This window comes from Melopsittacus undulatus, chromosome 5 (genome assembly GCF_012275295.1).
Source record: "Melopsittacus undulatus isolate bMelUnd1 chromosome 5, bMelUnd1.mat.Z, whole genome shotgun sequence".
NCBI classification, from domain to species: domain Eukaryota; kingdom Metazoa; phylum Chordata; class Aves; order Psittaciformes; family Psittaculidae; genus Melopsittacus; species Melopsittacus undulatus.
In genome coordinates this window covers 51,725,158-51,869,336 of record NC_047531.1, presented here as the reverse complement: position 1 = coordinate 51,869,336, position 144,179 = coordinate 51,725,158, and the positions used below count along the sequence as shown (strand labels likewise).

The 144,179-nt window shown below is 40.3% G+C and overlaps 2 protein-coding genes across 3 annotated transcripts; one reads left to right on the top strand and one right to left on the bottom strand.

The window, feature by feature from the left end:
* Positions 1-61,680: 61,680 nt before the first annotated feature.
* On the top strand, positions 61,681-128,850 carry TRIM24 (tripartite motif containing 24). Of its 2 annotated transcripts, none has more exons than XM_031051220.2 (19): positions 61,681-62,056; positions 89,004-89,122; positions 98,646-98,793; positions 101,238-101,370; positions 102,605-102,721; positions 103,875-103,989; positions 104,687-104,833; positions 106,598-106,715; positions 110,384-110,649; positions 111,248-111,412; positions 112,944-113,123; positions 115,545-115,683; positions 116,790-116,862; positions 118,231-118,399; positions 118,989-119,302; positions 122,325-122,457; positions 123,902-123,976; positions 125,311-125,460; positions 126,311-128,850. In XM_031051220.2, the coding sequence occupies exons 1-19, from the start codon at positions 61,681-61,683 to the stop codon at positions 126,518-126,520; spliced, it is 3,147 nt and encodes a 1,048-aa protein (XP_030907080.1). In that variant the 3' UTR covers positions 126,521-128,850. The 2 variants fall into 2 exon arrangements, with proteins under 2 accessions (XP_030907080.1, XP_030907081.1); XM_031051221.2 differs by lacking the exon at positions 61,681-62,056 and adding an exon at positions 97,290-97,491 and having other exon boundaries at positions 89,095-89,122.
* Positions 128,851-131,063: 2,213 nt separating this feature from the next.
* On the bottom strand, positions 131,064-143,590 carry SVOPL (SVOP like). Its single transcript, XM_031051312.2, has 11 exons — positions 143,519-143,590; positions 143,291-143,415; positions 141,727-141,790; positions 140,219-140,344; positions 138,522-138,650; positions 136,762-136,835; positions 135,240-135,442; positions 134,041-134,152; positions 133,163-133,244; positions 131,623-131,712; positions 131,064-131,249 (listed from the first exon to the last, which is right to left on the bottom strand). The coding sequence occupies exons 1-11, from the start codon at positions 143,588-143,590 to the stop codon at positions 131,064-131,066; spliced, it is 1,263 nt and encodes a 420-aa protein (XP_030907172.2).
* Between the last annotated feature and the right edge of the window lie 589 nt (positions 143,591-144,179).

Sequence of the window (144,179 nt, the reverse complement as noted above, 5' to 3'; positions counted from 1 at the left end):
ATATGAGCTGCTAAAAGTAAATCCAAAATTTCTAAAATGGACAGATCAAGCTGAAGAAGCATTTAAAAGTTTAATGACAGAACTCATGAGAGCTCCAGGTCTGGGGCTCCTGGACATAGCTAAACACTTTTGGCTATATTCCTATGAGAAAACACGAATAGCTTTGGGGGTTTCAGCTCAAAGATTGGGATCTTATAAAAGAGCAGTGGCCTATTTCTCAAAACAACTGGATGGACAAAGTGAAGGCTGCCCTGGATGCTTGAGAGTAGTGGCAGCAGTTACCTTAAACATCCAAGAGGCACGAAAATTCACACTGGGACAAAAGATCACCGTGTTAGTATCACATGCAGTATCAACAGTCCTAGAACAAAAAAAGTACACATTGGCTATCGCCATCACGTTTCTTGAAGTATCAAGCCATCCTAGTAGAACTGGATGTTGTGGAAATTGTGATTACTATTGTTGTGAATCCAGCATCTGTCCTTCAGAAAACCCCTACCGAACTGTTGACTCACAATTGCTGGCCACTATAGAGATAGTATATTCAAGCTGACCAGATCTGAAGGAGGAGCCTCTGGAGGGTGCAGATTCCTGGTTCACCGATGGCAGCAGCTTTGTTAAAGATGTTAAACGAAGAGCAGGATATGCCATAACTACAACTTTAAAGGTAATAGAAGCTAAACCATTGCCCTCCAACACCTCAGCACAAAAGGCAGAAATAATAGCGCTGACTAGAGCCTCGGAGTTGGCAAACGACAAGCGGATAAGCATATGGACTGATTCCAAATATGCCTTTGGTGTAGTTCATGCACATGGAACAATTTGGAAAGAACAAGGACTTTTTAAATACCCAGGGAAGACAAATTAAACATGCAGCAGAAATTCTACAGTTGTTAGAAGATGTACAATTACCCAATGAAGTGGCTATCATACATTGTAAAGGACATCAAAGAGGTAACTCTGATCAAGAGATTGGAAATAATTTGGCTGATTGTGAGGCTAAATGGGCAGAAGAAACAGAAAGAGTTGAGATGATGTCCTTAATTCCTGACAGTAAACTGGTAATTGAGCAAAATAAACCTAGGTACTCTAAAGAAGATATGAAATTAATTGAAGACTTGGAAGGACAGGAAAATGAAAAGGGTTGGATAAAAATACCTGATGGGTGAGTAGTGATCCCCTATAATCAATTATGGAAGTTGACACAAGAAGAACATAACAAAACTCATTGGGGAAGTAATGCCTTGTATAAACATTTAAACAAACAAATCATAGGAAGAAATTTATATACCATAGTGCAATTAGTGACAAAACAATGTCAACTCTGTCTGAAAAATAACCCTAAGACTGAAAACAGGAGTCAGGTAGGAACAATTGGAAAAGGTAATTATCCAGGACAACAGTGGCAAATAGATTTTTCTGAATTACCTGGAAAAGGAGGTTATCAATATTTGTTGGTATTGACAGATACTTTTTCAGGGTGGCCAGAAGCATTTCGTTGGAGGACAAATAATGCAAAACAAGTGGTTAAGGTGCTATTAAGTGAAATAATACCTTGGTTTGGGGTACCAGCAACTATCTCCTCTGACCGCGGTACACAGAAACTCTATAGTCTTATTTGAAATCAGCAGATACACCACATTTTGGATACATGCAGCACATTTGGTGCTCAGTTTTTGACTGGCATGACTGCCAGAAGTAAACACGTTTGTGTGATAGCGTGGTAGTGCCTGGCCCTTGGGATAGCTGTAATGTAATTTAATAAGTATTCAGATTTTTAAGTCAAACACCCTGGCAGACATGGTGTCTCCTGGAAGAAACTAGAAAATGCTGGATGTGGAGAGTGAATTAGTTGGTTTATGGTTTATTTTAGAGTTTTTTATTCTTTCTTTTTCTGATTACATAATTTACATGGTAATAAACTCTTTGTCACTTTAGGGTTAATCTGTTCCTCATACTTCCTGTTTACATGCCTTGGAAGCTCAGTCATGATCTTTTCTTTGCAGACTTAATTATATCCATTGCAACTAATTGTGATTTATTAATAGTATTAGTAATAATTGAAACAGAATGATGGGGAGAGTATACCATGTACCAGACATGTTGATAAAATTGTTTACAAATAAAGTGTCTTTCAAATCTTTTTGAGGAAGCAACAGGTGATCTTAAGGTAATGACTGTATATGGGAACTTTTCTAAGGTCTTCCTATGCAATAGAGCTTGTTTAGTTATTTCTACAAAATTTATTTTGTGGAATGCCTGATTCAAAACTCATTGAAAATATTAATTTCATAGTCTTGGGATCAAGCCTTTGTTTAAGTAACTTCTGAACCTACTGAAAAGCAGTCATTCAGATTTTACGTCTTTCATAAGAGAAGAATTCAATTAAAAATTAATTAGATTCAAATATGCTGTTGTGATGAGGAACAGGAAGTTGAAGATTAAGGATTGTGTTTGACAGTAGAATGTATTCAACAGTCCTATAAATTCACTGAGGAACAGATTTCTTTTCTACACTGAATGAACAGGCTTTGGTAATTCGAAGAACTTATTCTTACAGCTCAGAAATCCAAAGTCTCATACATTAGCTTTGGAGATAAGGAAGGCAGAGCTAATCAGGATTGGATTTTTACATGTAAATCCCAGGGGTTACAGGAGCCCTACCTGACTTGGTACTTTACATGACTCTCCAGGGAAAAGCCTGCAGAAGTGGGGCAGGAGGCCTAGAAAACACTTCAATATTCACCTTGAAATGTTTTTCTACCTATGACTTGCCTGTGGATTGGAGGTGGGGAATGAGAGTCATCTGGAGCTCATGGAGAGGAAAACACAAGATTCCTGAGAACACAGACATGCCAGAACAGCTACAATAAATCTGCCTCTTAACTTGCAGGTCTTGTTGCAAGACTGCTCTTCTTGTGCAGCCCTCCTTTGAGGTCCTCAACAGTTGTTCTTAGCAGCAATACTGCAAAAACACATGGGACTGCTGGTAATGCACCACTATTTGTATGGTGGAAGAGATTTAAAAAAAAACCCTATCAGGTGGATTTGTGATATTTCTTGTAACAATAAATACCTGCACAGGTAACTCTGAGCAATAAGATCCTACAAAGCTCTCGTCCCAAAGCCAGGCCCAAGAAGTCTCACTGCTTCTTTATGTCATGAGAGGGTCAAAGACTTGACCAATGCACAGTACATGGCTCCTTTTCCAGGCTGCTTCCTTTTCCCTGCTTTTACAGGCAGAAGAGGGAACCTGTCCAGAGATTAGGTTGCCAGACTTGAACCTGGGAAACTGGATTCAGTTTCCTCTTCTGCAGTTGATTATTTATAAGACCTGAGGGAAATAATTTTGTGTCAGATTCTTCAAGGTATGAAGCCTGTTTGTTTTAAATGGAAAATGGTGAAGGTTAGATGCTAAGTATCTTGACATTCTTAGAGGGGCATTTGAGTTCGTACCTGAAAAAGTGAGATGGGATGATTCATGTACTTGATAAATGTACTAACAAGCGTGAAGTTGTCATACCTAATGGGTATAAAAGTCATAAATTTACTACAAACAGGGCTACATAGTTCCTGATGCTAATTTGACCTTTCTGTCATGTTTGAGAGGATGTTTTTGGTGTAAAGATGAACTTCTGGTAATATTGAGATAAGCAGTGAATTTTATTATTGACTTATGTGTTTCCACTTACACTTTAAGGGATTTTATACTTATTTATGTTTCTTTTCCCCATAATAATTTAAATAATAACCACACCATTAAGTCTGTAAGTTAGCCATACTAAAGAAACATTCTGCACCAGTCAAGGCAATGATGAGTTTGTCTAAATGGAAAAATACTGTGTTGTTTGTATGTATGTTTGTTTGTATGTTTTTGTGTGTATGGCATGCCAGCACCCAATGCTTACAGTTTTCTCTAGAGCTTGAGATTTGTATTCAATCATCCTCTCAGGACTTAGATGCAGTCTAGCTCAGGGTAAAGTGACACTCTTAATACACTTCTCAGAAGGGCTTTAGCTGTTTTAGCTCTCTGAGCAACTTCATTCAGGGTCTCTCTGTGACCTGATACTGTGCCATGAAGATGCATCCTGAGACACTGGACAGTGTTGAAAACAAGGACTGCATGTGACCGAAAGTAAATTACCTTCTGCTTATGGTTTTAATGACTGAAAAGCAGAGGGCTTCAGCCTCTAAAACCTCTCAGCATTTAGTGGTGGTTTTATCCTTTCATCTCACCTCTGCTATTTGACAACTCTGTGGTTATCTTCTTCTACCTTCTTTCTAGACATTTATCTTCTGCCTATTCTCCTTTTAGGCACAAACTAGCGTTGCTTCCTCTTCATTTTGCTGTGCAGCCATAGGGAACACCATTAACAGCAGAATTTACGACCCCTCACAAAAGCACTTCTTATTCTTTACTTGTTGTTGGAGAAACCAACAGAAAATTGGTTTGGGGTTTGTTGTGGAATTTTTTTTTCTTTTTCTTTTTTTTCTTTTTTATTCTTTTTTTGAATGACTGAATATAATAAAATTAAATTGGTTGATTCATACCATTTCCATCCAAGATGCATTGACTGATATTAATGAACTTGTCAGAACAGAATTAAATGCTCTGATCATGATGAATCAAGAAATCCTTAACCTCACCTTCTGTGAAATTTAAGAAAGGAATATTTATTGTATTTGCATGTTTCAGTCTAGAAAAGAACTGAAATTGCTGTGTGGGACCACTTGCATTGTGTTGAATCAATCACAGGAAATAAATAGTTGTGTCAAACTGCCTCTTTTTGGACCTCTGGTTCTTCATCTCACCTTACAGATGTGAGCAGTTTTGGGGCAAGTGACAGATGGTTACAGGCAGGTCAGGATCTGGGTAACCAAAAGGCAGTGCAATGCACACCTGGTGGCAGATAAAAGAAGTCAACTCTCAGCATTAATTTTTTGTTCTCTACACCAGGCAAGTAAGATCTGCTATTAACAGATGGACAGTTTTAATGAAAGAATCATGATTTAACCATTTTTCTCATATTCACCATTGTTCTTAGTGTTCAGAGTTGGTCAGACTGACTTATGAGGGCTGCTGCTGGAGAGGGACACTTAGTTACACTTTTATCTACAAAGTCTGTGAGAAGAGACGAAGTTAAGGGGATCATCAGACCAAGTGATAAGAAAACCTCTACAAAAAGGGAAAATGCATGTGTGCAGAGTTTCCCAGACTGCCTTAACATTCTCCATATTCAATACTCGGAATTCTTCTTGTGAATAATTTATGCAAACATATTCCATTGCTGCAACCACTTCACTGGGTATTTGCTATTCTGGGGCTTGGTCACCTATTTCTGTACGATGGTTACCTCTCTCTGCATGTGTGATTCTTACACATGGCTCTTTTGGGTGAATATATTTGAGGATTTGCCAGGTTTTCCCTATGTGCAAATAAATTTTGCTGTCAGCAGTGTGTATACAAAACCAAGCAGAGATAAGGGGTTGCAAATACTGTCAGGAGGAAAGTCAGTACCAATGAAACATATCTCTGCAGCATTTTTGTTTTTGTCTTATGGTGCTCCGGTTGTAATGCCTGCATTTCCAAGAAGATAGAAGGCTACCCTCAGAGTTACTCCTTGAGTCAACTTTGGGGAGTGTCTAGAGGGGTGCCTGAAGCTCTCCTGGCAACTATGACAGCACTGAGCAGCCCAGTAGCACTTGTTCTGTAGCCCTTCCTAGCCCAGGAAGCTGTGCTGTGAAGCCCAAACTCTGGTTCTGTGCACCGCAGCACAGAGCCCACTTGGCCACAGAGGTGAAAATAGTCAGGGATGGTGTTTTATTATGATTTATGAAAACATATAAAATACAATGTTTTTCCTGCTTCCTTCCTTTCCATTTATTGTTCCACCCTTGTTTTCTGCAGATCTATTCATTTGGTGGTGGGAGGAAGGAAAACCCCCCGATTTATATGTGCATGGCTTCTGATTTCTCTGCTCTATCATGTTCACTCACTGTCCCAGGAGCTTGGACACTCCTCTGAAATTCCTTGCCCCTCTTTGCTCCCTGTTACAGCTGCGCTGCATTGCCAGACCCCCCAGGAAGCAGCATGCAGGGCTGTAGAGGAAAGAGGCTTTAATAAGGCCAGTGAATTTTCAGCTTTCTCCAGAGCAAATTTAGCTGTGTTCTCTCCCGCTGTGTGAAATGATGATGAGGCAATCGATCGTAAACAGGTGCCGCGAGGAGCTGCTCAGCATATAGCAAGCCTTCGCACTCCACTGCCACGCTCGGCACCTGAATCCTAATATCACTGCAGAAAGAGTGACAGAATAATAATTCCCAGCTCATGTTAAGGTAGAAGCCTGTTAAATTCAGAACCTTCTGGAATTAATGCTGTTCTTGTAGGTTCACTGCATTTGCCAAGCTTCGTTTCAGCAATTCCTTGAGCAAGGAAATGCATCTTCAGGAAGTATTTGTGTAAATAAATTATTTACTCGTTATCTGAAGTTTTACATCATTTTATAAACGTTTAAGTACTTTGAGGTTTTTTAATATCTGTGTGTATATATATATATTTTTGGTTTTATTATGCCACACTTTAAATTAATTTGTAAAAAGAAAGCCTGGTTTGTGTCTACTTGATACTGTAGTCTCAATCACCTCGTGTGGGAAGGCTGGAGCAAGAAACACACATATATTAACATATGTACATATATGTGTGTGTACGTAACTCCATGTAATTCTAAATTAATCTGTAGACAAAGAGATGACACTTGATGGGTAGCTGCTGAGTTTCAGTAGGACAGACAGCCCTCCCTCTATCAGAAGGGGGGAGCAAGGACCCATTGTAGATGCATGTTGGCTGGACATGAAGTTGTTACTGCCTGAGTGAGGGGATGGCACAATGCAGGGGCACCTCCTCTTGCTCTGCTCTTCCTGTCTTCCCAGTTTTGCAGAGATTTGTTTTGTATGTTTGGTCGCTTTTTGTATTTCTCCATTTTTCCTTTTTTACCACTCAGGAGATGTTTTATATCTATTCTATATAAGTTCTTTGTTCCACTTTTTTATGGCTTCTTTGTTATGCCCTAAAGCAAGCCCTGCCCAGCTCTCAAGGTTGCATTCCTTTACAGACCATCCTGGACTTTTGTGCTTTTACCTCTAGAGTCATTCTGTGCCTGTACTTCCAGGGCCTTTGCTGTCATGCGATGGGTGTATTCTCAGGGGCTCCTGTGACAACCTGCTCAAAAAACACTAAATGAAAAAAGTAGATACAAAGCCTCATATATTCATTTGTGTCTCAATGCAAGAAACTTTTTCTTAGCTTTAATTATGCACTGAAGTGTCTTTTTCAGTATTTGGTTATCTTTTTAAAGTTATCACTGGAATGACATCTTTCCCTCTTCCTCTTTGAAAGGGTCTTATCTGATCTTTTTTGAGTTCTTTGTGCCTAGAAGCTTCCACAGGAACATCTTGTGCTGAGAAACATATGTACACATGACTCAAAACCATCTGCTGCTGTCACCTGAAACACTTTGCACAGAAAGCTAATGCATAATTTACTGTAAAGATTTTTGTCACGTTTGTGAGTTGTAGATTTTTTACCTTAGCTCTACAACAGGGAAGATACTTTTCATAGACAAAAGAGCCTAAAATCTTGTCTTAGTGTTGCAGGTATGAATTCATGTGCTTAACTCCAGCAACATCTGCTCTGTACCTGGTGCTTTGGCCATGTGGTGCCTTGAAGGCCATGTCACTATCTAGCTTCAGCAATGCATGCTTGACTTATTGCCTACCTAAATTAAGCCCAAGCTTGCAGGTCTCACCTGTCTTTATGAAATGCAGTGAGGAGACCTCTCAGAAGTCTGGTCTGCTTGACATAAGTAACATGAATGGGAATATAAATTGCTTTTGTGCCTGTTTGCAAGACTTCTGTAAACATCAGTTTACATGCAGCCCATTGCCATAGTACTTCAAACTGGGCTCCTCGTAGCAAGCATAGTCAAATAAGGAGGCAAGACTCCAGGGTGAAGGTGCATCCTCTGTGCAGCAGACATGGCACTCCCATTGCAATGGCATCATGTGAGCTTTGTGGAGCAAATACCATGGGCAAAGTGTATCTGGGAGACAAAAAACTTTGATTCCAGCTTGACAGATGCAGATGTAATTTAGTCTTGGCAAGCCCACTGTCCTGATTTGAGCAGTAGCAGTCATTTTTCTCCTTCTTGGTAGCTGGTGCAGTGCTGTGTTTTGACTTTTGGGCTGAGAACGGTTGCTGATAGCAAATATGTTTTGAGTTACTGCTCAAATGTTTGGTTTGTCCAAGGCCTTTTTCTGAGCTCATGCTCTGCCGGGGAAGGAGGGGAGGAAGGAGAGACAGGACACCTGACCCAGGCTAGTCCAAGAGGTATTCCATACCATAGCACATCATACCCAGGAGGTAACCAGGAGAGACCTGGAAGGGCTGGAGCTCTGGCAGGATGGAGGGGGTATCAGTCGGTGCTCGGTCGGGCAGGGTGGGATGAGTTATGGGTCGGTGGCTGGTGAGGTGTTGTATTCTCTTCACTTGTAATTTGCTTTATCATTATTGTTTGTAGTAGTAGTAGCAGGAGTTATTTGTGTTATACCTTAGCTATTAAACTGTGCTTATCTCAACCAGTGGGGGCTACATTCTTTGGATTCTCCTTCCTAACTCTCCGGGATTTGGAGGAGGAGGGTGGGGAGTGAACGAGCTGTGTGTGGACTTGGTTTAAACCACAACAGGGAGGATCTCCAAACTCAGCTCTCCTGATGTTTCACTCATGTTAACACTGAGAAGAGATGCTAGTGCTGCTGAAAATATCCTTAATACTTCAATCTATGTTAATTACCATAGAACATGTGTCTTCAAAACAAGTATTCAGATACTATGTTCTCTGAACAAATGAAATTGTCTTCCTCTTTCAGTACCATACTAAGCACCCTACCTGTAGCTCCTCAGTTTCAAAAGATAAAATTTCAATAAATATCAAAATAGCTTTCTACACTGTTGCAAAGCAGCTTGCAAAGACCCAGTGTGGATAAAGCCTGGCTATTGAGTTTCGACTTATGCTTCCATTATACACCTGAAATATATGAAGTGAAACCCTCACCTGTTGCATGTGCCATGTGCTGAATAATAAATTGACATAACATGTTTCTAAATCTGAACTTCTTCTTTTGGGGAACAACTGTTTACAGTGGTGTGCAAATGGGTGTGAGGATACCAGTATGAGCATACTACCTAGCTTCCTCTAAAATTGTCTTTCTTGTAACTTATCTTCTATCCATGTTTCAGCCAATAGCTATAGTGTCTTTGCTTTTCGATATGAGTATTTCTGCTTTAATAGTGCCTTACTGTGTACCACATGGAATATTTTTATAAAATATGACTAAACATAGATTTATAATATGTACCATTACATATTTGGAAGCAATTCTGCCAACATCCTTAATAGAAGAAAGCAGATGTTTCCCTTTTAGGTCCTCTTTCTTCCTGCTTCATCTTTGGAACTTTTTAGTAAACAGTAGCATACTAATTTGAGCTTCACCAGATCATAAAGTGTTGTTCTAAATTACTTTATCCCCTCCCAGGTGGTCTTAAGCCAGTCTTAACATCATTGTCAAGTGCTTGGCTGTCACATGTGCCATCCAATGGGCTAATAACCACTGAAAATATTGCACCTTATTGTGTTACTCTAGTTAGAGTTTTCATGCCAGTACAAAAATAATGTTCACAGGCTATTGCATGAGATTCAAAATGGAATGCTCCCTGTCTTTAATTTATCATTTCTATTACTGTTTCATTGCTTCTCTTGTTTACTGTTGTTGAAGGAAGACTAATACACACTGCATTTTACTGATGTTTTCATGAAACACATAACTGGCAGGTATGACTGGGTGCTTTTCAAAGAGATCTCTTTTATTGGTGTTTACTTTATTAATCAATTATTTTCTACATAAGATAGAGCCATTCTTTGATGGAGTCACAGCAAGGAGCATGAAGGGGACATGAAACATCTTTTTACCTGGCAGCAAATGCTCTCAGTCCTCCAAGCTCCAGACACAGAGACCCTCATTAGGATGTGAACAGGTCATTGCTGCTGGAAGCAAAGTGCTGTAAAGATTCCTCCTGCAGTAATAACTGCTCTGTTACCTCCCATTTATTATTCCTTATCTATGTTCTGTGTATATACATTTTCTGGTGAAGACAATATGGGATTTTTTTTCCCTCTCTGAGAAATGAGCTCTAAAAACCTTAGGTTTGCCAAATGCATATGAAAGGCACTGAAACATGTTTCCACTCATGCTGCATCCTGATGCTGGCAGCAGTTCACTGATCCCAGCAGGGGCCTCAGTGGTGGCAGAAATGGCCACAAGAACTGCACAAATGGGAGCAGAGAGAGCAGCAGGAAGCTGTGCTTGTCTCATGTCTTGCCTACCAGCGAACGTTCAGCATTAAAACTGAGGGCACACAAAAACCGAGAGGACTTCAGATAACTTTACAGCTAAAATGACTTATGTCTTTTGAAATTAAGTGCGTTGCAGCATTCACCGATAAACAACCTGTGAAGGCCAAGACAATGCTTGAGCTAGCAAAAGGCAGCCACAGTTTGTCAGTGAAGTCCATTTGTTAAGAAACTATGCTTACTAGCAATATATCCTCGGCATGTGTGGCCAGAAGCCTAGGGAGAAAAAGCAAAGGACAGAGGGAAAGAAAGCCTCCACCATCTTTGGGTTCTAGGCACATAGGTCATATTCCAGAATTCATCACATGTGTCATTGCACTGTTCCTTTTGTATTTTCTTCAGCAGTCAGCAATATAGAAGAGCACACAGCTGCTTTGGATTAATCTTATGCTTTGGAGCCTTCATTTTGCTATGATAAAATGATGTTACCTTGGCACCATTTCACTCAATGACTCTAACAGATCTGGGCAAATACTGCTTTGGGTTGTTTTTTTTGTTCAGAGGCCAAACCGAAAAAGCAGAAAAAAATATGTCTTGGATCAGAATTTTCTAAAGTTTTCTTGGCAAAATGAACCCAAAAAACTCCTCATGCCAAAACCTTGAATGAACCATGATGTTTTGTTCCACCAAAATATTTCATTCCATGAAAATATTTCATTCCACCAAAATGGAATGTTTTGTGTTCTGATTATTATTGTCTTTTTTGTTGTTGTTGTTTTTTTAAGTGAACGACATGTTGAATGAAGAGGTTGCAAAACTTCATTTGCAAAGAGCTGGAATGGAAGGATTTGCCATTTTCAAATATCTATTCTTGTACTCTCATTTCAGCCAAGAATTTAACTGAATTCAACCTGAATTTACTAATTGTTTCCATTTTAGTTTGGTTTTATTTATTTTTTATTTTTATTTTTCAAATTCATTGCCTGTGGAAAAACAGTGCCCAGAACTTTCCCTCTTGCCATTGAACTGATTCTTGAATGTTCTTTCTGCACCATCAGTGACAAATTCTCCTACTTTTACAGGTTTTCTTTTGTCTTTTTTTTTTCTGATGAATAACACTTCAGTTTTGCTCCTTGATGATCTGAAAGCTCCTGCCATTTGTTCTGCATCACTGTTAAGATCCTTCGTGAGCTCTGCCTTGGACCCCTCCTGCTCATCCTGTAATAGTCACAGGCTAACAGGAAGTGAGGTAAATTCTGTCTGTGCTTTATGGAGTGGATGTTGCTGTCAGTGCACTTTATTTTACTGCTTTGGTTCCCCAGTCTCCCCCCCCAGAATCCCCAAACCTTTCCCTTTTCACTAAGGAACATGAAGTTAAAGCACGAGTTTGAAACTGTTCAAAGAGAGGTGAGTCAAAAATTCATATTTAGACTGGCATGTGCATGCTCTTGAAACACATCTTGCCTTAAGGATGCTTGGTTCTGCCAGGGAAGCCCACATTCCTCCAGGCAAGAGTCCATCTCTGCCCAGAAACATTTCTGTTGCTGTTTGTTTGTTCTTTGGCCCAGGAGCTTGGTATCTGGGCTTTTCCCAAAGTACATGTACTTGTAGGCATAAGCCACTGTAGTGCATCCAGTATGTTTGGAAGATGTCTGTTTTCTGGTTTTATTGTGGAAATAAGAATTCTAACCAAGAATTTCCAATGAATTTCTCTCAAAAGTCAGAATCTGGGGTTATTTCCCAAACTCTGCACCACTGATATCCTTCCATCCATTCTGCATGTGCATTGTAGGTATGATTAAAATGAAATTATTCTGGGAGGATGAATGCTGTTTCCAAGGTTCATAATTTGCCCCTTCCAACCTTGAAAAAGTGACCCTTTTGAATGAGGTTTTCTAAGTCTGCTTTGTCTGCAGAAATGAGTTTTAAACATTCCCATAAAACCTCTTCATTTCCTGTGCCATGTGCATGCAAACATAGTCTTTAGTTTGTTGGGGCAAGGGAAGCTGAGGTTTGAAAATAATCCTGCATTTATATATAGAGCCAAACAGGCTTGAAAATAATCCTTTTAAGAATTTTATTTACATGATCAAAATCAATCAAGATCTGATTGTTTGAAAACTATAGCATGGTATGTCAGTAATACTTTAACAAGCAAACTAATCAACCATTCCTCTTACTGCCTAGAACTGATGAAAGAAAAAGATTCTTATTAATTCTACTTTTAAATGCTTGGGAGGCACGCAAATCCTTGCTGGTGAGAGCCAGATGGGTCCCTTGGTAGCAAGATTCTTTTATGGGCTCATTCCTCATTTCTGTGGCTAATGTTTCCTTCTAATGGGGAAATTGTCCCCACCAATCCTGTTTCTGGTAGCACTGCCATTCTCAGAGGGAGCAGGAACACGAGTCATGACTAGCATGTCATTCTGGTGGCCATCACTTGGGTATTGATGTGACACTGAGGCTTGAACCCACCTCCAAACCCTTGCTGCTGTGCCTGTCTGCTACTTATGGATAAGAGTACTCCAACAGGTGCAACTGGAGCTGCTGCAGTGTGAGCTCTCCTGGCCTTGGCTATTTGGTCTTTGGCAGAAATGCCACTGGCCAAGCAAAGACTGCAGGAATCGGGTCAGCCTGATTAGCCTCAAAAGCCTGTATAGGGATGTAAACAGCCATATGGGATGGGCTGGCTGAGCCCCCAGGCTATGCAGAGCTGCTGCATAGCAGCAGTGCAGAGCCATGAGCTGGACATCAACCAGAAAAAATCCATATCTGAAAAGTGCTATATTCTGAGCTGGAGAGCTCAGGAGTGGCAACATAAGGAAGGACGGATGAGCACAGTTAAAAGGCTGCAAGAGGCAGGGGAACTGCCAGTTGGGTGCAAGGGGGCTTTCACAGGAATGGCAGTGAGTGTTCCTCTGTAACCAGGGGGTGTTGAGATGAGTTGTGCAGCCTTTTTTTGTAGTTAGAAGGATCAGAGCAATGTCCTGACTGAGGTTTGATGTGGGCTACTGAGGATTGTGTGAAATCTGAAAACGCTTTGGGCAGTGGGGAATTTTGGGAGCTGGGACATTTTGACCAGGGCTGTATTCAGATTAGACCTGAAATCAGGTGGAAACACATCATGAGCTTTTGCTGGTCAGTAACTTCTGACCCCTGAGGCACCAGTGGCCCACTGCAGAGCAAGTGGTCCCAGCCGTCTGTGTCAGAGGTTTCATGTTGTCTGGGGGATGTGGAAAGAGCCCTCCTATTGCATGTGTCAGAAAACTTCCTTTGAGGGCTGCAAACCTGGCACCAATAAAAGCTGAATATAGCAGACAGTTGTTAGACAATTTGCTTTGGGATTTTACAGTGATGTGATACTTTGCTCAAAGAATATAAATTGGGACTAATTTTCTCTGGTGAGGAGTGGAGTCAGTCTCAACAGTGGCACAAGACCTCACACTTATTTGGGAAATGCATCCTTTGATTTTTGGCTGCTAGGGCTATGCAAGGTACTTGAAAGAATATTACATTCCAAGCAAAAACACTATCAACTGAGAGCTAGAGATAGCTAGTGTGTGACTTTTGCCTGAAGAGGCAAAGCTGCGTGTTGACTTGCTGTCTTGTGAATACAAAAATAGCCATACCAGCCCAGACAGGAAGTTTAGTAGCAGAAACTCTATGCAAATGCTGGTAAAATAGGAGGGACTTTATATTTGTTTCTGCAGAGCAGGAAATATTATATGAGACATGTGAGTAGATAAGTGTTAGCCAACCTCTGCCATGCTGGTGCTGGGAAACCCACAGATCCCATCCCTAAGTGCCGCTTTGGGCAAGTGGCATTATACATCCTACCTAAACAAAAGTGTTCATGTTTGGTCTGCAGGCTGTATTTGGGTTGTCTGTTCTGCTCATTTTAAACAAAAATCTGCACAACAACAAAGTAGAGCATCTTAAGAGTGTGGGCATGGTAATGTGAATGTGTGTGAATATGCACAGATTTTCCTCTTGTTCAACCAGGAAAAAAGTCATTACTAGCTGTAGACAGAAAGCTGCTTCTGCTTCCTCTCTGGTGTGTCTGTCTGTTCAGGCATGCCTTACCTTGCCAGTGACTATTTGCTTCTGTTGTCTACAAGAAGAGGACCTGGTATGGGATCCTGCCCCTCTACTTTGCTCTTGTGAGACCTCACTTGGAGTATTGTGTACAGTTCTGGTGTCCTCAACATAAAAAGGACATGGAACTGTTGGAACAAGTCCAGAGGAGGGTCACGAGGATGATCAGGGGACTGGAGCACCTCCCATATGAAGACAGGCTGAGAAAGTTGGGGCTGTTCAGCCTGGAGAAGAGAAGGCTGCATGGAGACCTCATAGCAGCCTTCCAGTATCTGAAGGGGGCCTACAGGGATGCTGGGGAGGGACTATCCATTAGGGACTGTAGTGATAGGACAAGGGGTAATGGGTTGAAATGGAAACAACAGAGGTTTAGACTGGATCTAAGGAAGAAATTCTTTACTGTTAGGGTGGTGAGGTACTGGAATGGGTTGCCCAGGGAGGTAGTGAATGCTCCATCCCTGGCAGTGTTCAAGGCCAGGTTGGACAGAGCCTTGGGTGATATGGTTTAGTGTGAGGTGTCCCTGCCCATGGGAACTAGATGATCATAAGGATCATCTAGTTGGAACTAGATGATCTTAAGGTCCTTTCCAATCCTAACTATTCTATGATTCTATGTAATGGACCTTCTGTTTAGTTTTGTCTTGCTGCATTTCTTCAGCTCCATTTGTATGCAACCAAGCAGTGTGTCTGCAGCATGATTGCTGTCCCTGGCACCTTCTGAGTGCGTGCCTCTGTGCAACGGCTCCATCCCTTAGCCAAGGAAGAAGGGATGTCACACAATGCAACCACATTATCCACCACTTTCTTGGCTGGCCTATTTCACCAGGCCTAGCAACTCTTCTTCCACCCCAAGGCAGACCAAAGTGTACAGCAGACAACCAGTGTTCAAGGCATAGATCCATGGCTGTGGCTATTGGCACTCGTGTGCCTGGCCAGATTTCTGTCCCAGCATATCCACATTTCATAGGGATATGGGAAACTTTGAGGGTCAGGATGTTTTTCTCCTCTGACAATACAACTCCTACTGTCTTGGTCCACTGCTCGAACTGTCACAAGGCATGTCATAAACAATCAGGAATATTGACACAGCACTGAAAAAGAAAGAAAAGCAGAAAAGCATCCTAACTCAGCATCCACACACTCTTCAGTAGCTCGTGGGGATCATTTGGTATAAAAATTGTCTGATCCATGACAAAGTACCAGTGAGGCAGATCCTGGTTCTGTTTCCTCCCCTTTCTTTACCACACCAGTACAAACTCACTCAGTTCAGTCCCAAACTCACACTTTTCTTAAGCATTTTAGAGGGAGTTAGTAATACAGACTATATGCCTGAACAGAGACAAATCTACAAATTATCTAAAAATTCTTGGCCTGAACCATGCTTATAAATAAATTACAGCTGAGGGATGGAGTCTCCTTAAAAAGAAACTCCTTCAGTGTTGCAAGGGCAATTATTTTGATCATAAGGGAAGCTGTTACAGACAAATGAAGAAAGACTAGAAAGACTGGTGAAGAGCTTAATTGAGGTGGTTCACCCTGGTCAAACCATATAAAGGACAAAGTGGTATAATTGCATCCAAAGTCTCTACAAGCATCACTGCTATGTTATATGAAGTTTTGACATCTCTAGGAATACATGACAAGTTTGCTAATGTCCCGTAGGGAAACCCTCTAGTGGAACTTAGAGCAGAAGTCATTAAATTCCAGACTTCAAAGGCTGATGTGCAGTAGATTGAGAGAAAACAAAACAGTCTAATCTGATGTTAAATAAGTTTATATTTGAGGTCTATATCTCTCTGGCTTCACAGAAATTTTACATAATCAAAATAGTGAATGTAGCTACCTAGGCTCACCCTTGGCTAGCCGTGGGCAACCCTTCAGGCCTCAGCTGTGGGTTTTGTTTGGGGTTTTTCATAATTATTTTTCAAAATACATTGAAGTAAGTTAATTTAACGTTTCATTCATTGTTCTCTGCTGAAATAGACTGAGCCATGTTGAAATAAACTTTTGAAGACTGTTGTTATGGTCCATTTGTATCTGTCAAATTTACAGGATGTGCTCTGTAAGTTAAACTTTTTGAGCTAATTAAGAAGAAAAAAATAACAAAAAGAGCTTAATCCCCTTTGCACAGACTAGTCTGTCATGTGAATTCACTCATTCGTCACATAAGTAGTGAAATTTCTCACCAAGTTCTCCAATTCATAACTTACAACTCACGACTTAAAACTTAACTTAATTCATGTACCTATGAGCAAAATAATTAGCTAGTTGGTGATGAGAGTGCTCATCCTTCATCCCTCCTCCATCACAGTGTGGGTATCCACTGTATCACACCAGGAAGCACTAAAGCCCCAGGAGCCTGGCTGCTGTTGCAACAGCTTCCAGAGCTTTTTGAGTAAGCTTCCAGCCTGGAAGTTTGATCTGTGCTGTTTCCAGACAATCAACATGCAAAGATGATGGCTGCAGGTAATAATGGCTGCATAACGTTACTTTATTTCTTCCTGTCTCTCCTGTCTTGCCCATGTGGTGCTCTTTTGTTGCTTCCAATATACATCAGTCCGTAGTAGAAACTGTGTTAGCCAAAAGTCTGAGAAGCAATTGAGGACCTAACAAAGGTCACATCTGTTTAATGTTAAACTTTACCAGGAATCATCAGGTTGGTGAGTCCCAAACTCTGAGAAAACCATCAACTGGGTTTCAGCTTGTTTTGGAAGGAAAGAAGGCAATTCTCTCTCTTGCAGTCAGACCAAAATTCTGTCTGGGAAAAGTTACAGCTACCATTTTCCAATACCTGGTCAGATTGAAGTCCTTTTTGAAGTCATTGTTACTATAAACGCATCCAGGATTGGAAAAACCAGCTCTGAGTTTTCACTTCAAGTCTAAATAACATGAGTTGTTTTGGGATTTTGTATGCATTTATTACACATCTGCAGAAATTAATTGATGGCTGTGGCTTTGTAATGCTATAAAGCTGTTTATTACTTTACCACATCACAGCTAAATTGCTGCTAGGTTTGTGTAGACTCACTATTTGATCAGCTATCAGCAAATGTTTACATTTTGTTGATTATTTCCTAAGACTGAACTTTCCCCTATCACACAGGCTCCTGGATGCTTAGTTCTAAAAATATTGCACCCTAGTGATCACAAGGAAGGACACAAACTGCTGTGGAAGGATCATAGAATCATTTAGGTTGGAAAAGATCTTTAAGATCGTAAAGTCCAACCATTAACCCAGCACTGCCAAATCCACCACTAAACCATGTCCCTAAAAGGCACTGATCATGAACTCCATGGGACTGTTTGCATAAGGCTGTGGCTCCAAGCATCTTCACCTGCCAGTGTTGAGAGCTTAAGGAACACTTCACCTTCTTTTGCCATCCTCTATTCTACTGCTCTTTTCTGCCCTCTTTGCCATGGTTATTTGTGTAACAAACCAGTTCCAGGAGTTGACTGGGCTGGAAAATAACTATTTAAAGAGCGATGAACCTAATGTGTAGCTATTGCCTCAGACTGTTAGAGTAATTTTACAGCTGTGCTGTGTAATGGCTTTGACCATGATTATCTTTCTTACTGACATTCCTTTGCACTGCTGAAATGGTGCAGAGAAAACAGTCCTTTATTCTTTACCATTATCTTCTGTTTGCTTATAATGGTGCAGATGTGTTTAACAATTAATTTAGGATTACAAGGATTAGTTTTTAGATTCAGAAAGTAACTTAATTTTCTGTGAATACTGTGAGCAAGCATGATGTTTGTAGATAGCCATGCACTGAAACAGTTTATTTTGCCTGACAATAACCAAAATGCTGCTGTGTCTGAGTGCAGCCTGTTCAGCAGTAACTTCATGGAGCCCAGACTGAAAGCTCTCCTGTAAGGAAAGCAGAGTGTGGTATACAAGAAAATGCAACTACAGTATCTGCTACTTATTCACATGTAAACAGAGCTTCCAGCCCTGATGGCATGAAACACTAACCCAAGCTCATGTTCCCAGTGCTGCATGGAAATTAAATAGGTTGAGTTTCTCTTTGCAGCTACCTCTCTGATGAGGATCCTATATGGAGCCATTCTTCTTTAAAGTACTTCGAAAATTAAAATCCTAATTATGCTGATAGCACAACTTTCTTATCTACAAGAGAGTTGTTATTCTTACAGTGTAACCAGTATTTATTATCACTTTCCAGTGATACAGTTGCCAGCAAAATATTTTAGTCTCAATCATAAATGATTAATGGGTGACTATTACAAGCTCGTAAAACATTTAAAGATGTGTACTCATGCTACAGGAGTTTGCAAAGCCATTAACAGGCAAGGGAGGAGTGACTTGCTTGTAAGGACTGTGTAGGCTTTGGTATTTAAGATCCCCTTCCCAATCTGCAAAGTTTAGTGAGTGCTTCAGTGCACTGGTGACCTAAAACTATTGCAATAGGTAGGCATCTGGGAATGGAGATGGATGTCACCTTTCTGCAGATAGTAGAGGTGACTAACATAGCTTGCCAGTGGTTAGAGAGGACCTACAAAGAGCCACATATATCTCTTTTGGAATCTGCATAGCACTCCCAGTGTTGGATGCTTAGATGCTGGCTTTCAGGAAGTCAAATACACTGTCCCCACAAAAGAGTCAGAGCCCGTGCTCACCTCAAGTCCTCTGCTGTGTGCTGGTTTTACCTCTTCATCTGACCTGGAACTCATATCAAATCTGATTTCCATTAGGAAATCACACCTGGGAGCACGTGATGCTTCCTAGCCAGGACAGCCGATTCACACATTGAGGCCAAGCTGATGCAGAGTCCTGTCACGAGTGTTACGGAAACCCAGAAAATAAACTGTCTAACCAGAATGACAGGTTAGAAAGCCGGCATTACTTTATTATGGTATTGGATGCATGGGTGATCGCTCCACCTAACACACCCATTGAAAAAAGACAGTTTACAGCTTATACACCTTCATTATATACATACTCCTTGTAAGTGCATGAAATGCCCACCCAATTCTCACTAATCATGCATATGGTAATTTGGGTGCTGTGAATTTTGAGGAGTGGTCTCTAGGGTAGAAATGCCTCTCCTCATTTTAACCATTTATGGAAATCTGTTAGCTAAGAAGGTTAGTTTTCCCAATCTTAAATCTTTCCAATTAACTACATGCTCTTGTTTGATCTAATTTATGACCCTGAAAGGCTCCTGGAATTGCTGTATTTTACAGACATTTATCTGTTTCTCAGGCCTTATCAACAAAAGTAAGGCACACATTGTTTGAGAGAAAACATCTGGTTCTCTTGTTGTATGCCTTCCTTATCTTGAGAATTGTAGCCTCTATACATAGTAAAATTCTAGTTTAAGAGTCCTTGTAGACCTGTCTATGTCTAAGTCTCTATATTCACTGAAATACGAATTTAATTTGTCATCAGGAGTGGGCTCACTTGCACTATCTGACATCCAGGATTGTTCTGCGAAGCTCAGCTAATGGAGCAACCCTCAACCAGAAGTGGCTTGAGAAAGAAAGTTCATTTTATTCTGCACAAACCAGGTATCGCTTGTGCACAGTCATTCTCTTGCAGATTTTACTCGTTCATTCTTTCTTACTCGGAAACGTGATGATGCACCTGCACACAGTCTGTGCAGGATTATTTGCTGTGACAGGATGCGGGAAGATAGTTATTTAGTTCTTATTGTGTGATCTTCTGGGGTATTCTTATTATTGGCAACCATGTGGTTGTTTTTTTAATGTGTCTTTTATACCTTTTAGAAGTTGACAGTGATTGTGAATCCTTTGTTTCTCCTGCTGTCCCACCTCTGTGAGTCATTAGGCAAAATTGATGATTAACTCATTATTCTTTTGTCTCTCTTAAGTATGGGCTGTTGTATTTAGGCTGCCCTTTGGTTTTTGTTGGGTTTATTTTTGTCTTTTTTTAATTTATTTTTTTTATTTTTCCTTATCTGGATGTTCAGAGAAACTGCAGATACTTGTGCTGGGGACTTTATGACCTACTAACTTAGGTATCATTAACACATGCTTTTCTTTCATCCATTCCTCCACTTCTTCCTGTTCTCCGACACCCAGACAATTTCCCATTTCTGCTTCGTCCATACCAAGCTGGCATTTCTACTACAACTCTTCAAAGAATTATGTGCAGCACTTCTGCTTCTGCTAGGTTGGGGTCTAATAGACCTAATAGGAAGGAAGAGGGCTGAGGAATGTGGTGCCATTTCCTATGGTAAGTATTTCCTGCTCTCTATGGCAGTAACTCAGGCTTGTTCCAGCTGTATAGGGAGCAATGCAAATACAAACTTCTAAAATTAAAGCTAGCTCATGTGAATGTGTAGGACAATGGTAAAACAAGCTCAATACAACTGCGTCTTTTAGGATAATTTTCCTGGGATTTGTACTGAGGAGTCCACCAGAACAACTTCAAAGGTGTACGCTTCTGTTAGGCCCAGGGCAGCATTATAACTCGCATAAGCCAGTGTCTACAGGCACGGGGGCAGCCATGGCTGTTAAGGAGGGAGCCATGGATGAGGTCAAACTTCACCTGCTGTACAGCTATCCATACTTCTAGAAGCTTGGGATAATCATCCGGGCCACCTGTATCTCCTCAGTCAGGAGCAATATCCAAATGGGTGTATGATCTGGATATTGCTCCTGGCCTAGGGAGATGCACAGTCAGTGGGGTAACTAATTTTGTGAAGAGATTGGTGATGATTGCATGAAAGCTACAGTGAACAGGCTCTGCTCAAGGGACACTTACTGGCTGGCACAGAGCAAGACTCCCTTATCAGCAAGGAGGCAGGGCCCAATGGGATGCCACAGCTATGGGAGGAGCAGGAATACCAGGAATACTGGCTGCATGGAATGACCGTATGCCCCATGCCGGCAAAACCAGTGTGACAGGCTGGAAGTGCTGGACCTCTATATAATGGCTGCACTGCTGGCATTGCATTGGGCAAGGCAGAAAGTTAAGCATTTTCTAGTGGCAGCTCTGGCCAGTGACATTGCTCCCTTTTGTGTGCCACAGCCAAGTGGAGCAGCCACTCAAACCCTGGTTGTACACCCCCGATTCTAACATGTAAGGATCTGTGGGCCTGCTGGTTCATTTTGAAGCAGTTCAAACTTCAAGCAGTGGGTTTGGACAGGAGGTTGCTTACTTTCTGTAGATGGCCCAGGAGGATAGACTTGTTCCAGAACAATAAAGTGCCGTGATTCACTGGCTTGTCAAATGGCTGGTACAGTGTTACTGCAGGAGGAGGGGAAAGGGGCCAGGCTTCACATCAGGATACAGAAGGAAAATGGTGATTGGTTGTTTCTTCAGGAGAGTCACAGGGATGAAAAAAAGAAAAAAAAATATAATCAGTCCTTTGTCATCTCACACTATTCCCAACCATAAAAATAAGAAAAATGACCTTGTAAGGAGGTTGGAGACATTAATTAATGTTTGTGAAGCACTAAGTACTATAGCAATGAATTATATGTGAGATCCTATGAGGATATTACTAATTGTGTATTCAGGGCAGAGTTTGAATAGGATACAGTAAATGAGGCATGAGGCCATGCACTTAACAATGAGGATAAAACAAGCTAATGAATAGTTGCTCATTAAATGTATGCCATCCACGTGCACAGAAAGGCCAAAGGTCCTGTGTAAAAAGGTATGTGTTATCCTGTAATTAAAGATTTTACAGTGCATGTTAGAGTTACAAGTTTAATTTGTCTGGGAAACCTTAAATCAGGCATTTCCTACCCTCTAAATACCCAGCTTTGCAACCCTAACACTCTCAGAGTGTAGGCTTTTGATGTAATTCAATAGAAATCATTTAAACATTGTGTTTCCCCTGCCTGTCTTGCCACAGCTCGAAGTGAGCTCCTCATCCCATGCTGCCTTCACCGTCTGGAACTGACTAAATGGTTTCCTGAGTTGCCTTAATTCCCATCACCAAATTCCATCTTCTGGGCCTATAATTCCTATCTACCTTTCTCATTAAAAAGACCCAGCCCAATTTCTTGACCAAGGTTGGCTCCACTAAACTTATATTCCTGTCAGGTCTCGCCCCTCCTTTTCTTTTGTGTTTTTATGCCACATAGACATGAATCTATAGGATGTCAGTACATCTGCCTACATTTATTAATATAAAATGAGACCATTAGTGATTTAGTGTTCTCAAGTTTTCCATGTCAGATAAATTAGTTTGGAGAAGTGTTTAGTTCAGTTCAAATTAGGTTTTAATGAAATAGCAGTAAGCTGACTTACTATATAAAATCAGAATGACAGTTCTTTCTAAAGGAATCAGAATTCTAGTACCCTGCTGAAAATAGTAAAGGTAAATAAAAAGCAGAGAATAGATCACAATCAATTATTCTCCAGAAATAAAAAGCAAATTAATATGTTTCTGTTTTGTATTGCAAATGTATTATTTATAACACATTTCTATAACTCATACACAATACAGTCAACAGTAAATAAATATCCAACAGTAATATGGTTGCAGTGCAAATGCAGTACTAATACTGGAAAAGCATGTGCCTTTGCAGTTCTTTAATATGTGCCAGCTGAATCTGATCCAACATGCTCTATTTGTGAAACACAAAATGTAAGGATTTGCAATGAAACAGTGTCACTAGAATCTCTCTAATCAGTACTTTCAATATATGGTAGAAATAACATGTAGTGCAGAGGACATTCTGACCAGCTGAAAGTGGAGATGGCACTTGGTGTCATGTGCCTTGTGCTTCTGCTTCTAATATGCTTTTACTCTAATTTTTCTAGTGGTTTATCGCTTTACAACTTCTCTCCACCATTATTCAATGAGATAACATTTGTATGGGTTTTTTTTTCATAAAAATTAAATAACTTGAGCCTATTGTTTCTTCTCATCACTCTGAATTTTTCAAATTGCCACCGATGTGATTTCTTTTTGCTTTGAATAAGGCTGGTACAATGGTGCTGTTATCTCAGACCTCCTGAGTCTCCAATGGCTTTATAGAGATCACAGATCAAATGCTCACATCCTGTGTATTTTCCTGTGACCAGGGAACCATGGAACTCTGGATTCTCTAGCCAATACAAACTCTTCTAATTGTGTCGTAGATGAGATTTTCAACCTGAAAAAGAACAATCATTCATGTACCATGTGAAGTCAAAAATCAGTTTTACAGTATTCAGTATACTCTGCAAAATGTTTCTAAAAGAAAATAACATTAAGATAGCATACAGATGAAATTCAAAAAAAAGAAACCAACCCTTCCCTGCTGACAAGCTAATTTGCATTGCTCTAAGAATTACAGAATGAAGTAAAATTATTTTATTGCCTTCTTTCATTATTATGCCACAGTACTAATTACACTCCTGGTGTTCTAAAGTCTATAATGGTATTTCCTGCCACCGAGTTCCTATTTCTTTATTAACCTAATTCTTTAAACACATGCTTTATGCCTCCAGTAAGGAGCTGGTAACACTCTATCATTTTACAATGACACCAGTGGGTAAGCCTTCATCCAGTGTGAAGATGAAAATGGCAGAACAATGACTCTGTAGAATTGAAACCATAGAAAAATGATTAATATTTTCCAGTATCATCAGCATATGCTGCCACAGAGTGAATATGAAATCATCACATTTTAATATGGAAAAGTGATGAAGTTGAGAGCATAAATAATACAAGTTATGCAAGCGTATCCCTGCATGTATATACGAGACTGGTGGTTTTCAGTGTATGGAAGATGCTATACATCCTGAAGGTTAGTTTCTTTGCTGGAGTCACTGCTTTGCATAGCCCTCAATTAGAATGACCTTTCATTTCAGACCCTATTTCCAGCTGACTTCAGAAAAAGCTAAGGAATTTCAACCAAAACCCAGCACATATCTGACAAAGATGGACCCACTGCCACATCTCTATAAGCTCAGGGTTTAACAAGGAACAAAGGGTCATTGCTGTCTGGTCTGTGAAGTGTTATCAAACTGCTCATAAGCATAAGCAAGCTTAAAAATAACCGGTTACAAAGTACTTCCCAATCACTGCTAGAAAGAAATGCATGACATATGACTCTGCCCTTGTTAAGAGTTGTAATAAAGTTACTGACATACACAAATGAGTCCCTCATGGGACTCAAGCTGACACTAGTAAAAGGGGTGCCTTATGGCAGTTTAGTCTGATGACCAACTGCAATAGGACTGTAGAAACATTTTAATTTAGCCCTCACATTGTACCTTCTGCCTGTGGCTTCCAGAGAGCTTTTGGCAGCTGGGGATTTCTGCACAGAAGCTGTCCCTAATAGACCCCAAAGACCAGAACTATGAAAGGTGATGGCAAAGGGCTTGGCACTGTGCTGGGTGTAAAGATACTGGGGATGTGCTGGAGAGAAGTCCTTGGCCAAAAAGAAGTGCTGAGTTCCTGCAGTCCCTTTCCTCTGTTTGAGCAAAGGAGGTAAGCTTGGGACCAGGGCTGGAGGTTAACAAATGCTGATGCCATAGGAAATTCCAGCATTAAGGCTAAGGCTCTACTATTAAATAATAAACTTATGTCTAAATGACGTTTCCAAACACAGAATGCCTGTCATCATCTTGCCTGGCAAAATCTAGTGGTGTGGGTTCCAGCGTGGGTTCCAATCATACTTCCAGCAGTTGTCACAGGCATATTTGGATATGCTGTCAGACATGACTTCAGAATCTTTCTTTCCATGGCCATATTTTTCTCTCCCTTTACAGGTACAATTCCTGATAAATCCAGTGGAAATCATCCCCAAATGTTTGGCAACAGAAACTTGATCTGTTCATTTGAAGCCAGTATAGAACTTTCTAAGGGCTTTTAATTAACTAAAATCAGGAAGTTGTTATTTATGTTTTTAATGAGTTGCAAGATTTTGTTTGAAGAGCTTTGTCACCATCATTCCTGTCCTAACCACTACCCTATTTAAGTGTTCAACCTCCCTAGCATAAAGACCATGAAGTTAGACAAATTATTGCAGTGACCTTTTTGTCATACAAGCAAATGCTTCAGGCTAATTTAGATAATCAGAATAATTCCTCATTTTTTTCCTACATTTAAAGATATTTTGTATTTTACTTTCTGTCCTGTTGCTAATTATTTTAAAAGAGGCTTTGTAATAGAAATGAAGATCTATCACCAAACTAGTCATTTTTCTGGCATGCTGTGCTACGAGTAATGCAATTGCTTAAGCAAAAATGGTGTAGCTTTAACATCATAATCTAATAATTCATTTCTTTGCCTTTCATTCTAATAATGAAAGACATAATGAACTCTTAGTAGATACAGTAATACTCTGTAAGTGTTTCTATAGGATTTATGTTGTCATTTAATATTATTTCAAGAAAGCAGGACAAAACATTAATTCTTGCCATTTTGCTCAGTTACTCATTTTACGAATTTTATATTCTTCCACTATCACTGAAAAGAAATTATCAAATTAACCATTTTAACATGCTTTTGCTAGCTGCACATACGTATTATTCATTTAAATGACTTGTGGAATCAATCAAATAATGGAGCCTGGTCTCCTTTCCCTGAATAATGACTTCAAGGAAGATCCACCTCCCTCTCTGGGAAAGAATGGATCTGGGAATGCTCAGGGGAATAAAAGGGTTTAAAGCACAGCACATAAAAGGCTGAGTAGAAGAGTCTTTGAAAATAAATGCAAGCTTCAACAAAAGATGAGAAAGAAAAGGGTACAGAGGGAGTGGCCAACTTGGTATAGATATGGGCAGTGCATACAGAAGAGGTTGCTGAGGCAATGCATAATACCCCAATCGAAGGGAGAATGAGCTGTAGGCGCAGGGTTGGAAGTAGAAAAAATTGCATTTTGATGAGGGGCACGGGATGTGCAGAAGCTGGCTGTAGCTAATAGGGGAATGAAGAGATCTGAAAAGAAAACCAGTCTGGAAAATTACACCAATTTTCTCAAAATGAAGTGTTTGTATTTTCACTAGTATATGATGAGCTATTCTTCACAACCACAAAATGATGAAGGTGAGAAAAAGAGAGCTGAGGCCCATATTAATATTCTCAAAATGACAGAAGTAGTAAAAATTCTTTTCCCTTTTCTCAGATGTAGATCTAACTGAAAAGAAAAGGCACTTGATTTCTCATCAGTCTGGAGTGAATCAAAAATCATAATATTGCCTCGCAGTTACACATCTTCTGTCTGGGTTGTTTGCATTTGTAGCATAGTCTCACTGGAAAATTCTTTTAGAGCAAGCCTGGAGTAGGTTTATGGAGATGAGCTAAAAGATCATCACTGCCTGACTAATTTCCAATAACGTATCAACCATCTCCATGAGTGACAAGACTTACTCATGGATATTTGGTATGACTCTCTGTCTGAGATTACCTTTTGGACTAGACTAGTTGAGGGTCTGACTCATTATTGTAATGGCAAAGTTTTAAATGGGTTTTCTAGGGGAGTTTGCAGCACAGTGAGATCTTGTTTGAGCAGTTGGATATCCTTGGTCTGGAAGAGTATAAGAATACTGGTGTCCTTCTATAATATATTGCTGAAGCTCAAATATTGCAGTGGTTTTTGAATATAGGATATGAATTTTAAGTAAATTATATATTGTAAAAGAATTTATAAGTAAATATATATAAACATATAAATAAAATTAATTATATATTATAAAATAAATCTAATGAATGGGAATATATTGACAGTGTCAGATAGATAGGATGACCTGTGGTGGGTGCAAGGCTTTTGTATGATTAGGGGTGATTATGTCAGGGGTGATTAGGTCCTGCAGGAAGGGAACGAAGTCCTTTAGCAAGGTAAGCTTCCTTCTCTCTGTTTCCCTAGTGGGGACAAGAGCTTCTCCCCTGCTCCCATTTGCCCCTTGCAATGGGCCATCAGCATGTATGGGTCCTGCTCCTGCCACGACCCCGTCCAAGGGGGAAAGGTGTAAAGTAGACACTAGGAAAGGCTTTAAGGAAAGGCCCAGGATAGGTATGAGAAGAGGTGCAGCTAGCAGAAACAGGCTGGCACAAGCATTCAAATGACAAAACATGTGACTGTAACAAGCGTACAGGAGGACAAAAAAGAGGATAATGAAAGAAAGGTTCAGCAAGGGGTTCAACAACAGAAGGCAGGAAAAATGATAAGGGAAAGGTTTCAAACTGGATGAATGAAGGAGAATAAAGCAGCAGCAGATAGGCAGACACTGCTGAAACAGTTGAGGACTGGAAGATGACAGCAAATAGGAAGATGTATATAGTACTTGACCCTGCAACCTCCTTCAGGCTTTGGGGCCACTCTTCAGGGTCTGAGAGCCTTCTGGGAATGTATTTACCTCAGCTACATGCTGGAGGTCCTTGTAGTGGAAAACCCACACAAGGATTTAGGATCAATCACTCTACTGAGTGCTGAGAGTGCTGTGGAACAGAGCTCCTGGTTTGGTTTCATCCATCAGGAATCTATTTTGTGCACATTGGCATCACTCTGAGAAACCAGTTATTATGTGACAAGCGGGAACAGTCTGAAAATTTGCTTCAAAGCTACCACATTGCTATGAACCAAATTCTTAAGGTAGACACAATGGTTGTGACTTAAAAGTACATGAATATGTCTGTTCCTGACCATGATCAAGAATTTTTATCAGATAATGTATTATTTTTTCCTTAATATTTTCCTGAAAGGCATATGCTTAAAAAGAAATAATATGATTACTGCCTGGAGTTTCTGGATTTCTGCAAAATGGAGAAAACCAAAAAGAACATTTTCTGATCCAAACAGCTTTGTGATAACACAAGGAACTCCACTCATACTTTGTTTTTCTGCCATGCTGTAAATATTTCAATACCAAACAAGTTCATATAGTAGGTGACAGATATATTGATTTTGCAAGTATAAATCTCTGAACAATGTCACTTGCATGTTTTTTTTTTAAGACTAAATAAATTGAAAAATCTGCAGCCCTGAAGAAGGGAGGAAATAGCAACCATCTGTGACACTTGATTTCTGTATTTGCATCACAATAGTGAATTATTTGCATGTCTATTTCCTAATGTTTAAATTCTGTTGATTTCCTAAACCCTAAAAACTGGGTCTGAGCCTTCAACTTTGCAGATGTCTGAAGCTCTGAAGAACTGAGATTGCTAAACTCTACCATCTTGAAAATAAACCCTTTTGTAGCTTTCATGTAAGCAATTTTCTTTCATGTTCTAGTTTTGCTAAGTTTAGCTTGCGGTTGAGTATCTCAAAGCATGGCCACATGGGCAGTTATAGTTAGAACCAAACTTCTCTTCTCTTGCTCTGCACCTGTGTCCTGTGGACCATCTGTGGTCTGGAAGCTGTGTGGCTGTTTTAGATGAGGGTCTGGGGTTATGAGTACCAGTGGAGAGCCACTCCTGTGCCTCTCTAGCTCCCAGATTGGCCTAAATCCCAGCATCCTTGAGCACACACAGTTGAGTTTGTTTCCATTAGTCCCCTATTCATGTAGCTGTGCCTTTTGTTAATGGAAGTCCATCTTCATGATGGCTTCAGACATTTTCTACAGTAGATCTACTTTTATGTATCAGGCATTTTACTATTAGTCACGAGGTAGAAATAAACAGGGCATTCTTGGTTTAGTGAAACAGTATTCAGGAAACCCCAGAATGTCATCCTCTGATGATGATAATCATACAGTCAGTTTTTAAATTCAGAATTTGGATTTCTTGTTGATGATTGCACCTATTTGTTAGTTCATTCATAGAAACTAGAGATAAGAAAGATGTATTAACATCTTTTGCTTCCTCAGTGTAGAACTGTTCAATCTGAATCTTGCTCTGGCCTAGTTTATAAAATGATAAGCCTTGCTTATAAAAGAATAGCACCAGTCTGGAAGATTCACTCTTAACAACTATCTTTTGTTGCAATATTTCACTACATTTTTATCGGTGGGTATACAGACAGTCACCATTTCTTTTTTAAATCTTTTTTTTTTTTTTCCAATGAAGGCAGGTTATAAAGTCACATCTGGCAAGAGGGATTTTCATGTAGCTTCTTCCTTTCGTGGTATGAAGTTTTTCTGCACCTTTTTCCGAGAACTCAGAGCTGAACAAGACTGACCAGTAAACATAATTGTAGTAGAGATCTGGACTACAGAGCAACACCCTCATAATAAGAAACAGATAGGAATTGTTAGGAAGCTCCCTGTTACAACAATATGAGATGTGGTTTGGGGAACCTTTGAATCTTGGCTATGTTTACCCCACAAGCTGTCACCAATGTGGCCATGCTCTGAAGAAGCACAATCCCTGGTTGATAGAGCTGTGCTAGTAGAAACCTTTAGTGTAATTCCACTGCATCAGCAAAACTTCAGGAAGGATGTATATAGATATTCATGTGTCTCTCTTACTCCACCACTTTCCTGAACTAAAGTCTTGCTCCTTCAGCTTGTCTCAGCAGTGCTTTAAGCAGAAACATGGGTGCCAAGAACAATTCTTGTACCAAAGAAAGGGCTAGAGATGGAAGGCTGTTGAACTGCAGTGAGTGAGATGGTGAGTGGCAGAAAGAAGCTCCTTATTGGTACAGTTTGATGCCACTCTTCCTCCATGATTCAATACCTTTCTCTGGTCATGCTTTAGTGATTCTCTCTCTTACTAGGAGCCAAGCAGTATGGGTAATAAATCCTGAATGCAGACAAGGGATGCTTAAGATAAGGATGCAGGATGAACCCAGAAGGTGATGATGGAGATGATGGCTGAAGTCTGCCGAGATTCAGAGAAGCACAGCAGCGTACCAGGTCATTGCTGTATTTGAGCATATCAGCCTGGTAAGTGTCCAGTAAAAGGGGGCAACTGGGTCTTCAGTGCTGATTTTGTGGTGCACTGTCACTACTAAAGTAGTTTTACTACAGAACTCATCTCAAAACCAGACCACTTTTCCAAGCTAATGCACGGCAAGGCCTTGAAGACAAATCACAATGTATTTATATAATGCTTTTCTTTTTACCAGCAAACATGAAAAAAGCACATTGATTTCAGATTACGATGTCAGAGATACATGAAGAACATCTGTCACTATGACAGAATCATAAATCATCGCACCAAAATCCTGACATGCCTTTCTTTTATTGGCAAAGTAGCTTTTTAAAATGGGATATAATTAAGTTGCTTAGAGCCACATATTATCTATTTTAAACCTGTTATTTTTCTCATGTGAAAAATGTCAGATGAAACATACCAGTTTTGTTCTGTTTTTAAATGAAGCTAGTTTAAAAAATGACCACTATATACCAGGGTGCTGCTAGGAATTGTACTATGTGAAGGAAAATAAACCACTGAGTAAATTAAATAGAGCTGTAGGTGCACCAGCCTGATGTGGGAGACAGATAAGTAGTAGAGACCATTATGGCTGCATCAGGAATTCTCCAGTAACCTGAATATCAAAAAGAAAATCCTGCACAGAGTGAAAGCAAGGGTATACAAGTGAGAGGAGTAATAAAGCAATAGCATAAACATCTAAAGGATAAAACTAGGAAGATTAAATCACAAAATGAGTTACAATTTTCTTGGAGCATAAAATGGAAGAAAAAGGGGTTCTATAAATACCAAGAAATTAAAGGAAGTCAAGGGCAGAGAAACAAATAACAAATACCCAAATAAGAGTGAAATGCTTTACTATTAATTTTGCTACATTCTTCACATGCACATAAACATTCATGATAGGTAGCTAACAACACTATTTTTTTAACAAGGGGAATGACATATACCAGAATAGGGAAAAAGCCAAATAAAAGAATATTTGAATAAATTACATCTGTGCAAGTCTCTAGAGCTTGCTGAAATTCACTTAATGCATACTGGGCTCTCAACATATGCCTGAGAGCTCCTGGAAGTGTTTAAGTCACTGGGGCCTGCAGCAACTAAGTAGCCTAAGATGGAACTACAGTCAGAATCACACTTGAGATTTTTAGTAATAAGCAGAGATCTGACATTACAATATACATTTTCCAAATTATTTTAAACAAAATGCCCAGCTGGTTTAAGGCTTGCTCTTCCTTAGTCCTTGCCATGGTGGCACATGACTTTAAAAAGAAAAAATGAATAAGGTGTCTTAAATATGGCATTCTCAGCAGGCTTAGATTCGGGCACTATTTAGAAATTGTTGGCTACAGATCTGGTTTGCAGGGCTGTGGCAATTTCTGCTTTTAAAAATTGGAAATGAAGAACCTAGGGAATTACAATGTACTCTACATAACTTCAATATCACAAAAGACAGTGAGACAAATTATTGAGAAGTAAATACATACATGCCATGAGAATAATGCGATAAGAAACAGCCAAGGTGAATTTGTCAAACTAATTTCCTTCTTGAACAGGGCAACTGGTCCAATAGATAAGGAAAAGCAGTAGAAATGACTGTATATTAACCCAAGCTGTATTTTAAGGTAAGGCTTTTGACACTGTCCTGTATACTCATAGATGAACTGGGAAAGCTGTCCCATTTGAAATCACTCCTAATTCAATCCACTGTTACATGTAAACTGAACATGACTATTGCTAGTTGCACTAGAAAGATGTTAAAGAGGACTCTTCACAGCTCCTAACAGGCAGGTTTCTGTTCAGCGTTTTAATAAAGGAAGGAGAATGTATTGAGAGCAGCCCTGAGAAGAAGGACTTGGGGTGTTGGTTGATGAAAAGCTCAATATGAGCCAGCAGTGTACGCTTGCAGCCCAGAAATCAACTGTATCCATATACAAAGGATGAGGGCAGCGGGTCAAGTGATGTGACTTTCCCCCTCCACTCTACTTTTGTGAGACCCCAGCTGAAATACTGTGTGCAGTTCTGGGGCCCCCAGCACAAGAGGGATGTGGACCTACTGGAGTTAGTCCAGAGGAGGCCATGAAGATGCTCAAAAGGCTGGAGCACATCTCCTATGGAGACAGGCTGAAGAGTTGGGCTTGTTCAGCCTGGAGAAGACAAGGCTGCATGGAGACCTTAGAGCAACTTCCAGGGCCTAAAGGGAGCCTATAAGAAATCTGGAGAGAGACTTTTTACAAGGGCATGTAGTGACAGGACAAGGGGGAATGGCTTTAAACTGAAAGAGGGGAGATTGAGATTAGGAATTAGGAGGGTGGTGAACCATTAGCACAGGTTGCCCAGAGAAGCTGTGGCTGCCCCATGACAGTGTTCAAGGCCAAGTTGGATGGGGCTCTGAGCAACCAATCAAGTGGAAGGTGTCCCTGCCCATGACAGGGGGGTTGGAACCAGATGATCTTTAAGGTCCCTTCCAATCCAAATCTTTCTATGATTCTATGAATAAAGACTTAGGTGACATAATTAGAAATAACTATATACTTCCAGGTTTGGTAGATGACACCATGTAAAGATTTGCAAAATGCATTCAGGGACAAAATTAGAATTCAAAAGTATCTCAATAGGTTCTGAGATATTCTGAAACCCAACATTAAAAATTTGAACAAAGACCATTGCAGAGGACTGTATTTGGGATGACAGAATCAAAAGCACAACCACAGAATGCCACTTCAGATAAAGATCTAGTGATTAATGAGGGCCATGAATGAGTCAACAGTGTGATGCTGTTGAGGAAAAGAGATAAATGTAATTTTAGATTCTCTGAATTCCCTGCTCAAAACAGTTTATGTAAGACTAGAGATAATGAGGGTGCTCTTCTTGGCACTGGTGAGGCTTCAGCTAAAATACTGTATTTTACTCTGAAGCACCATAATTTAAGAAAGATGTAGCTAAGCTGGGAACAATCCAGAGAAGATCAACAAGGAAAACAATGTCTTTGCTGAGAAAGCAAACGCCCTTGTGACCACGGGTTGTTGTTCCCGGGCTACATTAGCATTGCCAGCAGGTTGAGGGAGGTGATCCTCCCTCTCTTATGAGCCCTGGTGAGGCCTCCCCTGGAGTACCGTATCCAGTTCTGGGATCCCCAGTAAAAGAGAGACATGTAGCTCCTCAAGCAAGCCCAGCAAAGAGCTAGTAGAATGATTCAAGGTCTGGAGCATCTCTCATATGAGAAAAAGCTGAGGGAGCTGGGACTGTTCAGTTTAGGAAAAGAAGACTCAGGGGGGATCTGATCAATGTGTGTAAGTATCTGAAGGGAGGGTGTCAAGAGCATGGGGACAGACTCATCTTGGTGGTACCAAGCGATAGGACAAGAGGCAATGGGGATAAACTAAAACACAGCAAGTTCCACCTGAACACGAGGAAGAACTTCTTTACTGTGAGGGTGTTCGAGCATTGGAATAGGTTGCCAAAGAAGGTTGCAGAGTCTTCTCTGGAGATATTCAAGAGCTGTCTGGACACAATCCTGAGCAACATGCTCTAGGTGATCCTGCTTGAGTAGCGATGTTGGACGTGATGACCCCAAGTGGCCTTTTTCAACTTCAATCTTTTTGTGATTCTGTGACAAGAAGTTTGGAAAATCAGATCCATAAAGGAAGGTTGCAAGTTCTGCTTTGTTTTAATCTTGAAAATATAAGGCTATATCATGTTCAACTGCCTTAAAGTAGATAAAACATTATTATAAAGAGAGTAGTGATATGTTTGGTCATGCTCGCTAAAGATCTGGGCAGAATCTGAAAGAACTCTTTTCAGTTGTACTATAATAGGTATTACAATAACACGTTCTAAGTAGATAAAAGATTATCATTGGAATTCGTTACCCAACAAGGTTATATAATTCCTGTCATTAATGGTTTTAGATACAAATCAGAGGGACTGCAATCTACAATTATCAAGACAATTGCAGTCTTTCTTCAGAGTTAGGAGATGGACCAGATGAATGTTTTGTAGTAGGTGACTGAGACCCCTGGAACTCTGACAGGGTGTACAAGTTATTACAAGGTAATCTATAATAGGTTTCACTAAGAAAGAACTTGAAAATTCCATGTGCGATCCTGAGCATATTCATTAACCATTATGAAAGATTGCACTGGCTGTTCTCTGGACTTTTTTTTTAAGAAATACTTGTTTTCCTTTGATTTTGTGTAGTGGGGTAGTTTTGTTTTGTATTTTTTTACCTTAGGAAGGTTAGGTACAACTTTGATTGAAAGTATAGAGGAATAACAGACTATGAAACCCCTGAGATACCATCCAAGTCTACAGTTGTGTGATGCATGTGCAATCTACAGTATTTTTTTCTGTGTTGTTGAAGAGCTTCGCAAGCACAAGTTAATTATTAAACTAGTTCTTTTCCCAGGGCAGTAATGAGCTAATCATTTATGATAGTCTTCAAATGAGGAATTAAACAAACATATCCAAAATAAACAAATTAAATCATCTTTGCCAATGGAAAAGGAAAAAAAAAGTCTTGTTTTCATGCCAGTGGGTCTGCACAGATTCAGACCTCAGTCAAGCTAACAAGTTAGGACTTCTTAATCTGTGAGAAATCTGATGTTTTAGTAATTGTTTTTATTCAAAATTTTAGGGATTTCTTTTTTCTAATTGGAAAAATATTAAAAATGGGAATGGGAGATGGGAAAGAGAATAAATGTGTTTTGGAAAGGTTGGAAACTTTTTTGAGGGCTTGAATTACAAGTGAACATTTCAACATTCGAAAACCAAAATGATGTACCACATATATATTTTAGGTAGGGGAGCAGAGTGAGAACTGTAGGAGCCATAGTCCTCCAGGGGCCCTAGTATACACAAGAAAATGCCAATCAGAATTACAGTGCAAATAAAGTAGCACCCTGCAGTAAGATATTTTTGTGTATGTGTTAGCTGAAAATAAATCTCTTAAAAAACCTACTCCCAAAGGAAAACTCAGCAAAACTTAAGTTTTTCAGGAAATAGGTTCTTTGTTAGAAATTCAAACCTGTGCAAAACTTCTGCCAAACTTTAGTCACTACTTAATACTAAAAAAAGCATAACCTGTCTCAAAAATGTTGTCTAAAGAAATCTCCTCATCACAATGCACTGTGGTGTTGACCCAAATATGACTGCAAAAACTGGAAGTGTTTGCAGTCACCACTGTTATTTTAGTTTAGTGAAAGATGGTTATAAGCATCCAAGACCAAATATATAAATATATATATAATTTTTAATATATTTATATATAGATATATAAATATTCAGAAATATTTAAGTTTGGTGTTTCTTGGTTAGGCCATACTCCAGTGAATGTCTGTGTGATGGTCCTTTTGTTCTTTTAAAAACTATGCATGGTTTTTAGACACCAGAATAATGATTTCATACCACACAAGAGCCTTCTCTCTTATAAACAAATACCAGAGCTTGTGAATTTTGCTGTGAAAATGGATGAATACTGATGAATCTTCTTTAGGTCTACCATTAGACACCCTACCCTTGTTGAACAACAATAAAAAACTGCTGAAGTTCAAAGATCCTGGGACAACCCTGTTAGGTGTCAAGGCAGCCTTAATCCCAAAGTGCTTAAGGACAATTAGACCAAACTGAACAAATTTCAGCTCAGCTGAGCTTTCTTAGGGCAGTCCTGGTGGTTTCATTGCTGGGACCCATAAACCTGAAGGTGAACTGTTCAGTTTGCAGACTAGGATGTTGTGTACAGCCCCATGGCACACTCCAACAACCTAAAGTGTCTTAAGCTGCTTAAATAGCTTTAAGCAGCTTTGAAGATTTAGACACTTTAAGCTTATAAAGCAGTTTAAGCTTCTTAAACTGCTATATGACTTTAACAAGGGCCTCACAATGCTGCTCCTCACCAGGTGAGCGAAAGGAAGCTGGCTGCTCCCTCACCACTGGCTGGAAGGAAGGAGCTATGGGTTTGCCATGGGTTTAGCCAGGCCATATGGGTTGCCATATGGGTTTGCCATGGGTTTAGCCAGGAGATTGCTCAAAAGCAAACAACTGGTATTGACTTACCTTCGCAATGATGTTGTATAAAATAATGAAAAATATACTCCCCTCAGCTAGCTCACTGTTTCTTCCTCTTTTGCAGCTACTTCCCTTCCCCAGCCACCTCCTTCTCTTTTTTCTATTTTTGCCCATTTTGCACATCCTCTTTCAGTATCTGTTTCCTCTCTAATTAATTCTGCCTAAAGAGATCAGTGGAGTGCTCTTACTGCAGTGATATACTTTTATGAAGAAGACATGTTTCGATTCAGTCTATTCAGTCCACAGAACTGTGCTAGGGGCAACCGTTCATTTGTATTACAATAGTTTAATCTAGAACTCTTTTTTTCTCAAGAGAAGGGCTTGAGTTGACAGAAGCATTGTGTGAAAACAGAACTGCATAATCCCAGAGAGTACCAGTGGCAGCCATTAGATTGTCACTTATGAAAGTAGGTAACCAGATGGGCTAGCATTATTCAGAAGGAACAAAATTTGCTGAATCTGCATCACATTTCCTGACATTTCGCAGGTTTCAGAAAGGATGTAGAAGAAGGAAGTTTGAGGACAGCTCTCCAGAAAATGGGTGAATGTGTCTTCCTGCATTGATAATCTCTTAGGCCTGAAAAGACTTTCTTTTCAGTTTTCACTCGATCTCTTTGAATTTGGGGCATGCTGCACAAACCACAAGTTGTCTTGTTCTTGCCAAAACAAGTAACACCCCTTCCCCATTACATACAAGACAGCATTGCGCAACTGGGTAGTGCTCAATTTAGTGCCAGTTGTCATCATTTAGTGACAGTTCACTTCAAACTGCCATGTTGTTAACTGAGCTCTGGTGATGATGTACTAGAGCACTTGAGCTGGATGTGATGTCCTGGCTGCTGAGGATATGCTCAGGCCTATATCAACCTCTTTTATTCATGTTTGAATTTTCTTTCCCGTTCCTTTAGTAGGAACATTCTGTTCTTCTCTCATACCTTTCACTTACTTCTTGGGATCAGATCCTACTTTCTCAGGTGTTGTTTCTCCACAGGCCTCAACTTAACTTACCCCATATTTTTCACAGTATTATGCAATCCCATCACATGTGACTTATATATATTACACATTCCAATCACAATTTAGTTGTGAAATGGAACTGTAAAACTTATTATACTCAAACATTGTGTTCTAAAGCGTTGAGGGTGGAATCAGGAAGAGGGATCATGGTCAGCCTTACTCACTCCTCTATTTTTTGCCTATTATCTCTGTTATGCATTCCTAAACGATGTTACATATCATTATAACATGTATTGCATGCACAGCATGTCCAGTGTGGCATATTTATACAAGGAGGCTTAACTTACACCAAATGTTATTTTTTTTCCCAGCAGCCTTCATTTTTTATTGAAGAAAATAATTTCTATCGTGATCTATTATTTTCAAGTCATCAATGCATTTGAATCCCTTTTTCCATTTGCCCAGTTGTCAATTATTCCTTCCTTCAAAATGTGTTCTAAAACTCCAGATATGATGCCAGTAGGATTCACTAGCTTGTAAGTGATTGAATTATTTCTCTTAAATATTGATTTGATATGCTCCTATCAGATGACACCACTGGTAGTTAACACATTTATTCATAGTGGACTGTTGGAAACATTGCAGCATGGCACCTACAACAGCTTCCTGCTAGCCTCAGCTTCTTCTCCAGCTCTAGCCATTTTGGCAAGAGAAAGGGCAGGTTGTCTGGGCTGCCCATGCACTTTGCTGTCAGTGGGATGATGTTAGCTGCTCAGTGTCCAAGCAGCGCTCAGGCTGAAGAAGGTGAGTTGCACTGCCATTCCTTCAGCTCTAAAAGTTATTTGGGTGTCACTCTACTCTAGGTAGCTGCTCATCTGTATCAATGATTAATGATGGGAGTTAATAAGATTAATTAAGGTTAATGATGAGCACGAAAAAATCATTTTTTTTTAATTCTGAAAAGCTCTATGTAGTCACCTATTGATAAGTTATGCATTTTCTTTCAAATATTTTGCTTTACTTCTGAGAAGAGAAAGGTCCCATTCATGTTAGAAGACAGTTTGGATAATTTCAGATCTGAATGACTTTTTTAACATCTGTAAACCAGGAAACACAAAATATCAGGCACCAGGTCATGTACAGAGGTTGCAGTTTGGCAGACATTTACGCATCTATCCAATTTTTCAATTGGAATTTTATTTCCTTTGGCTTCCAGGAAACTTCAATTTCTGTTAAAATTAACTCTGCAATTTGAGGTAATAGCGGCACTGCATGTTTGCATGTATTGATAAAGAACTGCATGTGGGCCAGGAAAAATCATTGATTGCATTGAGCCTAGCTAGGCACACATCTGTATTGGTCCACCAATGGAAAAACAAACTTGTTCAGAGCTGCTGTTGGACTGTACCACCAAGTGCTGGCAAACTGCTCGCATCCTGTTGCTGGGCAGATAACCAGGTGCTAGCCCATCATTGAAGGCTACTTCTCTGATTACCAGCTGCTCACATAGCAAAAATGTATGGGACAGCAGACTCCCTTCCTTCCTTCCTGAGACTCAAGACAACTGTCTCTTTGATGAGAGTGTAGGATTACAGTTGACCTTGCTACAGGACAGGGTGCTGGTTTTGGCCGAGACAGAGTTTTATTTTCTTCGTAGTAGCTGATATGGGGCTATGGTTTGGATTTGTGCTGAAAACAGTGTTGGTAATACAGAGATGTTTTAGTTACTGCTGAGCAGTGCTTACCACAGAGTCAAGTTCTTTTCTACCTCTCACACCACCACACCAGTGAGCAGGCTAGGGGTGCATAAGAGGCTAGGAGGGTGCACAGCTGGGACAGCTGATCCCAGCTGACCACAGGAACATCCCATGCCGTATGGTGTCATGCTCATCATGTAAACTAGGAGGAAGAAGGAGGAAGGGGGTAACATTTGGGGTTATGGCATTTGTCTTCCCATGTAACCATTACACATAATGTAGCCCTGGTTTCCTGGGGATGGCTGAACACCTTCCTGCCAGTGGCAAGTGGTGAATGAACTCTGTGTTTTGCTTTCTTTGTGTGCATGGCTTTTGCTTTATCTATAAAACTGTAGCTCAACCCAGGAGTTTTCTCACTTGTATTTTCCCTTCTGATTCTCTCCACCATTCCACCAGGGAGGAGTGAGCGAGTGGCTGTGATACACGGATAGACTCCGCAACTCGCTAGAGCTGTAAAGTAGGTATGCTTTATTCAGAGCTGAGATGCATGGGGGATCACTCCTCCAAAAGCATGCGCACCTCAGCATTGCTCTCTTTCATATTTATCCTCTAAACTATTGCATATTCACAAGGTTACACAACAAGCCTATACATATTCATGATCTATCCCTGCTTCTTGGTGGTCGTGGGTGAGGGTCTCAAGATAAAGTAAAAGAGTCTTCCTTGAACTTTTCATCTCTAGTTGTTGCACATGTTCCCTGGTGATTTAGTCACTGTCCAAACTGCAAAGCTGATTTCAGCTGGTTTAGGGGTCCAGAGAACAGGAGTTACTGTTCCTCTTATCAATAGCCTTGGTCCTCCCACCCTGTTGCAGCAAGCATGATAAGTGTTGAGCAAGCATTTGCTGAGTAAGTGGGAGTAAGCAGTAACATTGTTCAGCAAGTGGCTTAACCCTAACCCCCCTGTACATTGGTTAACCCTTTTCATCAGCTGTGTGATGCTTAGTTGCTGTTTGGGGTTAAATCATGACAGTCCTTTTAGGGCCAAACATGAGGCTTCAAGAATTCAAGAGAACAATAGATTTGACTGTAATTTATAGCTGTTATTGCTGTTTAGCTATTAATGGCAGGCTTCTGTGCCTTGCCATAGGGTTTGCTTGCATTACTGTAGAGTCTTGTGTTTGTTAGTGGATACCTTTTGCTTTTGCTGCTTGCTCTAGTGATGTGCTGCTTATCACCTTGGTCTGCTGTGCCTGGGAACTTTTAGACAGCAGCAATGGTGATGCCGCTGGGCTGGAAGATGGCCAGGGCACTACAGCTGGTTCTGTGCTGCTGTATTGGACAAGCTGGAACTCCTGTGTGACCTCAAGTCAAAGGGACTGTGACCTGTGGATGAGGGGGCCAAATTGTCTCTTTGCCCACCACTCCATCTTAATCAGCATCTTCTCTCAAACCTTGACATTCCCACTATTGTGTAATTTTAATAATCTTGTTTATCTGAAATAAACTGACCGTTTATTTCAACTTTTAAAAAATAACTTTTCCTTACATTTGTTCCTAGTTTGTTTTAAGGTTTTGTTCAGGGGTTGAGGGTTTTTCTGGGTTCTTTCATTTTGTTTGGGGATTTTTTGTTCGTTTTGGGTTTTGGTTTTCAGTTGAGGGTTTTTTTTGGTGGATTTCATTGTTAGTTTTTTGGTTGGTTGGTTTGTTTCCCTCCTTCTTCCCCCTCCACTTTCTTCAGCTTTGCTGGCTAGCTTCTTTGGCTAATGGATGATACAGTGAATTGCCTGAATCTATCACTTGTCTGTGAATACCATTTCCCTAGACTGCAATACCAGCTCAATTCTTTGGATCTGCTGGAAGGCATCCTAAGAGGTGGGTAGAGTTTCAGATTTTAGGAAGAAAGCCAGCATTTCCACTCTACCTGTAGTAATTTCATGTGTTCCCTCTTGCATTCTTGATTCTGTAATTAGGCTGCTCTTCCATCTCCACTCATATCCTGCCTTGACACACATCCGTGTGAGGATGACAGGAGGAATGACAGGTGAGCCAGGCAGCGTGCAGGCTGAGTCAATGCAGGAAGGTAGAGCGTCATCTGGCAATTAGCATGGAGAAGAAGGAAGTGTGCCAGCAAAACAGGTGACCTGAGCCATGCACTGCACCCCATGTGCCAAAATGGATATTGCACAATACTGTGCTACGATGGAGAAATGCGGAGAAAAGCAGAAACATGGTTTACATACTGACCTTCAAAGTAGGAATTAAAGAAACACCAAAATGCAGGTATTTATTTTTTGTGGATCACTTTAATTCCAAAGGTGAATATAACAATCAAGAAATGGATAAAGCCTCTGGATAACTCTCTCAATGGATAACCCTCTCAACATTTTTGGTCAGTTTTATTTGGGTGTCTTTTCCTGTGCATGGAGGCTCAAAAGCAGGATCACAAACACAATTTATGAGTATGCAACAATTATGCTATTTATTGGATTGTACACACAGTGAGTGGCTGGGACTAACACACTATTAGCCTAAGCACTACTCTCCTCACCACCTCTGATGCAGGTATCCACCGGGTTTCTCCTGGTCAGGCAGATGGTAATCACATGAGGAAGTGCCAGTCTCCATTGCTCCCTGCAATAGGCTGATCCTCAGTTTTGCTGAGTTGCTATCTTCTATTTGGATATTTTTTTCAGTTAATATTTTTTCCCTTCAGTCCTTGAGTAACTGCTACTGACTCAACAATTTCACTTTTGTCCTTGTTTCTGCTTTTCTTGTATATTTTGCTTGGCTTCGGTTTATGTGCTGTCACTCAAATAGCTTTAGCAACCTTTTCTTTTAGTAAAACAGAGCTGAGGTCATACAACTGACCTAGGCCTTGCGTTAAAATGGTAAGAGTGTGTGAAAGACCTACCAAAATGTACAGAGAGAGACCGATCTATGCTTCTTGTCTGACATACTCCTAAGTATCTTGCTGGCTTAAAAACATGGATCTTGCCAGACGGCTAAAAGACTCCAAGAAACAGATGCTGACAAGACCATGTGGGAGTCAGATGTGCTTTATAACTGGTGGTATCAGTGACGGCCTTCATAATACCAAGCAGAAAATTCTCAGAAGGATGGACCTCAAAGAGAAAATTACTTAGAAATCTGTGATATGAAATGAAAATGAAGCAGTGCTGTGGGATATTCTGACTTTGACTATACACAGATTTATAGAAAAAAAAATAATATGCTGTGAGGACAATTTATCACCGGCACAGGTTGCTCAGAGGGGTTTGGCTGTTTCCATCCGTGGAGTTTTTCCACGCATGACTGGATAAACCCCCAAACAACCTAGTGTGAGCTCAGCATTGAACTTGCATTGAATGAAGTGAATGGATTGAGGACCTCCTGAGTCCCCTTCCAGCTTGGATCATTTGGTCATCCTGTGGCTTAAGTTACTGCTGGAGCCAAGGGTAGGTAAGGTGGAGAAACAGTGGTACAAAGGGCAAATGCTCAGCATGACATTTCCTAGTATGACCCAGTCTCTGTAAAACTGCCGCAGCCTGTGTAAGGTGATCCCGTCTCTCTCTAGGTCCTGTCCTGGTGTTTGTAGTCTCCCTCTTGAGCTAGCACTGGCCCTTGTCCAACATCCCTGTGAGCTGTTTCAGCTCACCGGCCTGGCAGAAGCTGATTAGTTTTTCTAAACTGGTTGGCTTTCTGCTGATTTAGTTAGCTGAACTATTTCACTGAGAGACAGATGAGCACCACAGCATGAAGAGGAGGTGGGAACATGTGGTTGAGATTGGAAGGAGTTAAGGTTGGGCAGGGCCTTCCCAGTGGGAGTGAGCCGTTAAATTTGCTTTGCTGCCTCATAAAAAAATGTGATGTATCTGCAACTGCTTCAATATGGGCATAAAAACAAATTGGGCAAGCCCAAAAAGGATGTGTCATAAAGAAAATAAAACCTCAGAAATTAAAATGATTTAATGTTAGGACAGATGAAAAATGTGGAACTACAAGATGGAATATGAAAGCAGAGAAATCAGTGAAAAATAATGTTCAAGGAAAGCTGAACAGAAATACATTAAAGACCTAACACTTGAAACTGAAGCTCCTACTGTGGTAGGAAGCCACAGATCTCGTTTACCAAGTTACAAAAGTCCTCTGTGGCTAGTTTAAACAGGAAATGGGCTGATCAGAAGCAAAGATAGGGAAATGCGTACAACAGAGATAAAATTGATGGGCAAAGCATTTTAAAGAAGTCAGCAGCACAACCTTAGCCCTACCTTGACATCTGTGACAGGAGATGATGTGACTTCAAACAACAGGAGATTGCCACTGGCTCAGTGGTGGTATCAGAAAAGCAAGTTGTAGTCCAGTAGGCAGCAGCAACAATGCAATGAAAGATAATTTGATTGTATCAGAAATACTAAAAGCCCACAATTTCACTGCAGAAGTAAAACTTAAAAAGTTGTTGAATAAAACTGGGGGGGAAAAAAAACAACTTTTGATGAAGGGGAATATAGAGTTGATAAAATACTTTAAAATTAGTCTGAGAAAGTGTGTCTCTCACCTCCATTACAGGGGAGGTCATCCGCAGTGGAATGCCACACAAAATGACACAGATGACGGATGCAGCATTGGAGAAGAACAGCCTCTGGACTGAGACCCAGGAAACTGGATATTCGCACAAAAGAGCATCCCGAAAGAACGTATGCAGCGACAGGTTTTGCTCATCATCAGTTTCATTGACTGTGTTTTTAAGGTTACTTGACGGCGGCCTCGGGAATGCCTTGTGAACTACAGCACTTCAGTTCATCCTCCGTCATCACAGCATTGCAGAGAGGCATGGACGGCTGCATCTGGGAGTGCATCTAAGCAACAGACTGCTTCGCTTTCAACACTAATGTAAAACACGGGTATACTTGCTTTCTGTTGCTGTTTCACATTATCATACACAGCTACTACGTAGGCAGCACAAGTAGCAGCATACCATGGGGTGGATTACACATATCTTGGAAGTGTAAATTGTGCTAGTAGTATCATGTTACTGAAACATAGACCTGAAAAAAACTGTGAAGATACATAAGCCTAGCAAAAAAAAAGTAAATCAAACAGGATTCAAAATCAGCTATCAAAGCAAACAGCCCTGAAAGCTTAACACCAAGCATCAAAGTCATGTTAGAAAACATAAATTCTGGGAAAGTAGAACAGCTTGCCTATCCTGTCCATACTCCACTTCTGAGTAATTAGGAAGGAACTGACAGCAGGAACAGGAGAGTCTCCCACCATTCATACTCATTTCAGCATATGGAAATCCAAGATATTCAGTCCCAGAATGAAAACAAGGTTTTTAAAAATTATTATTTGCATGTAATTACAATGCTAAAATAGACCCTGCAAAGTAGAGACATCAAAGGTTCTACAAAACCAGATGCCTTTGAAAAAAAAGTGCCTATGAAAAAGTCTGAACATTCTCAGCAGAGAGTTGAACAACCACCAGTTCATCTTTCACCAGAGTCAGCAAGGAGCACAGGATGTATTTGGTATGTGCTTTCTGTAGGGCAGCTCCCAAAACAAGCCAGTCAACACTGTGTGTATAAAGAAGCAGCTCCTTAGAGATCTTAAGAAGACCAGTCTCAAATGGCAGTGATCAATCTCAACTGTGTCCACTAGAAACACCAATGCATGACAGAAGGGAACGGAAGACACTTGCTTCCACTGCATGTCCCAACCTAGCTACAGGAAAAAGACAGTAGGAATAACATATGGGCTACTAGAGAATCAAATATATTCCCCATAATTGCTTTGTTTTCTGTGTAAAGCAAAACTTGTGTTAGCTACCTTGTTTTATTAGCTGCCAGTGGAGATAATAGTTGTGAACCTTACTGAAAGGGTGGAAAATAAAGCTCTTGCTCCAGAGATGCAGAGAGCACCTGATGTCCAGGCTGAAGCACTCTGCCAAATGCTTCAAGGAGCCAGTGGCCCATTGCCAAGGCACTGACATGTGATTGCTGTGGTCATGATAGACTGGGGAGGAAGTCCATGCCAAGAGAAGTTGGCAGGTGTGGGACTCAGGTAGTCATGCCACAGTGGAAATTACATGATCCATGATTAAAGGGGTTTTGCCTTTCATGTATCCTCAAAAGTATCTGAAGCCTACTGGTGTCATAATTAACAATGGATTATTTTTTATTACCTAGAGTAAGTGACAGATCTTTAATCAAACTGAGCTGCATTAGAGGCAGTTCTGCTGTTTAACCATAAATATTTGGGTGTGCAATCTGGTGTTGATCTGCAAAGTTGCTAATATCTATAAGTAGACTTTTTTATCTGAGTGATCTCAAGTTGTTGTTTCAGCTTTACCTTGTTAAGTTGGAGCTTAGATCTGAACGTGCTTTTTGAGGTAATGCCGTTGATGGAAGAGGGCACACGGAGTCCTGTTACACTGTATCCTGAATACATTCAGGATATATATCGTTTCTGCTACAATTCCCAGTCATTTTCTTTGCCAAGTCTGAACACAAAACCACTATTTCTATATTTTTTTAAAAAAACCCCAAATCTCTGAAGTATTTTCTTAGCTTTATTTTACTTTTCTCACAAAATCAGACCCACACATAGCCCAGACTCCTCACTGGTATCTGGTGAAATTTTTCCACCTTCTTGTGCTATATATATTCCTATGTCTTGAGCAGCAGCATGTGTCTGTGTTTTGAGTACAGACTGCTGTTATTTTAGATATCTGCCTCCATAAAGGCGCATCAGTGCTTCTCACATGTATTCATGATGAGAATTTATTCACTATATTCACAGAGGCTTCACCTCATTTTCAAAATAACATTGTTCTTATTCTCCAAGCAAAACAACTAAATATGTTGTGTTTTGGTTTTGTTTTAAATGTGGGAGTCTGCCTACCAGAGCCCGTACGTAGTTATAAGTATACAGCAGTTGAAGTAAAGACCCTTATTCAGGAGAGGTTCTTAAATCTGTGCCTTCTTTTTAAGCCTCTACTGAAAGTAACTTTGATGTGCATTTACATGCTTTTCTGAAAGCGAGCGCATTGAAGAACAGGCTTGTTTACTGGAATAAAAACCTTGACTGAAGTGTCACTGCCTGGATCACTTACTGCTTGCAAGGCTGCCAGCAACAAGGGTGTATAAACCATAGCTCATGCTTGCCTCACCAATAATACAAGAATGCATTGTACACATTGCATGTAATTGTACAACAGTTCTTCTGAGATCATGCTGTAAAATATCACGCCTTTATGCAGTAGAAGCATCAAGATGAAGGCCATGGGTCCCAGAACACAGCCATGACAAAGCAATATCTACATTATGACATTCAATTTTGTTATATAATTAGAGCATTCAATTATAGACTGGAAGACACACTTACACTGTATCAGAATATTCACTGCTGTAAATGAGGTTGGGTTAATTCCCTAACAGGCCAGGCAGTGATAAGAGGTGGAGATAAGCTCTCTGCACTGACTGGGAACAAAATTAAACAAGTGGTGTGCTTGCCTGCCCTACCATGTCAGCTCCCCTGCCTTGGTCCTATGGCCACAGCAGCCAGCTCAGCACTGAGAGCCCCCATGGCAGAGGACAGTGGGGTGATGCACACTTTTTGTTATTATCTGCTAATAAATTACTTCTTTGGATTCCAGCTGCAGCTTTGCTCTTGTGCACGCTTATGTTTGGGTGAAGCAGCTGCAAGCCTTAGTAATAGCTAAGACTTTTCAACGGTTTCAGTAATTTTCTTGGATTAATATCGACTTAATTTCATCTCTGTGAAAACAATGACTTTTGATACGAGACCTTGCCTCTTGAGGGTGATCTGGCAGGTTCAGCCATAGCTCACATAAACTGGAACATTAAGGCTTGTTTCAAAGAGAAAGGAAATGTGAGCCAAGACACAAACATTGCCCCTATTTTACTTTGACAAATATGATAAGGTTTCCATTTTCTTCTTAGGCAGTGCTATGCTACTCCCTTGAGTGAGCAAAGGATAGTTTATATTTTGCAGATATTTGGGTAAATTACCTTGGCATTCTTATCCCACAGGTCACTTTCCAAATATTCTAGATATCACACAGAGGTGGAAAGACAGTCTGTGGCCATAACACACAGCCTAGAAACAACTGAGATTAAATGCAAGGGCAGCAGGCACAATGTACAAAACAGATAAATCAGGAGGACTGCATAGTTGCATTCTTGTTTTTCCACTGTAATAACTCACAGGGAGAACAAAATAAGCTTGTGTCGCAAAGACATGAAAAAAGACATACTGAAAGGAATATTTATGTTCTATTAGCATATTCTCTGCTCTAAATGAGCTTGAGCTAATTATTTATCAGGCCACACAGGGATAAGAGGGGGAGATAAGCTCCTAATATCACATTAGAAAAAATTAATTAAACAGAATAAACATAATTTATTTGATTCTGCTATTTCCTCTTTCAATTGCTTGACTTGGCAATCTTGGTAATGTTCTTCAACAAATTCTTTATTTATTTTCTGAAATAGAAAAAAGAGAAAAATTAAAACAAACTGAAAAAAAGATGGATTTCATCAAAATACCTAATTTTCCTCAGCAGGCTGAGAACTGCAGAATTAGCACAGATTTCTGCTACTTGAGCTAATGGAGTGCCACTACCAGTCACGGGTTGTCATCCTCTGAGTAAAGCACTCCCAGAAGAGGATCACTGATGGGCACTGGTGAGAAACATGAACTGAGGATTTGATTCTCAGCTGGGGTGACAAGTAATCTGACAGATGTATACTCCGGATGTAAGATAACCTGCTGCACCTCTTCCAGCCTCTCACCATCCTTGCCCTTTGCCTTCCCTGCTTCATCCCAGACCCAGTATCCTCCTACAGCAAGTCACAGTGGACCCCAACTCCTGATCTCCTGATCCGATCAGCTGTTTGCTCACTCCCAGTATGATGTTCTTTGTGCCCAGTCTACTTGGCTGGGCTGCCCTAACTCCTCAGTCCCTCCTCCCAACCCCGTTCCTCATCTAACACAGCTCTGGGATTCACTGTATCTGTCTGAGATTTTCTCCATGGTGCATTTGAACAACTCTGTACACTTGGTTCAAGCAATGGGGCAGCTGGGACCAGAGGAAGGCAGACTTTTGCTTTCCCTTTGCTCATGGTAGCAGATGCCTACCTATACCAAACAGGATCTTTTGCAAAATTTGCTGTTAAAATTAAAGTCATATTTATTAAATGTGCACTGTAACTTTTCATACATTTATTTCAAGAATATATAAACAACACATGACTGACACAAATGCAATCCTCTATCAGGTTTTGCCACAAAACACACTGGAATTTTTAAGTGCAGAACAGCTTCTCCTGCAGCCTGTCAGACACATCAGATATGTCTGAGTTGTTTTACACTAGTTCCCCTTGAGAATGTGTGTCAAGAAGAAGTCTTGAATTGTACAATTCCAAATTGTTTAGATAGGACAACAGGACTGATACATTTAATCTTGTAGAAAGCATTCTAATATCTTTAATGACCAACATACAGACTTTCATTTTTTAGAGAAGATAAGGAATGTCCTTGCAAGTAAGAAAAACTAGATCCTGCTGTGCCAAGGCCTACCACTCTAAATCGTTCAAGGTGACCAATGTACAGCTCAGCCTGTTACATAAAATAATTTGAAAAGGTCAGTAAAAATTAAAGACAAAATTACAAGGCTTTTTGAGAAAAAAAGAACCACTGATAAGCCCGAAGGACTTAAATCATGTCCAGTAAAAGAAAAAAGTGTGGGACTGGATTAAGTGGGACAAAGTTGATATACTGCAGAGTAAGCCTTGCTGATGAACAATATCATGAGTGGATGGGCTGTTCCACCTCTCTGGTGCTCCCAACCTTGTAAGTCAGCTGGAAGGGTGCTTAATTTGACCCAAATTGCAGGAAGACAGGTAGACAGCAGGAACACAGCCCAGTATGGTTGCAGTCATATGCCCCACCCCCTGCAGTCAGTCCACCACGGCTCCTTTGCTATGGGCATTTATTATCAGTATGAAAAGTGCAGAGAATGGATTGGGCCAGAGGGAGGAATTCAGATGCCCTCATGTTTCCACTTGCATTGGCTAAATCCTGAACAACACCTGAAATCAGGCTGTCATAGGCCCCCAGTCTGTGCTCTTCCTTCCCTCCCATTTTCTCCTTTTTCGTTTGTGTTTCCCTTTGCTGTTTAAGAAGAGTGTGCTTGAGATGCTAAAGCTATGTGCTTTGGAGAGCTGCTGCTATGCTGTTTTTAGACAGCTTCCAGAAAGCTATGTTAGAAACAGCAGGGTACTGCTGCAATTTCCATGTTTTGGTGTGACCAACAGACAATATGCTGTGCTGGAGTTTTTCTAGCAATGAACTTGTTATTTGGAGCCAACACCAGAGTGAGAGGCTGAGTTCCCTTCCCCTGCAGTTCTTGCGTTGTCTTTGTGCCTTGTTTGTATTGCCTGCCTCTCTAGGGAAGGACTGAGCTCTGACAGCAGCTCCAGTAGCAGTTCCAGCCCATCTCAGTGAGCTGAATAACTCTCTTTTCTAAAATAAAAAAAACCCTAGTACATTGTCTTTCTCACTATCTCTTTAACCCTGTTAAACAATGGTAATTTCCTTACACAGATTCTTAACAGTGAATGGAAACTGGAGTTTTTTTAAATTAAAGCCTTACTTTTCTGTATTCCAAATATTTTTATTATTTTTCCCCTTATTTTTTCTCTTTAATAAAGGATTTAAAAGATTTGCTGTGGTTCATGTTGCCACGGGAACAAATAAGCTAAGATTTATGCATCTGAAACCTCAAACCCTATCTCAAGACATGTTTAGCAGTATAGTTTTGTTACAGGGATACAATACCTTTAGTACATTTGACCCTCTGGGTCTATTTATTTTGCTGAAATTTGACTCAGCAAAGTTAAAACCCCTTATATCATCTTGAAAGACAACTTGTTTTATGTTTGAATACAAACCAGTTCACCTCTTAAGTTGCACAATCAACTCCCACCCTAACATACCAGCTAGCACTAGTGTGGCCAAATGGAAAAAGAAATTGTGATGGGTTTATAGAAATGCACTTAATTTCTATGGGATTCTCAGTATTGGAATGATAAACAGTATATTCATTATTATATCTACAGACACTCTTTTTCCTTGGCTTAGGTAATATTTTTATGTGAGTGGATAGCAGAATACTCTTGTATTAAGCAAAATTCTTGACCAGATAACATGAAGTAACCTTTGTTTTTTCATTTTTAGCTCTTTTTTAATTTCTTTTTATTTTTTCTTAATTTGGGGAACAGTTCTGTAATGACAGGCTCTGGAACAAAATCTAAAAGATGGCATTTTCTGTGTTTGAAAGGTTTCTCCATGTGATTGTAAATAAGAAAATTATGGAAACATTATTCTGCAATTACTCCATACTGTCCAATCAACATGTTTTATTCTTCCCTCTTGCTATATACTTCTGTGTGCAAATTTTATTGTCTTTTTTTTAAAAAAAAAAAGAAAATATTAACAAGTAAAACAGATAAATCAGTTGTTTAAGGAGGTGCTGGAGTAAACCACTATAGGAAAATGACACTTATTTCCATGTTCAGATATAGAAAGCTAGCCAGGAATACATCTTTCACCTAAGCATTGTGAGTCTATTGGAAAAGATTAATTCTTTTGGTCAGATAAAGCTTTTATTTTCTTTCTTCCCGCTTCCCCTCCCCTTCTCCTCCATTTTGTGTTAAACATTATAATCTGGGCAAACCAGTCCACTACCTTAAGCCATAAACCAGTTCTTTCCCTGTTTCAGGATATCTACTTGAAATGTGTCTAGCCTTTTTGTTCCCCAGGCTCCTGGCCTGGCCAAACAGTCTGGTATGTTTCTAAGTGGGCTGTTATTTTCTTTTCCTCTTCTCCCCATTAAGCCAAACCATTCTCCCCATGCAACCCAAGAGGAAGAATTTGTAAACTGACATACAACAACGTCCTTGGCTGACCAGATTACAGAGAGAGCCTAAAAATTCTCAGTACTCTTCGGTTCCAACACTTCAGCTCCTACAGTACTCAAAGCGTAGGGGCCCATCTGCTTTGTCTCCTTCACACTGCCCAATTACAGGATTTCCAGGCTCTGACAAGCTGGTGATGGCCACAGGACCTGCAGCCTGAAAAGAGAAGGACTGAAATACTGCTTTCATCAAGACTGACATATTAGAGGTAACCGCTGATTGCTTGCAAGTCTGAATTACTCAATTTTTAGTGGCTTGCATTATCATTAATGGGGTTACTTTTTCCTCTACATTGTTGAAGTGGAAGAAGCCTTTCCCTTTTGAAACATTGGCTTTCTTCAGCTCCTTATATTTCCTCTAATAGTCCCTAGGCATTTTTCTTAATATAAACCTGTGCCTCGGGTACAACACATCATAGGTAATTGTATAAGAAGAGTGTAGTATATCTAATATGACTACTGCATGACTCTGATCTGACACAAGCTCATCTTAACGCTTTCAGGATGTGATTACTACACTGCAGTCAGCACGGAGCTGCCACAGTGCTGGTGGGAAAGTGCAGAGCCTGCAACAGAAATGCAGCAAAATTGGGAAGAAGGCAGTCAAGTGTGATAAAACGTGAACAAAGGAATGGAAAGACTGAAATGGAATAATAACAGTGAATACATTCAGGAAAAATTAATGGAGAGCAAGGCTTCTACTGTAAATGCAGATACTGGAAATTCAGATACTGGCATAGAGAAGAATGTATGTAGGAAAAATGAGTTAGGAAAATAGAAGAAAAACATTAACAAATGCACCCAAAACTGTGAAAGATGTTGGACTGTGCCACTATATTCCAGTGGCAAGAGGAGGAATTACTAACTTGAGCTATTTTGCATTCCTCTCTGGGCAAATATGTAGAAAATTACAGAGGGGAAATATTATGCACTGGCCTATTGGATAACCATAAATAATTTAAAGCAACTTTTGTCTTGATTTCTACAATTCAATGGACAGCTGACTATGCCGTTTTGTAGTTTTATTATATTTATATTCTTTTTGCCAAAAAAATGTGGGTTTTTTTAAGCTAATACTCCTTTTTTTTCCTTCTTTTTCTTTTTTTTTCTTTTAACTGCTTGTGTTTGGTTGTTAAATTATCTCAAGGGGAAAAAAAATGTCATGTTCATTGCTTGACACTGATAGTATTCAGGACTGATTTCACATTAATCCTTCTCAGTTTGTCACTCACCTGTGATTAATCAAGCAGAAGCTAAGAAATAAAATTATGTTTTTTGTAAAGATGAACTAAGATATCAGTCACTGCAAAACTGTAAGTGGGGACACTAGCACAGACTGTTAGGAAGTCCAACTTGATTTAGTTACAGCTACTTCAGCGGAGTTATGCTGAGCCATATTTGCTGATAATCGGAATTTTGAGTTTCCTTGTATGCTCTTTACAGTATAGTCTATGTAAGAGTAATAACTTGGAATAACTTTGTTTTGGCCAATATCTAATTGAAAATTATGTCATTAGCTGTTGAATTGTCTCCCAAGACAAAAATATACCCAGTTATTACTTCAGATCAAGAAAAAAAAAAAGCAATATGAATAAATTTAATCTCTTACTGGATGACAATAATAATAGATTAGAAATTACGTCTGAGTTCCAGCTTCATTTTAACATTTAGGTTATTCTCCTGCTACACATTTTATGTGATTTCAAATTACAACAACATGTGAGATGTCTCAATCTTTGAGGTCCCTCACACATGCCTGGACAGAAAAATTCTATTTTTGGGCAAATGCAAATAGAGCTATAAACTCAATAATCTTCCCAGGGAAGTATGTGATCTGTATAAAACAAGATAAGCCTGTTGTCTTTAATCCCAGAGTATGTCTCTAATCAATGAAGCATCACCCTTGACCCTAGCTGAAAAGTCAAATGATACTTTCAAAAAATACATTAAAATTCATAATGCTGTAGATTACTAAGATTTTCCTATGGGGTATAGCTTGTTTGAAAAGAAGTAAAAGAAATAAATTAGGCATTTAGGCATTACATATTGCCTACAGTTCTACAGAGCTGTGAAGAAAACAAATCTGGAGTGCTGCATTGCACAGCTTCATAATGTCACAGTCAGATTTTCCCTTGTATTTACAGACTGGCTTATTTTAAAATCTGTTCAAGCATTGGAAAATCATAAACGTGCAGCTTCGCAGATCTGGACATTTCTGTGACTACAATGCATAGCTTCTGCTTATGAAGCTCTCAAATTTAGGGTCAAACTCTGCTTGATTTACTCACATTTGATTTAGGGTAAAAATGCACATGAGTGACAGAGCAGGTTTTGTCACAGTATTATATGGCTGCACAATGCCAACACTGCTTTAAACATAAAAATATGTACTAAGGTATTAATCTAGGAGGGGCAGAATATGAGAGTATCTGGTAGAACATTTCTAATAGGTGTCCCAGCATGTGCATGATTCCATAGGAAATATAACTGAATCCTGATATATGTCTGTTTTTCTTTCCTTACCGGTACTTCTGAAGGTTCTTATCAATGTAGTTGAAGCATCATTATGACTCCTCTATTAACATTACAAATTTCGCTACTCCAGTGTAAAGGAGCAGAAAGCAAAAATTTTAGCATGTCCTCTCAAATCTGCCATCCATTCCTCTCAAATCTGCCAGAGAGAATGAACTGCCCAGTTATATAACACCCTAAATCAATAGTCACCCATTGATCCATGTGAACCACACAGGCCAATCTTACAGTCAATCCTTCCTTAGCCTGTCAGAACTGAAAGAATTGGTTGGAATACTGCAGTTTCTCCAGCAATGGCCATTCTGTTAGGGTATTTAAATGAGAAAGAAACTGGATGGAACCAACACCGACAGGTGTGCATCTCAGCTCACAATAATTAGTGGAATATTTCTGTCAACTTATGTATTCTTTTTTAGTTTGTACAATACTGTTTCTGATCATAAATGTAATCAAGAATCACGCCTTTATTTTAAACCAAGACGTGAGTGCCTGTGAACCTGAAACAAGGTTGTAAGAGTATCATCAAGGCACTGTAACTCCATTGTGATGGGACGGCAGAATTGCCACTGGCATATTCATTAGCTCGTAAAGATCTTCTTTCCAGTAGTCACAGAAGGATGACTGTGACTTGTCCCACAAAAAAATGGAACACCAAAAATATCTTACTTGTCATCTATCAGTGCTATGTTCTTGTAGGCCATGACTCAACATTTGAACAGCTATGTTGACATCACCTTATAATTGGCACTGGTTGTATGTCAAATTGTAACCCCAGTAAGAAATTTCTCTATGGTTGGAAATTGCATGTGGAAAAGCAAGGGCAAAAAAACCCTTTCCCTGTCTCTCACCCTTCTTCCCAAGATGTTAACCAAGAAGAACAAGGACTTTGAGAAGTAAATGCTCTTAGATGTTCAGTATTTGCCTATATGCATAAATGCGTTGTGCTGAGAGTCAAGTGTGCGGGGTTTAGATACTGTCTATCTATCTAAAGTTCATATATATATATATATATATTATCTATTACCTTTTATTTCATTATACTATAATTCCCTAAGAACTAGAACCTTAAATAGTGATGACAGAATGAAAAAAAAAAAAAACAAAAATGGGGAGAGGCTTGGGCTATTTCTTCCCTTAAGTCTTCGGGCTTAAACAAGTCCAGAGTGCAATGTCTCCCATCCCAAAGAAGGTTTGTAGAGCTGAGAGGCCAGGTGAGAGCCTTGAACTTTGTGTGCTACAGTTCTGAAGTCTGTCCAGACTCAGATGGCTGGAGGGCTTGGAAGTATTATTCTAGATAATGCAGTCCTTTGTCACCCACGGTGGCTTTTAGTCAAGACTGTGACTTGTTTATCCTCTGTTTCATTGTCCCACCCTCCATTCAGGGCTGTTTAGAAAAGATGCATAATAAAACAGAGGAATTTGTTTGACTCTGGCTGGTCCTGCTGCCTATTGTCCACTATGGATTCAGTTTAGTTGCATGGATGAGACTTGGGGCACAATGAAAGGGAAACTCAAAATAGCTCAGGGGCTTTTTAGGAGTTGAACATTTTATTTACTAGCTAATTGCTACTGCAAATAAAATTTTCAGTAACCAAGATAACATTGGTTATATCTTTCTGCTACAAAACTTGTAGCATGCTTCTTTGGCTTAAATTGATGGATTCTGAATTTTCTAATAAGCTTTGCTCCATTGAAAACCAACTCTTTAAAAGTAGCAACATGCAAAAGCAAACCAACACTTCTTATTTTCCCTAGATGTGTGTTTAGAATCATATCTCCAAACAACCTTAGAGAAAGTTTTTGCTTTTTTTTTTGTTAGTTCAGCATAGCCAACAGTAAAGGCCTTGTTTACATTAAGCAAATGTGCAATGATGCAGCAAAATCAATTTAGTCACACTGATGCAAATCCCTCATACAGATGTAATGCCTATGTGCAAAGTAGGGCATTTCTGAATATACACAATATTTAAAATGAAGTGAAAGTGAGAGATTCTATTCTTCCCAGCTGATTCCTTAATGTGATTGATACAGATGGCCCTGAAAGTCTAAGTTGAAAGAAAGGGACTTTCTGGTCAAAAATAAGGGTTCATTAGGAGTACCATTGATTGTGAAGGAATATCATGACCTTTAGATTGCAAGTTGCAGTAGCTTAACAGATAGATGAATACTTTTAAAAACAGTCTTTGCCTTTAAACTGGGTATATTTGACCTTAAAAGTCATTGGGAAAACAAGTATGTGATTGCATAACTCAATTTTATAGTTACTTTTCAGAACAGAAGTGAAAATTAATGTATTTTTGGTCCTGGGCTGTTCTTAGTAATTTAATGTGATCTGTGGTCCGCAAGAGGGAAAACAAACCTCTGACACTCATTAAGAAAGAGAACAAAATGTACCCTACTGTAGGTATTCAGCCAAAAAACTAAGAGTGAAAAATGGTACAGCCTGTGAAGACGTTACTGAAAACCAGGTGAGGTCAGCAAGTGAGGTGACAGGAAGAATACCAGTAATGAGATGACAACCATTTTTCTTTGCAGTCTGCAGAGGCTTGGGGATTTTTTAAATTATTATTATTTCAGGTTTTGTCATTTTAATAAAAATGCTTCAGAAAATTCTGAAGTTGGAGTAAGAGTTCTGGTAATTTGGTAAATATCTCATAGATAATTTTTTGTAGGGAAGAAAACAAGCAAAAAAGATTTCAAATACTTTCTGTTGCAGGATAACATTTATTTAGTGTAGTAATAAACAAAGGACAAAAATCCAAACAAAATATTTTCATTGACAACATAGTTTTTTAATCAAATCCAGACTATGTCTCAAAAAGCTTTTCTTCACAAATTATTTAAAAATTGGAGAAAATTTCCTAATCTGAATGAGCACATTCTGAAACCTGAGAATCTTTTGTTAAATGAAATTTTGACTCTCCTTACAGCTAAAGACTAACACTAAGGAAGTGAAAAGAGATGTCACACGAGCTTCCTTTCCATATGTATTCATTTCCTATAATCAATGCTGAATTGAAAGTGACTGTTAAAGCAGTATTTTTTTCCTACCCCACCCTCCCTAAAAAATTAAAATAAGGAAGTCCCTTTTCAGGAGTGAAGTCAGGGCAGAGCCTCACCCTGGTGCATTACATTCTCCCAGTGGAGCCAGGTGCCTTGACTTCTCAACACTGTTCTGCAAGTCTCCTTGGACCTTCCCAAAAACATACATTAACAGGAGTTTGCAATGCTTCATTTTTTTCTAGCAGCACTAATGCTAACCAGAATCTGAGTAGGTAACTCTCATCAGATAAGAGACTGGGGCAAGGGAAGTGCTTAGGCAGGTAGGGAGCTAAGCACTCAATTATTACCGAATTTCAGATCTACAGGCACTATAGTCATACTCCTTACCTTATAATTCCTAAGATTACTGAGATATATCAACAGAAGCTGTGGCCCTCATTGGATAATTCTGGAGTTCCTTGAAATGAGTCTTATACCCAACAAGGTTACTTGTGCTGCTGTAGAAAGATATTTCTGGCCCTTTACATGTCAGAAAAGAAACTGAATGTGATAGATTTGGAGCTGCCCTGTGATAATTTAGGAATATGGTCTGTTGACCTGATTATCTGGATGAATGTCTGAGTCTAACTCATCAGAGGTTGGCATGCAACTGCACTCTTACATTATCGCTGGGCCAGTCTGTACTTGCAACCCTGGGATGCCCCACTTCCACTGAGTCTGAACAGACAGAGGTCACAGAGTCTTGGAACAGGGAATAGATTCAGTTTTGAACCCCAGCACCTCTACATGGACAGTCCTACCACCCTACTCATCCCTAGGAGAAACTCATGTCTCCAAAGACCCACTGGAGATTAGAGATGGGACCTGTAATTGTGTGATAAAACAACTGGATAGAGCATTGCTAAGGGATATTAACTGGGATGTGTTCATGTTTAGCCATGCTGATTTCATGTATTTGTGGAATTTTCTGTGGAAGTGAAGGTTAACCCTAAAACATACACTTTTGAAGAAAAAAGGTTTGTGAACACCACAGGTATTTTTCAGCAGTTTTTGTCTAATACTGGGCATTCAGAAGTGGCATGCTGCCTCTGCTCCTGGGCAAGCCCCTTTTCCATGAAAATGAACCCAATGGGATGCCCACAGGGTTAATTTACAAAAGCACAGTGCCTTCTCTGAACATGAAACTAATGTGAAGCTCTGCAATAGTGGTGTTATTCCATACTTTCAGTGGAGCTATATTGGGTGGGGCAAGAGAAACATTCCAGGGTAGCTGGCCCACTCCAGGGTTTTGGGCACAGCTCCATCTGTGGTGAGTTTCCATCTGAGACCAAGCTGGTCAAGTAAATCTCCTCTGGATTGTGAAAGCAGAGTGACAGCAGTCATTTGCCAAGGTACTGAAGAAATATTTGAAATATTCTTTTGCCCTATCATATAGGACAAACAAAAGTTTCTAAGAAACCATCCTCAATTTGGAAGAAAAGGTTTTTTGTGTGTGTGTGCATATGTTGGATTAGTGAAACATAGAGAACAGAAAGTTGAAATTCCTAAGAAAATAACCCAAATCAGGTTTATCTCACACTTTCATGGCTGAGAGGACAAGCAGGTTCTCTGTAACAAGCAGTCTACTATAGATTTATAGACTCTTGGTTGTGGAGTTCAAAAAGGCAGTCTTCAGGCCTAAACTGTATTCTATTTTAATTCCTAATTCAGCTACTATAGCTAGGGAGGCACAATGTTCACGCGCTTATTCCTTATCCTTATCATGCTATAAGTTTGGGGATGTAAAGTTCTCTCTCTTCATTACTGCTGGAAGGGTAAATACATGACATCTCCCTGTCTGTGAGTTCCTAATGCACTCATCTTGTCCCCACTGAACACCTTTTATATTTTATGGTTTTCACCCAACAGCAAAACCAAACATATATTAAAATATTCATTTGTCAGGAGAAGCCAGACTAGTAAATACTTTATGTTCTGGAGAAGATCCTCCTAGAGACAACTTCACGTTATTGGTAGTAAAAGTCTGGCCAAAAAGCTGCTCTACCCAGGTCTTGGATGACCACAGTGGCAAAAGCATTTTTTAATGATATAGAGTGCTGAGTCTCTCCCGCCACTTCCTTCACAGTTGCCACATAAAGGACAAAAACTGAGCTGCCTGGAACACACTGCAAGCCCTGCAGCTTTATTTTGGTCTATAGAAAAACTTTGAAAAGAGACTGTTCCATGTCGCATGGCTGTTTTAGGAGCAGGAAATGTACATGCTGATGGTTAGAGGTAATCTGGGACGGGTTGTGTTCTGTAAGGCTGAATGACTGACTACTAGAAAATCTAGAAATACAGGGAGGAGACTAACTGAACCAAAGATAAAAGGAAAAAATCAGAGCCAGCAAATAAATTCTGAGTACAAAGAGCTCCTAGCTATGAGCCCTCCACTGAGAAGTTCTGCTGGGCTGTTGTCAGCCGTTTCCTTCTGCAGTTCAAGTTTCTGAATAACTTTTTGTAGAGAATGTTGCAGGAATCCAGATTACAAATGGCAAAAATCTAGACTGTGGCCACAAAGTGCATATCTGAACAGAAGGCGAAATGCTGGAGGAATAATACTGCTTTAATTGGGATTTAATAAAATTCACATACTGTGAACAGCTCTTATGCTCTTCTGTGAGTGTTGAAAAGGGAAAAAGAGATGAAGTAATCTCAAGTTCTAGTCATTTTCTGTAGCCAGTCAACATGATTTCCATGCTTTCTAAACTGTCTCTATCAGTTTATCACCATCGTCATTCTTTCTCTATTGGTTTGCTGCATCCCAGTCAAACACTGGAGAACCCAACAAATCTTCTTCTGACAGAAACTAGACAAAACTGGCTCCTGTTTTCAGACTGAAGGCAGTGCAGCAAGTACTGCCATATGGTGAGTTTGTCTACATTGCCTTTTACAAGCAGCACCAAACCAGCTTTGCCTGGGGTCCCTGTTGGCCACATACCTTGTAGATGTGGTCCCAAGCAGCGCACCCAGGTGAGCATAACGGATGCAGCATCCTTCATTGATTGTTTCCGCATTTTGTCTGAGCAATGCATGTACACTTAAAATCTTTTTTCTTCACTCTCTTCATGCACTGAGCAACTGGTTATCTCAAGCTTATTTCTGTTCCTCCTCATGGTTTTTGCTCCTGTCCTGAGTAATCCTAATACAATGCCACCACTAGGAGGAGGGAGAGCAGGGCTTTATTTACTCTCAAATTCAAATGATGCAAACTCAAAACATTTATTTTAAACCAAATGCTGTTCAGATGCCACGTGACTACATATTTTACAGCACAGTTCGAGTGAGCTTTCCAAACATCCCAAGCAAACAAATTTTTCAGGAAACATATCATTTTGCTAATCTCTGGGATACTTGTGGGGATCATAATTTTCAACAGTGTCTGCTCAGATCTTTTGCAGGATGATCTTCATAGCCTTAGAGAATATCTCTGTTTTCCTGTGTTGACATCTATCGAAGAGATAGCTCATACTACTTAAAGAAGCCATCTAGTTTGATGATCTTATTACTTGCTATCATTCCTCACAAATAAATCATTCACTGACTTTTTTGTTTGCTATTAAAAGTAATCAGACATACTTCAGTTATCGCCTATACCCTGACAGACCCATTCTAATGGCATATTTGATGCTTTTTCACCTTAAGGAATCTGTACTGTTCTCCTGAGCTTTAACTCCTCAATCCATTTCATCATTAAACACTTACACTGCTCTCAGCATGTTAGCTCCTGTCACAAGGAATTATTAGAACATCACTGTACGATGTTGGATAGCCAAGGCAGTGTGCAGGGGATTAGAGGAAGCGTACGATGTAACTCTACCCTATGAGCTGGTGATTCTTAGCAAAGGGAGAGAGGAAGCTGGGCTGAGAGGCAGAAGGTGTGCTTCAGGCAACTGCTTCTGGTGACATTTTTTCCCCTATATTTTAGCAGGTCATGGGTTGAGAAGGCATGACTTGTACCCTCTGTTGATATTCTTAAGCAGGGAATGATACTTATTTCTTTAATGGTTCCTCATTGTAAAGTCAAATCTGCTTCTCTCCCTGAAACAACTTGTAGTATTGTTCTCCTGTTATGATGGTAAATTATGGATGTGAGACATGCTGAATCATGACAACACTGTATGCAGTTCTATGCACTGACAAAATTTGTCATGAAAGGCTTTTCTGTGCTCCTATTTATTATGGGTCTGACGTTAGGATCTTGATGGGAATGCAAGGCCGTGGGAAGCACACTGGCTCTGGGATTTTAAACACAGGTATCTGGAATATTCTCAGGAGCTCAGACCAGTTTATGATTTACCTGTGACCAACATGTAAGCAGTGCTTCATGTCTGCACACATACTTAAGTTACAAGTGTTAAATCTCTTTTTGATGCAGCCCAGGACACGGTTGGCTTTCTGGGCTGTGAGCGCACACTGAAGCTGTTTCATGTTCATTTTCTCATCGACCAACACCCCCAAGTCCTTTTACTCAGGGCTGTTCTGAATCTCTTCTCTGCCCAACCTGTAGCTGTGCCTGGGATTGCTCCGACCCAGGTGCAGGACCTTGAACTTGGCTTGGTGAACTTTGTAAGGTTGGCATTGGCCACCTCTCAAGTGTGTCCAGATCCCTCTGGATCCCATCCCTTCCCTCCAGCATGTCAAGCCATTATTTGGGCAGGGTTTGAGAGGCCCACGGGCTCCACTCGTCAGCGCCACATGCGTGCGTCCTGCACCGGCTCCCTTCCCGCGCTACACGCCGCCATGGGGAGAGGGCGGTGCCTACAGGGAGGTGGGGCCTATGAGGGCGGGGCCCTCGGGGCGGGGCTTCCGCCGGCCTTCGGCCCGGTTCCTGCGGGGAAGGGGCGGGGCGGGAGGAGCGCTCGCAGCACGCAGCAGTGGAGGCGTGGCCTCCAAGGGGGCGTGGCGCGGAGGGGCGGAGAGGGGCAGCCACCGCGGGCGGGGCGGGGCGCAGCGGGGCGAGGGGCGGGCACGGGCCGCCGTTGGGCAGCGTCTGCCCGGGGCAGGCACACAAACACCGCGGGCTGCGCGGGGCGGGGGCTGGGGTGTTCGGGACCGAGCGAGCAGGGTAAGCGGCAGGAGCAGCGGGGCCGCCACGCCTCCCTTCAGGACTCCGGCAGCGGCGGCCGGCGCAGGACAATGGAAGAGGCGGCGGCGACGGTAGCGGGCGCGGCGGGGGGGCCTTGCCCTGCGGATCGCACGGGAGCGGCGGCGCTGAGCGGGGAAAACGAGGCCGAGAGCCGGCAAGGTCCGGCGGAGCGCGGCGGGGAGGTGGCCCCGCTCAACCTGTTGGACACTTGCGGCGTGTGCGGACAGCCCATCCAGAGCCGGCGACCCAAGCTGCTGCCCTGCCTCCACTCGGTCTGCCTCCGCTGCCTGCCGAAGCCCGAACGCTACCTCATGCTTCCCCCCGCTATCCCCTTCTCGACCGTCGGCACCCCGAAGGAGCCGCAGCCGCCGGTGCCCTCCTCTTCGTCCGTCTCCTCGCCAGCGTCAGCCGTGCACTGCACTCCCGGTAAGTCGCCCTTTCGCTGCCGTCACCCAAAGTTGGGTGTGCTGTCTCACTCCCTTCCGCTGGAGCCGTGTGTGTCGCGATAGACGCGGGGGTGGGAGCTGTTGCGACGGGACCTTGGGAAGCAGCGGGTGCAATGGCGGGGTGCAGGTGCCCGGCCGCGGGGCTGCTGGCGCATGGAGCTGTCAGTGCTCGGGGCGGGCTGTGCTCACCGGCGCCAAGGCTCTGTGTTGTGTGTGTTTTGGGTTTTAATTGTTTGTGTTTAAATTTCCCACCTCGGAAGGGACGGCGGTAATTGCACTTCCCAGGACCTCTCTCTGCTAAGCAGAGCGGAGAGGCGGGAGCAGTTTCTCTTCTCCCCCCCGCAGGATCGCGGGTACGGGGCCACTTCCCTCTGTGTGTGTTGGGGTGTTGCACCTAGAACGGGTTTGCTTTTGCCCTGCGGCTGGCGGGAAACTTGAATTCGGGGTGATGAGGTAGGAAAACGTAGCGAGGGAATAGGTTTGAGTCCTGTTTGGTGGCGGGGGAGAAGGGAGATGGGGGGGGGGGGGGATCCGGCAGATGACACCCTCTTCACACGGGGCTCAGGCGGGAGGGTCGGAGCGCCGGGGCCGTACCGAGTGCGGGCGGGCACGAATACTTGTGCACGTGATGGGCAGTCTGGATGGCCGGATCTGGTCACGCATTAGTGTGTAAATTACGTGCTTGACTGTGGCGCTGAAGGGAGAATGCCGCGAGGAAGTTTTGGTACTAACAGCTACAGGCATGCCATGGCAGTATGTTTACGGTACATCTTTCACAGCAAGATGCATTTTTATAAACTCCTGCAATCAGAAAGTATTTTCCTAATGTTTTTCTTAGCTCTAGTGGGTTGCTTAATTTTGTAAAAGGCAACTTCATCTTAGGAAAAGGTGCAGACAAGCATCCTCTAGTGGAAATAGGTGAGGATCCTGGAGAAATTGAATAGGAAAGAAGTGTGATGGAAGCTGAGTTTCTCCAGGTGTCAGTGGAGGTTGTGCTTATTGGGATGTGTAATAGGGGCTCGATTGAAAGCTCATCATGAAGAAAGAAGTAGTAACTCCAGGTTGGCTATTCTCAATTGAATATTGGCTGTTGTCCTTGAAGTACACTTAAGAAACCTTTGCCATCCTGCCAGCAGTTCTGAACAGAAAGATTACGACATGAATATGCAGAATGCTTGCAGCAATTCATAAAGGAACACCGTCATGAGAGAAAGGAATATTTGGGACAACTGGACCAGAGACAACCTTGCTTCAGAATATCTGAGAAAGCCCCGAGTATGCTATTAACAGGATACGCTAAGCCTCATCATCTGTGTTAAGTGTATTCATTCAGTCTTTAATTTTAGCATGTGATTTGTATAGTAGTCAGACTGCCTAGTCAGAAGTTCCAGAGTGGGAAAATCTGTGAGCCCAAAGCTCCGGTATTTTTAAGCTTGGTTGATCCAGGAGGTGTTATTCCTTGTACATCTACAAGCAGAACCATAAAGTTCTGCATGAGAGGAACAGAAGCAGCACAAGCTTTGGTGTATGATGGGATATTTCAAGACGAGATACTTGGAAGTGAGAAAGAGGGCAGAGATGTAGCTAACTTAGGTGTTGCAACATAGGCTTAGGAACAGCATAATCATTGTCCTACAAGTTTTGAGGTCATGAACACCATAGCTCAATTCCCAGATGTTTGGTTTAAATATAGCAGAAATAAGGCTCTCTACTTGAGTAAGAAATAAGATGCATCATAAGAATGAAAAGATTAGTGCTATTTGAACATCTACTTGAAGTGAAAAATGATAGACAAAATAATGAATAGCAACAGTAAATGTGGGGCCTAAGCCTGGTGGCCCTGTATGAATGATGGATACAGTACATATTCCTCCTCCTACAAATTTACAGACATACTATTGTTTGGTGATGTTATTTTTACCCGGTTGACTTTTCTTCCAAGTTATTTTCATGCTTCTATGCTACCATTCATTGGCCAATAGGAAGAAACTTGTGTAGATCTCACTCTCTCTGATGCATTACATCTTCTCCAGGTTTTTAGCCCATTTAAAATTATAATGGCTGTACATTAGCAAGCTTAAGTCCTAACCTGATGATGTGCATAGGCTGCTGTTTTCCAACTGATATTAAAAAGTTCTGAGCTTAAGTTATAATTGTTTGTTTTTTTTTTTAAAAAAAAAAAAAAAACAACCCCAAGTGTCAGTCCTTGGAGCTGATTTTGATTATATTGAGGAAAAATGTTATGGTCAGAGTAGTTCTTAAATTCTCAGAAAATGAAAGGAAATACAAAGCAGTGCAAATCTGTCACCCCTTCTGCTAATACATTGAGCAAAATCTTTCTGTGGAGTGACTTGAAGATTTAAACTGAAGAGTAGAAGCTTAGAAAGTTGGATAGTAAATGTCCCTCATAATTATGAGATTACTGTGACTAAACTGAAGAAATTAACAGCAAGGAAGCTGTTTGTGCTGGAAGGAATGTCCTAGGTAAGGAAGATAATAGAACTACAAACTATGAAAAGATACCAAAAGATAAGCAGACTGCTTGTGTACATGTGCTGTGCAGTAACATGTTACACAAAGAAGCCTGAAGAAGGAGTGGTAGAAGGGAGTCTGGCTTGGACAAAGGAGACGATGTGATTTGTGACTCGGAGAAATCTCCAGGAACTCTCCAAAAAACTTTGAGAAGCAGGTATTCTTTATCGCGGTGCCTGGAGTCACGGGGGATAGCTCCTCCTAGCGTGTCTCATCCGAGCATCAACCAGGCTGTGATTACATTGTCCTTAAACATACATATTCATTAGATCACATACATATTCATTGAGTTACTTATACATTACATCATGCTTCTAGAGAATTCCTCCCGCATACACACTAAAATGTGGTAGTGGGCTTTGGGACCCTTAGTGGTTATTTCTTCATCGTCTTCCTCTTCATCACTTTTAGGATCCTTGTCATGTCAGTAACCACCAGGCTGGTTCTGGCCAGTTCTTATCCAGTGCTTATCTTAGTCATTTCGTTATCTCTATAGTTGCTAACAAAGCCTAACTTCCTTGAAGGTACTTATTTACAACCCCATTCTTCAATCAAACCCCATTCTTCACTTGAAAAGTGCTTCACTAGGCTGGCCTCCAGAAGGAGCATTGTGCTAATACCCAAGTGAGTTGAGAAACAGTTAACCAAAGAAGAACTGAGATTCAAGTATGTTCTGGATATACTTTTTGTCTTCAGAGAAGTGTTCCCAGGCAGAAATGGTCCTTCACTTTACTGGAATAATTCATACCTTCAACTTCCAAGATACAGACAAGCTTACCTTGGAGTAATGTTGGCTTGCTTCCTGTAAATATGCTAACAACTGAGTGCTGTGAAAAAAATGTTCAAACATAAAGGTCTAGAATGGGTTAACAATTCTAATGTTGCTTTCTTGAAGTTTAGCATGGATAATGGCAAAGACAGATGTCAAGGCATGCAAAAGAGTTTGCTGCAGTGGATGTTAATCAGTATTTCTCCTGCAAAGGTACAATGGTGGCAAGGCCAGTTGACATGGATATACATTACACTGCCACGTGCATTCATATAGAAAAGGAATCCTGGAGTTTCTGATCTCTGTACCATTTCTAAAGTTTAAGATGTTGCAGAATCAGCTGTGTGTCAGACTTCAGTGGTCTTAGCTAGCACTGAAAAACTCACAGCTTGTTTTCTCAATGTCCCGTGGCAGCTTATTTGATATGATTTTTTTGTTGTTGCTGTTGCATTGCCAAAAACCAGGCTGCCAGGTACAGAACATTACAACCTATGGGGAGTGCCGCAAATGTAGGTCTGTAATTGTGATACTAGCTTGTGAGCAAGTGTTCAAGGCCAGGCTAGACAGAGCCTTGGGCAACATGGTCTAGTGTGAGGTGTCCTTGCCCATGGAACTAGATGTCTTTTCCAACCCAAACTGTTCTATGATTCTATGACTCTGCAACTAAATAACTTGGCTAATTTCATGTGTGCTTTCTTTTTTTGTCTCTCAAATGGACATTATGTACTACTTAATTGTGGGAGCTGTAACTGGTGCATGCAAGAAGGCTGTTATTAGGAATCTGCCATTTGCCCAAATTTTGTCCAGAGTGGTGCTTCAATGGCTAGTTGAGTAGTAGTCCATCCTTAATTAAAGGACAGCATTCATAATGTGGGGAGTATCTGGACATCATAGTACTCTTGTATAATTTTGAAATGAAAGAGGTATATGAAAACCGCAAAGGTACAGGATGGGATTCTGTTCCTTTCCAAAAATAATTTTGTTTGCTTTTTATCATCAATCTATATTGAAACTTGTGAATGGAAATATGTAGCAAAGTTTTATGCAGGTATCATGATTAAATGTGTCAATACCAAAAATAGTAGGGAGATGATTTGTTTTGCTTGTTTTATCTATAGACAAACCTACTAGCAAAGAAATCTATGAAGTTGTTAAAAGCATGTAATACTTGGACACTCCCAGGGTATAAATTACTGGAGAATGTCCAGATTAACAATTTGAATACGTTCAGTACTTGATGTTAATTAAGGAAAGCATACTTCATAATTACGAAGCAAGGATCTCGGTGATGTTCATGTTTTATATTTCAGCTTATTAATTCCCATAAAGTATTTCCCATAATGTTTACTAATACAATTTCGAGGTGTAATAATGCATGGCATGAAGACCTTCATACCCTCTCGTGTGTGGATAGCATCTGCTGTTCTATCATGTCCCACAGTTGGTCCTTATCCAGAGAGCTTTAAACTCTTTCACACTCTCATCTCATCTTGATATCTGGACTTTGATGTCATCAGTTTGACCTTGAAAATTTTAGATTGGTTATAAGGAAGAAATTCTTTACTGTGAGGGTGCTGAGGTACTGGAATGGGTTGTCCAGGGAGGTTGTGAATGCGCCATCCCTGGCAGTGTTCAAGGCCAGGTTGGATGAAGCCTTAAGTGATATGGTTTAGTGTGAGGTGTCCCTGCCCGTGGCAGGGGAGTGGAACTAGATGATCTTAAGGTCCTTTCCAACCCTAACTGTTCTATGATTCTATGACTTAATTTTTTCTTATTTATCTGAATGTAACCTGTTCTTTCCCTCTTTCAGTTTGATAATGATTAAGACCTCTGTTAGTTAGTATGAAGGATATGATAGCTTCATTTGGGGTTTCTTACAGTGAAAATATTTTTTTTTGTCCAGGTCTTGGTACTCTAAAAAAGTCATATAAGATTATTTTTTTTTTTTTACGTCTGCCTGCTATAGTTATAATAATAGTTATAATAATAGTTATTTCCATTTCATCTTTCATATTACTACTTGCTTAAAGTGAATTCTCTCCATCTTCACCAATGTAAAGACTCTATATTCTGTGTGGGTATACACTCACACTTGCACATATATAGTTTCATTTGTGTATCTTTTCACAAGTCTTATTTCTCCTGTGGTGCCATCAAGAGCAGAACTGTTTAACCTGTTTAAGTAAGGATATTTGGGAGTGATGATACTTGAAAATAATGTATATTATAAGAATATGCGTAGGAAAGATATGCCTGATTTTCTTACTGGTTTTGATTTGTGCTTACTTTGAATTGAAAAATCCTGGAGCTCCAGAGATTGCACATGGGGAAAAAAAAATTAGCATTGTTACAGGTGAAAGGTGATATTATTGTTTGGATAGCCTGTAATGGACATACCTCTTGGCTACGAAATCGTGAAACTAGTAAAACCTTAAAATATTAATCAGTAAGCTATCCAGAGAAGATTTTTATTTTTCTAATTATAATGCCCTTCTTTCAGAAAAGCTGTACTTTCAAGGTATATATGATGGGATATGATACTAATTGTTCAAGTGTAATTTGAAGTAGAGGATGTATTTGCCAAAAATCCCTGCATTCTTTTCTACCAAGAATTCCACAGAAATCTGTGAATATACCTGTGCAGCCATGATGCTGAAAGAAGCTTTAACCATGCTTGCTCCAATATACGCTTAATATAAGCATATAGTATATATTTATTATCTCATGTATGTCTGCAGGATACTACTTCAAGGATAGGTTAGATGCATATGCATGATTGCTTCTTTTACTAATAGGAAGTGGGAGGTTGAGAAGCTGAAGCCATCAGAAACATCAGGTGAGTGTTAACTACTGCAGTGACGTAGCCAGGTTCATTTGAATTAGAAGCCTTTTAGAAGTGAAGCTGTAGAAGTTACCAAATTGCTGAATGCTTGTATGACACTTTTTTTTCCCATTTGTTTGTTTAGGGGTTTATTTGTTGGGTTTTATTTGTTTTTTTTATTTATTTTTTTTAAGCAAACATTTTAATCCTCAGAGGTCAACCTAGCTCTGTTCTGATTCAAAATCATATGTCTCTGGTAAGCAATTAGTACTTTTAATAATGGAAAGGAATCTGAGATCGTAAAGTAACATGAGAGGAGATCTATACGAATGTATTAGAAATCCTCAGATGTGTGCCTGGTTGGAAGAATTGAATTCTTTTAATGGATATGAGAGACTTCGTAAGAAAATTACTTACCTGAAAAGCAAGGAAAAATAATGGTGCATAAGTTCATGAAGAAGCAAGTCAATGAAAGATATTTGTCCTAACTCTGTAGGCTAGCTCATTTGTAGGAGAAATGTCCTGTAGGCCATGCAGCATACTTAAGGTGGCCTGGTGACTTACGTAAGTACTACAAAATGATCACATTCACTCAACTTTACCCAGCTTGTTAAATTTAAGATAGGAATTTTGCTGAAACTTTTGATTCTGAATGTAGTGTTGTTTGAAGAAGCTAGTCTTCTGTACAGAAAAAGCTTTGTGCTGGCTTGTGTGAGGTTATGTTAAGATACTGTAGGTGGAATTTCCATACTATTTAGTGGAATTTCCCGGTAATGGTACCAGCTTGTGAAGCTGGTATTTTGCCCACTGTATCTAATATAAAAACAAGGCAGGGGAAACCCCAAAAGAATATTAAGTGAATTTTAATGTGAGTGTATTTCATTATGAGTGAGTGACTGTTTTTCAAAAGTGTTATTTCTGAAACTAGAAATTTAGGCTTTTAAAATATTTTTACAATAAGAAGAAATACTTTTTAATTACAATAATTTTCACTGATTTCCTAACAATAATATGCTGGTCAGGCAGTGTTCTTCATGTCAAGATGGCCCCATAACTTGCATTATCATAGAATCATAGAATAATTAGGGTTGGAAAGGACCTTAAGATCATCTAGTTCCAACCCCCCTGCCATGGGCAGGGACACCTCACACTAAACCATATCACCCAAGGCTTCATCCAACCTGGCCTTGAACACTGCCAGGGATGGAGCATTCACTACCTCCCTGGGCAACCCATTCAAGTGCCTCACCACCCTAACAGTAAAGAATTTTTTCGTTATATCCAGTCTAAACCTCTGCTGCTTAAGTTTGAATCCATTACCCCTTGTCCTGTCACTGCAGTCCCTAATGAATAGTCCCTCCCCAGCATCCCTGTGGGCCCCCTTCAGATACTGGAAGGCTGCTATGAGGTCTCCATGCAGCTTTCTCTTCTCCAGGCTGAACAGCCCCAACTTTCTCAGCCTGTCTTCATATGGGAGGTGCTCCAGCCCCCTGATCATCCTCGTGGCCCTCCTCTGGACTTGTTCCAACAGTTCCATGTCCTTTTTATGTTGAGGGCACCAGAACTGCACACAATACTCCAAGTGAGGTCTCACAAGAGCAGAGTAGAGGGGCAGGATCACCTCCTTTGACCTGCTGGTCACGCTTCTTTTGATGCAGCCCAGGATACGATCGGCTTCCTGGGCTGTGAGTGCGCACTGCTGGCTCATGTTCATTTTCTCATGGACCAGCACCCCAAGTCCATCTCAGTGCTGCACTGAATTTTCTTTTTGCCCAACCTGTAGCTGTGCCTGGGATTGCTCACACCCAGATGTAGGACCTTGCACTTGGTTAAACTTCATGAGGTTGGCATCAGCCCACCTCACAAGTGTGTCAAGGTCCCTCTGGATGGCATTCCTTCCCTCCAGTATATGACCCGAACCACACAGCTTGGTGTCATCGGCAGACTTGCTGAGGGCACGCTCAATCCCGCTGTCCATGTCACCAACAAAGATGTTAAACAAGATGGGTTCCAACACTGATCCCTGAGGGACACCACTTGTTACTGGTCTCCAGCCGGACATTGAGCCATTGACCACAACTCTTTGCGTGGGGTCATCCATCCTATGGACCTAAGCCGTTGATCAAGCTGAACTGTGAATAGTAGCAAGGTCTCCTCTGGAACTTACTGTTTCTTCTTTAACTTTCATCTACTGTAACAGTTCTTTTTTTGTCTGTCTAATTTCAAGATTGCAGAAAAAGTCGTCTCATAGTAAAATTCCAGTGATGCTGTTAAAATTTACCTCAGCAACTAGGTAGCTGTGGAGTTATTTAATGTTTAAACGATGTACTTGTAACTCAAATGTGCTTTGAAGATGTTGGTGTCAGAGAAACTGACTAAGTTATCTGTGTGGCTTTTGTCCTAGTGGCCAGATAGAATGTATAAAAACATAAGTGTTTACCATCAAAGAGCATTAAATAGTTGTGTGAAGTAGCTAAGAATATGACACCATTCTTAACGAGAAACAGTCTTGTATAGTCAGGTATAAAACCAAAGATTGAGCTAAAGAATGTTCCTAATTATTTGGTATTGTTTCTCCAGTGCTTCAAGTAAATGCTTATTTGAAGCTTTTATGTGTGAGAGAATTGTGTCTTACATTGCACATATTACTAACTTATGATGGAGGACTGATGTTAAGCTAGGTTTGTAGTTATTTTTGAAGCTTATCAGTGGGCTGTGGGAAAAGCAAAGACAGTAACCAAGGCTCAGCTGCTTGAACTGCACTCATGGGTTTTAAGGTCCTTTGTTTCTAGCATGGATTTGGGTCACAAGCACATCCTCGTTTCAAAAAAGAAATCTGCAGCTCCAGTGCTGAAAGCTCCATAAGTGGGAGTACATGGACATGAGAACTGAGCCAGTTGCTTTCTGATTGTAGAAAGATTCCTGCTTCTGATTAAATAAGTTGCCACAGGCAACTTTTTTAAACGGTGAGTTCCCACATTATATTCCGTATATAGTAGTATTCACTATATTCACTGTTGTTCCTGAAGGGAATATAGTGCAATTTGAATGAAACCAGACTGTGGATAAAGCACCCTTTGAACTAAAATGATTGATTTAAAAAGTGACTTTATATTTTCCCAGTGACCTGACACATGTTTTTGTATTGTACATAGTTAAAAAGAAACATGACTATTTTTATGTAAATACTGAATTGGAAAGCCCCATGTATTTTCTAGGATGTCTGCTTGAGTTCAGAAGGCATGTAATGAGATGAGGTTCACTTAATCAGCTTTATTCATTTCATCTTGTGAAGTATACAGGAATGATTTGTGACAGGAACTTAGGAGTCCTTGTCGCCATTGCACTTTGTGTGGAATCAGCACCCCTTGTGACCATTGTACCTTGGTTGGGTATGTATAGCAATAATCACAATTATGATTAATGTTCCTGTCAATACAATGATGAGAGAAAAGATACAAAGGAATAATCTCTCTTACTCAACTGTTTTGTTGATCAAAGGGTGCTTTGTTTAACTACTTGAATGCTTTAAGGGGGTTAGGTAAACAAGAGATACATCTTGTTGCAGGATGTTGTAAAAGTTGGGTACCAGGTAAATAACCATATAAGGTATAGAACAAATGCTAAGGCTGCAGTTAAGCTTCTACGCATTTTCCTGCTGTTACCAAGAAGTTCAGTAACGTCTTCACCAAAGAAGGACCCCAGCAACAAGAAAAGAACAATGGAAAGGAGCCACGTCGACATCCGGGCAAAGAAGATGACTGGATTGGCTGAAACCCAAGACCAAGAAGTATAAGAGACTATACCCCAAAGATCCCGGTGTGCTTCTTTGGTAGAGCGGAGACTCCCCAGCGCACCCAGCGCTGCTTGCTTATTGCCTCTCGATATTAATCAATTGTAATAAAATTAATTAAATCAGATCATGGCTAAGACAATTTTTTTATAACAATCTGATACAGAATTGCAACATGGTTGGGGATGTGAGGAGTTAAGTTTGTTGAGCTAGTCTGTAAGCCAGCCTAACAGAAATTCATGTTACCCTCTAGGCTGCTGCTCAACTTGTTATGTCAGGATACTTGTAACACTAATGCTGCTTACCTGGCAGTTGTGCAGGGAATGAGTAGGTGGGAAGGAGAGGCAGAGAGCTGCGGTAGTCTGCTGGGGCTGGAGTATAAGACATATAAAGTGGTGGTAGCAAGGTTCTAACTTTAAATGTGAGGTACAGTGCCTTCATAAAACAGCTCAGCATCAACAGGTCTGTTACTAGAAATGAGCAATATACAAGATTGGCCTGAACAGCAGAAGTTGAAGTTGAAACATACTTCTGTTTGTTTATTTTCCAACCTGGACTCTGCTTTAAAAGGAGTAAACTACTTGCTGAAGTGATGTGGGAGTGTAAATTACATGCCCTCCTTGTCAGTTGGTTTAAAAAGAAGTGAAAGTAACTTTGAAATCTCTTTGGTGTTTACAAAACTTCTGTGACTTGTAAGTATCGTTTCAACAGTTTTCAAGTAAAAGTTAAAATATATAGCTCTGTCCAGCCCCAAAGCGATAAATTAGGGTACTGAGCAACTGATCACTCAGGAGCTGAGGTAAAAAGAGTCTATTTAGTAGACAAGCTTTGCTGAATGAATACAGAACAATGAAATATGTAGTGTCCAATAGTAGGACCTCAGTAATGGCTAAATGTTGTGGTAACTTTGAAATCCTGGAGCTAGCATACATCAGGGTTAGATTTAGCTCTTTTGAGTTTTTACAGTTTTCCAGTTTCCAGTATTATCTTTGCTTGCTTAAGCAGTTGGTTTTCAACCCTCAGTATTTCTTTTTCTTGCTTGCTTTTGCCTTACTTGGGGGTCTTTGTCACTTGTTAGCAGCTATTGTTCTTGCCTGTTTCAGCCTATGAACTGTTGAGTTTACCAGCTACAGACTGGGCCTTCATTGGTTCTGTTTTCTCTTTCCATTGCTAGTAGTGAAGGGGCACTGTGAGTTTATGACCCACTAGCTAGAAAGTATTTGAAACCCCCTGTCCTGGGTTCAGCAGTAGCAGTCATTTTTCTCCTTAGTAGCTGGTGCAGTGCTGTGCTTTTGACTTTCAGCCTGGGAACAGCGCTGATAACACCGATGTTTTTAGTTGTTGCTAAGTAGTGTTTACTCTGACCAGGGACTTTTTGAGTCTCATGCTCTGCCAGGGAGGAGAGGGAAGTCAGGAGGAAGCAGAGACAGGACACCTGACCCAAACTAACCAAAGAGGTATTCCACACCACAGCACATCATGCCCAGTATATGAACTGGGTGAAGTTACCCGGTAGGGCTAGATCACTGCTCAGTTTGGGCTGGGTGTCAGTCAACAGGTGGTGAGCGGTTGTATCCTCTTCCCTTATTATTTTCCTCATCATTATTATTATTGTTGGTACCGGTAGTGGGTTTGTGTTGTACCTTAGTTACTGGACTGTTCTCATCTCAACCCATGGGAGTTGCATTCTTTCAATTCTCCTCCCCATCTCTCCGGGAGGCAGAAGGGTGAGGGGGGTGAGAGAGTGAGCAGCTGCCTGGTTCCAGTTACTGGCTGGGCTTAAACCACAGCACCCCCAAAATAATTTAGAATACTTTGGATTGATTGTTTAGTTTAATATCAACTTGATCTCCCTTGAGAAGCTCTACTTAACTTTTCCTCAGTTCCTTTTCTGTGGAAGGAGCTCAAATGTGTTTTCAGAGCTCATGCTTTAATTTTTTCTAAGTATTATCTCAAAATAAAGGTATGGAATTCTTTCCTGGGATAAACACAAGGTAGTTTACCTCCCATAGTCTACATGAATGTGAATCCAGACATGCTAGGAGCTCTTCCTTCAAATATTATGCTCCAAACTAAAATAGAATTATTCTCTGCTTCATAGCAGTCCAATGTTGTGAAAGAGTGTTTGAAAGAGCCTGGGGTGAAATGTATGGGAGGGCCTGTGGTCTTCCCACATCCAGCACTGAAGGTTAAACAAAAAACCCTCCAAACCCTAGACCTCTAGTAGCAGGGGTTTATTTTATGTTTTTCTTAGTTCTTTATCTGAATGTTAAGAATGGCCTGCAAGAATTGCTCTGAGCACCCATGTAAGTGCTTTCCATATAGATTGTTGGGATTTGCACCATCAGTAAAATTGTGTGAATCTTGATAGACTGAGCAGATTCAACTGTGGATGGGAAGACAGTTCTCTGTTGCCTTTTTCTTAGAAATGGCGTTGTAACTGGGACCAGGTTCAACTTAAAAGCAAAACCACAGTTTATGGTAGCTCATGTGTCTTCTAGATTATGGTCACTGCTTTTAAACTCAATGGGGCCAAAGATCTGTTCTCAAAGTAATCATTCTAGAAGCTGTTTTGGCAAAATGAAGAAGACTTTATGTATTGGCACCCCAAATGGACTGAACTGACAGTCTTCTTCCCAGCATTCCATCCTTTGTGCAAGAGCTTAATGTAGTTTGGATTCTTTTAAGAAGCTAAATGCTAATCCTATTAAAGTCCATTTAACAACAGTATTATTGTATTGTGTTCTAATCTGATAGTATTTATTGTTTTTTTTTTCTTTTTTTTTTTAACTGCTTCCAGTTCTATTGGGATGAGATCAGATTTAATAAGGTTTTCTTTGGCTGCCTTTTGACTGATTTAGATTATTGAGAATATAGTGTAGGTGCTATGAGCTGCAGGATGTCTGACTTCAAACCATTGCCAGAGCAGCTGTTGTTCTGCCTTAAAAGCTTTGGTTGCTGGTTTTTTCTTTTTCATTTGTCATTATGCCAGCCAAGTATGTTATGAGCCACAATGCCATGGTTGAACCCTTGTGAATATTCCTTAAAAATGAACTAAGAATAGAAGCATCATCCTAGTTCATTCCCAAACTGGTATTGGAGGCAAAATGTAATGCTCCCAGAACTTTATTATCTAAGCTAGTGTATGATCATACTATCAGGCAGTATGGCATAACAGGGTAAAAATAGATCAAGTGAATCTGCAGGACAGGTAAATGGCACTTATGAAGAGCAGTTTTGGTAGAAGATTCATTCTCAATAGTGTGTCATACTGAGAAAGCGCTTTTGAAGGAGCACTTTGATTTTGTGAAGATGAGGGGAAAACTAGGAAGATCACATTTCTTCAGTGGCTGTTCACATCAGCCAGCAGGGTCTAGCTCATGGTTTACTTGTCTACTGCAGATTACAGCAAAAGTGATCAGAAGATATGAAGTGGAAACACAAGTAGTATTAGTGCTGCTTCTGTAACCTGCTGTTTTCTGAGAGCTGTAGAGCAGCTGTTTGAAACCACTGTTGCTCTTTCTTCATCAATCAGTGCAACTCTTCAACCCAGAAGGAATACATTTTGTTAGTTAACATTCAGTAGTTTTCTTATTGCAATTCATTAATGCAGTGTCAGAGTAGAAGGAGCAACACTACTGCTTAATTAATGCTGGTGTTTGGAGGCTGTATAATATGATTGGATCTCAATGCATATATCAGTCGAGCTTTGTGTCTTAAAGTTATCTGGGAACTAGAAAAAGCTGGTTACTTGATTTTTGAACACTAACAGCTGCCATGCTAGGCACATATGAGAGGAATATACAGTGAATTGGCTTTTTATCCCTGTACATCTTGCAGATAACTTGGAGGACATTCTGCTCTTTAGTTACTGGTTTTAGAATATTAGAGGAATTCTTGCAATTGAACTGGATGGCCAATAGTGGATAAGAATATCAATGTAGTTACTGGAAAGAAGTGGATGTTTTTAAGGCACAATTCGTTAGACACCTCATAACCTAACTGTATTACTTAGGTCTGCATTGACTATGAAGGGAACCTGGTGTAAATCAATACTCAGTTGAGTTTCATCAAAGGTATTAAAATTCAGCAACACTACAAAGAAACTTCATCTCCCTTTCAAGTGCAAAGTTTAACCTTATGGAATCTCTTGGCATCACCAGCAGATACAAAAGTGTTATTATCCCACGCTACTTGGTGCTTGTCAGGCCACACCTGGAATACGGTCTTCAGTTTTGGTTCCTGCTGTACAAAAAAAGGTGCAGACAGGCTGGAGAGGGTACAAAGAAAAGCCATAAAGATGATCGGAGGATGGGGAAGCCTGATGTCTGAGGAAAGGCTGAGGGAGTTGGGTTTGTTCAGCCTATAGAAAAGAAGGCTCAGGGGAGTATTTAATGTGTGGCTACAAAGAAGATGATGACTCCCTTTTTAGAAGGAGTCACATGGGAAAGATGAGGGCTAATGGGTACAAGTTACCCCTGAGGAAATTCCAACTGGACATAAGGAAAATTTTTCACAATGAGAACAATCAGCCACTGGAATATTCTCCCCAGAGAAGTGGTAGACTTGCCAGTGTTGGATGCTTTTAAAGATTTGGCTGAACAGGGTGCTGGGACATCTAGTCTAGGTCATCCATTGCCTAGCAAGGTTGGAACAGATGATCATTGGGGTACCTTCCAACCTACTATTCTGTGAATAAATCACTATTATTTCTGTGCTGCCATTTAGAGTTACTCTTTCATTTATATAACAATAGAGATGGATGTAGTAAACACTGCAGTTAATAAGGTGATGGCTCTGAATATTGACACTTAACTGATTTTAACCAAGTTTTCCTTTGGAGCTACAGACTGTAGTTTGTTTGTTTGCTATGCAAGAGATTTTCTGTGTACCTCAGCTGTGTTTTCCACCAGGAATTTGACATCACATTTTTGAAGATATGTAGAGTAGAGTAGATGGGTAAGTTGAGATTAATCTGTCCAAACTGGAATATTCTCGGCCACTTTTGAGTTTCTGGGATGACTGTGATATTCAAAAAAGGGTTGGCAGATGTACTGCTTAATCCAGGGAAACCTACTTCCTTATGGACCAGTAGCTCAAAGCAGGGCAGGATATTCTCCTTAAATTAGGTATGCCTTTTTAGGTACCTAATTGCTCCCCTGAGGCTAGTGGCTTGAAAAATGAGGGCCAAGAGACTAGTCTCCTAACTCCTGATAGGTAATTTCCAGTTAGTGCATAGTGATTATAATGAGAATGGAAGGAGACTTGTGAAAAAACAGGTTGCAAGGGTGGATCTGAGCACTCAAAGAGAGGGAGAAACATGAGCCAGTCAAAAACCTTCCGTTGCATTATCTTGTTTTGGATATTTCTATTGAAGTACTCTGAGTAAAGCCTGTTACTAATGTTGTTGCCCCTAGTGCTTCCAACTTAATTCCCTTAATGTGGTCCAGATTCTTAGATGTTGGGTTTTTTTAAAGGCTTTTGTTTTTTTTTACCTTCACATCTGATCAGTGTTGATGGGAACTTTATGGTATCTGGAGCTAAATGGAGTAAGTGGATGAAACAGTGAAGAGTGTCATGTGTTGGAGTATATTTGAAATCTTTTCAACAAAGGGTTAGGAAGAACCAGCTCCTTCAATGTCTTCCAGAAAGGCTTGTTTCTTTGGCTTGTGACTGGTTCCAACTGCCCAAGTGTGTTTATTTGCTTACGTACTTCTTCTATAACTATAATTTCTGGTAATAAACACATTGTAACTACTAAACTGTCAGCTGGTAGTAGTTGAGAATTTGAAAAGATGAAGACCAGAGCATGACATTTCTTGCTACAAAGACATGAGTAGTAGCTGTGTAGTTTTTTTAAGGTGGGGTCCCACTCCTTAGTAGAGATTCTGGCAACAGAAATTTTTTACCCTGGTGATCTTTTATAAAGAGTAAGAAAGCATTCTAACATGCTGATATTCAGGGAGAAAGGTATTAATTTCCTTGTTCCAGAAGCACATGGATACAATGGACTTGAGCACTGTTGGCAGGATCCTAGAGTGTCTGCAAAATGGTATTTCAGTAGAATGTATGAATCTAGACAGCGTTAAACCCACTTTCAAAATGTTAGCAACTTGAAAAATATTTGGCTGCTCAGAGAAAACGACGCAAGCATAGAACTGAGTCTTAAAAATCCTTGCATCTTGTATGCTTGAATTCATTACATATAAGGTGGAAATACTTGACAGTTTCAGGACTTGAAAGAGTGTATTTTAATTTTGATGAAAGAAATGCTCATCACAGGCAGCAGTGACAATTGGTGTAATTGTTGGCAGCTTCTGCATCACATTGTTTAAGCATGTTCATTGCAAGGCAGTGAAGATTTTTATTCATCATTTTGTATTTCAATATTGTCTATCTCACAACAGCAGTGTTTTCCTTTGTTACCATTATGACACTTCTTATAATTGTGTTGTTGAACAAAATGCATTGGACAGCCTTAGATGTGAACATACTCTCCCTTCAGCATTTCTTAAGGTATTCAGGAATGGCTGGAGAGTCAGCCCATTCAAAAATTACAATTTATGAAATGCAATATATGATATTTGAAGTGTTTGAAGATTGGGTATGTATAGCAAAAACAATGAACCATTTCACAGAGCAGCTGAAATATTCTAATTCAGCTCTGCAGTGCTTTCCAAGAAAGTCAATGCACTGCAGCATAAAAACTGGCCTGTAACACTCTTCTAGAGGGGGAATTATAGCTAGTAGTCTTTGTCTGCTTTTCTCCTGTTTACATTTTAAAGGGTGGTAAATAAAGCATGCTGATTTTAATAAACGTAGCCACTTGATTAGTGGTTGCTTTGAGTGTTTGTATTTTGGCAGTAGGTGCCAGTTTCCCCTTGCGATGAGCTTGCTTATTGGTTTAACCTATCTCCCTTCCACTAGCAACAGCAGGCTGTCAGAGCTAGATAGGAGCAGTTTTTTCCGGAGCAAACTGGTTGGAAGAAGTTGCCAATTGCAGCACCAGTGTTGGCTTAATGAGAAACAAGAGGAAAGCAGTAATTATTTTTAAAATTGATTCAGATGTTATTGCACTTGAAACTGTTTCTTGAATTAAGATTTCTAAGTGTTTGTTTTTAACAGAAAAACATGGCCTGTGTAAATACCACCAGTTTACCTTCAACCCCGTGTATTTTAATGAAAAACCTTGTGAGTATTCATGGTGTTTCTATACACAGTGAGAGAAGAAAGGATTCTGCAGGTCACAATGGAAATGCCCTAATTTTCTGTGAGGTGATTCAAAGAAATCACTCAACAGTACACGCTGTAAAGTAAAGCAGAAACCCATATTGGTGCTGGGAGCACATGGGGGTTCAAACCTCCATACATGTGTCCAAAGAACAGTAAATCCTTAGGGGTTCTTTTATACCTCCTTTTCATCTTGATACAATTATATCTAAAGCATACATTCATACAATTTGGTAAGTTACATAACTTGTGGTTTTCTTACCCCGTTGTGCAATTGAGTTGGGGCTACAACGATAGTCTATGGTTTAGTATTATCAGGATTCTTATAGCTGTTTACCTTTTAGCTTAGTATTATTGATTAACTGCTAATACTTATGAGTTATGTGCTTGGTTCTTCATTCAAAGTGTTATCATATTTTGCCATTAGGGATGTCCCTTCTTATAAGCAACTTACAGAAGTAGATGCAAGGCTGCCTACATACCTGAATTCTAACTTACTGTATATCATGCCCTACCAGGAGGGCAGGTCCTTCCTTGAGGTGGTGTTTTAAAGTGCTGAGTCATCATCATGCTAAATAGCCAAGTTATGTCAGCTAAGGCCTAATGGCTTGGTCTCAGTCATCATGCTTACAGCTGGCACTGTCTTTGGTCTCCCATGTACTTTTTGTTAATGTTAACTGGCCTGTCTGTATTTAAAAGACTTTAACTATATGTGTGTGTTGTGGTTTAAACCAAGTCTCCCTACTCCCGGAGAGTTAGGAAGGAAAATCCAAAGAATGTAGCCCCCACGGATTGAGATAAGAACGGTTTAATAGCTAAGGCATAACACAGAATCACCACTGCCATTACCACTACAAATAATAATGATACAGCAAACAACAAGTGAAGAGAATACAACACCCCACCAGCCACCGACCCATAAACTCACTCCACCCTGCCCAGCTGAGCACCGCGTGTTCCCTCCTCCATTTTCCTCCCGAGCTCTACCTCTCCAGCCTTCTCTTTCCCAGTATGCATCCTGGGCATCACGTGCTATGGTATGGAATACCTCATTGACTAGCCTGGGTCAGGTGCCCTGTCTCTCCTTCCTCCTGGCCTCCCCTCCTCCACCTGGCTGGAAAAAACCTTGAACAAAAACACCCTCAAAACATGCTCAACCCATGACATTATGACTTGCTCTATTAGTGTTTTCTATTCTGAAATCTTTATCGTTAAAATTTCAAACAAGATTTCTGTAAAACTGAGGAAAATTGCCTTACGCAAGCCTAATTAATTCTGTAGATGACTGGTTTTTTTAGATAAAACTAGCTACCAGTTGTTTCCAAGCACTCTATTAAAGAGAGAGCTCCCTTTCATAAAACTGGTGCATTTTTGACTGATCTGTACTGAAGAAAGGGAACCCTTAAGCCCTTTTTTTAAAAAAAAAAATTATTAAAGCACTTTGCAACTACAAACAAAAATACCCTTTTGGATCTACAAGTGATTATCCAGTGGCTCTACTAAATCATATCTGAAACCTGTTCATTAGAGTGAAGATGCAAATGAGATGAAACTGGGGCACAGACCAGAGCAGTCTCCTCCTATTGTCTCAGGATGCTTCAGTAGTCTGGAATGTACTCCCAGGAAATTGAGAACTGAGTTGGAAATAATGGTCTCCGCTGTGAATCCATTTGCTGAATGGTTTGAATGTTGTGGATGCAACATGTAACTTGTGAAGAAGAGCAAGAATGTGCTGTGGTTTCTCCTACTTGTCTAAAATGCAGGCTAGCATTGCTTGAAGAGGCATATGCACTGTGAGCCTGTAGGCAGTGAGAACTGTTACAGGCACCACTATTCCCTAATCCAGCGCATTGCATGGCAGCATAACTCTGTGTTAGCATGGTAAAGAAATGAATGGGCAGAGGATCCTGCATTGTTACTCTTGTTAGCAGTCTGTTGTCCAGGCCTGGTTCAAGCAAAGTCTGAATGTAAGGTTCCAGAGCTGCTTGATTTTTATATGAACGGATGCTGCTGCTGAAAAAGCTGGAGGTCTTTCCCCTGTACTCATCCTATTCAAGAACCATGTGCTCTTGATCCAACTTACTGTACAGCTGCATAAACAACTATCCTAGCACGAGGGAGTAGATGAAAATATGGGTTCTTTTCACTTAGCATCCTCACAAAAATAATGAGGGAGACTGTGGAATTCCTCCCAAGCTAAGTAATATTTTTTCACCTACCCACTGGAGCACTCTGGAAATGCTAGCTCCAATTAAAAAAAAAAATTTAAAGTCATACAGGATTATTTTGACAAAAATAGACTGACTTTTGAGACATTTGAGAGCTTCATTCTTCTGAGAAAAAGCAAACAGGTAAGTATGCTTGTAACATCTTACTTCTTGTAGTGATTTCATGTTAGACGCTTGCTGTTACAAACTGACACATTCAAAATACCTACACTTAAAGCTTAGTGGACTGCTTGTCTAGAATTAGGTTCTCCCACAGCTTGAATCTTATAGAGGTGGGAGGAGAAACAGTTTCAAGCCTCACTTCCTTCTTGATAGACAAATATTTGTTTTATACCTTTGAATGAAGATACTTATGTAACTATTGGTCATTAAAAGAGAGCAAACTATGCAATTCCTGTTAGGATTCTTAAATTTGAAATTGTAACTGCAGGTGAAATGGGACTTTTCTCAGTGAAAGGCATTTTAACATGTATTATCCCTTGCAGTGCTGATCTTTTGAAGATTCAGTAGGTGCTAAGACTGAAAGAACTGTCTCCACTCCTCAGATGCTTTTCCTTTTTTTTTTTTTTATTTATATCCACTAAACCTTGCAGTGCTTCAGGCCCAAACACAATGAAATTTTCAGTTGTGTTATGGGTGAATCTTGTGAGCTTTTCTTGATTCTCTTCTTCTGCAGCTGCCCCATTGTGGTGGGCACTAAAGGACTGGAAGCAGTAGGTTGCATTTGATGTGAATAATACTGATGATGGTTAGAACCAGAAAACAGCATTCTTGTTACCACTACAGAAAATGAGATTGTGTAGGAGTGAATATTCTAAATTGGAAGGAAGGATGGCAAATCAGTTGGCAACTGAATCTTGGCAGAAGGTTGTGAGGGAAACAGGGTTTGAAATGAACAGGCAATTGGAGAAGGGCAAGTCCAGTCAAAACTGGAACAGCTGACTGGAATTCCCTGGTTAACTACTCCTGTAGCTGCTGTGCTAGAGTCACCACTGGATCCTCCTTGGTGTTTGTTTCCTTTAAACTGCAGGATGTGGGTGATGTTAGGTGATGCTACTTTAGGCAATTTTAGGAAAATGTAAGGTCACTCTTCCTCAGTTCCCCATTCCCCCACACTCTAAGGAAAAACAGGAAAGGTAGTTGATCTCAACTTGTTTCTTTTTATAAGTCATGCTAGATCTGGTTTTCTGAGATATTCCCTGGGTCTCTAGAGTGTAGTGCAACATCAGGCATTCTGAAAGGAAATGATATTAAAAATACCAAGTGTCAACTCTATTTTTGGCAATTTTTTATCATAGCAAGTTGTCTGTAAGAGAACCGTCAGGAAAAAAAATTACTTTGTTCACTAAAAAATAACGTTGTCTTGGAAGTCTCCCAAAATATATTGTTCAGTTCACACACATATCTCAAAGCTCTTTAGAGCTGATTGGGTCAAGAATTCTTTGAGTCTTGGAACATTAATGTGGAATTAGAGGTTCTCCTTACTCCTAAGTTAATCAGGATAAACAGTAGAGCCTCAGCATCCAGGAACATGCTTAACCTGAACAAGGCTAGCCAGAATGCTAACCTGAATCTGATGCATTATAATTTATCTGACAACGTTTAAATTTTTTTTCTCTTTCACGAAAATACTAGGTTTGGGCTTACTTGGTAATGTAGGTGGCAGTGCATTAGCAGTTGGTAGTTGGGAATGAACAATAAGTTTGGGGATTTTTTCTTTAAAGCAATAATGTAGTTCTTGTTCTGATGACATACTATGCTTCTCTTACAGTTTCATTAGGTGATGAATGATTGTCCTTACTAATTTACATAAGAAATCAACTAAATGCCTTTTAATATCCTGCTACTCAGAACTTGAATCTTCTTGAACAGACCATAATTGAATAGCAAGGGTTCCCAACCTTAAAAGTGCTGAAATAAATTGTGATACAATTCAGAAAGCAAGTGTCTTGAAACAAGTGTAAATAAGCCCTGCAATAAGATTAAGCATGTTTAGAAAGCGATTGTATGATTGCTTCCAGATCTTAACACTTAAAAAAAAGTAAAAGGGTTTCCTTGTTACAGTAGGAAAGTGCAGAGGGACTCAGTAGAAGAAATGTTAACTGATTCAGAGGTAAATTAAGGAATGGCATTCTATGCATGCTTAAGGAACAGTTCAAAATGTAATTAAATGTTTATTAGGAAAAACGGTGTACCGGTGAACATTAAAAGCAAATGCGTATATTGATTGTAGTAAGAAAATGCTGGATGCTGGTGCTTTATTGAAGCTGCCTTTGTATTGCATTCCTTCTTCCTGTATGTTACTGTAACCCTTTAATGAAATACAAGTATAAATATCTTTGGAAAATACCACTGTCCTTTAGGCTGTTCAAAAAAAGTCAGTTAATTGCTTGCTACAGCACCTGTTGCCTTGTTAGCAAAAAGCTCTTGTGTGCGCCTGTGTTTGCTTCAGCCATCTGTCCTAATACTATTTGTCAGTTATGATTTTAAATCAACTTTACTTTTTATGCATCAAAAGAAGCCAAACTCCTCTATCAGGACTTGTAGTAGGCTGGGTAGTGCAGTAATGCTTAGTGTGCAGTTTGTTACTACCACCGTATCTAGGAGAGGCATACTTGTCCATGGTCTTGAGTTAAGCCTTTGTATTGGAAAACTGAATGATGAAAAAAGGATTTCAAGCAACGTCTGAGATTTGTATATCAAATTATCTCTGTACATACAAAATACGTTATCAGCAACAGGATTTGAGATAGCAGGGATAAAACTATTTAAACTTTCAAGTCATTAATATGTTGATATTTATTGTACAGCATTTCCATTTTTATGAAATAGATTTGGATGGTGAAAAATGAATACAAAAATAAAATACAAAAACCCAACTGCCTTGCCCCTCACACCTCTCTTCAACTTCACTCTTTCATTCCTGAATTTACCTTCTCAAGTGGTAGAGTAGGGATGGGAAATGGGAGTTGTGGTCAGTTCATTACAATTCTTCTCTGCCACTTCCATCCTCCACCCACTTGTTCCTGTCTCCAGTGTGGGGTTCCCCCCATAGGATACCGTCCTTCAAGACCTGCTTCAGCATGGGTCTTCTCCATGGGGTACAGTCCTTCATGAGCAGGCTGCTCTAGTGTGGGTCCACTGCAGGCCACAAGCTCCTGCCACAAAACCTCCCCTGGCATGAGCTTTCCACCTCCTGCAGCCTCCTTCAGGACCTATCCACCTCCTGTAGCCTGGGGTCCTCCACAGAGGATGCAGCCTGCCCTCACCATGGTCTGCTCATTAGGCTGCAGGAGAATCTCTGCTCTAGCACCTGAAGCACCTTGTCCCCCCGCTTCTGCACTGAACTGCATCTCTGCAGGGCTGTTTCTCTCACTTTCTTCTTGCTCTCCCAGTGCTGTTGCAGTTTTTTTACCCTTAATCACCTACACAGAGGCGCCACCAGCACTGCTGATGGATTCAGCTTTGGCCAATGGTGGGTCCATCTCAGAGCTGTCTGGAATTGGCTCTATCTGACATGGGGGCTGCCTCAGTGTCTTCCCCCAGAGTACACCCCTGCAGCTTCCTCTTGCCCCTGTTACCAAACCATGGATACATAAATGCAATGCACCATGTTGCTTGCCCAAACATTATTCTAAAAGAGGACTCTGCACATGAAAAAACCTAACTGTCATGTGTCATCCTCAGAAACGGAACAAATCCAGTACCTTTCCTTTTCCTAATACTTCTTGTTTATAAATCTCTGCAGCTTGGTGTTTACAGGTGCGTGCTCTCAGGGTTGTGCTGATGTGTTTTCAGCTGTAAACAAATGCCATCAGATCTGTGATAGTTTGTTGTATGGATTTAGCTAGCATGAGTCGGGCTTTTCTGGGAGTAGAAAAATACTAGGCCTTGGGGAGGTTAGCCAGGGACGGCAGTGGGGAAATGAAACTGTAACATTGAAAACAAAAAACAGGATGTAAAACCGCAGTGTAAGGATGTCGAGGTTGACGCTTAACATAAGTAGATATTGTAACTTGTATTAGGTAGTTTTGTGTGAAGCCCAATCAAAAGCCTGTTGGCAAGGCATGTTAACCAATCGCCATGTAACCAGTGTGCAGATTTGTGTATAAAGGATCATGTCTGATGCTCAGTAAATGGCAATTGCTTGATCACATTGATCGTCTCTGCGTTGTCCGTGACTCCTGCGTCAACAGTAGTTGACAACTGTACTTTTTGTATTGGATGCATGGCTGAAAACTTTGCTTTCCTATATGTAGTTTTATCATTTTGTACAAAAAGCTGAATTCTGCAACTATTATTGCAAAGGAAGAATTTACTTGAAAATTACTATTTCCAAAAAAAGCTTTGTGCATGATTATGACCAATAATGCTGACAAAGTCAGTAGAAACGCTGATGTTAAAACAGAGGTATGTTTGTCTGAGTTTTGATAACTTAGAGCATGTATCTTTCCTTGAACATAATCAATGTTCCTTTTTAACCTTTAAATATATTGTTTTCATATTTACTCAAGTTTTCCACTTAATTCCAGAATAGTCAATTGCCTGTCATCTCCAGTTTTCTACGTTCTGAATTCAGGGTTTATTGTGAACCATAGTTTTCTTTCCCAGTAACTTGGCGTCTCTCTTAGTGACGTGGGTTCTGGTGAGCTGCCAGCTCTTCATCATGTTCTGCAGGACTGTGGCGATCATGCGGCGCACTTCATTGTACTATTTGTTTACTGATAAGGAGCATGGATAGAAATTCCAGTATCTCTAGGTGGCTAGACTGAAGTTCTGAAATGAACCTGCATGAGTTTGTTAGGCACCGTTTGTTTGCCACAACCCTTTCTGTCTCAAAAGCAGCATGCATTAAATCACATATACAGAGCACCCTGCTCATGCCTTCCATTTCCCATGTGGAGAGTGGAGAGGAAAAGACCACACATGGTTTATATTTCTCAGTACGTTACTGAAAAAGCCTTGGATATATTAGAAATGGTAAATAATGACCTGAAAGAAATACTGCCTGATAACTTTGCATTTTACATTTTGTGCCAAAAAGGCCTTTGTTGCTTGCTGTGTGCCTAACAATGTAAGCTGGCTGAAGCACATTGAGATCATGATACTGGGTATTTTCACTTAAATCCATGGTGCTGAGGTTGACTGAACCTGGTTTAAGACTGATTTTTGTAGCAGTCATCAATCCAGGATTAGAACAAAAGCAAATTTACCCACCCACCGTTGCAGACTAAAACCTTGACTTAAGGGTAGACAGCATAAGGAATTCTAGAAAAAGTTTAAAGAAGATTTGAGAGGTTTGGGCAGTTTTCCTTCTCCCATCTCAGTCTAGAATTTGTCATCTATTGAACACGTAGTTGGCACTATTCGATTGGTGAGCATGCAGATTAAACATTTGATTTACGTTAGCATTTTTCCTGACTTGTACCCTACCTCTTCCTTGCTCACCCTGTTTTCAATTTGAGCTGATTTATAAACAGTGGTTAAACCATGACATCAGCTTAATAGAAGTGATCTGTTTCAGTGGTTCTATGTTTAATCTTCAGTGGCAGTGTTGGCTTCTTCCCATCCTCATGCTGCTTCTCGTGTTGCTTCGGTGTAAGCAACAGTGCGTTTGGTCAGTGAGGCAGACTGGGGGCTGAAGGTGATGCCTGGGAGAGCTGAAGAAATACATCCATGTTTGAATCAGTTTGCCAGTCTCATTCTTTGTCTATACCCGGCTCCCAAACACAAGCAAAGACTGGCCCAGTCACTTACGCTGACACACAGCACTGTGCTTTGTCAGGGTCAGGAATAAGCAGTGGAGGAACAGAGGGCAATTTGTAATGGGCACTATTGAAAAATGTAAAAAATAGTCTTTTTCAGCAAGCATGTATCTTGAATATTAAGAGATTTGTTCACTCTTGACTGTGGTAAATTGATTTGCTTAATAAAAGGAGGATTACAGTCACTGGAGTTCTAATGACTACCTAATACACCAGAATTGGACATCTTAATTATCCTTCATCATCATGGTATAAAATTTTTACAAGAGTTTTACCCAAAATACAGACCTTATATCAAATGAAGGTGCACAAATATGTATTGAAATGCAGACTTGCAAAATGGCAATTATAATAAAAGCAGGCTTAACATCATAGCCTCTCAGATAAAAGTATACAAGTGGTGAAAACTGCCAACTAAATTTTCAGAGTGAAGACCTTATTTAGTAAAACTGGTGGACTTTTATTAGAGAACTGCTTTATAGTGGGTTGGCCAGTTAAATCTAGCATGTGTTGGAAGAACGTAATGAAAAAGTCACTTAACTCTTGCATGATGCACTTACAGTAAGGAATTAAGTTCTGCAGAAAACAAAATGTTTGAGTAGTTTCTTCTACATTTTATTGTAAAAGTGAAGCAGGAACAGAATTAAGCCCATTCAGATGTAGTTAAATATGTAAGTGATGAATTATATACTAGTGTTAAATTCCCCATGTTAAATGGTACTTCTGATTTTCTTTAAGGCCCTACAATCGTGCCGTCTCTCAAATGGCAGCTGTACGTCTAGAATCAATCTCTAGACTCGTGACTATTCTACTGTTAGCTTTGCATGAGACTTCACATCTTAAGTGATTCTTTTAACCTTAGTTTCAATTAGGTTTTTGGGGGGGTTAATGACTGTGATAATTTTCTTAAAGCAAGATGTTAATGCATAGAGATTTTCCTTGGATTATTAACAAGCCTCAGTGCTAATAAGACATTCTGTTTTCTGCAGCTAGGAAAAGTGTCTACTTTAAAATGTTTTTGTAGATCTTTTCATTTCAGTCTGTTCTACTCATTGTTAAACCCCAAGTTTTGAACTTGACTTTGTCCTTTTTATTCTCTTGAGAAAATTATTCACGGGTTAACCCTTTGCATTACTGGTTCTCAGTTCTTTCTTCAACCTGGAGTCTAATGCTATTGTCCTAGAATTGTTCCCCGGTGTGTCTTGCAGAGGAGAGGAGGGAGAGGACCGTTTGCTTACTCATATGTCTGTCTTGTTCGTTTTCCCTTGCTTAGGGTGAAGGCAATCACAATATTAATGCAGGTCTTTTCTTCCTCTATAGAACTTATTTATTATGAAATTGAAATAATAATGAAAATAAAATTTATTACATTTCAGTTTCTCATATTATGTAGTTGGAAGTCAGTCATTTCACACTACTGGTGTGTATTTAATAGTGTCACTAATACTCCACACTAATATGTGTTTACTTCAATCAATTCTATAACAAATTATCAATGGGAATAGAGAAAAGGAATTAATGTTCTATAAGATTATGGCAAGTACTTTATAGGAAAGAAACAAAAAGGTGCTTGACCTTGATTGAAAGAACACATCATGAGGGAATAACATGTAAAGGTTACTTCAGTGATGAATGTGAATTAGATGCTTTTACTCACATCTTACTGACAAGAAGGTATTAAAACATCCTTTTAAAGATTTGTCCTTACAAGCTGTCTTTGAAGTTGTTTGATATATCTTAAATTGTCTTAAGTTGTGCAAGCATAACCAGATTTTATTTTTTTCCCCAGTTGGTGTTATCCGCTGTCCAATTTGTGGTCAGGAATGTGCAGAGAGACACATCATAGATAACTTTTTTGTGAAGGATACCACAGAGGTTCCCAGTAGCACAGTTGAGAAATCAAATCAGGTAAGTGCATTAACATGTAATCAAGTTAACACCTTTTGGATGTGTATGAGCAGCCTTGGCTGCTTGCTGTGTGGCCTTTTTGCTGTTTATAAGCAGAAAAATACTTCAAGTGCTTAGTCATCACATGGGGTAGCTACTCTAGAAAATTAGTTAAAATTGATGAAAACACATGTGAAGAAGTGGTTTTCTTTGAACTACTTTTAATTGTTGAGAGAAGATTTTATTTCTTGGTATTGTTGATATTGTAAGTAAGGGATAGGCATAAGAATGGAAGTTTCTATACTTCGGACAGGGCACTTAAAGCACACTTTGAAACAGAAACCTGCACAACACTGCATCAAGGGATCCCAATGTAAAATGGAATCCTCTAGTTAAATCAGCCTTTTTTTTTGTTTGTTTGTTTTAAATCTCATCACAGACAAAGCATAGCACTAAATAGAGGCTCAGACTTCAAATTGAAGGAGATGGTATGTTGTAGTGGTTTCTTGTTTTTCTTATGTAGGTAGCCTATTGTTCCTTTTGCAGTAAAAAAATAGCCATCTCATAAAACTAGAACCTGCTTATCTGGAAGAATAGTAATACTGGGTTTTTTCCTCATGTTTTTTTTGGGGAGAAGAGTGCTAATGTGGAAGCAGTACCAAATGAATAAATCACATCTCTATAGTATCACAGCTTAGCTACTTCTGGTAACAAAATATTGCATGTCTTCAGTTTTAGCTAGTAACAGAGTGTGTCAAGTATTTCTTTACTCATAAACTTTTTATTGAACTCTAGGAACTTACGGTAAATAATTCAACTTCTCTAAATGTTGCTGTATTCTTCATAATACTGCACAGGGTTGCTATGTTAATTGCATTTCAACCCTTCCCCCCACATTTGGGTGGTGGTCTCCTTTTATTCTGAAAATGCCTCTTTCTAGTTTTCTGCTTGAGACCTGTGCCACTGGCTCTAGGTCCATTTGTCTTGGGAGCAGCTTCTTACAGGTCATTTATTATATACTCTGCTTCTCTCAAAGCTTAACTGGAAGTTGTGCTTACATGTATAAATGAGTATGTCACTCAGGAACAGGTGACAGCACCCAGTCAGGTTTGTGACACAAGCTCACTGATGATTAAAGGCATAAATTTTGTCATCATCTCTGAGGAAGAGGAATTAACTTATGTCTGAAAATCATTAACCTGCATTCAGCTTATAAGGAGCTTTGCAGCTGGATTTGTGAGAAATGCTAGACCTTACCAGAAGTTGAAGCTTATATGGGAGTTGCCGGAAGTACAAGCAGTGTTCTCTTAATGTAGGACAATTTTTGGCATTTGTGTGTGTTGTTGGGTTTCTTTTTTCTTGTTTTTTTTGGCATTTGGTTTGTTTGTTTTGGTTTTGTTTGTTTTTCCACCCCCTGGGTATTGCAGGGAAGCATCTGAGTTTTGGAGGTGGTTGTGAGATTTATACAAACTCTCTCAATACTCTACCAATAAGACCGAGGAAATTAATAGTCCATGTTGCATTGAAAATTTGATCAGGACTTTTTTAGAGACTTTAAAATCAGGAAGAGAAAAAAGATAAAGAATAACTGCTATGCAGCAGCAGTCCTGAACTTTTTTTTGGGCCTGTGCCATAACCTCTGCTCAGTTACATAACAAGTCCTCTAAGATGTTTCTCTGGGGAGTGATGATGGAAGTACAGTTATTTTTCCTGGGTTTAGTGACAAAGTTGGGTTGTGGAGTGTTTTTTGTTTTGTTTTTTTTTTCCTGCTTTCTGTGAAAGTTACATGGGGAATTGATGGCTTTGAGACTCAGATAAGCAAGTGAAAATTCAAGAAGGGTTCTTTATATTCTTGAGATTAATCATAATCATGTACAACTGGATGGACTCCAGTGGGTCATAGGGTGTCAAAAGGTGGTGTATGCGCCAGACTCAGTCAGTTACATCAGGGTAAGTCAGGCGCTTCCTTGGAATTGAGGGAGATGTCTTTTTTGTTTACCTTTTGGATCTCGGTCTGCTGGAGGCAAATACAGAGATTCCACATTTTTCGGCAGCTGTTGTGGAGTCATCCATTGTGTAAGCAAATGTCAGGGAGGTTCTTCAAAGCATTTATTTTTCCTGATGTTCCCTCCTCAGACTTCTGTTTACCCTTCCATGTTTGTTTCTCTCTCTCCCTAACAAAAACCAGCAGGCTTGCCATTCAGAAAGCATGTCTGTTCTTCAGCTAAATTCCCTGGCTGAGCTCTGCATACTTTCTGCAGCAGTTGAAGGCAGACCAGCAGACTTGCTGACTTTTTTTTTGTTTGGGATTTGGTTTGATTTGGCGTGTTTTAAATGGAGCTAGATGTTCTGTTAGATACCTGCCAACTAAGTGTGTGCCTTACCTCCTGGAACTGAATGATATGTAGTTCTGTTTTGTTTGAGTAGATGTATTTTGATCTGGTAATGAGGTTTTTTGGGCTTTCACATTGGAACAAATGGGAAAAAAAAGCACCATTCTATAAAGCTGCTTGTGTGGAATAGTGAAGTTAATAATAGTTAAATAGATCAGTGTCTTGTTCAAGGGGTACTGTTAGGAGGTTTAAGGCAGATGCATCCGTCTAATTGGCCTATCTTGTTTTGTCTTGGAAGGAGCAAAGAGAAAAGAGAGAAAAAATTGCTAGTAGGAAGGTGAGGAACAGATCAGAGGAATTGAAGTGGAAAAGATACTGAGACTTGCAAGAAATACTGGATCAGGAATCATGCAAATTCTTTGGCTATTACAGACATTTTCTACTGAGATAGACATTTTCTACTGGTTAGTTTGGCTTTGATAGTTTGGTAGCTTTAGAAGGATGCTGAAGAAATTGGAATTAGAGATAAACTATAGGTTCTCTGCAAGTGACATGGTAGCCTAGAATCACTGGTCCATATTTATGAATAGCCTGTGTGTGTATGTTGTCAGGAAACACTGGTTTATTTCAATTCAAGACAGCAGAAAAATTCCATCCCACTTTCAAATTCAGTGATTGGTTATTTCAGCTCTAAAATGGTACTAATGCTAAAATAGTTTTTAGTGTAATGAATTAAAACTGAATGATTGAATGGCATATCATGGAGCCTGGCACTGTGGGATGAGAAAAATAACTGGAACCCATGAACATGCTATCCATCTGTCTAAAATCATGTTTATCTTATCTGAGCCTGATTTTGGCAGTTTAGTACTCTGCCTGCATAGCTATGCTTTCTAGCAATTGCTACTGCAAACTTTAGTAGCAAAACAAGTAAGCATAAAGTGTAAAATCCCTAGTATGTGTTCTGCAAGGAATTTCCTGGCAAACATTAGAGAACATTAAGGATTTTGTGCTGGCTATTAGCATACTAAGCTTTCCAGAAGAAGAGAGACTAATGGGAAATGCATTTGTGATCTTTCTCAAAGAATCATTGTAGGTTGTAGGCAACTGGAGCTTAAATACTTGGGAAGAGCAGATCCTTTATATTTTTTTTCACGTTATGATTTACTAGAAGTCTTGGCCAAAGTATTGAATGCTAAAGAGAACTTCAAAACTCATAGAATCACACAATAGTTAGGGTTGGAAAGGACCTTAAGATCATCCAGTTCCAACCCTCCTGCCATGGGCAGCGACACCTCACACTAAACCATATCACCCAAGGCTTCATCCAACCTGGCCTTGAACACTGCCAGGGATGGAGCATTCACTACCTCCCTGGGCAACCCATTCCAGTACCTCACCACCCTAACAGTAAAGAATTTCTTCCTTAGATCCAGTCTAAACCTCTGCTGTTTAAGTTTTAACACGTTACCCCTTGTCCTATCACTACAGTCCCTAATGAATAGTCCCTCACCAGCAACCCTGTAGGCCCCCTTCAGATACTGGAAGGCCGCTATGAGGTCTCCATGCAGCCTTCTCTTCTCCAGGCTGAACAGCCCCAACTTTCTCAGCCTGTCTTCATACGGGAGGTGCTCCAGTCCCCTGATCATCCTCGTGGCCCTCCTCTGGACTTGTTCCAACAGTTCCATGTCCTTTATATGTTGAGGACACCAGAACTGCACACAATACTCCAAGTGAGGTCTCACAAGAGCAAAGTAGAGGGGCAGGATCACCTCCTTTGACCTGCTGGTCACGCTCCTTTTGATGCAGCCCAGGATACGGTTGGCTTTCTGGGCTGTGAGTGCACACTGAAGCTGGCTCATGTTCACTTTCTCATTGACCAACACCCCAAGTCCTTCTCCTCAGGGCTACACTGAATTTCCTTTTTGCCCAACCTGTAGCTGTGCCTGGGATTGCTCCTATCCAGATGTAGGACCTTGCACTTGGTTAAACTTCATGAGGTTGGCATCAGCCCACCTCACAAGCATGTCAAATTAATTCTAATTGATTCATGAAAGTGAGTGCAAATGATTTTCAAGCCCAAGAGATGTGTACTGAAGCAAATGCTAAATTTGAATACGACTAAACGGTAGACAAGTGAAGAAATCCAGGAGCTTAACAGAAGAAAATTGTTTAATGTATGTGCAAAGCCATGAAAGTAAAAATGCAAAGTGTGAGATTGATGGGGAAGAGATGATCATAGTGTTAACTGATGTTGCTGCAGCATATAAAGTAATGCATTTTAGTCTAGGTCCTAATTCTTATGGCTTTTGTGTCCAAAAGAGACCATATGTAAAATCATTTTTGATAGTAAGAACACTTTCTGTATCTTTACCAGTCACTGACCTGAGAATTTGAAATGTTATAGTAGGAATGAGGAACAGTTGAACTTTGTGAGATACTGGGAATCTAGTAGCAGAACAAGGTACAAGTCCAAATCTCTTGGATAGTAAGACAGCAAGTCTGACTGGCATAATAATTAATGAGGACAATTTAGAATAAAAAGTTTAGCTAGTTTTGTATGGTGCCTGTTGGGGGTCGAGCATGGGCGCTTGAACAGGCCTACAGCAAGCTGTGAGAAAGTGAACTTATGACCCCAGGTTAAAAGAAGTGTCAAGATCAGCAAAACAGGAATGCAGTAACAGGATGCCAGTAATTGCAGAAGCATGATGTAACGCTAAGCTGAAGCGAAGGTGTGAAACCAATCAGGAGAGGTAAAGGGGAGCGTGTATCCCTCGTGGGCAAAGCGAAGCAGCCAATCAAGTAATGCGTGATCGCATGTAAGACAGTATATTAAGAGCAGCCTTGTAATCAATAAACGGAGCATTTTGTGAACCTACATGGTATCGGTGTTTTCTCCCCTCCACCTGGCCGCGGCAGGTGCCATCCATGTATTCTTCCACCATGTATTCTTTCAAAGAACGGGTATGCTAAATAGTTTATCAAAGCTGTAGCCATGCCCACTGGCAGTAATATACTCAAGTCATGATACGGTTTTGTTGTGCTTCAAAGCGAAGCAGCTGATGATCAGATGTTGGGAAAAGGACAATATGTTGATCAGAGTTCATGCATTTTGAGACATCAGCATGTGGTTCGTATTTAGAGTTACATATAGGGGATACTGCCCCAGGTGCTATCTTTGGTGATTTTGTATGTGCCATGAGGTAGTTACATAACTGTTAGCATCGATGTTTTTTGGATCTACTGTAGTTTAACCCCAGCTGGCATCTAAGGACCACACAGCTGCTCACTCATTCCCATCCTCCCCTGGTGGGATGTGGAGGAGAATCAGAAAAAATTAAAATTCAGGGGTTGAGATAAGAGTAGTTTAATAATGGAAATAAATAATGATAATGATAATGAAAAGGAGAGAATGAAAGAGGGATAAAACCCAATAAACACAAGTGATGCACAGTACAATTCCTCACCACCTACTGACAGATGCCCATTCCATCCTTGAGAACAATCTGCCCTTCAAGGTAACTCCTCCCAGTTTATATACTGGGCATGATGTGCTGTAGCCCCTTTGGCTAGTTTGGGTCAGGTGTCCTGTCTCTGCTTCCTCCTGACTTCTTGTGCCCCTACTTACTGGTCAAGCAGGAGAGACTGAAACATCCTTGATTGGAGTTTAAGCATTACTTTGCATTGGTGTGTTACCAGTATTGTTCTCAGACTAAAGCCAGAACATAGAACTGCACCAGCTATTAGGAAGAAAATTAACTATCCCAACCAAAATCAGGACAGTATCCAGTGAAGGAAACAATTGCGTCTAATTTACACTGGTGAAACTTAGAATGTTAGGTCATGGAATATTCCTCTGGACTACTTTGCTCTCTTCCTTTGAAACTGAGAAACCTTTGCTTGCTCATTTAATCTCTTTAATATTCAAAGTGTATTTATTTGAAAGAGTGGTTAGTTACTACAGTAGTTGAAAAGACAGTTTTATTATCTCAACTCCTTGCATGTAAATCTGTTTTTAAGTAAATATATGGGCTTTTACAACCGAAAAAAATGGTACTTACCTGCAACATGCTGAGTAATTTCAGCTTTTGTTACATTTGAATGAAGGCTGAATGAACACTTCCCAGGGTTACAAATACTAGAACTAGTAACTGAATTAAATATAATTACAAGGGAAACTCAATTAAAAATAAATATCTTTCCAACAAGAATAAAGGCTTACAGGTTAACCAGGGAGAGTTTTCTTTGAAATCACTGAAGCCTTGCTTGCATGAGTCACAAAAATAAAAATGAAATAAGTTTTGTGTTTTGGAAGAGCACAGCAAATATTTGTAGTAATTGTGCTTTATGTACTTTGGCTATATGACTTATTCTCATAACTAAGGGTTCTCTAGCAAAATCCAAGGTATATCTGGAAATGGATATTTCAAATAAGGAGTAGAAGGGAATCTAGTTTCTACCTAGAAGGCATAGCTATTTTGACAGCCTGAGTTATGATGTCTGTGAAAATCTGTAGAAATATGTCTCTTTCCCACTTGGTGGTTTTGAAGTGTGTAAAGCTGGAATATATATATATATATACATATATATATATATATATATATATACATATATATATATTTTTTTTTTTGAGACGACAAAGGAGGAATTGCAGTTCATTTGGCACCACCTGATTATTGGTTATTGAATCACAGCCTTCATTCAAACTATAGCAGGTCAAACCAGTTGAAAAAAAGCCCCTAAAGCATATTGAAAAAAGAAAATAGATGAAGGTCTTGGAATCTAGGAGGAATTAATAACTTCAAAAATCTTTTGAACTTACTTAAATGCCCTGGCATGTAGCAAGTTTATTTGCCCAAGTTTGCTAAAGGTGACCTGGAAAGGCTGATCTGGGTTTTGGGGTTTTTTTTTGTTTTGGTTTGTTTTTTTCCATTTCTTATATTACTGTTTTTTTAATTGGGCTTCTGCCTCTTTCTTCTCCCCACCCCTGTTTTTTTTGTCTTTGTTTTGCTTTTTTTGACTTAGAGAATGCCTGAAGTACTTTTTTTGTGTTTTGTTGGTTTGGTTTTGGGTTTTTTTTTGTTTGTGTTATTTATATTTGTTTTTCTTTATTTTGTTTTCACTGTTGTTTTTTTTAATACTAGAAAAACAAATGCCCATCCCTCACTCTCCACTCGAGCTTGCAAAACTACCTCTGGTTATCTGGGGACATGGCACAATCAAATCTCTCTGGCAACACAGCCAATTTCACTTGTCTTGCAGTAGTTCACTGCAGTGGTGATGTAACCCAACCTTGGGCTACAGTGGTGTAATCAATCCGGTTGCACACCACAGTCTTGCAGAGGGTTGCATTGGCACACCTAGGGAGAAGATGACTGGTGAAGGAGAAGGGAGGGGATATCTTTTATAGGATTTCCTGCTAGAGAAAATGTACCATTGCAGTAATGCCTCAGTGTACCTGCTTGTTTTAAATTGGACTATTTTTTTTTCCAAGAAGCTGTGCTGAGTCCTTAAGAATAGGTTGTTGTGGGTTGTGTTTTTTTTCCCTTCAAAATATCATTGCAACAAAGAGTTAAGAGCAAGAAAAATTTTTCAGTTTTCTACTTACAATTAACTTCTCAATTGCTATACTTTCATTTTCTTGACTTTTAAATGGTATCTTGACATTTGTATTTCTCCCTAGTCAACTAGGCTGGATAGGATTAGAATTTCATTGTTAAGAGAACAGGGTGGGAAAAAAGGAAAAACAAATAGAAAATTAAAAAATAGTAGATTTTTAAAAATAAACCTTTCAGGCCTCCTTTTTGTAGAGAAACAGAAAAAGGGGCACAAGCCCAATTTTTTCTCCTTTGCAGGTCACCTTTTATGAAAAGGAACTGCTTCAAACTCCAAGTGACAACAAGAGAGGGGTCAACAACCCTTGTGTTTTCACTTCATTTCTCAGAAGATACTTGCTTTGGGAGGCAACATGATCCAGAAGAATAAGCACAGCATTGGGAATCTGGAACGCCTATATTCAAATTCCAGTTCTGTCAGTAACTTGCTATGTGGCCTAAGGCAAGTTCTGTGCTAATTTTCCTCTTTTTCTTGAAGGGGAAACTGGGACATAGCTCTACGTGTATATTTGCATAGGATGTAAATACTTGCTTCCTCTTTAACTTTACCTACATTTATCTCGTGTGGGTGCAGGAGCTGGCTTTTTTTTATTTATTTAAATCAAACTGAGAACAAAACTAAAATCTAAAATTTTCACCATTTTCTGCATGCAGAATTCCATCACTCTGATCTGTAGGGTATAGACGTTTTCAGATATCCTGAGGCTTTCGTTTGCAGCAGTGCTAGATGTTGATAGAAATGAATGGTAATTACCTGAACAAGTATCTGCATAAGCGTATTCACTCGGTTTACCACCAAAAAAACCCTTGAAGGCATGACTACAGAGGCATTTTAAAGGAGGAGTTAAAAATGAAATAAGTTATGGACATGTGTAGTGATGGTGTCCTTCATTCACAGTTTTCAACCTGTTGTTCAAACTGTGGATCCATAGGATTTTGTTCTTGTGTGTATTGACTTTGTGCAGAGAGGTTTGGTCTGCTTTCAGGTTTATTTTCCTTTTTTTTTTTTTTCCTTAGATCTCTTGGGTATAGTCCAGAGAGGCCCAGGAATTAATAGGCAGTAGTTTGAAATTTATTATGCATTGATTGCAAATCTGTTCTAGGGTAGCTTTACTGATAAGCTTAACTGGAATGATCTCTCTAAGTGGTGATGCAGAGATTCCTGAGAAGTGTCCGTCTGTTCAGTACTGTTTGTACTTCCTGAAACTGTATGAGGGTGAACAGAAATCAAAACTAAAGCTTCTGTGTGAACTGAGGGAGGCTTCTAAAAACTCAGAACAGTGTTGATCGTGTTCTGTCTGGAGTAAATGTTTCACAAAAGTGTATTATATATAGGAAACATCATATGACTTAAGTGTGCAGTGTTGGGCAGAAAGTAAAGGTTTTAGAGTAACACTGACAAAATGACCACTATCTTTGAAAAGTCACATTCAGTTACTTTTATGCAGTTATTTATAGTGTTCCTGTACCTCAGGCAGTTTTCCATTCTCATTCCACTGTTTTCAGAAAACTGTAGAAGTGCACTGATATATGAACAACAGCTTTTATGTATTTTCCATATTTATTTTAACAGCCACCTTTCCTCTCTCATGTCAGGTCTGTACAAGCTGTGACGACAATGCAGAAGCTAATGGGTTTTGTGTGGAATGTGTAGAATGGCTGTGCAAGACCTGCATCAGAGCTCACCAGAGGGTTAAGTTCACAAAGGATCATACTGTGAGACAGAAAGAGGAAGTATCTCCAGGTAACATACTTGATTTATAATTTAATAAAGAATGTGTGTCAGCATTGAAAAAGTGTGTTAGACCACCATATTTCTTTTTAAAGTGGTAAATAAAAAAAATAAATTCCTTAATCCTAGTAAATGTAAAAGGACAGATTTGTTATGATGTAACCCTTTGGTATATACGGATTGGTGGAACTATGTTATTTTTCTGGTTGGGAATGAATATGTTTTAGCAGTCTCCTGCCTCACACTTATTTCAATTACATTGCTGAAAGCTGTGAGCATCTGAACAAATTCTGGTGTTTCTTTGCCAGCTCTTCATCAAAGTGGATCTCTTAAATGGTCCACCTAACAAAAGAGAAAACTATTTTAAGTATTGGCTGCATTATAACATAGCTATTGAAAAGTGAATTGTGGGAATTCTTAAAGAGCCAAGGCCACATAGTGAGCAATCCCGATACCTTGATCCTTGTTACTGTAAAGTAAGAAGATTTTTGGCAGGCATAAGCAAGGTCAATTGTCTTGTTAGGCCTCTGTAATTTTCCACTGAAAACGTGCAGAGAATGATCTCGGCCAAGGTTGTAGTTTCCCACTGTATATTTAGAGTAAGGTATTTAATCGCAATTATAACAAGTTATAAACATTAGCTTTGTAAACGGTAGTAACCTCTAGACTAACCAAATTGGAGCTCAGTATCCAAGGCTGTTACATAAGAAACCTAAGGGTGTAAGGGTATAAAAGGAGCACTGTATCTGAATAATCTTTGGCAATCACTTGATCACATTGCTTGTCTCCGCGTTGTCTGGGACTCCTATGTCAACAGGGAATCTTTGTCATGGCTGTGCACATGGCAGCTGTTTTTCCATCAGATACGTTACATAGTGGCAAGAAACTCTAGGAATCGGTATTTCCTATTTTTATGGAAAGTGTTTTAAACCAGTAAATACACATAGATTTTTTTATCATTCACCTACAGTGAGTGCTAATTTTTGTCTACACTGCTAGTGGAGCCTGCTTAACGCAATCAGCTGTGAGATCAGGTTAAGTTGCTCAGGGCTTTTTCCATTTGGGCCTTGAGTACCAACAAGGGTGGGTATCTTGTACAGTATAGCCTCTGAGAAATCTTGACTGTGCTTGTGGTTTAAAAGATTGTACCTTTATTCCTTGAGAACCTGTTTTGTTTCTGTTTATGCCTCTTATGTCTTGTTTTTTAGTGACATTGTAGGCAATTATAAACATAATAGGATGCTGACTATCATCCTACTTGTTCTAGTGAGTCCATTGGACTTGTATGATTTATCTTGTAAATATATAAAATATTCTTATAGATGATTATACATTATTATAAATTATTATAAACATATGTATTCCGTTATATCTAGCCCTGTGAATTTTATATGGGCTTTTCCTTCTGTAATCTTTATTGTTCAAAGGAAAGCTCCCAGTATGATACTTTGGATATACATGCTGTATTCTGTATCCCACATTCAGATGTGGTTAATCAAAAGTGAGAACTGTGTGTACTTTCAGGAGGGGACAAAAGCAGTAGGTAAAAGTGTTTGACTGGTCACATTCAGTGTGACTTGGTGGTAGGAACACTGTCTGTGCATGCAGGCCTCCTCTGAGTCTGTTGGTCAGTTTCAAAGGATTTTGAATGAATTGGACTTCCATGGAAAGATACAGATCTGAAAATAACTTCTTCCATGTTTCATGAAAATAAGTAAACAAATAGGTGTGGAAAAAACACTTTGTTGATCTGCAGTGAAGGATAAGTGCAGTGTGAAGCCAGTTTTCATCAGAGGTCATATAATCCTCATGAATTCAGTGTCAAATCTAAGTCATAACAAATTGGGTTTTGTTGGTTCAGTTGTTCTAAAGAACAGATTTCATATCTATCATCTGGTGGTGTTTCCTGTGCTCTTTGGTATTTGCTCACTATAAATGGAAGTAGGACCTCTGATCCATCTAGAATGGGGTCCTGAAGGGATGCTTCTGGTAGTTTCTGATAACTTCTGGTTGTTATGTTCTGTATATTTTACGCTTCTGAATGCCTATGTCTTGATATCCTCAGACCCCTTTTCAGCCATTTGACTGAGAAGGAAGACAGTAATGACTTAAGTCAGCAATCTCTTAATTTCCATTTAAGAAAGGAATTTGCTTGGTTGTGCAATGTCTTTTACTACTGCAACAGTATTGGCTACTACTTCTGTAAATAGTTTCGTGGGACCACGATAAGGTATGGTAAAACTGGGGCTAGGCATTCTCCATGAGAGAGGGTGTTAGCTGCATGCTTGATCAAGAGTGAGACATTACAGTTTGAGCTTACAGCTGTTATATTCTTGATCAGGTGGCCTGATACACACTTCTAGGGTCTAGTTGAGGAATGTGGTAAGGAAAAACAGGAGAATGCAAATCGTTAATAATTGCAGAAGGCTGGGCTGACATTTTCCTTTATTCAACAGAAGCAGTTGGTGTGACCAGTCAGCGACCTGTGTTTTGCCCTTACCACAAAAAGGAGCAGTTGAAGTTGTATTGTGAAACCTGTGACAAGTTGACCTGCCGAGACTGTCAGTTACTAGAACACAAAGAGCACAGGTATTGAAACAAAGTACATGTTTCATGCAACTCATTTACGGGAAGATAGCCTGAAGTTGATTGTAAACTGCATGGAATACAGTCAGGTGAAAAAAGTGCAAAATAAAATCTTTGGCTTAGAAATGAAGCCCATAGATAAAGAGAGTGTGTATCCGAGAGTGTGGCGCCTGAGTGTGTGACAGTTTGGAATAAAACCTGATTCTTCCAGTTGTTAATCTGGTGACTTAGGCACAAAACCTCTCTTTACTGTCAAGTTATTTGGATAGAATTTGTTGGTATGCAGCTCTTCAGAGTCTTAAAGTGCAGGGGCTGCGTTATGCAACCGTATACTTATGTGCAATTTCATTTGTCCTTCAAAAAGGTGATTATATAATGGAACATTACTGAAGAATTTCAGGATGGAGCAAATGGACATTTTTTTCTTTTTTTCCATGAGGAGCCCTTTAAACAGAAGAGTTAACCTAATGTTTGGCTGTACTTGTACTTTGACAACACTATAACACTGAGACCTCTGGGTTGCTGTTCTTTGGTTATCTTTTACTGACCATAGAAGCCGAAAAGCAGGATTATATACAACTTCTGAGTACAAAACAATAATCTTGCTGGCTAACACATACATTAGCTGTCTGGGACAGATGTAATCTTAGGTTAAATATTAATATGCTCTTTATTCCTGATGCAACCACCCAAAGAACTTGCTCACCCAACAAGGTGAACATCAGTTGGCTGACGTGTTGGCCTTGCTCCTGTTCAATTTTCCTTTTCTTAGAATTTATATCCCTTTCAGAATGTGCCACCTCTTTTTTCCCTCAAATTGTTGATGATTCCAGTTCCTCAATTTAAAATGTTGTTGACTTCTACTGACTCAGCAATCTTGCTTGTGTTTCTGCATCCTTGTCTTGCATGAAGTAATAGCTTACATGCACTTTCACTTTCAAAGTGATGACTACAGCACATTAATTTTTACTTTGCTAAAATTGGGCTATTGTCTTGCAATATACCCTCATATTTATGAAAATAATAAATTTAAAAAGATACAGAAAATATACTATAAATTCAAGTATACTATAAATAAAATCAACATTTGCTGACATGCTTCCATCATGACAGTTAAATTTTTGGACTTGAGCAACATCATTCTTGAATTAAAGAATTTTTTTGTAAGGCAGCCTGCTTTTTAGCAAGTATAGCTGCACATTTTGTATGTGTAAATACTCACTGTTTTTTACTCCAGGTACCAGTTTATAGAGGAAGCTTTTCAGAACCAGAAAGTGATCATCGAGACACTAATCACCAAATTGATGGAAAAAACTAAGTACATAAAATATACAGGGAAGCAGATCCAAAACAGGTATGTATCAGGTTTTGATGTTAAAACTGACATAGGGCACAGCTTTATATACGCTGTAATTTCTTGAAATGTTTAGGTAAGTGCCTTTTGTACCTCTCTCCTTTTATCCTTCCAGAAACAGAAACACTAAAATCTCCAGTTTGCTGTAGTAATTGGTGCCTGTTTAATGGGCTTGGTTGTGTTAGGTAACTCTTCTGCTTAGCCAGAAGACTTTATGGGCAGCAAATAGCTTGGGTGCAACAGAAATCAGGCAGTGAAGTCTGTGAAAGGCATCTTACATTCTTTCCCCACCATCAGTGCTCTTAGTTTCTCTGTGTAGATCCCTCTTAGAAAGCAAAAGGCTGTGACTCATGTTTTCATAATGCTTGTGACACATTTTGAAGATTTATGTAATATTTCTATGCTTGGGGCTTTATTCACTGGGTATTACAAACCGAGGAGAAAAATAAATCTGTAAAATGTGTGCTGCAGTAGGCCTTTGTAACTGCTCCCTCAGAATAGTTCAGAGGCAGTACCCAGGAAGACTCAACGCTGTATAGGATGCTGAGTGCAACCTGAACTCTTCCTCTCTCTTTTCCTGTCTTTGAGTATGGTGGAGGTGGAAAACCACAGCAGACATCGTTCTGTTTTGCTGCATCTGAGTAGTTACTCTGCCTTGTATATAAGCAGTAGTTGTTTTTCAGTATGTAAGATGATGATTTGCTGTTAACAAGTTTGACCGTTATTGTTGAAAGAGCTACATTGGAAAATCTATTTCCTAGGGGTTTTTTTTGTTTGTTTCTGGGGTATCATTCTACTACCTTGGATAGAAATTAGACTTAAACAGTTTTGATTGCTATGGCTATTCAAGAAATGTACTGGGTCATTAAAAATCAATAATTTTAATTCCAGTAAGCATTTAATTTTTATGAGTGGCACATGTCAGTAATTTTACAGACTTATGGCATTAGAATTTGCCACCAGTTAATTTTATCATAGCTTACTGTTACTTGCTCTTTCTATTTCTCCCAGTAATTTTCCTGACCATAAGTATCTGATGGAATATGTATTAATTGGTGCATGTGACCAAGGAATATTGTAGTCTCAGCACCAGAGTGGATTCAGTGGATTTGTGAACTAAAAACCACTGTTTTTCTATGCTGTCTACTTACAGAATTCTTGAAGTGAATCAGAATCAAAAGCAGGTGGAACAAGATATTAAAGTTGCCATATTTACACTGATGGTGGAAATAAATAAAAAGGGAAAAGCTTTGCTGCATCAGTTGGAGGTAATTTAATTTCTATTATAAGAAAAAAATTAGTCTTCATATTTCTGGGGTTCTTTTGTAGTTTCACATTAAAATTTCCAATGTAGATGATTCTAAACCAGAATTGATTTCTAGCATCAGCTGCCTATGCATGTCCTGTCACAATTCCAAAGTACAGAGATGTTCCACAAAAGCTGTTAGACCAAGTGGAATTTTGATGAGGGAGGAAGGGAAGATTTGTGTTTGGGGGCTGGTGGTTATTTTGTTTGTAACTATTATGGGTTCCGTGCTTTGTGAATCAGGGCTGCCTCTGACCCTAGCTTCTTTCTCCATGCTTTTGTAAGTCGTGTTATGCACAAAAGGTATTTCCATCAGAATTTTCCATAAATTCATCAATCCAATGATAAACCAAAGTAAAGAACTATCTAGAATGAATACCTGGAAAAATACTATCTCCAACTATTTTTTTCAAGAGTGTGTGTGCATAGGGAGGCATGTATGTATGTGAAGTCATGTCATAAGAGAATATGGGAATATATGTACAGGAAGCCCTGATATCTTGACTAAATGTATATTGACTTTTCTGTTTGATAGCTGCAGTTGGGGGCAGGAGTGCTTTTTGGAAGAGCTAAGCCATCTTGTGAATTACGAATATGAAAGCTAATGCCTCTTAACTGTAAATTTAACCCTCTGACTGGAACTGCATTTCCATTTGTAGACCCTGGCAAAAGAGCATCGAATGAAACTTCTGCAGCAACAACAGGAAGTGGCAGGTCTCTCTAAACAGCTGGAACATGTCATGAATTTTTCCAAATGGGCAGTCTCCAGTGGGAGCAGCACAGCACTACTGTACAGCAAACGCTTGGTAAGGTTTGAACAATAGCTCTCTCCATTTACTTAGAAACTGTTAGCCTCTCTCTCTCTCACACACACACACACACACGCTTGTCAGTAATGCTAGGGAATTAGGCTTTCTAATGACTCTTTACCAATAGGTGTATTTGTGTACAGATTTCAGTTTTCTCTCAAACGTAAATACAGAATGTTTCTAATAATTTAGAATTATTTTTGATACTCATTAAAATGCTGCAGGCTATAGCAGATAGCAGAATATTACTTGGTTTTATCAACTTCAAGTAGTTAAATTCATTTTGCCTGCCTTGTACTGCCTCAGCCAGTCATATTTTTTTTAATTGAATAGAGAAAAATGACATCAGTCTGAGTCATATTGTTTATAGCTGCTTAGTGTTGCCACAAAGACTTCTGCTATGTGAGAGAGAAAACACGTTATGTTGCAGGCATCTTAAGTTTATAAACATTATGCATTTGAAGAAAAAGAGGTTTGAGCCCATAAGGCCTCAAGAAATGAAAAATATTTTTTCAAAAGAACAGATAAGCTTTAGGCTGCTAGGATTTTATTGCTGAAAGTTGGTGTTATCTGGGAATTGAGTAGCTGTCCTGTCTGTGGATACTGGAAAATCTGTTCCTGAACAGTGATGCATAGAGAGCCTGTGAGACTTCTGCTCCACCATATCCAGCCACTTGAAAGTAGGAGGGAGTAATGCCCAACAGACTTCAATGTAGTTAGACCTAGGAAGTAGTGCCTGGGCTTCAGGGAAATAGCACACTAAACGGTTTGCTGAAAGACATCAATTTGCCAGCCTAGTCACCTGGCATGAACGAAACACTGTTAGCTACCACTGTTACTTACAGGAGGTAACTAGTCTCTTTTCTGGAAGAAAAAGCATGTAAACTGGAAGCTCTTATAAAATTCCTATGTAAAAGATAACTTGTATAATTTTAAACAGATAAGAAGTTTTCCAGGAAATCATCTATTATTCAAGAAAAATAGGTATAGAAGTGTTGTTTTTCCTGTGTCTACTCTTTGTTATTCTAAAACTAATGCCTGTGTTAGGTATTGCTAGTGAAACAACTGCAAGAAAATACTTCCTTTCTGGGAACTAGATAAATACTGAGCATTTGATGGAGTATTCTGTTTGTGTAATGTGATCATAGTCCAGTCCTTTGGAACCAAGGTGACTGAAGCTTATAAAACCTGCTCTTTGGATGTGAAGAAAACTTAAATTTATTATGGGGAAAAAGGAAAATCTTTGTGATGACACTGTTTACTAAAAGGATGTGCTACTTTTCTTTGGAAGAAAAATTAATAGGCTAGCATAGGTTTGGGGGAAAACAGAACAACAACGATTATGTGAATCTGTACTTTACTTGCAAGTAGTTCAAGTCGTTGAATGCAGTGACCAAGCTTGTGGAAGTATTTGTATTTCTACAAGGGAAAAATTAATTATTTTTATTATTATTATTATTTTTTGTCTAGTTGATTGCTTTTAAAACTACTTTAGGAACAACGGAAAGATGTTGAGAACACCTCCTTTCCTTGTAGCTGGGATACATTTCTTTTTCACCTCAGTTTTCTAGGGGCTTGTTCAGTTTTTTTTTTGTTTTCTTGGTTTGTGCTTTTTTGTTTTGGGGAGTGTGGAGTTTTTGTGGTGGTGGTGGTTTTGTTTGTTTGTTTTGTGTTTTTTGTTAAAGGCTTTTTATGCAGTTTGGATGCATGGATGGCTCTGACACCAGAGAAAAAAATAATCTTGTTTCATTCCTATTCTAGATTACATATCGACTACGATATCTTCTCCGAGCAAGGTGTGATGCTTCACCAGTGACTAACAATACCATCCAGTTTCACTGTGATCCTAGCTTCTGGGCTCAAAATATTTTCAATCTAGGTATGATAAAGTTTTATTAGCCCTTTGGTGTCTTGATCCCATTTTGAAAACAGCTTTCTTTTTGTGAAGATAAGTGGCCGCCACACTCTTCAGTTCTTGATTAGCTTTGTTAGATTTATTTCCTTGTCTATAGAAGACATTTAAAGTGTGTTGTATGGAGAAAAGTGTTGTTCATGAATACTTATGATAAAGTATTAACAAATTTACCCTGCTTGAATGGTACGTGTGGTGGTGAAAATAGAAACTCTCAGTTTACTGGGCAGTACAATGAAACAAGGAACACAACCTATAACCCTACTTCACATCCTAAGAAAGGATTTCAGAAGTCATCCTCATTCTGCATCTTCCAGCCCTTGCATCTCTTTCAATCCCATCTTGCCAAGATGAAATCCATAGCAGCAGCATAGATGTCCAAGAACCCCTATTTGCTCCCCTGTCAAGCTGAACAATAAGCCTTGCAGAACTGAGAGGAAGAGAAGGGAAGAATATACCAAAGAAAAACAGAAGAACAGGGAAGAGAACACCTTTCTTCACAACTTCAAAAAGTTGTCTGGCTTTTTAGATGGTGAAGTTGTGGGGTGGAATTCAGGAGAAAGCATGTTTTTAACAGATTTGCAAATGTACTTCATCTTCATTATCTCAATAGATTTTGATCTGTTCTCCAAGCTAGTCTCTACATTTGTCTTTTTCTTGCAACTCTAAGTGGCTAGATTTTTATGATACTGGTGAATCTCAGAACCTGGAAGTTTATGTGATTGCCTGAAAAGCCTGAGTTTAATGGAGATAACCATAGGAATTCATTAGCTTAGGAGCAGAAATTAAAACTTAGGGATCTTTTTAGGTTTTTGACTGCTGTAATGCTTCCTTTCTCTCTCCATTGGTAGCTTGATGGGCATTTTGTTTTTCTGTAATGTGCAGAATGCTTTGTGAGATACCTGTGAGACCTTTTTCTGCCTTTTATCAGGGAGTACAGGAGTGCACATGTGTGATTCTCTACAAAGGTAGAGAAAGAAAGCATTATAGCAGAGCTTTAAGGTGAACAAAGCTCCTTTTCCCACACCCTGGGACATTGGGTTGTAACAGGGCAATTCTCCAAGTTTCTTCTCTGTAAATAATTTTCTTTGGGAAAGGAATTGAAAGTGAATCTCTTGTTTCCAGAAACAAACTGTCAAGCTGTGTGGTGATAATTGTGAACTGCTGCTAAACTGAAATGATGCTTGCCAAGAGGGGCCTTTTTCATGTGTTTGTTTTTGGCTCTTTTAACAGTTTGTTTATTCAATGAGATGCTGAAATATGTTCCCTTAAATTCTGAAAAGTGCTAACGTAGCGATGACACCTGTATAGATCAACACAGGAGTTCTTGTAACAGTTCCCTCTTTAAATGATAGATAAAACCAGAACACCTTTATCTGTCTGGTTTCAGAAATCGGAGCCTTTAGGCTGTTATGTTTATGATCAAACATGTTCAGTTTCTGTAGATAAACCAAATTTAAGAACCCCTGAAGAAAAAATTAAGTCTGAGTAAAGAAACAATTTGGCTTGAATGACTTGAATTCTACTCAGGCTGTGCCGCGGCCAGGTGGAGGGGAGAAAACACCGATACGATGTAGGTTCACAAAATGCTCCGTTTATTGATTACAAGGCTGCTCTTAATATACTGTCTTACACGCGATCACGCATTACTTGATTGGCTGCTTCGCTTTGCCCACGAGGGATACATGCTCCCCTTTACCTCTCCTGATTGGTTTCACACCTTCGCTTCAGCTTAGCGTTACATCATGCTTTTGCAATTACTGGCATCCTGTTACTGCATTCCTGTTTTGCTGATCTTGACACTTCTTCTTCTTTTAACCTGGGGTCATAAGTTCACTTTCTCACAGCTTGCTGTAGGCCTGTTCAAGCGCCCATGCTCGACCCCCAACAAGGCTGCATGTTGCTGACAGAATGATAGCATCTGCACGCTGATAGGATAGCTCTCTTACAAACTTCAGAATGTATTTAGGGAAAAATATCACTTAAAGTGTTTTGATTCCATATATGATAACCCATGGTTGGTTTTCTTAGAATAATGGAAGGGAATCATTCTCTGTAGTACCTTTGCGTAAGTAGCTCTGCCACAGGTCTTAAGTCTGGAAAGACATTTGAAGGTGTGATTAGCCTTGGAGAGAACAGAATAAAAGTGTGGTATGAGTTTGATGATTGGCTGTAGTACAGTCAGTTTCATTCTCTGTCAAGGCAATTCCTTTTGTAGAGACAGAAAATTAAACAGCTCTATTTTGACTGTGGTGGAATATTTCATACAGCTGTGTATAGGAAACAGTAGTATTAATTTTCAATTTACTCTGCTCACTTTATGGGAAACATTGACTGGACCTGTTATGAGCTTAATAAAGGGTGTTAGGCAATAGGTTGGTAGGGTTTTTCAATTTTAGTGTGTTTAATTTCTTTGTTAATAACTGATGTAGTAGAATCATAATTAAAACATATGCAACACAAAAATTACCAAGTGTCAATATAGGAATAGTACTGCTGATGTTAGCTTTCTGATCTGTTCTGTGCCACAGTATGTTGGCTGGCCTAGATTCCTTCTGTGCCTGTGTCTAGATGGGGCACCAAGCTGATGCTATTTAGCTTCTCAGCTCTTGGGATGAAAAAGAAGACTACAGAATGCAAGAAGTTTTTCCTCCTCCTTCAGATAATCTACCCCAAAATGAGCCAGGCTAAGTTGCACAGAATTCACAGAGAGAGGAGCAGAGAAGTTGCAGAGAGTGATTTCAAGTTCTGCTGTAACAGGGATTGTCAAACTGTCATGTGACATACCCACCTCATGAAGTGAACTCTCCTGGGAAGCAGCCCTGAATCTCTGGGACAGAAGGGAGTATGAGTTGTCTATCTCCCACTTGTATTGAAAAGCTGTTGTGCAGCCTTCCAAAAATCCCAGGAATTTTTTAACTCATCTTGGACCAAAACTTTCCCAACTTAACTCTGTTTTTAACAAAGAAAGTGTCTCTCTTTTGCTGTACAGTGTGCTCTTCCCTTGAATCAAATCAAACTCTGTTCTAGTTGGAATTAATGTTTCTTTGGATGAGGTATCCTGAACTTTACATGAGAGTTTTGTGTAACCACAGTATATACTTAAGATAAAATCTGTCACCAAGCGTTAATTTCTAAAAGTTCCTGTCGAGTCATAGTTCCTTCTAAGTCAGTGGAGAGAAAATACCTCCTGCAGGTGCCCATCACATCCTTGAATTGGTGGTGTGTAGCAACTGAGAGTATCATTTGAGTATTCCATGATGTTAATTTAGAGGCCAGAAGGATATTGTGATCCTTTAAGTTTTATGATAGTTACTTTTTTTTAATCAGATGATTTTTATCAGATTGTATCAGGATACCCTTTTCCCTTTGCTCTCTTGCTCTTCTGGAGAAGCCAGGACACTTTTCTAGGGTAATCTACCGTATAGAGGAGGCTGCAGCATAAGACAGTTTGCTTCAAAATGCAAGCATTTCTTTTCAGGGAAACAAAATTAATGGAGCCCTCTAGCTCATGTTCATCCATTCTTTATATTAATGAATGATGACAGCATGGTATAAAAGGAACTAAAGGTGGAAAAAATAACATTTTTGCTGATTGCAGTATTTTGGTATTCTATTTATCTGGTTTAAACTAGGTTCTTTGGTAATCGAGGATAAAGAAACGCCACCGCATATGCCCAAGAACCCTGTGACAGAAGCAAACTTACAGCCACCAGGCAGCTTACCTTCAAACCAGCTCTCCAAGTTCCCAACTCAGATAAGCTTAGCCCAGCTCCGACTTCAGCACATGCAGCAACAGGTCATGGCTCAGAGACAGCAAGCTCAACGCAGAGCAGGTCCAGTAAGTTTACCAAATCCAAGAATGCCAGGAGCCATGCAGCAGCCTCCTGCTTCTCATCAGGTAAGTTATGACTATTTCCAGAGGAGAGTCTGTTTCCATAGCAGTGAAGGAGAAAATAAAGAAAGATAAGAAAAGAGAAAGAAATTAAGTCTAGATACATAACTTCAGATATCTTAATAGCATATGGCTGTGTGAAATAGGTTACAGAAAGTTTTCTTCATAGAGAATTGAATTGGCACTTTAAACTTTCCTGTGTGGTAGCACTTAGCCTATTTTTTATAAATAAATAAAACCCCCAACATATATTATCCAACCATGTGTAGTGCTGAGTTACATATTTGGTGTTTTTGTCAAATGATTGAAAAGTGAATCTGTCATTAGTTTTTTTCCAAGGTGTTTTTGCGCAGAACTGTGATTCTCCCATGTAACTTTAAAAGCTGGTAATACTCTCACTGGCTCTTGTCATGTGTCTGCATTTATTATATCAGAATAATTCAAATCCATCTGCTAGATTTTTTTAACATTAAAAATCATTGTGTTGTGTCTGCCAGCATCTATTTTTTTAAGGGTTTCAAACTTTAAAAGGTCCAATTAGTAAAAATTTGTGGAACATTGAATATATATCAGCTAACTTGCAGAATTGTTTGTTTTCCTGTAGGCACCTCCACGCTTGATTCATTTTCAGAATCATAGCCCCAAACCTAATGGTTCAGCTCTTCCTGCACAACAGATGAGATTTCCCCAAACTCAGAACCTACCAAGGCAAGCAATAAAGCCCAACCCACTGCAAATGGCATTCTTGGCACAGCAAGCTATAAAACAGGTAGAGTTTCTTTCCCTTTTCACTCATCATGTAAAAGTAAAACATCAAATGTGCTTTATATCATCTTACTTTTAGATTATATTTCTAGAGTGCTTTGCAATTAGAACAGAGATTGCATTTTCTCTATGACAAGATACTCAGTTTTGTTAATGAGATAACTGTCAAGCTTCATTTTGACAGTTCTAAGCAGCTGAAGAGAGCCACTGTGTGTGCTATGTAGGTGTTTCATTCTCTTGTTTGCTGTTACTGTAGTTTCTGGCTATTTATGCAAGACAGCACAACTATAGTCTACACAACAGCAATCAGTGAATAGCTGAAACAGAAAATCCCTCTCTTTCGCTTGATGTTAATGATTTCGATAGAACCAAGTAAAAGCCTGCCAGAAAACCATAGCTGCCACCACTCTCCAGAGTATGCCACATATTAAGTTTTACTGAGAAGGAGATTGAAAAGAAGTGCACAATTGTGGGACCTCTGCTGAGTAAGACTTAACTGGGGCAGAAGCAAATACATAATAATTTTCTGGATGCTCAGGAAGGCAGATCTTTATTGAAAAGCATATTAACACACAAGTTGTCAGATATGTGGAGGGAAAGAGGCAATCATGCCACTAGAGGTAAGCAGGGAAGAATCAAATGAGACTGATCTGTGACCCAAGAAGTGGAGTAATACCATTCATCTTCACAGTGCTTATGATGTCAGAGAACTAATTTCAACCAAATTGAAGAAACTGTAAAGTATCTTAAGAAAACCTGTAGTAATAAAACTAAGTTACTTGTATTCTCTGCCTCTGAAAAGAAGATTGGCCTGTCTGCAAGTCTTTCTTTCAAGCATTTCCATTATCTAGTAATGTCTTTCTGAAACTAGAAATGAGTAAATAGAATGAGTGATTACAAAGGAATTGAGCAGGATCAAATTTTGCCTACGGTTGCCATGAAATTCCATTAAAGTAGTTGAAAACTGCATATGCCTAAATGAGAAAGAAATTTAGTCTGACTTGACTGTGCACTTCATATCATGGTGTTAAATGTATACGTGGGTGGAGATCCAGTCAGCATTTCAAATTCTTAATCACTTTAAGTTGTTAAGGGAAGCACACCATCAAATACTTGATGGTGTCCAAGTGACACTATAGCTATTTACTTAATAAAGCACTGGAGCAGTTGTGCATTCAGCCTATTATCTGTAATGCTTTTATTTCACTAAAACTGTTACATTTCTTCCACAACAGTGTCAATGCAGCATGAAATATTAATAGATATTTAACATGGAGATACAGCTTTGAATTTAAGAATTCACATTCATTTCTTCTATTCAGTTTTCAGCTACTTGTCATCTTCCCTTGTCGTGTAAGATTGGCTCTTGAAATTAGGTAACTTCAGAGTAAATTGGGATTTTATGTTTGAATTCAGCTTCCTGAACTAAGCTGCTTGTTTAACTGCTGAGTTAGAACCCATATATGCAGTAGATGTGAACAGTTGGGGAAAAAAAATCAAAAGATTAATTGTGGATTATTGTCTCTTCTTTTTAGTGGCAGATCTGTAGCGGACAAGCTTCAACTGCCCCTTCAACTGCAAGCAGCACAACATCTACTCCATCCAGCCCCACAGTCACTAGTGCTGTAGCATGTGATGGGAAGACATATGGTCCCCCTGTGATAGATTTGAGTTCTCCAGTGGGTAGTTCTTACAACCTACCATCTCTTCCTGATGTAAGTGTAACATAAGAGCCATGTTTTGTGGATTCTATTTTAAAATAAGTCATAATCTTTGTGAGAATTGGAAGCCTTTTAGTCTGAAATTCTTGCTCTGTCAAAATAGTTGCAGAAAACAACAGTGCAGGGTTGCCTACATGTTTCTGGGAAGACTCAGTACTATTCTGGAAGACAGCTGTTAGGACAACTAAGAAAAATAACATTGCAGGTTGTAATTGTAATTGGACTTATTTATTTGGATGGTGCATATATTTTCCTCACCCCACCATAATGATACTAACAAAAATGAATTAGCATAGCAGTGTTCGTGGGTAGCACTGTTTTGCTGATGGTATTTCTGGTAATTATAAAATATTTTAAAATGTATTTTTAATTCATCAAAAAGGCTATCTCAGGTAGGTATTAACTATTAGTATACTAGATGTATTCCTTTTACCTTTTCCTTTTGGTACTTCTTTTTTTCATATATCCTCTAACATGCCTGTGAGCTGGTGATAGAGCATCATAAGATCATCTTTTCTTAAGCTTCTGACCTTTTCCTTCTGTTGTGGTTTAAGCCCAGCCAGTAACTCAGAACCATGCAGCTGCTTGCTCACTCTCTCCTTCCTCCCCCTGCTCCCCGAGGGATGGGGAGGAGAATTGAAAGAATGTAACTTCCATGGGTTGAGATAAGAATAGTCCAGTAACTAGGGTATAACACAAAACCACTACTGCTACCACCAATAATAATAATGATAAGGGAGATAACAAGGTGAGAGAATACAACTGCTCACCACCCGCAAACCGATACACAGGCCGACCCAAGCAGCAATCTAGCCCCTTCAGGTAACTTCCCTCAGCTTATATACTGGGCATGACATGCTGTGGTATGGAATACCCCTTTGGCTAGCTTGGGTCAGGTGTCCTGTCTCTGCTTCCTCCTGACTTCCCCTCTCCCCTGGCAGAACGTGAGACTGAGAAAGTCCCTGGTCAGAGTAAACATTACTGAGCAACAACTTAAAAACATTGCTGTTACCAGCATTGTTCCCAGGCTGAAAGTCAAAAGCACAGCACTGCACCAGCTACTAAGGAGGAGAAAAATGACTGCTACTGCTGAACCCAGGACATATTCATAGTTTCTTCTTATTGGTTCATGTTTGTCAGAGGTGCATGTTAGCTGTTGAGTTCTGGTCAGTTGACTTTATTCTTCCAAACAACTGCCAAGCCCATTTTTGTGGTCTAAAGCTGAAATGTCAGTGTTTTCTAGTCATAACTTACCGTTACTCCCTCTTTTCCCACCTGTTTTTTGTTCTCACCAATAGACTCTCAGATAAGTGTTATATGTATATATATTTTAAATAGAGTACATAATCACAGTATCTGTCAGGCTTAAAAGAGGAACTACACTACACGATCATAAAACTACAAGTATACACACTAGTCTGAGACACTTTAGTATGCTGATTTTTGTACACAGTGTTATGAACTCTTCTACTGCTGAAGTTTATGCTATCAAAATACATGTCCCAAATCACTGTAAATATGCTGGCCTAGCTGAGGCTTTGGCATTTGCTTCTGGTAAATCTAGTTTATAAACAGAAGTTTCAGTGATCAATGCAGTTTATACCAGTGAATTTGTGAGGTGTCTGGATAACTGAGGTATCTGGATAATTCAGAACTTTTACCAAGGTAACCTCTATACTTAACAAAAATTACCCTATGTATTGCAAAACCCCCTAATATTTCCAAAGGTCTTTTCTCTGCATCAAACCAGAATGTGTAATTTTTACAGAAAGTTAGAATGGTAAACTGGGAGTCCCTAAAACAAAGTTCAGTTGTCTGGCCTGAGCTGTGGGTGGAAAGAACAAGTGCTGATTTGCTGTTTGCATTTTGAATCAGCATGCATGGCTGCTGCCCAGAAGATATGTGGGACAGATGGAATTGAGTGTTCTTTGACATTCTTCCAGTCCTGTTAAACACTAATGGATTAATGGGTAGTTTGTGTATTGCTTACTACCTTTTAATTTGTTTATTTATTTTTAGAGTATATAAGGTGAGCATGTCACAAAAAAGTGTGGAGATAAAAGTTCATCTCATACTTCAGTGTGTGAAGGGTAGCTGTCTGATGTAAGCCTCCTCTGTAACTGATGGAGAAAAACTGGCACTTAAAGAATTACCTGATCTTAAAATGAAGCACTGTCTGGATGTGGCCATTTCTTTTCATTTTACAGAAAACAAGGTGACCCATTTTAAAGTAACCATCTCACTTTCTGGATGGCCAGAGCTAGGTGAAATGCATTTTGGTCTTCACCTTCAAAGTAACAGGATGGCAGAGGCATCTGCCATACTTTGTTGTTGGAGGGGGTGTGTTTTGTGGTTTATTTTCTTTTCTGCCATCTCAACACTTAACTGCTTTCTCTCTCTTCCCCCACCTTTTAGATTGATTGTTCAGGAAACATCACACTGGATAATGTTGTAAGGAAGGATGATGGCACTGCGGAGCAGAATCAGCCGAAACCCCCTTCGAGCAGGACTGTGCAATCACCAAATTCATCAGTACCATCACCAGGCCTCTCGGGTAATTGCAATGTGGTGCAATTTTCTGTTTAAGTAGTGTGATGGAAAAATGTCATGTGACAGTGTTAACGCTGGTAATGAAAATAATGCAAAGTTGTAGAAACCCAAGTAAGGGGTAAAGTTGAAGCAGTATTTTAGTGGTGTGATCAAAAATGGCTAATCTTAAAAATATGGAGGAAAAACGTAGATTTTCTCAAATTGCACTAAAATCTATAGCAAAATGGCACTGTTAGGGATACACCAAATTAAAATCTGTAAGCTGTGGTAAGAGACCAGTATTTGAAAAAGCAAGATAGGATGTAACAGGAGGCAGTGGCTACAAATGGTAACTTGGGAAGTTCAATTTGGATATTAAAGAATCTTTTTTCACTGAAAGAGTAGTGCAGCAGTGATAAAGGTTAATAAAAGTTATTGTTGTGGATAGCTAAATGTGGTGAACTTGCAGGACCCAGGGGATTCCTGTCACCATGACTGGTGACAGTCAACAGCCGCTCCTTGCTCCCATTTCCTGATCTGACCTGTAGTAAGCCTCTGGGAGCACGAATTCCCAGTCAGCACTTGCGTAACATTCATGCACTCACATGGTGTTTATGTGCTTAGAGAGATTAGCTGAGACAGATGGATAATGCATTCACAGGTAGCACAAACAGCCCAATCTGGTTTCTCAGGACCAATGCTTTGTAAAAATATCCTTCAGAAGTCTTTCAGCTATCTGGTCCCCAGACCCTTGGTCTCTCTCATATCTGACCCCTAGACTTCTTCTTACTTGCTAGCTTGTCTGGCTTTATGTTTCTTAGCAGATGTCCCAAGAGATCTGCTAGAATTTAATAAGGTAAGACAAAACAAGCTGCAGCGATCAGGTGTGGGGCTCAGCCGGGCAAAGGTACTACCCATTAGCCTGTTTACCTGCAATGGGCCCCTTTTTTAGTCCTCTCTTTGCCTCTATTATCCCATGCATCTCACCCTGTCATGAATTTGTATTAAATGAGACATGGATTTAATAAATGACACTGGATGAGAAATTTTCCCCAAAACTTGTGTATTTGAGTCACATCTCAGACTTGGCACAGACCTGTGTTTTGTTCTAATCTGATTCTTCTATCCTAGGAGGAGTCAGTGTGACAAACATAAACCCTCCAATTCGTTCACCCAGTGCCTCCAGTGTTGGGAGCAGAGAGAGGTAAGGACAGAGTGGGAGAGAAGAAAATTTAACTTCAGTCTCTATAGAGCACGCCTCTGTCTCTTCTCTCATTCATGCATACAGAAGTCAATTTGCCTCACCTTCTCTATTAACAGTCCAAGCCTGATGGTTATTAGAGCACTCTTTGCATTCTAAAAACAGTAATTTCATTTGTAATGTATCAATAGCACATCTAAAAACATTAACTCTGTAAATGATGGCTAGGTTGGCGTTAATAAAAGAATTCTAAATTAGATTTTAAATTCGGAAAAATGTGCTAAAGGAAAAAGTTGCATATTGAAAGTCCTCATGGAACTATAAATTACTTCAGATTTAAGGAACTGATGCTACAAAGAGTTATTTAGAATTTTCTGCCATACTGCAGTTAGTTAAGTGAGCAGTAGCTATCTGAGAGTCTACACAGATGTTTTTATCCCTCAGTGATGGCATATTAATGAACAAATATATTTACACAATGTTATTTGAAGAGTGCAGACCCATTAATGTGTTTCAATAAATTAGAGCATACATCTGACATGAGATTAATTTTTCATGCAGAGAAAAATCAGATGACAGTCATCCTACTTAAATTGGAAATGCAGATGCTTTTTAATATAGAATACCTTTTGTTCTATTCCATTTACACGGTAAATTCTGTGAAGCACTCTTATGAGCTGTTTAAATGTTCATCTGAAGAGTCTTTTGCTTGAATTTTAAAAATGTGACTATCTGCTGCTGCTTGAATTAATTTTTTTAGATTTAAAGTTCTTCATTATTATTAAAAACAATAAGCTGATATTTTTGAGTTTGGATGTCAATTATCATCCTATTATTTCTAAACACATGAAAAAAGGTGGCTCTAGTTCTAAAAGTAGGGCCTCAGTTTCTCTAGAGCGTCAAAGCTGTAAGAAACTCTTCCAAGATAATGTAAATATGTGTTTTATCTGTCACGTTCACTTGGGTGGTTTACAATGATCAATTCAGCTCTGGAGAAACACTAGGCTTTCTCAAAATATGCTGCATCCCCTCCAAAGTGGGATGATATTCAGTGGAAGTGGTTTTTTTGTTTGACCTTAAAGAAACAGATTATTTGCAAATTTTATGCTAATGGGAAGTCAAACCATGAGTAGTTTTCCAATTCTGGAACTGCACCACTAAAATTTTCCCTTTTTGTAAAGCATTTCCCATGTACATTAAAAGGAATAAACTTTGATGTGCTGTTATGTAAAAGTAATACTGTAGTGCTCAAGAGTCAAAGAAGCAAAATGGGTTAGCATCCTGAGGTCTCAGAAACCATCAGTGTACCAAAGGTGTCCCGTTTTGACTCTTAATTTCCTCTTTTTTACTACTTTATTCTGTCATTTACAGTTCTGGCTCCTCCAGCAAGCCACCAAGAGCTGATTCTACGCACAAAGTCCCGGTTGTTATGTTGGAGCCTATCAGAATTAAACAGGAGTCAAGTGCATCAAATGAGAACTTTGATTTCCCAGTTGTTACAGTAAAGCAAGAAACAGAGGAGGAATCCCGGCCTCAGAATGTAATATTAATAGTTATAAAGATTTCCTTTCTCTTTGGAGGGTGTTTTCCATTTCTGGGGAATAAAATAATTTACTAATACTCTGCTGGGGACTTTCAAAGGGGAAAACTAAAAAGCTAAATAAAAGGAAGAGATGAAATTCAAAATCAAACTAGCTCTACTGCCAATTCAATTAACTGGTGTGATCAGAATGCTTTTATCCATTGAAAACCTGGGAAAGTAGAAAATAGCTTGCAAACAACTATTTTTTGTGTGCTAGGAAGTGTTTCTAATACATCATAAACCTGTATATGTGTATAGATAGATAGATAGATAGATAGATAGATAGATAGATAGATATGTAAGATTGCTAGACTTCTGGGGGATCAAAGATTAGGTTTTTGTTACTGGAGCAGTAAATAGCCTTTTATACTGAATTTCTCATGTTTAGTTGCTTGATGTTATACTACAGTAGTAACTTTTGGACGTATATTGCAAGTTGAGTGGCTGTTTGTGTATAAATTTGTTATTCTGGAGAGTTTACTTGTTGTTAAGGTCATGTAAATTCACATAAATACTATAATTTGGCTTTTTCTATGTCTTCTTACAGACCAGCTTTTCAAGAAGCATACTTACTTCATTGCTGTTAGACAGCAATAATAATGCCGCTTCTGATGAAGCTGTCTTAAGAACAGATGCACCAGACAGTACAGATGATCAACCAGGGATACTGCAGGAGAACTCATCCAGTGGAAAGACAGGATGGATAGGCCCCTCTCACACAGGGGAGGGCAGAAAAGAGGATGATCCCAATGAAGATTGGTGCGCAGTATGTCAAAATGGAGGGGAGCTCCTTTGCTGTGAGAAATGTCCCAAAGTATTCCATCTATCTTGTCATGTCCCTACATTAATGAGCTTTCCAAGGTAACTATGACCCCTTCCATTCTGTATAAACTGAGTTAAAAAACACAAACTTTGTATTGTGAAATCTAGTACAAGAAGTTTCAGCCTCAAAGGCAGCAGTGGTGGTTTTGAAGTCTTGAATCCAGAAGTTTTAGTAACTGGTGAAAATTGGAAATTACATTGATACTTCAGTTTAACTTTTGTGTGTCTCAAAATCTGTAACAAAATTCTTCACTTATTTTACAGTTAAGCAAGATCACTTAACATCTAGGGCGTCTATTGTTAAAACTAGGCGTAGAACTACCAATGTATCATAGATGTTTTAAGGGTGATGGAAAAACTTTACATTTGTTTAATAACAATAAAAAACTTCAAGAAAAATCCAAGCCAATATAATATTAAATATATTATTTACTATGGTGCTAAACATGATTGCACTCCAAGCATGGGATGTAGTGACTGGCATCTAGTAATATTTCAGTCAATGTTGAAACAGGCAGCAGGCTTTCTTGATTGGCTGTTACAAAACAACTAGTCAGTTTCTTGAGTTTCAAAATACAGTCTTAAATAGGTTGTTCTTATAAGCATTACTGGCATTTGCTTCTGGAATTAGTGTCTTTGATGAAAAGAAATGGCATTTCGCAATGTTCCAGCTTGGAAATGCCATGCAATAAGCTTATTAGTATTAAAGGATAAAAACATCTGTCATAACATGCTCATTGTTTAATGCTTTTATAAATATTAGGTTTCATTATTAAATATCAGCATAGTTTGCTGGAGTAAAACATTTGGATAGCAACTTAGGTTTTGATCATCTCTGTGCTACTTTGAGCAAGCATACTTTTGCGAGCATATCTGCTCCTTTAAATGCCAGTTGAAATGGCACATGAAAATGTTTCCTACTTTTTGAAGCTTCAAATTACAGTTCGGGTTTTTTGCTTGGGTGTTGTTTGTTTGTTTTAGTAAAATTATGCTACCTTACAGCTTTGTGCCATAAGCGAAACCTAGCAAAGTTACAGTAAGCACTTAAATTAATAAACATTTGTGCCTGACAAGAAAACAGGAATCTTCAAGCAGGTAGGAAAAATGTATTTACAAGGCTTTGTTTCTATAAAAATTAAAGCTTCAAGAATAGGTCTTTAAAATTTCTCTTTTTACTGGATCATTGTGTGGGAGCTGAGACGATGGTATTTGGGGGAAAAGGAAACAAAATCAACTTTTCTGACACCCGTTTAGATCTCCAAAGGTGCATATTGGGTACAAGTGCACTTTGTTCCTGGACTTCAGAACCAAGGTTAGCTCAAGTTAGCTTTAGATGTATCAGGGTTTTGTTCTCGTCTCTGTGGGGTTTGTTTTGTTTTCAGCTGCGACATTCTACTTAACAAACTTTGGTCTCTTAGCATTAGTTCCTTCAAACACACAAAATAATTCCTATATTATTATGTCAGCAGTGTCACTCTACTTCTTTCATGATTGCTTTTTTTGTTCTTGCTTCAGGTAGATAGAACAATTTCATAGAACCATAGAATCACAGAATGGTTTGGATTGGAAGAGACCTTTAAAGGTTATCTTATCCAGCCCCCTGCAATGAGCAAGAGTGTCTTCAATTAGATCAAGTTGCTCAAAATCCTGTCCAACCTGGCCTTGAATGTTTCCAGGGATGGAGCATTGAGCACCTCTCCAATCTGTTCAGTGTTTCACCACCTTCACCATAAAAAATTTCTTGCATCTAGTCTGAATCTACCTTCCTTTAATTTAAAACCATTACCCCTTGTCCTATCACTGTTCTTACAGATTCATAAGGTCACTGCATCTTTTTTTCCCTCACTCCAACTCACCACAGTTTTCTGATTCTCAAATATTTAAATGCATCATTCTGCCATCTTTCATGTTTCTTGTTTTCTTGTATCAGAAGATCTTTTAGTCATGGCCTATATCAGTTTTTGTATGTCTGCCACATTTCTGAGATGCTAGTGCAGGCACAGAAGTGACACTATCATATAAATAACTCCATCCAGTTAAGAGAGTAGAAGGTAAAAGTCTCTTTGAGGAAAGATGCCCATTGCTCACTACTGTGTGCTAAAACTAGCAGATGGTGGAAATTTTTTTGATTACTCTGAATAAAAACGAGTAAGTTTTTTTTCTTTTAACTTGGAAAGTGCCCTACCTTACTATTGAAATTAATTAAAAGATGCTGCAGAAACTATTTCCTATATTGTAATATACCCCTGAGTAACTAACACACAGAGCTCTAAACTGGTTATTGCTGAATTCTATTATAAGAAGTACAATTCAGCCCCCTTGTGGTTATCTGAAAGCATGCAAGTTTCTTCATTTGTGGAGAAATACATCAAAACCAGAGCTTTCATAGGTTTTTCAACACTTTGAGGTTCAGCAATTGTTACAGAATCAATTAACATATCTTGCAGAACTAATTTTCTCCTAGTCTTATGTTGTCATTTAAATCTATAGGTTTTTCCTAGACCAGCTGATAAAATCAGGAACATGTGAAAGTTTTAGGGAGTGAGGAATTCCTAGTTTTCAAAAAAATCTTGTCTAGGACAATCTGTATAGAGTAGTAATACATTGTAGATCAAGCTTGTAGAAATAATATGTAGTTCTCACAATATAATGCTTTTTCCTTCTGTTTGGCTTATACGATTCCTACAGCATCTGTAGTTAGGCAACAAAACTCTTAATAGTGGTTTTCTTGAATACTGTGAACTCAAGTGAAATATTTCAGTGCTGACAAAGGTAGACACAATTTGTCTACTATGACAAACCATTTTTCTGTTATGACACTTCTAATGGCACCAGTGCCATTAAAAAGCAAATGAAGTTCTAATAAAGCATTTTTGCCAGTAGTTTCTGCCTTTTTGTAGTGTTTAGAAAACCACTCCCACCAAAACAACACAACACATGATACAGGGGAAAAAGAAACTAACACCCCACAGATGAGGAACTTAATGCAGAAATATATGGAAAGCCACCTGCCGGGAGTGTGCTATAGTCATTGAGATCAATGTGCATGTCTTGTTTTCAGTGGAGAGTGGATCTGCACATTCTGTCGGGATTTGTCCAAGCCAGAAGTTGAATATGACTGTGATAAACCTGCTCACAGCTCTGAAAAAAGAAAACTGGAAGACACTGGGGGTTTGGCGCCAATAGACCGCAGGGTAAGGATAAAATGAGCACTGTCTTGCTGCTGCTTGTATTCTAAAATGCATTCATCTTTTTAAAGGTGATGGTAAGGAAGGAGAATTAGCTTCTTGAAATAAGCTCTGTGATCATAGCAGCCTTCATGTAAACATGCTGAAAAACACATGAATGTCTAAGGAGTGGTTGTGGTCTGGTGGTCTGAAGTGGGAATGTGTTCTAGGAATTACCAAGTGCTGTTTCTAACAGAGCTCTTGTACGCAGTGACTTTGCACTGAGAATTTTTTCTTTGTGCTTTCCAAATTTGGCATAGGCTGATGTTATCAACTGATGGCTTTAGTCTTTAAAGCACTTTGTCAGCATCCTTACATAAAATTAAGGCGGTTCTTTCACAGTGAAGATGTACAGAGATACAATACTGATCCTCCAGAGATTAACACAGGAACAACTGCTGTCCTTTTGCAGCTTTGAATGTTACTGTGAAAAAAGCGACAAAGGAAGCAGTGGGTCTCACAACTATTTCCACACACACATCCCCACCCCCCATCCCCCCCCCCCCCTCCCAAAGTCTCAGTGTTAAAAGAAAAAAACAATTGTGTCTTTGAACATTGGAGCAGACAGCTGAACTGCTCAACAGGGTCTTTTGGGTTCGTGGGCACTCTGGGAAAGTTGGGGTTTGCCTTTTTTTATTTTTCTTTTTTTTTATACTTGTGTGTTGTTATTATTAGTATTAAAAACTTTTTTTTAATCAATTTTGAGCACTATTGGAAACTCTCAGCAGTGTTTTACTTGCTTTCAGTTGGCAAATACACTGAAATTGGTAGTTTATTTGGGGCATTTGTCTACCTACCATTATTTACATGTGCTGCTATCTAAAAGGAAAAAAGCTAGCTCCATCTGTGTTTTGTCTTAAATGTAAATTATAAAAATGTAAGTTATAAACTTACTGTAAACATTCCAATAAGAGACCGGCAAGCATAAAATCACAAAACTATTTTAAGAAGCTTGAGGATCAAGATCCAGTTGAATATGTTTGAATACACAAAGAAAAGAGATTCCTTCCCACTGCTAACAAAACCACTGTAGGCTTTGCAGTTACAGAGCAGTTCTACCCAGAGCAGGAAAAACATTATAGCTGTCTCTGAATATTTGTAAAGCACTAAGAGCCATGCATGCTTTTATTTATTCCCTTGAATGTCTGCTGGGCTCAGCAAATGCTGAATAACACTGTTAGTAACTGTATAAGATTTCATAGCTTGCGTTTGAGAGTTGATAAGGATGTAACTATTGCCAAGAAGGAATACCATAGTTAATCTTGCTTCCAAATACAATTTCTGTGCTCACTTTTCCGTTTAGGTCTGAGGGAGTACAGGGCATGTGTTTTGCATTTTCTGTAGCCTGTTACTTTAGAACAAATCATGCAGGGTTCTCTAATTATTTGTGTACCTATTTTTGTTGTCACAGAAGTGTGAAAGACTGTTGCTGTATCTCTACTGTCATGAAATGAGTCTTGCTTTTCAAGATCCAGTTTCTCCCACAGTATGTACCTTCCTTCTTTCCATTTTATAAGCATAACTGGCATGTTTCTAATGGCATGTTTGTCTTATCATTATGAGCAGTCGTTTCCCAGACATTGAGTGTATTAAATGTGTTTTATTAATACTGTCTGAAGCACAGTTAAAAGTTGAAGCACTGGGTTGGAAGGTGATTTACTAGTAAAATTCCTCAAGAAGTGATTGTACGTAATATTTCAAATGTAGACAGAAGAAGTAAGTTGTATGCTGATTTCACAATGCTGAGTGATCTCACTAAAAGGTGAATTGGAATATGTTGTTTGGTTTTGGGTTTCCTTTTTTCTTTTCCAATTTACTTGATTTTGAGAATTAGGATACTCCATAATACTAATATGATACTGAATTTCTTTGTTATTAGCTTGAAATGTATTAGGTTAAGATGGTAAACAATACCTGGGTATATTGGAAATCCAAGGGTGCCCAGAAGAGTTACCAGCATGATCAGGTGAAAAATACCTCTTTTATGTTCTTCAAGACAAGTCAATGGGAAAAGCATTCATCAATAAGTAATATGCTCCTATGCACCCTTTTTATTCCATTTCAATAAGAATTTTTCTTTTGGAGAACATTCAACATAGTTTAATAATAACAAATGACACAAGAGATTAATTCGTATATGGTCATGAAATAATAAGTTCAGGTATTATAACAGTAAAATATTAATCTCTCTCTCTTAAAATGTGAATTGACTTAGGAAAAATGTATAAAACCATTATAGTTGGCTTTCATACCCCATTTTATAATTTCTAATTATTTCTAAAGAAAGAATAAATCTTAATCCCTACACCCACAGTTTGAGTGCCAAAATCATCTATATATCTCTGAAATTTGCCACCATTTCCAAGGACATACTTCGTTAATTTTTATTTTTGAATGCATTAATTCATAATGCATTCAGAACATTCATTTAAAGCAACTGATGTACCATCCCACTTTGAGTGGGTTGCCAGAGCTACCATATGGTGGTCTTGAAAGTGAAACTTAATAGCTGGCTCATTTGACTACATCCAAAAATAATGTCCAAATTGCTTCCTCTGTTGTGTATAATCAACGTAGGTGGGGGTTTATTTGTTTTTCTTTTATTTTAAAATAGGCAGGAGTATATTTAGGCAGCAGAACTAGCCTACATCACTGTTAATCCAGAAGCTACGCATATATGTTAAAAGTGCAATTCTTCCATCTTAAACTGTAATTTGAAGATGCGACTAAATCTTGCTGTCTCCCTCAGAGGCAAAGGTTTATAAAACAGTAAGTAATGAACATGATTGCATTCAGTAAATTTTGGTTTTCTCCATTTAGGTTCCCGATTACTACAAAATAATAAAAAAGCCTATGGACTTGTCAACCATCAAGAAAAGACTTGAAGTGAGCAATTCATTCTACACGAAGCCAGAAGATTTTGTGGCTGATTTCAGACTGATTTTCCAAAACTGTGCTGAATTTAATGAGGTAAGAAAAGTAGATACTTTTATCTGGTTTTGTAGGCGTAGTTGGTTTTAGGAACACTGTAGTGGGGATAGAACTTGCAGCATAAGAATTAACTATATTAAACTTAGTTTGATGATGAGACTGCAGTGAAAACATCACATTTGAAACTGCTGGGGTGCTAGATGACTATGCAGTGGAGATCCTTCCACAGCAGGAAGGAGGATACAGACACACTAGCTGGATGGCAGGATAGCAGGTAAAGAATAGGATGATTACTTATCATAAAGATTAATGGTGGCCATTTGATTTTTAAAAATTGGTTTGTTCCTCCTTGCCTCAAATATTAAATTCAGTGGATTTTTCATTCTGGGAGGTCTGTACTCACCCGTATGATTTGTAGTTGCATGTTTAGTGATTGTTGTTACCCTCACTGCACGTAAGGGAACACACGGTGAAAAAGGAATGCAGATACTGAGTGGATCGGACATTCCAAAACATTTTAACATCCTGAAGGCATACCTATGTATTTCACAGCATAACCCAAGTTTCCTCTGCATTTATTTTTTTTTTTCAGTAAGGATCTAAGAATTTTAGAATCGCTTTATATAGCTTTCAGGATTGCAATATGGCTTTTGCAATTTGCTTCTGTGATAATCCACCAGTGAAAAAATCATTAGAGGTGTTCGCCAAAAAGTTCTGTCCTCACCCCGTTTTGCAGGCGTCTGGTCTTTGGGACCATGTGTTCCACAGGTGTCAATCTTGCTTCTGATTGGCAAGTTGGGGCTAGTTTGTAGGAGCACCTAAAAGACCAAATGTGATTTGAGTATAAGCCTATTTTGTGGTGCACTGATGTTGTTAATTCACCCAACAGCCTGATTCAGAAGTGGCTGATGCTGGCATGAAACTTGAAGCATTCTTTGAAGATCTTCTAAGGAACCTTTATCCTGAGAGAAAGTTCCCCGTGCAACCCAACTGCCAGAGTGAAAAAGATAACCCAGAACTTACTGGTGACTCAGATGATGACATTGTACAGCCCCGGAAAAAACGCCTCAAAGGAGAAGACCGTCAGTCGCTCAAATGAGCTGCATGTGTTGCTATGGGACTTCTTTAAAAACTAAGGGTATTTGTCACTATTAATTGTGAAAAGGGGAAAAGTCATAACTGCTTTGACTTGTAGGTTTGTGGGTATTCACTAGACTTTCTACCCCTTGTCTGAAACACAAATCTAATGGCGATCAAGGCACGTGGAGAGCTTCTCTGAAGTTCCAAGCTTTCGTCGTACTTCTGGAGCAGCACAGAAATTGCCATTTGCATGGCATGACAGCTGTTTAACTTTACTTTGACAAAGAAAATAAGTTTGTATAGAACTGAACTTCAAAACATTACATGGGTTCAACATGTGGCTTTCTGAGTTTGAAGAAAATGTGATCTCACCAGACTTTTAATTTTACCAAAGGCATGTGGCTGGCCATAATTTGATTTCTTTGTACTGTATTTAACACAAGCCATGAGAACAGATGGTGTAATATTGTCCTGAAATACTGACTTGTACAATGAAAGTGTAGTTACCCCCAGAGAAGTTACTGGTAATTTTAAAATGTAAGGGAGAGTGTATTAAAAATAACTTCAAAAGAAAAAAAGAAAAAGAAGGAATTTGTTTGGGAGTTTTTAATGGCGCAAGTAAAGGACAATACGTCTGTTTGCGCCATTTTTCTCACCACCAGCAAGAAACAGTAACATTTCTGTACTATTTTTGTTAAATGGTGTCTCAAAGTTTTGACGTATTTCTGTTTAATGGAGTTGACAACAAAGTTTTGAAGGGAAAAATGTTTGCTTGCAACTATCAGCCAGTCTTTGTGTGTGTTTAGAATGGGGGGCAAGGACATCCTTTCTGTCCACAAGTTCTTGTTTTTCCAAATTTTAGAATGCAACCAGTACCATTATTCACTTGCAAGTATAAAGTTTGAAGAGGTAGACAAAAAAAAAAAGAAGATACTGCCCTCTGACCCTTCATCTGTCCCTGCTAAAAGTACCAATAGGTGAGGACAAATGACCTTTTTCAGTTCTGTCTACTTCCCAGAAGCACTGACAACAAAAGATAGGTGGTTGTTTCTGCCCTCAGAGATTGCAGAGTTAAAGAAGTACTTTGTCTCTTGTTGCTCTAGCCAGTGGTTTATATTCTTAACCAATTACCTTAAATGAAAACTGCTTTGTTGTGAGTGCAGGCAGTCCTTTGGATTAACTGAGCTCTGGTGTGCTAGAATTTTGCAGATGGACTTGTGATGACATCTGAGTGTATACAAGCCTGCTTCCGATTTGCTGTGTAGCACTGATGTGGTGCTGTGCATAGATCACTGAGGAGACTAGATAAAAGTGCTGCTTGTGCCTCCCTGCTGTGTACATATGCACTGCACTCAGAAAAAGGCCCTTTTTTTTACTCTCTCACCCAATGAGATACTGTCCACCTACCTTTGTCGTAGGGTGGCACTGCATGCTTGAATGTAGTGGACTCCAAGAAAAGAACACTTGGTTGTGTTTGCAGCAGCCTTTGACGTAGCTTTTGAAATTGGTTGATTTTTAAGGTGCCCAGAGGAACCATTCATTTTCTTTTTCCTTCTTTTTGTTGTTGTTGTTTTGTTTCTTTGGTCATGTTTTCTTGTAGAATGTTTTTATTACCTGAAGCAAGTTGCTTGCAGCAGGAGTTTTACCATCACAACTGTACCAAGAAAGAATAGAGGTGAAGGAGCAGAACAGGAAGGTGACCATTCTAACAGAACAGATGTGATCAGTGCATGCTGCAGCAGCACAGACTTAAGAAACAAGAGGTACTGCCACTGCAACATTTAATGTCCTAAAGATCTGGCAATGCCTGGAAATCCTACGTACCTTGTCATCAAGTTTAACAGTGCTTCCAGAGGAAGGTGCTGCATGTTTCTCTGGATCATAAGTTGCAAGCACAGATTCATTAGGTGGCTTGTTGCATTTAGAGGTGAATTTAGACACCTTTACAGCTTCACATTCATGTTCTCCCACTGGAAAAAATCTGACTGAACCTTCATTACGTGCTCCTGAATGTCACCCTAAGAATCCTTAGAAATTGTGTCCACAGTGAGGTTTTTGAGATGTTAAATTTATCTACTTTAACACAGGTGCTATAGGCACAAATAGTTGAGGAAGGCAATTTTATTTTTAAGTACTACACTCTTTCAAGCTGCTATGGCAAAGACTGTATCTACTTTAATGTACTTTTCCCCCTTTGCCTCAGTCCACTGAATGGTGGCTGTTTTCCTTTTTAGGGGGGGTGGTTTGGTTGGTTGGTTTGGAGTTGGGGTTTTTTTCTGCTTGAGGGGTGTCTGTGTAATGTCACTACTAATAGTACTGGTAGTAAAGAGTCTTCATTTTGCTTCACGAGACAGGTAGAAGGCATCTGTTTATTGAATCATAAGAAAGAGATTGTCCTTGAGGAATTTGCCATTTGTCTATACAATTCATAGCTCTTCATTCACTGTTCGGTTGCCATTTTTAATAATGGAAGTGGTATGGAGAAATAATCAACATCAAATGCAGCTGCCAGGAAATGACAGATTCCAAAGGTTTATTTTTCTTTCCAACCTAATACAACATCAAACACTTGCTTTCATTTTACTTGCTAAAAAGGGGAAAGAAAAAAAACATAAAATTAATAAAATGCACATGAAAACCAACAGAAATATGAATACAGGGGAAAATAATGTGCATTTGGATCTGCCCAAATGCTGTTGCCCCACGACTGCTTTGAGAGAGGACTGATGAGTAAATATGTTTTTTAAATGTAATTTTCTAGATGTCACAAGAAGTTACATAATTTTTATTTTGTTGCTTAAACTAGCTCTAAATGAAGGAACACATCTGTTGTCTGGAGCCTTAGGTCTAAATATTAACGTAGAATGGTTTGGTTTGGAAAGGACCTTAAGCTCATCCAGTTCCAACCCCCTGCCAGGGCCAGGGACACCTTCCACTAGACCAGGTTGCTCCAAGCCCCGTCCAGCCTGGCCTTGAACATTGCCAGGGATGGGGCAGCCACAGCTTCACTGTGTGAAGTGCCTCAGCACCCTCACAGTGAACACTACTTCCACATTAACAGAGCTTTTACATGATTTGTTTGAATTCTTGTATGGGTTGGATGACTATTGTGTGAGTCCCTTGGACAGTATGTTCAATAGTCATGATTCAGCAGTCCCTGAAGGACTACATACACAAAACATAATCTCTGAAATGACTGAGAGCTAGCAAGTTCAGTTTAAGATCGAATGGCAACTTCCCAGAGTACACAACTAATTCTGCAAGCTTTTATTATTCCACCCTTTTGACTTGTGCATGTAAAGGCCAGCAGCTGGAGCTTATAACTATTTGTAGCAAGGAGAATAATAATGCTATTGAGCTAAGTCTGCAGGAAAAAGGGGGGGGGGATCCTGCTAAGGAATCATTACACTCCCATTTATCTTGACCACTCTTAGCCAAAGTTAATTCAGCTGTAGTGGACTTAAAGCTTTCCTTTAATGTCTAAAGCAGTTTTAATGAAGTGCTTTGCTTAGTGATTATTGTAAATCCAACCATTTGAAAGCCTAAGTGGCTCTCTGGCCTCTGTGCATGGGGTTGAATTTCACCCACAAGGGAAGATTAAGTCACTTTGTCCACTTCCTTAACCTTTGATTTTTATTTTTTTCCCCCATATCTTTTAGAGTATCATATAGATATTTTAAATGGCATAAAAACATAGAAGACAAGCATTTCTAAAAGATAATCATTTAAAGAAGCAGGCAATGATTAATATGTTGTTTTTCTGAAAACCCTAAGGTCCCAGTGAGAAAACCTTAGATGAGACCCAGTGCAGTTAAGTATGTGCATATATGTAATACGTGTGTATGTCTGGCTTTTCAGAAGTGTAGTGCTAAAGCCCACATAAAACAGTTTGTTCAAACATCTGTTTTGCTCTAAGCCACTGAAGAACATGGATTATTTAGCCCATGGTCTTCTGGTTTGTACAGGTAAGACTGCAGAATAACAGGCAGTGTGGTGGGGACATGCTGCATGCACCGTGCGGAAATGGCCATGCTGGTGTAGCTGAATTGACTAGAATCACACAGCTGCTCACCACCTCCTGTAATTAATGAAACCTGGGTAAGGGAGGCTGTCTGAATTTAAACTTTCCCCATAATCTTTGTGTTTAGTGTTTTGACTGTTTTATAGCCACAAGGGCTTGGCTAACATACTGATACAGTTGGGTGTTTTTACTTGAATTTGCGAAGAAACGGCTTTAGTAGTTGAAGGTGTTATATGTGTCTGCTATCCTTTCTTCCTGCAGTGCCAGCAGCCCAGAATATGTGCCTGTGAAGCAGCAACTTCAAGTCAGGGCTGGAAAGGCACTAGCAAAGAGAGGCTTGTACTAGCTGAAGCAAACACACTTGCATGGGGTAGTTGGGACTAGGGGTGGCGTGCTGGTTTGTTCTTTCATGAGAAATGAGCTTTAGGCAAATGGGGTGACAGTGCTTTAAGCTGCTGCCACAGCAGGGTCTGTGCTTGCCAGTTAGGCCTTTCTTTGGCTTATTAATCCTCAGGAGAGTTTGGTTTGGATTCCAGCTGAATCATAATCTACTAGTTTCTAAAGAGCATTTAGAATAGCATTTAGCAGGAGCTCCTGGAGTGGTAATACAAACCTGCAGTGCCCTGCCTTTGGTCTCAATGGGCAGTGTGAACGCAGATATTGCACAGACGATGCACACAGATGAGAAAAGACACAGGGCCCCAAGGAAAGAAGCATTCATAAGAACCTGCAGGCAAAAACCAGTTCAAACATCAGCTCAGTGATATGGGGGGCTAGTAGTTAGGAATTAAATGGTGGGTGAAGGTTTGGAAGCACCTAAAAGACATGACAATAGGGAAAACAGTATCTTGTGAATCCTTAAGTGCTTTCAGAAAGTAATAAATACTAGCAGGCTAAGCTCTGGGATGAGATTTATGCAGAGCTACATCTGGCAAAGACTTCATAAGTACTCTGTATGAAGAGTTGGGAGCACAGAACTGATTGCATCCACCTTTTCTCTCTGTGTGTGTGTGTGTGTGTGAACTTCAGGGACATCTCTATATTTGATAGCAGTGGTTGGCACTATGTTTGTTTACCAACATTACCAAGTGTGCTCTTACTTGCGATATAAATGGGGCCACCATAGCTCCAACACGGCACAGTGACCCACTTGTTCCCATCCCCAGGGCCCGTATTGTCGTGGGGTAAACCTAAAACAGGCCAGAAGGAAATCAGATTTTAGTGCAACAGTGATCTGTGTCCTTATTTTTACTTTTTAATTTCTCTTCATCTTACTAAGGGCAGCTAGTGGGATAAGATATGAAAAGAAATGAAGGCTCCTTTGGGTCTAATTTGTGCAATTACAAATCTGCTATTTTGTGCCCTATGGAAAGCTGTAGGGCAAGTCAGTCAAATCTGGATGCAATTCCCCTGCTCTTTGCTTGCCACTACTACCACCTTTTTCTCAGCTGTGCTGGGCAGCCTACACCAAAGTTATAGAGGTTAGGCTGGATGCTAAGGGAAGAACTCAATTTATATTGCCAGGCTCTGTATTTGGAAAGCAGAAAGGATATTGTCTGCAGTCTTAGAGATTGCCTATTTGTATCAACAGCACTTTTGTTTAGAAGGAGGAAAAATTAACACAGATGCCAGTAAGAAACTCCCAGGCTTAGAAGAATGTGCTTTGTGTATTTTTTTTCACATCTTCCAAACACCTGTGCCAGTAACACACTTAAACATGTATTTTGTTTTACTTTAAGTAAGTCCTGCTACTATCAATAGATTTTAGCAAGTATACTCATGCAAGCCTTTGTAAAAATACCTTACTAGGCCAAGCCAATGGAAGTAAGGTAAGTCAGGAGGAATCCAGGCATGTGGCCAGAAATGGGAGTTCCGAGTTTGGTTTTGATCACTGAATTGTGAGTAGTATTCGTTTATGCTATGGCCATGGCAGCAATGGTCTTTACATCAACAGCATGCAATTCAGGCCTATCAAAATGTTAGTATTTGAGCCCAGTGGAAGCTTAAACGAAACAGTGTACTATTAAAAGAAGTATCTGGCCGATGCAGGGAGCTACTCCTGCTTGCTTTTTATCATTCGAGTCAAAATTTGCATGGCAAAACATTTAACTCCACTCAACTGTGTAAAAAAGAGCAATAATCCCCAGTGCACACTTCACCCACAGAAGTAATGACACTGAGGTTATGTAAAGGACAAGCTCGTGGAAGGATTGAAACTTTGCAGATGGAACACAGCAATTTGCACTAAGTGAACAAAAATTGTACATATAACCTCATACTACTCCTTAGGGTACTGGAAAAGGTTACTTTAAAGTGGTAGCTTATTTTCTAACTTTGCAGGGGTTGAGGAGGGGAAAGAGTGTGGGTTTTGGAAGATGGTGGTACACAGCATCCTCAAAAATAACGTTTTGTAGTAGCTGGCCAACAGATGCCTCAGTAGGACATTCCTCTTCCACCTCCTCTTAACATCTTCAACTAGTTTTCTGATTCCTCCTCTGATCTCACATATGAAATCGGTCACAAATACTTAGTACAAGGAAGGTGATTCTAACTAGTCAATAAATCTGGCAACATGCCTGAGTATAGGTAAATTGTCTTTCATACAACAGAGCAGATTACCATAGCTTCAGGAGCACCCACCTCTGCTGTGTAAATGTAGATGGTGTTGAAGTTGGCTGAAACCAAGGCACGCAGCATGAAGAGAAACCCAGTCATGCCTGCACTGGAGAGAAAGCCATGTGGAGCAAAGAGCTAGGCACTAAATGGGGATCAGCAGAGATGCAACCTAGCATATGCACTGTGCTAAGGCTTTTACAGCTTAATGCAAGGAAAAGCATATGGAAAAGTTGATTGCTGACATGAATAAACTTTCTTTTGTCATTGCCATGGCATGTTTGACAATGGGCTACTGCTCCTTCATTTTCCTTTAGGCAAGTATTAGAGCCTGGAGGGAATCATCTGAACAGGACCATAGTGTCTCAGCTGGTGCCTTCAGCATTACATAGAATCACAGAATGGTTTGGGTTGGAAGGGACCTTGAAGCTCTCATAGTTCCAATCCCCTGACAAGGGCAGGGACACCTTCCACTCAACCAGATTGCTCAATGCCTCATCCATCCTGGCTGTTCCTTGTCTTCCCCCAGTGAAGTGCCTGATTCTAAAACTTAGAGGAAATAGAACATTGCCAAAAAAAGGAAAAGGAAAAGGCAAATGAAAAATATGACTACTTTCTGGCAGACGTTGTTCACATCATTTTTAAGTGAATTTAGTAGAAAACTTATTGTATGCTTGGGGGAAGCCATGTGGGCTCAATAATACAAGTGACCCCCCTGCACATTGCTGCACCACAGCATGTCTTGCTGCAGCTTTCCCAGGAAGCAGAGGGATCCAATCAGTGGGGTTTTTGCAGATGTACAGGAATTGCTGTCCTGACTAACCGGTGACCCAAGACTACCACAGGTACTGCCTTCTGCACAGGATTGCAAGCCCCCCAGAATGACTCATGCTGATCCAGGCTACCTGGAGGTGCAGATATTAAGGAGAAGAAAGAATAGGGCTGTACATCCCATGGTGATACTCAGGCTCAGTCGTCTTCCAAGGAAATTGATGCCAAGAATGTTCAAAGGATTTACTGCAGATAAAAAGGAAAACTGTGAAATGTTAGACAACCTCACTGTGATGATTGTGTCTTGATAAACCTTGTACAGTGTGCCTCAAAATACCTCTCTGCATCCCCACTGCCTACCAAATGCTCTGTAAAATGCACAAACCCTGTAATTCTCTTCCTGTACCCGAACCCTGTAATTTCCTCCCATATCTCCTCTTTGTCTTTCCTTCCCCTCAGAGGATGGAGCCTGTGCTTCTCTGAAATTCCCCTCCTCTGAAGGCATCCACTGGGTGAGCACCACAGGCCTGGGTGGTTTTGCTCCCTCTGGCCACAGCCAAGCTGAAACCAGGCCCAGAGTGACTCCCATCAGCTGGGAGCCAGGCAGGTACCTGAGTGCATCACTGGACTGGTCCTGTCCTGGCTGTACCTGCAGCATCCAACACCTGCTCACTTTGTAGCTCAGCTGCTGAAACATGAGCCAGGGAAAACCTGGATGTTCCAGGCATGTTGCAATACTAGACAAACACACACAGAGTGCCAAGCTCTTTCAAGGGTGCCTTTGTGATGTCCTGCCATCCCCCAGCACTCCCAGGAAAAGCCTGCACCAGGAAGCGTTTTGGTTTGCTGGGAGTTCAGCTGTCCTTTACTGTAGTGCTCAGCACAGGACCTGCTCCTGAGGCCACCATCTCTTGGAAGGTAGGACACCCGTATGATGCATTTATTTACATCAATTTGACTATTTGCAATCTTTGCTTATTTATAACTTTCCAAAAGCTACATGTCTGGGAATTTGGGAAGCTGGGCTCAGTTCTTGTAAGTTGGGAGCAATTTTAACCAAGGCTGTCAGTACATACTAAGGAGGTCTTTGCTGTTGGAAGGACCTGTGCTATCACCAGAAGCTGAATTGCTTGCCTAGGGAGCAATGCCCTCTCTTATCCCTTGCCACCAGCTCATGGCCTGTGTCCCAGACCTTTGTTTGAAGTGCCAGTTGCCAGCAATGCAGAGAACATTGCAACACCTGGCCCATCAGTAAGCGCACACAGCTACCGGCTCTGCAGTGAGTGTTGGCTGGCTGTAAGGAGGAGCTGGCAGGGAGGGGAGAGGAGGTTACGTGCGATCTCTCCAGCAGTGCTGATGATCATGGTTTGGTAGGCAGTGGGCCTGAACAGGCGGCAGTGGCAGGGGCTGCAGCTCTCCTCAGAGTCATCGCTGGAGTCCTGCACCAGTGGGGCTGCAGAGCCACAGACGAGGTCCCGCTCCAGTAGCTCGGTGCTGGCCAAGATGACACCGTAGTAAACAAAAGCTATGCCAAGCCTGGGTGGGGAAGGAACGCTCTGGTTAGCGGCAGCAACCATGGGGAAGGTGAGGGGAATGAAATGCAGCAGGTTTTGGTGCCCTATTCTGATGTACCCAGCCAGGGTCAACCCACCACGCTCGCTTTGCTCACCCATTAGTGCTGCACCTTGCTCTGCAGCACAAGCTCTGCAGAGCTTGCCCCTGCCATCCCTTTCCTCATGCAGGGCTGTGAGTGGAGACATTGCCAAAGCACCCCTCCCTGGGAATCCTGGGAGTCTCAGCATCAGGCCCTGATGCTGCAGCTCACACGAAGCAACTGTCCAGGGTTTTGCTGTTCTCTTTCTTGCCCAGGGATTTTGAAAGGAGCTTTCATTAAGTGGCTGGAGAGGCTCACATTGCACCTTGGCTGACTGTCAAGAGCACAGCACTGGTGATGGCAGCCTGGCTGTGTCATTATCAAGTAATTCAGCACACGCCTAAGCACAAGCAGGCCAAGAAGTAATTTTCACTCTTCTTTAACTCCCCCCTGGCAGTTCCAGAAACGAGCAGCAGAATCTGGGCTAGGAGATGAGCTGCCTGGGGAGGCAAAGGATGCTTAAGGAGCACAATGGGTGGGAATGCAAACCTGAGAAAACACCAGTGACCGGGAGAGAAAGGGGGATTAACAAACAAAAAGAAGGATTATTTCATAACACACAAGTGGAGGGTGAGAGAACATGAAAAATTCAAGGCCCAACTTAGCAACAGTTTGGGTCAATGAGTTCCCATGGACTCATTATTTATACATTTCCATTCCAGACAGCAAAGTCAATGACACATATACAAGCCTTGCATACAGCCACGGGGAACACTGCATATGAAATGCATCCCTCTTCAATCTTAATTTTCCCCAGCCACTGGCACTGGTAACAGTTCATGAGTTTCTGCTGAAGCCCTGTAGGAATGATGTATTGGCTGGCCTGGAAAGTGGTGCATTTGTCCTCTTGGGAGGAGCATGTTCACACCAAGAAGGGAAGCAGAGCCATGGGCACACAGCGGGTGCACACTGCTGCCTTTCTCCTAGGGCTCCCACCCCACCTCCCCTGATCTTCCCTGTCCTGAGGAAGGGCTCACACCACTATCTGACTGACTGACACAGGGTGTCTGAGACCAGGAGCCATGCACACAAACTCCTCCTCCAGCTGGCAAGGAGCTACAGCTGCCTCCTAAAGCAGAAGTGGTGCCTTGTAATGGCAGAGTCATGGGGAGGCTTCTGCTCCCTGCACACATTCAGCTGAGAGAATGAGCTGATAACCAAATGAAAAAAAGGAAGAAAAAGAAAAAGACTTTTTTTTTACCAGATGATCCATATCTGCAAAGTGGTTCTGAGGTATTTGGGGTGGATGAGGTCCTTGAATCTTCCTCTCCTTTCCTGCAAATCATTTGAGAGAAATACAATGAAATATTATGAATTACATACTATGAAATACATATTATGAAATATTATATATTATAGGAAGTTTCTTAAAAGGCATCTTTTATACAGGGTGAGTGTCCAGTGAGAGCAGCAGGCACCCCAGGGTCTCCCTGCCCTCACCCCAAGCTGCTGATGCACAGACAGACTGACAGATGGACTGACAGCACCCCATCAGCCCTTCAGAGAGGAAAGCCCCTATTCCCAAAGGATGCCCACAGGAGGATGAGCTGCAAAGGATGGAGAGGAGAAGAGAACACCCTGAGCACCCCTGGCACCCACAGAACTCCCCCAGCTCTCAGCAGCCTGGCCCCAACATGATCATCATGGGGCTAGAGGGTGCCCCACTTGATGCTGGCAGCTCCTGTTGCCCCATGTGCTGAGGAGATGGTCCCAGCTTCCCCTGCTCTGCACATGGAGCAAGTCTGTGGCCACGTACATCTTGCTGGGAGGCCTGAAATGCCAGTGAGCAGAGACACAAGCAGGCACTGCGGGGCCCTGCCTGCCCTGCTGCTCCCCAGGAGCTGGCAGCTGCCCCAGCATCCCACTGGTGAGGGGACAAGAGCTCCCAGGGGTATTTTGGGTTGCCTTTATTTTCCTCATCATTGGTTAATGCCGAGAGGGGGCACAGCGAACAAAAACCCTTCCCACAGCCAAGGCGGGTCCATTACATAAATTCAATTAAACTACAGGGAAGCTTTAATCCTAATTAATTCCAATACAATAGCACCATCTTGCATGAATTGCTAAGGACAATGCTTGGTGCCTGTGGGATTGAATAAGCAGCAAAGAGGTCCAGGAAAGGGACTTACTTAAAAAGAGCTGGATAACAATTTTGAGGCCCTGGACAATAGGTTTGTCCAATCTCCATCTCCTGGGGGTCAAAGGAGTCACGTGAATAAGTCTTCACACCCCAGAGTCAGCACTTTTTAGACTGGGGGTAAGGGAGAGCAGTCCTGGGGGGGAAACTCTGGTTCCCAGCTCCTGTCCTGTTCTGCCTGCAACATCCACACATGCCTCTGGGCATTTTGTTCCAGTAGTAATCAACTCCTGAGTGCTCAGCTGCTTACAGGTGGAAACAGTAGTAGCTGTGAAATGGCCTCTCCTGCTCTGACCCTCTTCTGCTGGTCCGTGTCTCCACATTCAGGGACCTGGGTGCTGGGACCCAGTGGATAAGCCCAGCCAGGGGCTGGGAGAAGCCCTTGAGAGACATGAGTTGATTTCATGGCTGGGACCCTGAGCAGCCACAGTCCTGGGAGGGACCCCAGGGGGCAGGTCCCAGGTCTCATGGCACAGGGGACAACCCTGGGGACGGCTGGGCAGTGAAGGAGAACAAACTTTGCCAAGGACCCTCTGTGTAGTAAAGGAAGCAGATCTTTTCTCAGCACAATATTTTTCTGAGTGAACACAGAGAATGCAAAACACCCCAGAAAACTCAATTCCAGTTTGAGGGCCAAGATTGCTGTCTCTCCAAAAGAAAAACGACATCTTCATCATCATATTCAATAGCTGTTTGGAACCAAACCAGGCAAGGAGGGGGAGAGAAGCAGAGTGAGATGTGCTTGGCCATCCTGCTCCCTTCCCTATCCTCAGATCCCAGCAGCCCTAGGCAGAGGGGCCAAGCAGTGCAATGGCTCAGCTTACCTTGGCGGGCTCCCTCAGCACTCCCTCGGGCATCACCACCCCATTCATCTTGGCTATCCTCTGCAGCGTGGCCAAAGCAGCTGCCACATTGCCCATGGACATGTTGCACCGCGCCGACTCCGGGATGAACTGAAAGCAGAACAGCATCAGAAAGCCTTTCTGCACCTCTCTGTCCACACAACCCTCCTCACAGCTTCCCGCCATGCCCAGGAGCCTGGCCAGTCTAGCACAGGGCACCACCTCAGCTGGAGCAGCCTTTTGCCTGTGCTCCTCCCCAGCCATTTCCTGGCGCATCCCTGTGTGTCCCAGCTCCCCATACCTCACGGTGGGCAGCTCACCCTGCCCAACAAACCCATTTCTTGGTCCACTTCCTAGGGATCTGCTACTGAGCTGACTGTGTCAGGCATTTATAAGAGGTGGAAGCCAAAGACACATTTAACAAAGACAGCTCTTATTAATTGTAATTCTAAAACATGATGACGCACTTATCACTTACTTAAGCAAAAGTCTTAGAAGACACAGCAAGGCCATTAAAAAAAAGAAGACATGGATGACTTTTACAAACTCATCACTAGCATCTGCAGCATTCACCCGCACCTGTGGTCTTGCCAAAATAAGTTACCTTTTCATTAAATGACGGTTCTATTAAATGATAAACAATTACATCTGTATCACTGAAATGGGAGTGAAAGATTCCTTCTCTTCTAAAGGTATGTATGCTGACTGTGTCTTTTTTTTCCCTTCTAGACTAAAAACTTTTTGTACCCTCTTTTTTTATCTTTTTTTTTTAATGGCAAAATATCAGGAATACCAAACATCAAAGCTATATGAGTGAACATTCACATTGACCTTGCATTTGACTGCCCAGGTAGCACCCCGGGTGGACTTGTCTATTTGTTCAGCTGCAGGAAGGGGTTTCTCATCTGCACAGCTTGCACCAGCCACAGCTGCAGCACCCATGAGCACTGTAAGTAGGGATTTTCCACACCACTCCCCACAAATCAGACTGTCCCCACATCTGAGGCTGATATTTCTGAAGCTTGAGTAAACCTGGGGAAGTTGCAGTTGACCCAAACACCCATTTGCTCTGTGAACACTTTACTGAGGTTTCATTCACAAGCACTAACACATGTAAAGACTAAAGGGACCAGCACTAGACTGAAGATATTGTGATTTTTATACCCTTCCTAGCCTGTCTTCCTCTCGATGGTGCCCATCACCATGGTCCCTGGGTATTGCTGGCACCATAGACAATGGAGCCTGGGGTGCTCAAGGGCAACAGGAGGGCAGCAAAGCCAAGCCATCTCCCACAGGGTGACATCTCCTCAGCATCTGATCTGTAGCCTCCCCAGGCCATCAGGACCTTTCCAAGCCCCCCAGATGAGAGGGCTGAAGTGGTGAAAGGAGGACACAGTGAAGGTGGTAAAATACTGGAGCAGGTTTCCCAGAGAGGTGGTGGATGCACCATCCCTGGAGACATTGAAGGCCAGGCTGGATGTGGTTCTGAGCAACCTGATCAAGTTGAAGATGTCCCTGTTCATTGCAGGAGGGTTGAACCAGATGACTTTAGAAGGTCCCCTCCAACCCAAACTATTCCATGACATCCCCAGGTTTGTGGGGGGTTCAGGGCAATGACTCTTGGTGCCTGGGGAGATGCCAGGTCAGTGGCAGGGAGCAAGGAGGGAAGCTTTTCCTACCTTGAACACCAGGATGAGAAGGATGCCGGGGATGGAGGCAATTCTGATCAGCCATCGCCAGCCAATGGTTGGGTTCACCACCGATGCCAGGCCAATGATTAACATGGAACCTGCCAACCAAAACACCTTTCCAAGGGAAAGGAGGGTGTTAAAACATGCACACATGTCAACAACTTGTTTTCTTCTCTTCATGTCTGGTTCCATGGATAGGTGGGGATCTGTGATGGGGAGCACTGCAGTTCAAACTGACCCATCCTATGCCATTCATGAGAAGCTCAGCTTGGGCTGACGGAAAGAGGGAATGAAAGATGAGGATTTGGGGAGGGATGGCTGACGACAGTCTTAATTAGCTCCAGATGCAAACAGATCACTTGCTGTTATGTTGTATTTAAAGCCACTTCTTTTTGTCCTTCCAGTCACTGCTCTGCTAATGCTCATGCCCATGAATTTTCCTCTTGTCTAAATCTCTGCAGGGATGCAGCAGATTTACAAGCACCAAAGGCAAAAGTGGGCCAGATTTCCACTGCTGGAAGTTGGTGGATCTCCAGGAGACTCAATGCCAAGTTATACCAACAGAGAATCTGGCCCCCTGATCTGCAAGTACATTCCTCCCCCAGGTTCACTTGTTGCCATTAGGAGATGTATCCCTTTCCAGGGGACCACCCAAGGGAGTTCAGCCAACACAAAGCACAAACAAACACATAGGAGCCACAAGAAGTTTATGAGTAATCTGTGGGCAGAAATAAATTTCTGGGGAGAAATAACATTGTTCCTTTTTATAAAACCTTGTGTTTCTGGTGACACTGTGGTAATGAAGCCCTGGGATCAAACAGGCAGTAATGAAAAGCAAATTATCCCTTCCACCAAGACCATATACGAACACTTCTGGTTCAATAGTCAGATGGATTCATGTGCTCAACAAGGGCTCCACAGATCATTTGCACATGCAGCAAGTGCCCATTGTAGAAATCTGGCATAAGCACCCACCCAAGTCATGCTTGCTGTGGTCTTTGCCCAGCGAGCGGGCACAACCCTCCCAGCACGTCTGGGGCCAAATTTGGGAATCTGTGTTACCCCTATCCTACACAATGTCCAATGTGCTTGGACAGGGAGAGGCGCAGATTAGGAACTCATCTGGGCATCATCTTTTTAACTGCCTATTATCAATGGTGGTCCAAAGAGAGGAGGGAATGAGCTCAGGCCTGGAGGGGGCTGGCAGTGCTGCTGGCTCTATTGCCTACCAGCCCATCAGCACTGGCCCATTGTGCCAGCCAACACTCAAAGTCCCCATGCAGTGGTTGGAGAATCCAGTTACTTGACGTTAGGGCCTCTTTTCTGCAGGCAGCTGCCTTTAATAATGCAGATGCCACACTCTGGGGCTCAGATCCAGACAAGCGTGAATAGTCTGGGAGAAAGGCTGGTGTCCTGGAGATCCAGCTTCCAAACAGCAGTGGGACAAATCCCCTGGGACTTGGGGCTAGAAGAAACAGTAATGTGTTCACTCTTACCTGAGATAAGGGCAACATGTATCCTCTGTATTTGGTGGGCAAAAATTCTGTTTCTATGATAAGCCTAGAGAAAAAGGGGGGGGGGGGGGGGGGGGGAAATACAGAAATACAGCAACAATGAGAACTTCTATACTAATGAAGTACCAGTGCAGCTCAGTCAGTCCTGGATGTTGCTGCCTGTAGACAGACTACCATCCCTCTTCCACCACTGAGCAGCACCCCAAGATGATGGATCCCTGTTTAATGTGCCTTCCACTCAGACACCAAATTACACGCAAGGGAGATGCGCACCATGAATCCTTTGCCACAGCCATGGCTATAGGATACAGGCAGGTAAACACTTCAGTCTGTGCATCAGAAAACCTGTGGGAAGATCCTGTGGGGTGACCAAGGTGTCAGCACAGATGTAGAGCATGTTTGTAGACATAGATAATTTTTAGTGAATTTTTCATTAGAGAAAACAGCCTATTCCACTTTTTATCAAGCCTGAGGGAGGAGCTCTCACAGGCAGCTCTCAAGTTCACAGGTGGGAATTGCGCTTCCTTGGCTGGAAGGAGGGCGGTAGTGAGACACCCATGTTGGCTCCTTCTATCTCAGCTGTTGAAGTGTTTTATAAAATGTGCAATCTGTGCAATTTCCCTCCATCCTCAATAGGCTCATGAGCAGCCTTCATGGCCAGGGAATGGGGGCCCTCCTGTGAAGGAGGCAGTGCTGGTTGCTCAGCAGATGTGAGACCCAGGAGCAGGGTGCCTTCCACTCCCAGCAGCACCTATCTACCTCTTGTCTTTCCCATGGCAAAGGGCTTTTTGGTCAACACAGCTGTTTTGGGGCTTTTCTCCCTGGGCAGCAACCAGGCTTCGAGGAACCATGGAAGATGCTCTCTCCGAGAGAGCTGAAAGAAACAATTTACTTTCACAGACTCCTAGTGCACTGGTTGCCAACACTGTGAATTTCTGCTCTCCCTCTCCATGTCCCCCTTCCCACCCCAGCAGGGCAGAAAGTTTCATTTAAAGTGGAAACGTTTTACATCAGTTCAAGAAGAATTTGCTACTTCAGCAGAATTACTGTGACTTCTTTAGGAAGAAGCAGCCTTTGCTCATCTGTTACCTGTCTAATTGGTTATATATGTTTTTAATAATCCTTCTGTCACTGGCTTAACATAAACCAGCTGCTTCCTCTATTCCAGGGCTTGGGAGTCCTTGGGAACTGCAGTTTAGGTTCATCAATGAGGATTCAGTGAAATTACAGAACGGTGTTTTGTTTTAAGGAGATGTGGGAATTTGCTCCTCTTTCTGATGTAGAAATTTGCTCCCCTTTCCCCTTCCATCCCCAGTGGAGGCCCCTTCCCCACTGCCTCCCCCAGGCTGCAGCACAGCCATGGCTTATCAGGCTCAGCCAAGGGAAAGAGGATGCACTGCCAGGGTCAGCCAAAATGAGCTGAAGAGCCTTTCTTGCTGCAAACCCAGGAACTCAGCCCCTCTGGACCCATGGGTGGCTTCATTAACTTCCCTATGGAGGATGGCTTGGTGCTTCCTGTGCTACAAGGCATGAGGCACAACCTTACCCTTGTGCATGGCCTGATACGCCACCTCCTACCATGGCCCGCAGGAACACAAACCAGATGTAGGATGGGGCAAAGGAGGTCAGCAGGGAGAAATAGGCTCCCCAGAGGAATGAGAGCAGCAGAATCTGCAAAAGGGGAAAAATGAGAGTCATCAGATCATGGGCTCGGTGGGATGCATGGCTCCGGTGGGGCTCAGGAGAAGACATGCACCCCATGGCACAAACTCACCTTCCAGCGGCCATACCTGTCAGCCAGCAGCCCGAGCACTATGCTGAACACCATGTAGCCAAAAAACACCATCTAAAGGGAATTGAAACACAGCTGTGGAGGGCCCAGGCCTGGCAGCACCGGTCAGCTCTGCTCTTTGAACTGCAGGTGAGATGAATGCTCTCTCTGAGCAGCAGGACAAACTGCAGTGCCCAGAACCATGAGTGAGGTGGCTATCAGGGGTTGACTTCCTCCAAGCAGGTACTCGCTGCTTCAGCCCTCAGAGATGGGGATTGGGTGGCAAGGATTCCAATATGGAAGTGGGAGTTTGTTTTGACATGACAGTTCTGGGCATGGATGTGTGCTCACATCAGCTCGCTTTCTGGTTTACTACACTTCTAGTCCCTGAGAGGAGACCCCAGGAATTTATTTGGTCCCCTGGGAAATGTACTTTACAAAGCCTGTGGCAGTGCCCTGACAATGATCGCATGGTGGATGACCTGCATGAGGGGAACACAAGCCACTCACCGTTGTCACTAAAGCCAACTGCCAGTCTTGAAGCTGCCATTCACATCGGATGTAAGGGGACACAACAGCTATTAGCATGATCTCCATGGCTTCAGCCACCTTCGGGAACAAACGTGCAAGTTAGCAAGAAGGGAAGCCCACAGGGTTAAGTCCC

What these genes read in the sequence shown, in the direction of transcription:
- SVOPL (XM_031051312.2), bottom strand. Translation starts at nt 143,590, where the DNA reads ATGGTGTTTTTTGGCTACATGGTGTTCAGCATAGTGCTCGGGCTGCTG. An exon ending in TTCTCATCCTGGTGTTCAAG is followed by an intron (nt 138,651 to 140,218) that starts GTAGGAAAAGCT and finishes TTCTGCTTTCAG; the next exon opens with TTCATCCCGGAGTCGGCGCG. An exon ending in TGCTGAGGGAGCCCGCCAAG is followed by an intron (nt 136,836 to 138,521) that starts GTAAGCTGAGCC and finishes AATGATTTGCAG; the next exon opens with GAAAGGAGAGGAAGATTCAA.
- TRIM24 (XM_031051220.2), top strand. Translation starts at nt 61,681, where the DNA reads ATGGAAGAGGCGGCGGCGACGGTAGCGGGCGCGGCGGGGGGGCCTTGC. An exon ending in CTTTGCTGCATCAGTTGGAG is followed by an intron (nt 103,990 to 104,686) that starts GTAATTTAATTT and finishes TTCCATTTGTAG; the next exon opens with ACCCTGGCAAAAGAGCATCG. An exon ending in ACCTACCATCTCTTCCTGAT is followed by an intron (nt 113,124 to 115,544) that starts GTAAGTGTAACA and finishes CCCACCTTTTAG; the next exon opens with ATTGATTGTTCAGGAAACAT.